The sequence below is a fragment of the Neovison vison genome, chromosome 2 (genome assembly GCF_020171115.1).
Source record: "Neovison vison isolate M4711 chromosome 2, ASM_NN_V1, whole genome shotgun sequence".
In the NCBI taxonomy this organism is placed as follows: domain Eukaryota; kingdom Metazoa; phylum Chordata; class Mammalia; order Carnivora; family Mustelidae; genus Neogale; species Neogale vison.
This window is the reverse complement of record NC_058092.1, coordinates 148,746,934-148,891,112: the sequence shown is the minus strand read 5'-3', so window position 1 is coordinate 148,891,112 and position 144,179 is coordinate 148,746,934. Positions and strand designations below refer to the sequence as shown.

The window sequence follows — 144,179 nt, the reverse complement described above, 5'->3', positions numbered from 1 at the left end:
CAGAGGGAAAGGGACCAGCAGATTCCTTGCTGAGCATGGAACCTGATGTGGGGCTTGATCTCACAACCCTGAGACCATGACCTGAGAAGAAATCAAGAGTCTGTTACTTAATGGACTGAGCCACCGAGATGCTCCTTCTTCCATTTTTTATAAATATAAGCAAACATGTATAATTTTTGTATTTCTTCTTTTCTTGTTTGAATTGCCTTCTGCATACATCTACAAGGAGGATATAGTAGGCAGTGTTCCCCCAAAATCTGATCATGAAACTTTTTCCAAAAGGAGCATCCCAAAGGGTAAATATTGGACAAAACCCATTTGGGAAATGCTGCAACAATTCATAGAGCAAAGAAAAATAACCTACAGGTGCTCAACAAGTATACATCACTGGAAACAGTTTTTCTTCTCCACAAAGTAAAGGGGTCTCTTTGTTTTGCACTTAATAAAGTCTCCTCCTCAATTCACAATCCTCTTTAAGAATAAGATTTCCATGACTCTTCCTCTAAGAATACCCTGTCGTGGAACTGTGATTGATAGTTTGCAACTGTGATTGTAAAGTCCTACAACATTGCAATTTCTTGACTCCTCGTACAGCACGTTGGGTCTCCAATGACATTTTTTTCCTTCAGTGCCAGTCCCTTCTGAACAGGATTACTTTCTGGCATTAAGAGCTGTCTTCAATCACAGACGATCACAAAATAACCCAGGAAGACATTTTCCCGGTGTTTTACCTCTATTCTCATCTTCTACAGTGTCATTAAGTAACATGAATGTCCAATGTTCTCTCCTTGCTCACAGGTCCAAGTGCACTTCCTGCTCTGAAGAAACCCTACGGTAGGCCTATTTGTCAGAGTACCTATTCTTTGTCCCCAAGGACTCCTCTTTTGTAGTTCCTTTATCTGTAGTTAAAAGAATTCTGTCCTTGCTCCATGCACCAGTGGTGGTTAGTGTTTGGACAGAAAATAGGAAGATTTGACTCTTCACTGGTGATACATCAAGAGGAAATTAATAAAGGATTCTGAACAGCACTTGGTCGACCTGAATTCTTGAATTCTTGCTGAGACAGGGCTTTTAGGAACCCTGATGAAGAGATCAACCCTGCTCTATGTTTCTACTGAGCTCTTCAATATGGCACTAAGGCCAGTTGACTAATATAACAACCCAGCGTGAATGACTACAAAGCTAAAATTGTGTCCCTAGAGAGTTCACTGAGATGGAGACGAGTATTTCATGAAAAAAGCCGGATCACTGCAGAGGCAAAAGGTTCATCTAAATCAGTGTTTGTAGTTGCCGGTATGTCAGCCAGGAAAGTGAGGTTTTCATTTGGCTTTGACTCTAGCTGTTTTCCTTCAGGGCTGCTCTTGTTCCTATGTCTGAATGTCTCCCTGCTGGAGGCCTTCAGCACCTAATCCTGAGGTATACTTTCTACACACAGTCTAGGCAGCTTGCCAAGAGAAAGTAATTCTCATACCCACTACCCTATTACCTCCTCCTGACACTCTCATTCTTTTACCTCTGTCAGGTCCTGAAGGACAATGGCTTTCTCCTTGGCCCTGCCCATGTGCTTGAGATGGAATTATAGAGGTTCACATCAGGATACACCAGCTAGGATCCTTGGCAGGTATTTTTCCAAGAATAGTCCATGCAACCCCTATATTAGAATCACCTTAGGGTGTCTATGAAAATACAAATTATGAGACATTCTGAGTCAAGATCTCTTAAAGGAGGCCAAGAATAGGCCCTTTTAACGAACACTGAAACACTTCTCTTCACATTAGAAGTTAAGAACCACTGATCCAGCCCTTCCTATTTGTAGATCTGGCTTCTGGGAATCACCTCAGCTAATCTCTATTTCTCTAGAAATTCTTTTCTATATGCAGAGTTTAAGCAGCCCCAACTGCCCCCCCACACCTACAGGCTCGTACTATTAAATACATAGCTGTAAATTTCCTTTACCCCAAACACTCCCAAACCGTCCCATCAACTTAACATATCATATCTCTGTAGTCTTTTTTAGTTCTCATCAAAAGAGACGTCCACTTATAAAAATAAGAAAACAGTCCAAAATTGCCTTCTCCCATTTAAAAAAGAAAAGAAAACTGAAAAAACTGATTTAAAACCTTGGAAATGGCACTAAATTAACTCTAGGATAAAAACTCTAGACCACTCTAAAAGAGCTTAAAAGCAAGCTTTGAAAGGGCCAAACTGATGGCAAGTATTTGACTGCCTATCAGATCAAACTCCAGCACACTTTGAAGCAATAAAATAATATTCAGCATTCAACAATGAAAAAAATTGCAATGTCCTACATCTAATAAAAAATTACTAGATTTCCAAGAAACAGAAAAAATGTGATAATCAGTAGAAAAATCAGTCAATACAAAAAGATCCAGAAATAATAGGGAAAATGGGATAATCAAACAAAAACATTAAAGCAGACACTATAAACGTGTGACAGTTCAAAGACCTAAAGGAAAAATGACCATAATGAAGTAAGAAGTGAGAGGTATAAAAGAGAAGCAAATGAGAACTATTACATCCAAAATGAAAATTTTACTGAGTAGAATTTACAAATTAGACATCCTAGAAAAAAAAAAACAGCAAGGAGCTTGAATTCAAAATGAAGCACAAGAATAAAAAAAAAGATTTAAAAAATGAAAAGAATCTCAGTGATCTGTAGAACATTATCAAGTAGTATAGCATAAATATAATTAGAATATAAATATAATTAGAATCCAAAACAGAAGAAGGAGGATTGAAAAAAAAATTTTTGGAGAAATAATTCTTGAGGGAGATTTCTGGGAACATGTCAAAGTAGGAGAATCCTAAATTCACCCTGCCCCACAAACAAACCTAGATAACAGCTACATCAGTGAAACTAACCCAGAAAATGACCAGAAGACTGGCAGAACACTTTCCACTGTTAATTGGAGAGAGGAAGCCACATCAAAAAAGGTAGGAGGGGCAGAGACATGGTCAGGAACTAAACTCCTGGTGAGAGTAACCACAAATGGGCAGGACACCACAAGCACAGAGAAAAGAAATAGACCCCACACCAGGCACCCCAGACACAGGGGATCTGCACTGGGAAGACGAATCCCCATAACACTTGGCTTTGAAAGCCAGGAGAGCTTAACTTTGCAAGTTTTTCAATCAGCAGGGCTTAACTCTGGGTACTTTAAAATCAGCAGGCTTAGCTCTGGGAGAGCCAGAGGGCAACAGGAAACTGAGTCCTTGCCCTTACAGATAGCACAACAAATAACTCCAAGGAGATACAACATAGGAACAGTGGTTTGAAAAGTACCTGGGGTATACATGAAGAAGATTTATTTATTAACCTCAGAATGTGTGCTAAAGAGACAAAGAGCTTTAGGAGACTTCTTCAAGAACAGAAGAGCTGGCAGGTGCTGTCTCTCTTCCCTCTCCCAGCCTAGCCAGCCAGACACTTGCAGGAATAAGCATAAGCACCTTACACCTACCTTGCTAACGCCACACACCCTGCCTCATGTTCTCCTATGTATCTGCCCATCCAGTCTACCTCACTCATCAGACATCCTTCCAAAGTGGCTCCTGCCATGTCATATCCAGAAAGCAGCCCTAGCAGGGACCTGAGTCATTCCAAAGTGACTTCATAAGTAGTGACCTTATGAAGAAGAAGTCCTGTGCTGGTGCCCTGTAGTGCAATGTCCCCTGCTTACCAGAACCAGGAACTTTAGGAGTATTCCCGTGTAGCTTGTGTGCACCCTAGTATTGTAGCTGAGCTGCATTTGCCTTCAGTTCAGTTGGTTGTAATGGCCCACTTTGTTTGTCGTGGGTAGGGTTTGGTCCCTGTTCTCTTAAGGGACCAGTCTGAAGTTGCCGTGGGCTTATAGTTGGGCAGCATCAGTACCCAGACCAGATGCCTGCTCTCCACCCATTTGCTGGGGCTGTAGTCACACAAAATTGCAGGGCTCTCTCTCTGTGCTGCCCCATGAGAGCTTTTTGTTGGTGGGCAGGGCCAGCAGTCAGATTAGTTGTCTACTGGGGTTGCAGTTGAACTGGTACATGTGTGTGGTTATATTTCCCCTCTCCCTCCACATCCTTGCCAACATATGTTGTTTCCTGCCTTGTTAATTTTTAGCATTCTGACTGGTGGAAAGTAATATCTCATGGGGTAAGCGGGTGGTGGGTATTAAGGAAGGAATGTTGTGATGAGCACTGGGTGTTATATGCAACTAATGAATTGTTGACACTACATCAAAAACTAATGGTGTACTATATGTTGGCTAACTAAACATAATAAAAACAAAAAATAAAAATGCAAAAAAAGAACCAGTCAGAAATAAAGAACTCAATAACTGAAATTAAAAATACATTAGAGGAAATCAATGGCAGATTAGAGGAGGAAGAAGATGGGCCAGTGACCTGGAATACCAAAGTAATGGAAAGCAATTAGCAGAAAAACAAAAACTAAAATAAACAAAACAAAACAAAACAAAACAAGAAAAACCTGCAACCAAGAATACTCTACCCAGCAAGGTTGTCTTTCACAATAGAAGAATAAAGAGTTTCCCACACAAAGTTAAAGAGTTCATCACCACTACACCAGCCTTACAAGAAATGTTAAAGGGAATTCTTTGAGTGAAAAAAAAAAAGCCATAATCAGGAGTAAGAAAATTATGAATGGAAAAAATTTCACAGGTAAACACAAACATGATAAAAGCAATAGATTAATCACTTATAAAAACCAATGCAGGGTTAAAGCAGAAAGCAATAAGATCAATTATATCTATAAAAATCAGTCCGTGGGGGCACCTGGGTGGCTCAGTCAGTTGAGCCTCTGACCCTTCATTTTGGCTCAGGTCATGATCTTGGACTCATTAGATTGAGCTCTGCATTGGGCTGTGCACTCAGTGTGGAATCTACTCTCTCCCCCTCTCTCTGCCCCCTCCCCCCCCCCGCTTTTTGTCTGTCTGTCTGTCTCTCTCTCTCTCTCTCAAATAAAGAAATGAATCTTTAAAAAACTCGGTTAAGGGATCCACAAAATAAAAGATGTGTAGTACGTTATCAGGTATATAAAACATGTCAGTGAAGAAAAAAAAATGAGTACTTTTCAAATGGGTCAATGTAGACTGCTATATGCACAAGGTGTTATATGAACCTAATGGTAACCACAACTTTTAAAAACTTGTAATAAATAGATATGCAAAAAATAGAACGGAATACAAGCATATCACTAAAGAAGAAGGAAAGAGAACAAGAGGAGAAAGGAACAGAGCAGAACTACAAAAACAACTACAAAACAAGTAACAAAACGGCAATAACTACATGTCTATCAATAATTACTTTGAATGGGAATGGACTTAAATGCTCCAATTAAAAGACATAGGGTAACTGAATGGACAAAAAAGCAAGACTCATCTATATGTGGCCTACAAGAGGCTCACTTCAGACCAAAGACACAAGCAGACTGAAAGTGAAGGGACTAAAAAATATTTACCATCCAAATGGAAACCAAAAGAAAGCTTGAGTAGCAATACTTATATTGAACAAAATAGATTTTTAAAACAGACTGTAACAAGAGACAAAAAGGGACATGACATAGTGATAATGGGACAATCCAACAAGGAGACAAAACACTTGTAAATATTTATGCACCCAGCATAGGGGCACCTAATACATAGAATAACTATTACAGACATAAAGGAAGAAATTGACAATAACACAGTAATAGTAGGGAATCTTAACACCTCACTTACATCAGTGGGAAGTTAGAACAGAAAATCAACAAGGAAACAGTGGCTTTGAGCGACACACTGGACCAGATGGATCTAACAATATATTCAGAACATTCCAACCAAAAATAACCAAATACACATTTTTTTAAAGCGCACATTCAACATCATCTAAAATAGATCACATTAGGCCACAAGGCAAATCTCAATACACTCAAAAAGACTGAAATCATATTATGCATCTTTTCTGACCACGTGTTATGAAACGAGAACTCAAACACAAGAAAAAATCTGGAAATAACACAAATACATGGAGGCGAAATAACACGTTACTAAACAACGAATGGGCCAACCAAGAAATCAAAGAGGAAATGAAAAATACATGAAAACAAATGTAAATTAAAACACAATGATTCAAAACCTTTGGGATGCAGCAAAAGGTGTTCTAAAAGAGGAAAGATTATAGGTATAGACCTACCTCATGAAATAAGAAAAAACTCAAATATCCTACCCTATCCCTAAAGGAGCTGGATAAAGAGAACAAACAAAGCCTGAGGCCAGTAGAAGGAAGGAAATAATAAAGACTAGAACTGAAATAAATGAAATTAAAAAATAATAGAATAGAACAATGAACCTAAGAGCTGTTTCTTTCAAAAGATCAACAAAATTGATAGAAAAGAAAAGAAAACTCAAATAAAGACATAAATGAAGGAGGAGAAATAATAATACAGAAATAAAAGGAATTATAGAGAACATTATGAAAAATTATATGCCAACCAATTAGACAACCTAGAAGACATGGATAAATTCCTAGAGACATATAATGTTCCAAAACTGAAACAGGAAGAAATAGAAAATTTGAACAGACCAATTACTAGAAATGAAAATAAACCAGTAATCCAAAAATTCCTAACAAGCCAAAGTTGAGGAGGAAATGGCTTCACAGGTGAATTCTACCGAACATTTAAAGAAGAGTTAATACTTATTCTTCTCAATTCCAAAACATAGGAGAGAAAGGAGAGCTTCCAAATTCATTCTATGAGGCTGTTATCATCCTGATGCCAAAACCAGATAAAGACACTACACAAAAGGAAAACTACAGGCTAATATCTCTGATGAACATAGATACAAAATCCTGAACAAAATACTAGCAAACTGAATCCAACAATGCATTAAAAAAAATCAGTCATTCACCCCAATGAAATGGGATTTATTCCAGGGATTCAAGGATGGTTTAACATTCACCAGTCAATCAACGTGATATATTACATTGATAAGAGAAAGGATAAAAGCCATATGATCATCTCAATAGACACAGAAAAAGCATTTCACAAAGTACAACATCCATTCGTGATAAAACTCCCAACAAAGTAGATTTAGAAGGAACATCAGCATAATAAAGGCCATATAAAAAACCCACAGCTAACATCACACTCCATGGTGAGAAACCAAAAGCTTTCCTCTAAGATTACTAACAAGACAGGGATGTCCATTCTCACTACTTTTATTCAACATAGTACTGGAAGTCCTAGCCAGAGCAATCAGACAAAAGAAGAATGGAAGGAAGGAAGCAAGGAAGGAAGGAAAGAAGGAGAAAAAGAGGGAAGAAAGGATGGAAGGGAGGAAGGGAAAATTGATAGTTGGCAGAGGGGAGGTGATGGAGGGCGGCTGAAATAGATAAAAAGGATTAAGTGTACGCTTATCATGATAAGCACTGAGAAATGTATAGAATCACTGAATCGTTTATTGTACACTTGGAACTAATATAACACTATACATTCATTATACTTGGATTAAAAGAAAAGAATGCCTGAAATTTTGCAAAAACTCATGAAAACTTTAAACCCACAGATCCAAGAAGCCTAACAAACCCCAATCAGCACGATAAACAATGAAAACCACACCTAGGAACACTATAATCAAATTGAGAAACAGTGATAGAAACTGTGATAAAGATAAAAATCATAAAAGTAGCCAGAGAAAAAAGGCATGTTACAAACAAAGGAATAAAGATATTCATTACTACAAGCTTCTTGCCAGAAATTATGGAAGCCTGGAGAGAATAGAGTAATATATTTTAAGTGCTGAAAGGAATCAAGGAAAACTATCAAGTAGAATTTTATGCTCGATGCAAAAAGAAAGGTGAAATGAAGACTTTCACATGAGCAAAAGCTGACAGAATTTCTCACAGGCAGAGACACTACAAGAAAGCTAATTCTTCATGAAATTCTTCAGGCAGAAGGAAACCAGTGGAACTTGGATATACAGAAAAGAATGAAAAATTCCAGAAATTGTAATATATAGGTACACATAAGGCATTTTTCTTATTTTTAATATTCTTAAAAAAGAATTGGCCATTTAAATTAAAATAGCAATAATAAATTATGAAATCAACCTATGTAACAGTAAAATCCATTAAACCAGTAGCATAAAGGATAGAAGAGGGAAATGGGAGTATACTATTGTTAGTTTCTTACACTGTACTTAAAGTAGTTTAACATCATTTGTAAGTAAACTTTGATATGTTAAAAATGTTTATTTTATACTTGAGCCACAATTAAAAATAAAACAGAGAAATATCTAACAAGCAATAGTGGAGTGACATGGAATCCTAGAAATATAACCAATTAATCCAAAGAAAACAGGGAAAGTGGTAAAAAAAAATGGGATAAAAAAATAAATAGGAACATAGTATACTTAATTCCAACAATATCAATAATTATGTTACATAATCTAAGCAGTACTATCAAAAGGCAGTTACTGCCAGACTAGATTTTTTAAAAAAATCATAATTTAATTACATGCAGTCTATAAGATATTTATATTAAAATATAAAGACACAAGTAGGTCAGAAGTAAAAGAATGGGAAAATATAAACCATACAAGCAATCCCCTCGCCTCCCCCAAAAAAGCTGGTGAGCTAAAGTGACTATATTAATATCAGAAAAATAGATCTCAGAACAATAAAGACACCAGGAAGTGGCTCCTGGGGTGCACACTTAGTTGGTTTCTGCTCAGGTTGTGACCTCAGGGTTGTGGGATCGAGCCCCACATCAGGCTTTATGCTCAGCAAGGAGTTGCTTGTCCCTCTCCCTCTGTTCCTCTCTCTCTCTCTCTCTTTTTCTCTCTCTCAAATATATAAATAGAATATTTTAAAAATACATACATACATACATTCATATGTATGTATCATTAATAATTATATTATAGAATATATTATATTAATTATTGTTGTGTTATTATTAATTATAATAATGCACACCTATGTGTGCATTATTAGAATTATTAACAAAATATTATACATGCATACATATGTACATACACCAGGAATTAAGATATTGATGGAAGTGATCAATTCATCAGGAATGGATAACAAGCACCTAAAAACAAAGCTGCAAAAAATAAAAAAGGACAAGTGATAGAATTTAAATGAGAAATAGAGAAACCCACAATTATAACTGGAAATTCCTTCACTCCTCTCTCAGTAAATGACAGAAATGACAGAACAAGTAAACAGAGAATTAGTAGAGATATAGGACACTTGAGTAATACATAAAACAAGATACTCACTAGGACTGTTCTGGAACTGCCACTGGGGTCTATACCTGAAAACAATGGGCTCTGAGTATCTCGTATTCTAAAGAAGTCTGCAAAAACTGGAGCCAATACTGCCTTATTAAAAAACAAAACAAACAGAAAAACAAGTTAGCCCTCCCCCTTCCTACCATTATGCTAAGTACATCCCCCTACCTCATCGCCAGCCCATATGGGAGAACAGTTATCAAGGGGGAAAATGAAATTTGTATGTCTCCAGCCTTAGTAGGAGTCTGAGGTTCAAACTTAAGAAGCTTCCCCTAGAACAAAGCCCAGTTTTTGGAGGGGGCCCCAGGAAAATCCCTTGGAGAGTCTGAGAAAGAAAGACTACCATCTCTCCCCTACCTGGAAATTTGCTGGGCCATAAACCAGCAGGCCTACCTGATGCAGCCACCAGAATGGAGAATAATGAGAGAATTACTGAGAGCGCTTGATCTTGCTCTGTGGGAGTTGTGTGGCACTCGTGAGTTTGATAGAGGCACTTCATTCTCTAGAAAGTTCTGGAGGCACCAAGATTTGGGAGTATCTTAAGGCAGAGAGAGAAGAAAAATCTGTGACAGGAGTCAAGACGGGGAATCTCAGCATCTTGAGGCAACTGAGAGTAAGAAGAGAGAAGAAACCCAGTCCCCACGGCCCCAAAGGCAAAGAGCCCAGAGGAGAGAAGAGACAAGGATATGGATGCCAAGGTGATGTCCATGTGCCAAGGAAGGCCTCTCTCAAGTCAGGATCATGAGGTCTCTGCCTCTCTTTCTCTTCCAGTCCCAACACCGCAGGAACTGGGAACTGAGAATGGGTGGGACTCGAGAGACTGATGATTCTAAAAACAGACCTCCAAATGAACCTTCCATCTCAGATGCTGCAGTGCGGGCACGGCAGGGTCAGCCCACATCCTCACCCTCGTAAGTGAGGCTTCTGGGCTCTGATGGGGCTGGGGGAAAGAGAGTTCAATTTCAGATTGAAATCAGATCTAAGTCTGGAGTTTCAATAACTGAAAGTCACTGGAAACCTGTGGGATTGGCCAAAAATGTTGCTAATGTAAAAAAAGGGGGGGGGACTTGACATGTCGAGCACAGTGACTGGAAAAACATTAAACTATTTCACATTAATATCCCACTGAGTTCCTACTGCTGAACAAAACCATATTGAGTATTACTGTGTATCCAAATAGTGCACATATTTGTCAATTTTAATGGTTTTTCATCATATTGGTATGTATTACATTATATTTATAGGCAATGATATGCTTAATAATGTACCTATTATTGAACACTTGGGTTATTTCCATTTTTTTTCCTTTTAGGAAAAATGTTGCTATAAACATCTTGGTATAAATTGCTCTATTTTACTTCTTAGCTATTTCCTTAGGTATATGTCCCAGGACTCCCTTCCTATGCAATTCCCAGGCTTACTTCTTTCCCTGTTACTCTATTGTGACAACCCTCTAGCACATCAAATTGTAAGAATTGACTTTCCTTCTGTTGTAGGTGACAGCTTGCAATTCAGACTGGCTGTACACGAAACAGAACTTACTGGCTTACGCAACTCAAAGTCCAAGGATAGAGCTGGCAACAGGCCCCTTGATCCAAAGGCTCAGAGGATGGCCATCCAGCCGCTTCTCTAACTGCTTTGCTCTGTCTTCCTCTGGGAGTCCATTTCATGCTCCAGCCGACATGCCCCAGGGAACCATGATGGGGGCAGCCGCTCTCAGCCTCATACCTTCACAATCCTGCGGAAGGAATCCTATCTTTCTCAGAAGCCCCAGCAAACATCTTAATTCATCTCATTGGCTCCACGTGAGTTATGCCCCATCTCTGAACCAATCCCAGTGGGCAGGCAGGTAAAATACGACGACAGACTTAAAGCAGGTATGGCTGGGCCAGAGGTCAACTCACTCACATAGTAGAAATGAGGAACAGATGTTTCCTAAGGAAGATCGGGACTATTGTTACCAGAAAATGGAAGTATGGATTCTGGGTACCAAGCAATGTATGTCCACTATAGCCATGAATGTGTTTCTCTCTCCTCCTAGAACTGTAAACGCTGAGGGTAGGGATTGCGTGAACATCACCGTGGCATTCACCACACCCAGAACGGGGCCATTGATCAGAGAAGGTAAATGTTTAGTGAGCATTCATTGAGTAAACAAATTCCCCAAAGTAGAATACCCAGGTTAGAGGAAACAAACTTTTTTAAAAAATATTTTATTCATTTATTTGACAGAGAGAGAGAGCAAGGGGAGGGGGGAGCAGCTGGTAGAGGGAGAAGCAGCTCCCTGCTGAGCAGAAAGCCCAAAGCGGGGCTCCATCACAGGACCCTGGGATCATGACCTGAGCTGATGGCAGATGCTTAATCGACTGAGCCACCCAGGGACCTCGGAAACAAACTTTTTAAAAGAGCTTATTACATGTTGCCAGATTTTCTCCAGAAGAAAAAAAGTATCAATGTATAATAAAATCACAATAAAAGAATAGTATAATGGTAATGTATATTAGGATAGCGATTTCCCCAAAATATTGCCAACATTGAGTTCTGTCGTTTTGATTCATTCCTGGCAATACAATAAGTCTCTGGCAGATTTTTAAGCTGCTTTATTTTAGATGAATTCAGTCGTTAACAAAGATGATCATTTGCCCAGCACTAAAATATATCAATTTGGTCCATATGTTTTTAAAACACACGCAGTAAGATTTTTTTTTTAAGAGTTCTTTATTTATTTGAGAAAGAGAGAATGTGCACGCATGCTTGTGGCGGGGAGGGGCAGACGGGGAGGAAAGAACCCTGGAGCAGACCCCCTGCAGAGCATGGAGCCCAACATGCTGCTTAACATCCTAGGACACCGAGATCATGGATCTTGAGCAAGGATCAAGAGTCAGACACTTAACTGACTGAGCCATCCAGGCACCCCTCAGTAAGGTTTTTTGTTGTTGTTGTTGTTGTTTTCTAAGATTTTATTTATTTATTTGACAGACAGAGATCACAAGTAGGCAGAGAGGCAGGCAGAGAGAGAGGAGGAAGCAGACTCCCTGCCGAGCAGAGAGCCCGATGTGGGGCTCGATCCCAGGACCCTGGGATCATGACCTGAGCCAAAGGCAGAGGCTTTTAACCCACTGAGCCACCCAGGCACCACCCTCAGTAAGTTTTTATAAATCCTTTTTCCCATGTTATATCTTCCGGTATATTTTCACAGCAATTGGTCTATGAGGATTTTTTTTAATTTTAGTAAAATACACACAATATACAATTTACCATCTGAACTATTTTCAAGGGTTATTCACTTATTCAGTAGTGTTAAGTACATTCACATTGTTCTGAAGAGAGTCTCCAGAATGCTTTTCAACTTGGAAAACTGAAATTTTATACCCATGAAACTACTCTCTAGTCCTCCTTCCACCCGGCCTCCAGCAACCACTACTCAGCTTTCTATCTCTATGAACCTGACTACCTGAGGTACCTCAGATAAGTGGGGCCATACTGCGTTTGTCTTCTGTGACCGGCTTATTTCACTCTGCATAATGTCCTTGAGGTTCATCCATGTTGTAGCCTGGGTCATGATTTCCTTCCCTTCATAGGCTGAATAATTTCCACTGTATGTGTACATCACATTTTGTTTATTCATCCATCAAGGGACACTTGGATCCCTTTTACCTTTTGGCTATTGTAAATAATGCTGCTGAAGTACAAGTATCTATCCAAGACCTTGTTTGCCATAGCGGCTACACCGTTTCACATTCCCACCAACATTGCATAAGGGTCCCAATTTCTCCATATCCTCGCCTACACTTGTTTTCTGGGTTTATTTTTACTGTACCCATCCTGCTGGGGATGACCTGAGTATTTGATATCCCATAAGGAAGATGTGGAACACGAGGTGGGTAGCCATGTATTAAAGGTGTCAAGAGGAATTTCAGTCTCTCCTTGGCAGCCAGTTTGGTCCCTCTCCTATGTCTACATGGGAATTTTCAAAAAAGAAACATTTCAGTTCTTGTTCTCAAGAACTAAAAAATTCTGGAGAAGGATGGGTTGTTTCCTATTGGAATTATATTCCTGGTGTCGTTGCTAGGAAGCCAGACATCTTCCGGAGATAAGAAAGAGTACTACCCCTTAACATACGGGAGAGTTGTAAAGAGAGAATAATGGGGAAAAGAAAATAAGCTAGAGGACAAATGATAGGATATATCCTGCATTTTAAGGGATACATTGATTAGGAGAAAGGAGGAGGGAAAGTAAAGAAACCCAGCTTCCTATAAACAGCTGGCTGCAAGTTCTTTGCAGGCCACCAGCAATAAGGACAGCAGAAATATCTTGAGAAGAGAAAACAGAGAACAATGGATTTATGCATTTATCTATTGAGCTTGCCCTAGATGTCAGGCATTGTTCAAGACACTGAAGACTACCAATGAATAAAACAGACAAATTAGTCCTTCACGGAGCTTTCATTGTGATGGCAGGAGACTGATAATTAGGTAAATATACGGCATTACAGATGGTGAGCTCTATGGAGAATGATACAGGGCAAGGATAAAAGGGGATGGCATATGTTCCTATTTTATACAGAAAGATGAGGAAAGTACCCTCTATTACAGTGACATTTGAACATAGATCTGAAGGAAGAGGGAGAATGAGAGGGAGTGAGACATGCAGATATCTGGGGGAAGAAATCCAAGCAGAAGAAAGAGAACGTGCAAAAGCCCTGGGGCAGAAATGAGCTGAAGCGTGTTTGAGGGACACGAAGGAGACCAGTGTGGCTTAAAGGGATGGATGAAGGGAAAGTGTTAGGAAGTGGTGTCAGTGAGTAGGAGGGTGCCGAATCAGGTTAGGGACTTGGGCTCTTGTTCTGACTGAGCTGGCCAGACGTTAGGGAGTTGGAATGGAGAAGAGGTGTGACCTGATTTATGTTTTTAAAATATCACTTAGAGTATCTGGGCAAGAAGGGAAGACTGTCTGAGGCTGAATTAGAAGCAGGAAAACCAGTTAGGAGGGGACTGCCATAATCCAGGACAGATGGTAATAGCTGGCACAAGGGTGCATGTGATGGCAGCGGAAGGAAGCTGTCCAAGCGCAGGTACCTTTTGAAGGTTGAACTGTCAACACTGGGTGCTGGTTTGGATGTGCATTGTGAGAGAAAGGGATGGATCAAGGGTGAGTCTGGACTTCTGCTTGAGCAACTGTAGGGTTGGATTACCATTTACTGAGAAGATGTGGGGAGGAACAGATATGGTGAGAGAAACCAGGAACTGGCTAGAGGTACAAGGTCAGGGCTAGAAAGGCAGCCCACGATACAGCCACAGCCACCTCTGACCTCTGACTGAACTGTTGCCAGTCACCTACATGAGAATATTGGAAACTACAGCATAACTCACATCCCTCATAGTTATAGGCTAGAAGGTATCTATAACATAGGCTTGCATAGGTTCAAAACTTAGAACTTGGTAAAAATTATATGTATGTTTACATATAATGTAACCACATATTTCAAGTAATAGCTTCCTGTAAAGATTAGATCTTCTGTGTGATCTACATTTTGCCTACATCTCCATCCTTTTCTCCTTATTCTCCGTTCATACTGTCTTCCTGTTGGCTCCTCAAGTCTTCCACGCTTCCTCTCACCACAGGGACTTTGCACAGGCTTTACCCTCCATCCGGAGCCTCGTACCCTTATTTACTCCCCAGGAAACTCCTCCGGCTCATCTTTCAGATCTCAGTTCCTATATCTCTTCCTTGGGAAACCTTACCCACAGCCTCAGCCTAAGCCAGGTCCCTGTACTCTAGGCCATCCCAGAAGTGCCAATCCCTCTTTCCAGTGGTAGTTTTATATTTATTTTAATAATTACTTGATTAATATCCCTCTCACTCTTTAGGATATAAGCATAATATAGGATTTTATTCAGAAAACTTTCTCCAGGAAATTGTCTGTATCGGGCACAGAGATACCCAATTATTGTTGAATCACTGAATAAATAGGAAGAAATTCAGATGTAAGATTTCCCCTTAATTGATTGATAAATACAAAGGATGAACGTGGTGGTTAAGGTCTAAGTCCTTTACTTTAATACTAATAATCCCTGAAAAACTATGCTAAAGTAAAAAATAAGAAAACTTTTTAATGCCTTTATGTGTTCTAAGAGGATTATATTTCCAAAGAGATAAAAAAAAAATTGTAAAATTGCTCCTTATGCCAGGCCTTTTTGACTTGATATTTGATGACATTTTCAGCATTCCATACATAGTTTTAAATTCTGTCCTTTTTCGTTCACAGTTGAATACATTCTCAACCAGCCTGACTCCAAAGAAGATCCCACTGAGACTGGAGTCTCCACTGTGAGCATACCTAATGATTTGCAGCATTGTTGCAATCAAGCAAAGTTTGTTAGATCTGGACTCCTCTTTGTATTTAAGCATCTGTTTGAACAAAGTGGCGGTTGCTAAAGGGGAGGGGGATGAGGGAATGGGCGATACAGACAAAGGGGACTAAGAGGTACAAACTACCATTTATGAAATAAGTAAGTCACAGAGATGAAAATACAGCATATGGAGTAGAGTCAGTAATACTGTGATCATGTTGTGTGGTGACAGAGAATGACTACACTTATGGTGAGCACTACATTAAATCACCTGAAGCTAATATAACATTGTACATCAGCTATACGTCAATAATACATTTTTTTTTACAAAGGCCTATTCTCTTTATCACTATTATTGACTTTCAGTTTCCTTTCATTTTTTATAAAATAATGAGGGCAAATGCAATAAATTATTTAAATACATACACTATTATGTAGACCTTAATGGTGACACTGTCCAAGCATTGCTGTTGGCTTCCAGGCCAGGTCCCACTGAGCTGCAGATCAAAATGCTCACCTATCAGGGAGCCTCAACGCAAGAGGAAAAGATAGTAGTGTTTCTTAAAGATTGTATCCTTTAAAGATTGCAAATATTTTCATTACATAGCAATTCCTTAATTTATGTGACTATTTCCTTAAAAAATTTTTTTTACTATAGTTGACACACAATATTACATTAATTTCAGGTGTGTAGTATAGTGATTCAACATCTGTATACATTACGCAATGCTTACTGCAGGTATAGCTACCGTCTGTGACCATACAACACTATTACAATACCACTTAATATAATCCCATGATTTATTCATTCCGTAACTGGAAGTCTGTACGTCCCACTCCCCTTCACCCATTTTGCCCAGTAACCCTCTCCCTCTGGCAACCCTCAGTTTGTTCCCTGTATTTATAGGTCTGACTCTGACTAAGAAACAAACAAACAAACAAACACTAATTGTTAAGAACAAGAGGATTAAATACATGTAAGTTGGATAAAAGTTCATAAGTAATAAAAAGATACTTATTAATAATCTTGTAGTGGAGAAAGAAGTATAAATTTGAAACAATAAGACCACAATAAAGTGCTATGGTGTGAGATCCCCAACAGTGATCTGGGGAAAGCGATTCTAAGCTGATTGATCATCAAAAGCCACTTGGATTATGTGGAATTCTTTTTTAAAGATTTTATTTATTTATCTGTCAGAAACAGAAAGAGAGAGTGGAAGCAGGGAGAGTGGAAAAAGGAGAAGCAGGCTTCTTGCTGAGCAGGGAGCCCAATGCGGGACTCAAACCCAGGACCCCAGGATTATGACCAGAGCCGAAGGCAGATGCTTAACCAAATTAGCTACCCAGGCATTCCAATTATGTGAATTTAAACAAGATCATGGAAGAAAGTTCACAAGGCAATAGCAGAAAGAGACGAACCTAGGAGGGACATCTTGGAAGAAAGGAGAATAGGGAACTCTAGAAACCCATCCTTCCACCTCTACAGCTATTAAACTGACTGGGACTGTCTGAAGTAGCTACTCAGAAACTCTGTATCCAGTCAAACACTTGCAGCACTCAGGGAGGATCTTGATGGAGAGGCCAGAGAATTTCAGTGAACTTCAGCCTCTGTGCACAGTAGAGATTACGAGCTACTATGGCAAGCCTTTGTGCCGATGGCTGGTCTGCATTTCTTGGGTGGCTTTTTGGAACTAGGGTGAGCAATAGCACCTTGTCCTCCAGATATCAAGGCTGTGTGTTCTGATCACTGATTGCTGCTTTTGAGAACTCTGGGTCTGGTGGCCACTGTTTCAATCCTCATTGGCTGGAGTGGTTTCCAAGGAGCTTAAAGACGCTCCTCAGTTGATACAGAAAAAGCATCTGACAAACTTCAACACACTTTCATGATAAAATAACACTCAACAAACCAGTAAAAGAAGGAAACTTCTTCAGCATAGTAAAGGCTACATATGAAAAACTCTCACCTAACACAATATTCAATCAATTTCTGTCTAAGACTGAAAGCTTCTCCCCTAAGATCAGGAACAAGACAAGGATTCCCACTTCACAACTAACATTCAGCATATTACAGAAAGTTCTAGCCAGAGCAAATAGGCAAGAAAAAGAAATTAAAAGCATCTAAATTGGAAAGGAAGAAGTAAAATTATCTCTATTCACAGATGACATGATCTCACATGTAGAAAGCCCTAAAGACTCCACCAAAAAAAAAAAATTGTTAGAGCCAATAAATGAATGCAGCAAATTTTCAGTATGCAAAATCAACATTCAAAAATTAATTGCATTTCTATAAGTAGAAATGAACAACTCAAAAAAAGAAATGAAGAAGCAACCCCATTTATAATATCATCAAAAAGAATTAAATACTTGGGAATAAATTTAAGCAAGAAGGCAAAAGACTTGCACATTGAAAACTTCAAAACATTGCCAAGAGGAATTTTTAAAGACTTAAATAGATGGAAAGGTGTCCCATGGTCATAGAGCAGAAGACTTAATTGTTAATACAACAATATTAGTGATCTACATCCTCAGTACAATCTCTATCAAAATTCCAATAGTGTTTTTTGCAGAAATAGAAAAATCCATCCCAAAATTCTTATGTAATCTCAAACAACACTGAATAGCCAAATCAATCTTTAAAAAGAAGAACAAGTCAGAGAACTTTCACTTCTTGATGTCAAAATGCAGTACAAAATAACACTAATCAAAACAGAATAGTACTGTTATAAGGGTAGACATACAGACCAACTGACTAGAATAAAGAGTCCAGAAGTAAACTCTCACATATATAGTCAACCGATTACTGACAAGATTGCCAAGACCACTACTGGGTATTTAGCCCAAAGAAAATAAAAACACAACTTGAAAAGATAATATGTCCCCTATATTTATTGCAGCATTACTTATAAAAGCTAAAGGAAGCAACCTAAGTGTATGTATATACACACACAAAGGAGTATCAATCAGCCATAAAAGGAATGAGATCCTGCCATCTGAAACAACATGGATGGACCTGTGGTATATGCTGAGTCAAATAAGTCAGAGAAAGACAAATACTACGTCACTTCACTTACATGTGGAATCTAAAAGCCGAAAGAAATGAACAAACAAACAGAGCAGAAACAGACCCTCTAAATACAGAGAACAAACTCTGGTGGTTGCCAGAGGGAAGGGGGATAGAGGGATGGACAGAATGAGTGAAGGGGAGTGGGAGGTACTGTGGGAGGCACAAGAGATGAAAGACACAGCACCGAGAATACAGTCAATCGTATTATAATAGTGTTGTCCGGTGACAGATGGTATTTGTATTTGCGGGGAACACAGCATACATAGTTGTCAAACCACCGTGTTGTACACCTGAGAGTAATGTAACAATGTATATAACTATACTTCAATTTAAAAAAATAGTAAAATTTTTCATAAAAATTTTTTTAAAAAATATTGCCAAGGCTATTCAATAGGGAAAAGATAGTCTTTTCAAAAAATGGAGCTGGGAAAATAGGATATCCACGTGCAAAACAATGTTGTTGGACTCACACCCCATAGTATACAAAAACTAACTCAAAATGAATCGAAGACCTAAATTTAAAAGCTAAATCTATCAAACTCTTAGAGGAACACATGGAAGAAAAGCTTCATGACATTGGATTTGGTAATGATTTCTTGGATATGACACCACAAGTTCTGGCAACAAAAGAAAAAAATGGATAAATTAGACTTCTTCAAATTTTTAAAACTTTGTGAATCAAAGGATGCTCTCCACAGAGTGACAGGACAATGCACAGAATGGAAGAAAATATTTCAAATCATGTATCTGATAAGTGGTTAGTATGTAGAATATATAAAGATCTTCTAAAACTCAACTACTACAACAACAAACCGAACTCAAAATGACCAAAGGGATTTGGAAAAACATTTCTCCAAAAAAGACACACATGGCCAATAAGCACATAAAAAGATGTCAACATCTGGGCGCCTGGGGGGCTCAGTCAGTTAAGCATCTACCTTTCTGGCTCAGGCATGATCTCAGGGTCCTGGGATTGAGCCCCACAATGGGCTCTCTGCTTAGTGGGGAGTCTGCTTCTCACTCTCGCTCTCCCTCTGTGCTCTCCTCTCTCTCTCTCTTTCTCTCTCTCTCTCAAATAAATAAAATCTTAAAAAAAGGAAAGATGTCAGCATCCTTAATCATGAGAGAAATGCAAATCCAAACCACAGTAAGATACCATTTCACATCCATTAGGATGGCTATTAAGGAATATCAGAAAAGAACAATGGAATTATCTAACCATAAAAAGAAATAAAATTCTGATTCATGTTACAACATGGATAAACCCTGAAAATGTTATGCTAGACAAAATCAGCAAGACATAAAACAACAAATATAGTAGGATTCCACTGGTTCAAGGTACCCAGAACAGGCAAGTAAAGTAGGATGGAAGTAACCCAGGGTGGCCAGGAATGGGAATGGAGAGTTATTGTTTAACAGATACAGTGTTTCTACTTGGGATGATGAAAATTTCTGGAAATGACTCATCGTGGTGGTTACAAAAACATTGTGAATGTACTTAGTGCCATTGCACTGTTCGATTAAAATAGTTACAATGTAAACGTTACATTTTGTATTTTACCGCCATATGTAAACAAACAAAATAAAATAAGGGGGATCTACCCAGGCAGGAGGCTGAAGGATGATGCTTCTTGCCAGCACTGTGAAGATCACCTAAGTTTGGATGTCTCCTGAGTGCCAGGAGCAGTGCCCTGCTTAGCAGAGAGAGAGAAGCTGAAAGGGGCCTATGGAGGCAGCCTGCTGGAGCCTGCCTAGAGACTGCTTAGAGCACCAGGACCACACAGGGCATCAGGCACGTCTCATCTAGGATGACAGACACCCTCTCTGCATTCATTGTTTTATCACTAGCTTCTGACACAAAATGGACACTCAATAGGTATTTGTGGAATGAATGAATCAATCAATCAGTTGTGAAACCACTCGCAAACAATATAATAATGTCTGATATCAGAATGCATCTGCATGTATCAGAAGCCCTGGAGGGCTTGTCAAAACACAGGTTGCGGGGCCCAGAGCTCCCGATTCAACAGACTGGGGATGGAGCCTGAGAATTTGCATTTCTTACAAGTTCCCAGGTTATTGCTGATGCTGCTGGTCTGGGACCACACACTGAGAGCCACTGATTTAGAAGAAACAGTTTCCATAATTGGAAGACCAGCTCCTTGCTCAAATTTCTGTGTAAATACATTAACCCTTAGGTTATTACAAAACAACAACAACAAACCAGGCTGAGGAGTCCAAAACAGGATTAAGACTGAATTTCTTGCTACTCTCAGTGGGGGATGTTGAAAGCCAAATTTAATTAGACTTAGGAGAAAGAAATTTTTTTTTCTTGTGTGCAATTGTGCTCAATAAAACGGGTAAAAAAACCAATTCATGAAGAAAGCAAATCTTCAATGAGACCCCAGATAGGCAAAAAGAAAGGGAGATTGAAATTCTGAGTGTTCTGCTCACCAGCTGTGTGACTTTGGTGAAATATCTAACCTTTCTGGATTTCAGATACTGTATCTATAAAACAGAGGTGATTGCAGCAAACTCATGGGCTTATCATAAAGGTTAGGTGAGATGGAGTAAGTAAAATATAGGAGAAACTCTCTTACCCAATTTCTACTTCAACAACCTGCCAGATTAACCATCTCTCTTCTCGACCTAAGCCTACTGGCCGAGGCCAGCAACAGGCTCACAGCCCACATGTCCTTCCCTGTCCTTCACAGTCCTTCTACCTCTACCAACGGAATGACAGACATACCATAGTCAGGTGCATCGGCTATCAAACCTGTTTACTAGTTGCATTTCATAATGTAACTATGTAATTTAACTAAATATTACTTAAATCCATGAGATATGAGTGTAAAAAGAAAGACCACTTTTGTTTCTGTGAAAAATAACTTGCCTGCTTTGGGAAGTCTCCATAAAGGCAAGTTGTTAAAATAAACTACTGTCAGATCACATGCACACGAGCTATCTTTTAGAAGAGTTGGTGGAAAGAGTAAAAATCTAGAAAGATTCTGCCCTATTCCTACGACATACCTTTCAGTGTTTGCTCCACTTTACAGAACCCTAAGCTGGAAATCTTAGATAATGGATCACAGATGCGGTTTGTGCAAGAACAAGGATCTGGAATGCAGTCAGGCATCGTCCTCAAAGAAAGGATCTCAGCCACAAATCAATAGTTTGGCAAAGAAATGTACAGATTTATGCTTTTTAGTTAAAGTAGAAGGTCTGAGTACATCACTTTGTATGACTCCCTGCTTCCAATGACCTTTTAACAGACCAAAATACCAGTCCTAGTCACATCCAAGAAGACGTGCTCACAGCGCCTGGCACTCGCTAAATGTTCCTTCTCCCACTACCACCTCGAAAGGTCGGTCTGGTTTCACACCCAGCTGCCATTCCTGTTCTTTAACATTTCCTCTGTAAATGCACCCTACTTAAGTGTCTTCACGTTGCACCAAACCAGTACTATTTGCAGAGGACATTTTTAAGGCCCAAGACATTTCAGTTTGACACATTCCCGAAGCCTTATCCCCTATCACTCGGCAGAATCCGAGAAGGCCCGGGGACGGCGCTGGTGCGGAGACCAGTCGTGAACGGCTAGGCAACTTTTAATAAAAATAACAACACAGACACATGAAAAAATGCTCATCATCACTAGCCCTCAGGGAGATTCAAATTAAAACCACATTGAGATATCACCTTACACCAGTTAGAATGGCCAAAATTAACAAAACAGGAAACAACATGTGTTGGAGAGGATGTGGAGAAAGGGGAACCCTCTTCCACTGTTGGTGGGAATGCAAGTTGGTGCAGCCTCTTTGGAGAACAGTGTGGAGATTCCTCAAGAAATTAAAAATAGAGCTTCCCTATGACCCTGCCATTGCACTCCTGGGTATTTACCCCAAAGATACAGATGTAGTGAAAAGAAGGGCCATCTGTACCCCAATGTTTATAGCAGCAATGGCCACGGTTGCCAAACTATGGAAAGAACCAAGATTCCCTTCAACGGATGAATGGATAAGGAAGATGTGGTCCATATACACTATGGAGTATTATGCCTCCATCAGAAAGGATGAATACCCAACTTTTGTAGCAACATGGACGGGACTGGAAGAGATTATGCTGAGTGAAATAAGTCAAGCAGAGAGAGTCAATGATCATATGGTTTCACTTATTTGTGGAGCATAACAAATAGCATGGAGGACAAGGGGCGTTAGAGAGGAGTAGGGAATTTGGGTAAATTGGAAGGGGAGGTGAACCATGAGAGACTATGGACTCTGAAAAACAATCTGAGGGGTTTGAAGTGGCGGGGGGTGGGAGGTTGGGGTACCAGGTGGTGGGTATTACAGAGGGCACGGCTTGCATGGAGCACTGGGTGTGGTGAAAAAATAATGAATAATGTTTTTCTGAAAATAAATAAATTGGAAAAAAAAATAACAACACAGCACCCTGATGAGGATGAGCCCTTCGAAGGTGTAGGTTAATCTTCTGGCACCCCTCTGAGCTGGGTCGGTGTTATTCTTTTCCACTTAGAAGGTTAGGAAGTAGAACACAGGAAGGTTCGTGGACTTGCTTAAGTTGGCGCTGCAAGGCAATAGTAGAGATGCGGTGAGACTTCAGGCCGCCAGGTTGTCTGCTGTCCTCCCTGGTCTTGGGTTTTTTGGTTTGGTTCCTTTACCAAAAGCTTCTGTGTTGGGACCTCAGTAACACATCTGTATAAAATATGTGTGTGCGCATGCATATGCGTCTATGTTGTACGTGTCTTTCCTGCTGCGTAGAAAAAGCCTGGAGAGGAAACGGTCTGGGTGATGTTTCCTCAAGCTTCATTTTCTTCAGTCCCTCCGTGGTCTGCAAAGAGGTCGGCCTGCCCCGGCCGTTCTGCATTCACTGACAGTTTGTGTCTCAGAGAAAGTAGCAGAGGCCAGGGCCACCGCAGACACCTTTCCGGGCCACCTGCAGCAACGAGAAAAGCCTGGAGGAACGGCCCAGTCTGGGGGGAAGGACGGTGGCCTACAGACAAACTCCCCAGGCCAGCCTGGCTTCCCTCCGGCAGTTCCTGGAACTTGGGACAGTCAGGCCTACCTATATTTAAAGCATCCTGTTGTGTGAAAAGAGGACTCCTTTGTGCCTGTGAACATCCCTACTGGCTCTGGCCCTGCCACCATCCTGATGCTCAGAGAGGCCGCTGGTCAGTTGTGGCGTTGCCCAGTCAGTCACCTGCATGGTCTGAGGGCCTTCTTTGGAAGAAGTCATGCCAACTTCAGCTCAGCCTGAGGAGCAACAGGTTGGCCACAGACAGTACAATCAGGGAAGACTGATAAGATCCTATTGTTTCTTCCAGGGCCAACCCCATGAACCTCTGGGAACTACATTCATTCACCCACAAGTATCTATCAAGCGACTAGCACTGATGTGGCCTCTGGCACTCAGGAAAACCCCTGTTAACCAGGAAAAGTCACAATAGGAATAGACTAGCAACGGCATGGAGAGGAGATGGACGGTGACCCACGGACTGGATACAGTTTCTGTGGCTGCCCGGCACTGACAGGCAGTCACTCAGGCAGGTAAGGCCCTGAGCACCATCACAGGAATCTACCCATGGCCCAGCACCACTTCCTCTGGCTCCCGTGTTTCCTGCTCCCAACCTTTAGATGGCCCTGCCCCACAAGGATGTTAGGGCCCTGTGTCATACGGAACCAGCAGGAACTTAACAAAATTCCTCCTTTGGTCTTGGGAGAATAGGAAATTGGGAAGGAACTTCAACTACCTTGTTTCTCAGTTAACTCAGATTTTCTAGGCCACATGTGGTGGGATCACCCACACATCAGGTGATCTCCACTCGCCGCCCAAGATGGATTTCAGTATGCCGTATCACTACAGCAAAATGAAAAGAGAAAAGGGACCCCTTGCACGCTGTCTGTGGGAATACAAATGGGTGCAAACTGGTGGACGTTCCTCAAAAAAATAAAAATACAACTACACTATGATATGGCATTGGTATTTATCCAAAGGAAACGACATCTTGAAGGCACAGCTGCACCCACATACACTGCTGAATTTTTCATAACAGGTAAGACATGGAAACAACCTAAATGGATAAAGAAAACATGATTTTAAAGATTTTCTTTCTTTCTTTCTTTGAAAGACAGAGCATGTGTGTGAGCAGAGGGGAGGGGCAGAGGGAGATGGAAAGGGATGAACAGACTCTGTGCTGAGTGTGGAGCCTCACCTGGGGCTTAATCCCAGGACCTTGAGATCATGATCTGAGTCAAAATCAAGAGTCAGATGCTTACCCAACTGAGCCACCCCGGAACCCCAAGAAAATATGATTTTATATATATATATATATGATATTTTTATAAATCTATATACATACACATAAAGTATGATTTATATATATGTGTGTATATATATATATATACACATAACACACAAATACATGTATGGACACACGCAACCATAATAAAGAATGCAAATCTGCCATTCGCAATGACATGCATGGACCTTGAGGGCATTGGGTTAGGTGAAATAAATCAGGCCAAGAAAGACAAATACTGTCTGATCTCATTCCATGTGGAATCTAAAAAAGCTGAACTCAGAAACAGAGAGTAGATCGGTGGTTGCCAGGGGCTACAGGCTGAGGGAAATAGGGAAGTGGTGCCAAAGGGTACAAGCTTCCAATTCTGAGATGGACACGTTCTGGAGATCCAGTGTATGGCACGGGGACCATAGTGAACAGTATTGTATACTTGAAAGTTGCTAAGAGAGTAGATCTTAAATGTTCTCAACACACACACACACATACACACACACGAGGTAGACATGTGAGATGACTAACATTATGGAAATAACTTCACAATATATACATGTGTCAAATCATCACATTTTACACCTTAAAATTGCACAATGTTATATGTCAATTACATCTCAATAAAGCTAGAAAAAACGAGTTTGCCATGTCACAGGAATGCTAACATTTACAAATATGTGTTCCCTTAGCTCTTTAAAAATACCGTATTTTGAAGGCAGCATTGAGAAGCAGAGGAAATGCTGGCAGCTCTTAGACTTAGGGAGACCTGGACGCCCAGCTCTGTGTACGAACCAGTTTGGGGCAAGTCGCTTCATGACACACATGGGTCTTGGTTTATTCATTTTACCCCCTACTTCAGATGTGCATTTCCCAAGGTATGTTGAGCCCATCGATTTCTGGGTCCCTGCTTGTCAGGAAAACTAAGGATAGTTCCTTCATTCCCTACCTCTATAAAAACAATAACCATTAGAATCTCTCCATTCATTTCAGTATGTTGCCAGACCCGTTTTCTACAATCCGCTCCGGACAGAAAGCTGGCAGTCTGTGAGGCGGCAGGTAAACACTTCCAGTCATCCTGTCTCGTTCATTTAAGGGAGGCCACGGCCCTGTGATGGAGGCCATGGTGCCCCCCAGGTCCGCGTGCAGCACCCAGGCCTCAGGAGGCTGGCTGCGGGCCCCAGCTGAGCTCCTCTTTGAGAACTGCCCTTGCCTGAAGGAAGTGCTAAGGTGCCCAGGTTACATGTCTCCCCTTGAGGACAGCCTCGTTAGGTGGTTGGACAATGGCCCAGTTCCCTGGCTTCATTTTAGGACAATTCAGAGGATCATCTGAGTTGCAGAGTCCCTGTGAGATGTACCAAGGCCTTTGGTAGAACCATATCACAGTCCAGCTCCCCTTCCTGGTCCCCTCATCCCCTCATAGGTGCTGTTCCCCTAAAGGACTCCCCAGTTGGCCGCTGCACTCGGCCTCCATCTCAGAGTCTGTCTTTCTCAGCAAAGAACCCAAGACAGCTACCCACCCACGCCCGACAAGCAAGGCTTGGTTCAAACATTTCAGAGTGACAGGCAACAGGCATACTTCCACCCACACCTTTCAATGAAAGAATGACTGACTACTTTCTATGCTCAGGTTGGGGTGTGTGTGTGTGTGTGTGTGTGTGTGTGTGAATCCATTCCGGAAGAACGGAGAACAAACCGGGTGATGTCCTATATGTAATTGACTCTGAGATTAGGTCAGGTTGGCTAATTAAGACTCACTCACTGCCATCTCCTGAGATGAAAGCTACTCTGGGGCTGGCATAGGAAACAATTAGCCCTAGTTGAGTTCAAACAGCTTATGTGAGCTGAGAGAGCCCATTTCCCCTTCTGGAGCCATTAATTAATGAGTCCACTGCTCTCCCCCCATCCCTCATTCCTGTCATAACTTCTTTCACTAGTGGCATCAATTGTCATTCTGTGCAATTCCCCGACTGACAGCACAAATGCAAATTTGGAGAGACTATCACAGGAAGAGGGCACACTGTGCCCGGGGATGTTAACATCTGTTTCTGTGGAGATGCTCCTTTTGCTTGGAAGCATATCACAGCCTAGCTAATGTGAGGAGCCATGGTCTTGAAAGGTGCCAGCAAGAAACCCAGAGGCACTGAGAATCCTCACTACTATAAACGAGCGTGGCTTACATTTGGCAGGGGGTAGGGAAACAGTGTGTTTTTAAATGAGAAGACCTGAAGCATTGTAGGTGAAAAGAGAGGCCTCCCTTCACAGGTATGTATGTGTACTACTCAGATCCTGGTGATGAATGCCAGAGGCTTGTAATTACCCGCATCAACAGCGCTTTTGAATTGACCTGGTTATTTGCAAATAAGGTTACTGACTGTCACTTTCATTTGCACTATTGCCAAAAGAGATGCACTGCTTTCTCCTAGTGCCTTTTTTTCTTTATGCCTGTTGTTGGGATGTTAGGTTTCTCCTAAGCTGTAATACATAATGAAGAGAGAAGTTGGAAGGCAGTTCAGCTGGAGATTTCTAGAGATTCTGCAGATATCAGACCAGTCGGGGGGATGAAATCACACCAGCCAAAGCCATGGGGACACTGAGTTGTAAAGGAGATCACGGAGGTACAGCTAAGGAGTGAGAGAGTGAGGTGGGAGGAGGGAGATAAACATTTGTACACACAGAAGCATTCAGAGGAAGCATGACACTTCCTCTCTAAGTGAGTTATCTGAAATAGTAATTGGAAGATTAAGCAGAGAATCAGAGCAAAGGGAGTTTTGTAGGTTATTTCCGTCAGCCTAAGGAAGACCATGAATAAGGATCTCAGTGCTCCCCTAGAGTTTACTCTGTTGTAACTATAATTTTAATCTCTTCTCGCTTTAGAGTCCCTTTCTGTCCCCATTAGACAGTGCTAAACACAAACGCTTTGTTTCTGAACTTTCCTTTTCCTATGCTCCATATAAACTACCACCCTAGAGTTGGTATTTACCATAAAAGTGTTGCAATTACTAAGATTACCCTTTATCATATAGAGTTGATCTTTGAATAACATGGATTTGAACTGCATGGGTCCATTTACTCAAGGATTTTTTTTAGTAAATACTGTACATTACTGTAGATGTATTTTCTCTTTCTTATGATTTTCTTAATAAAATTTTCTTTTCTCTACTTTACTATATAATAAGAATATAGTATATAAAATATGGAACACAGAAAATATGTGTTAGTCAACTGTTTATGTTATCATTTAGTCCTCCAGCCAACAGTAGGCTATCGGTAGTTAAGTTTTGGGGGAGTCAAACATTGCACATGGATTTGCAACTGCACAGAGGGTTGATGCCCCAACCCCTGCATTGTTCAAGGATCAGCTAATACACGACTTTGAATGATGACAATATCTGTCCTTTTTCTTCAGTTATAAGGGTTCACCTGTGTGATATTGGTACTCATGTGCCAATACACCCAGATTCTCTTTCTAAACTGTAACATTGGGACACTTTTGGTAGTCTTTAGAATTAGAAAATACATTAGAACTACCAGAACATAGAAAGGGACAGCATAGTTAACAATAAATAAGAATGGTGGAGGAAGGAAGAATGGACCCATCAGTGGATATATTGTTGAGAAAAAGAGCCCGGATTTACCTTCATGTGAAAGAAATTCAGAAGATAGAATGAAGAGTGAAGAAATCCTTAGTATAGGGCAAAGGTGACCAAACTGGTACTTGCAATTAAGTGCAAGGCCTCCTAGCCCAGAATGCCACCAATCATCACAGTAGGTTGCCAAAATTTCTTAGAATACAGTTTAGACCCATGCACATTTTAGCCCCTAATCTCCATCTTATTTCGTATATTAGAAAACTGGACTGTGAAAAATCCTGTAGCCTCTCCAAATTAAGAGCCAATTACTGGCTCCACATTTCCTTTCTCCAGGAAAGTGTCCTTGTTTCCACGTGGCATTCTAAGATGATGAGAATAGTGGAAGTACTTCTGGAGTGACAAAATAAAGACTTCCAAAATTCTGCCCCTTTATCAAACAACTAGAACACTGGCAAAATAAAACACAACACAACAACAACAACAAAACAGATCGATGCTTTAGAACTCTGAGAAATGAAGACTTGAAATAATCCAGTGAGTGTTTATTCAAGAAAAACAGCTAAATATTAGTAAGAAGAACAAGTTTTGTAGCACTTTAACTTATCCTAATTCCACTACCATCTTTCCACCTCCACAATAGCCTTGAACACCAACAGCCTAACAATACCATAGCTGTAGAAAATCAGCAGCTGAACGGCCATTTGAGAGGGTAGAAAGGGTTTGGTGCACTCTCAAAGGCTTATCCCCAGAGAATTATCACTATGTAAACACTCAGACAGCTCAAAAGCCCCGTTCTCAGGACTTAACTTTATTTAGACCAACTCAGAGCTCACTCAGTACAGGCAGTCCTATTGCCAGGGTATTTGTCAAAAACAATCAGCAACAATTGCTTAACACCTCAGCTGCCTGAGTCGGCATTACCAGTGGAAAAGATAAGAGGCAGACCAAAACACTTCAAAGGAAAAACTGGAGCATGAAATATTTGTAGGGGGCATTGAAAATTTCTAATACAATGCTGGGAATCTAGAAGGCCACACACATGTGCCGGGCTGTATGCATGCCCAGGAAGTACTGAGAATGTCCTAATTTCTTCCCTCTGGTTAATTTCAGGCTTAGCACAAGCAAGAAATAAACACAAAGAAAGAGTTGTAAACTACCTCCTAGTACCATTGATGGCATACCTCAACATACACACACACACACATGCACACACATGCACATGCACACACACACACACACACACACACAATCATTGGCAAAGGCTGGGAGTCATACTAGTTCAAAGCATTTAAAGAAATCTGTCCAATCATTAGCTGACCACTAAGTTAAGCAACACAAAATTCAACGGCTTCACATAACAAAGAATACAAATTTTATAGATTTAGTCCACGAAATTTTCCAAATAAATAGCAATAACTACAAACAGAAACAACAAACCTAGGTTAATAGGAGGAATCTTATTTCCAGAGTTACCACATTATACTGTTTAATGTCCAGTTTCAAAGAAAAAAATTATAAGTCATGTAAAGAAACAGGACAGTATGGCCCATATATGGTTAAAATTAGCAATCTCTACAGTCACTGAAAAAGCCCAAATAGTGGACTTACTAGGAAAAGATCTTGGATATTATAAATATGTTCAAAGAACAAAAGGAAACTACATCTAAAAAATTTTTTTAAATCCTGAGAATGATGTTTTACCAAATACAGTTTCTGTATAAATGGATAGAAATTATTTCTTAAATTAAAAATAGAGCTTCCCTATGACCCTGCAATTGCACCACTGGGTATTTACCCCAAAGATACAGATGTAGTGAAAATAAGGGCCATCTGTACCCTAATGTTTATAGCAACAATGGCCATGGTCGCCAAACTGTGGAAAGAACCAAGATGCCCTTCAATGGATGAATGGATAAGGAAGATGTGGTCCATATACACTATGGAGTATTATCCATATTATCCATCAGGACGCCTGGGTGGCACAGTTGGTTGGACGACTGCCTCCGGCTCAGGGCGTGATCCTGGAGTCCCGGGATCGAGTCCCACATCAGGCTCCCAGCTCCATGGGGAGTCTGCTTCGCTCTCTGACCTTCTCCTCGCTCATGCTCTCTCTCACTGTCTCTCTCTCTCAAATAAATAAAATAAAATCTTTAAAAAAAAAAAAAAAAAGAAAGGATGAATACCCAACTTTTGTAGCAACATGGACGGGACTGGAAGAGATTATGCTGAGTGAAATAAGTCAAGCAGAGAAAGTCAATTATCATTCAATTATCATATGGTTTCACTTATTTGTGGAGCATAACAAATAGCATGGAGGACAAGGGGAGATGGAGAGGAGAAGGGAGTTGAGGGAAATTGGAAGGGGAGGTGAACCATGAGAGACTATGGACTCTGAAAAACAATCTGAGGGTTTTGAAGGGGTGGGGGGGTGGGAGGTTGGGAGATCCAGGTGGTGGGTATTGGAGAGGGCAAGGATTGCATGGAGCACTGGGTGTGGTACAAAAATAATGAATACTGTTATGCTGAAAAAATAAAAAATTTAAAAATAAATAAATAAATACAAAAACTTTCAGTTTGTAAAAAAAGAAAAAAGAAAAAAGGGGAAAAAAGAAATTATTTCTTAAAGGACCAAATTCTTGAGTTGAAAAGCACAAAAGTTGAAATAAAAATTCACTAGAGAGGTTTAATAGAAGGGTCAAACTGGCAGAATAAAGAATCAGTGAACTTGAAGTCGGGCCAGTTGAGATCGTCTAGTGTGGAAGAGAAAGAATGAAGAAAAATGAATAGAGCCTGTGAAGTATACTAGCATACACATGAAAGAGAAGAGAGAAAAGAGTAGAAAAGGCATTTGAAGAAATGGCCAAATACTCAGAATTGATTAAAACTATTAATTTGTGTATCTGAAAAACTCAATAAACTCTAAGTAGGATATATCAAAGAGATTGACACTGAGACTCACTATAGTCAAACTGTCAAAAGACAAGATGAAGAGAGAATCTTAAAACAGCAAGAGAAACATCTCATCACATACAGGGGATCTCCAATAAGATTAACATCTGAATTCTCATCAGGAAACATGGTGGCCAGAAGCTAATAGGATGACATAGTCAAAGTGCTGAAATAAAAGGACAACTTTTGAAAAACAAAGAAGGAATTAAGATATTTCTAAGGAAACAAAAACAGAGAATTCATCACTAGCAGACTGGCCCTATAAGAAATACTAAAGGGAATACTTTAGGATGAAATGAAAGGACACTGGAAAATAACCCAAATTCACATGAAAAAATAAAGGGTACCAATAACAATAACTACACAGGTAAATATTACAATATGAATGTATTTTGTTAGTCTTCTCCTATCTAAGAGGCAGCTGCATAAAGCCATAATTATAAAACCATATTGGCAGGCTAATAATGTATAAGGATATAATTTGTTTTATAGTAACAGTACAGAGGAGTGGGGGACATGGACCTATAGTGGAACAGTTTTTGTATATTATGAAATTGAGCTAGTTTTAATTTGAACCATATTGGTTTTTTAATTTAATTTTTTTTCCAAAATTCATTGTTTATGCACCACATCCACAGTGTTTTAAATTAAGATGTTAATTGTAATCCTGAGGGGCACCACTAAAAGATAGCTTTAAAAAAACTAGCACAAGAACAAGGAAATAGGAGTAATGTATTAGAAAATCTCTAACTAGGGCGCCTGGGTGGCTCAGTGGGTTAAGCTGCTGCCTTCGGCTCAGGTCATGATCTCAGAGTCCTGGGATCGAGTACCGCATCAGGCTCAGCAAGGAGCCTGCTTCCCTCTCTCTCTCTCTCTCTCTCTGCCTGCCTCTCTGTCTACTTGTGATCTCTCTCTGTCAAATAAATAAATAAAATCTTAAAAAAAAAGAAAAGAAAATCTCTAACTAAAAAGAAGACAGTAATGAAGAGATAGAAGAATGAAAAATACGTAAGACATACCAAAAACAAATAACAAAATGGCAGATGTCAACCTACCTCATCAATAATTTCATTAAATGTAAATGGACTAAACAATCAAAAACAGGGATGACTGGCAGCATGGTTTAATTAAAAAACAAAACTATATATGCTGTGTACAAGAGACACACTTTAGATTCAAGACACAATAAGATGAAACTAAATGAATGGAAAAAGATATACCATACAAAGAGTACCCAAAAGACAACTGGAATGCCTACATAGACAAAATGGTCTAAGACAAAAGTTGTTACTAGAACTACATTACTACATTTTATAACCATAAAAGGAATAATCCAGCAGGAAAACATAACGATTAAAAACCTATATGCTCCTAACAAGGGAGCCCTAAATACATAAAGGAAAACTGACAGAATTGAAAGGAAAATAAAAAAATTCAACAATGATAGTTGAAGACTTTAACACATTACATTCAGTAATGGATAGAACAACTTCTAGTAAAATGTCAACAAATAGAGGATTAGAGCTACTTCTTCTCTAGCTGGAAGACATTCTTATTATACCTTATCATCCATGTCCCATGAGAGGGAAGATAAAGAGTGGTCCAAAGCAAAAAAGGAATATATAGCACCAAAAGGGAAATATTCCCAAAGAGTGCCTCTCTTTGAAATAAAGAAAGCTTTTAATCTTTTAGTTTCTCTTGGAAAATTCTTCCTCCGCCCAGCAAGTTCCCAGATGCTGGTCCTTGATCCATATCAACACTTCTCATTAGAGGGAGGAGAAATCTGGGTTAGAAGTGGGACCTTGACTTTTTGTTAAAAATCAGAGGTAGGGGCTCCTGGGTGGCTCAGTAGGTTAAGCCACTGCCTTCGGCTCAGGTCATGATCTCAGGGTCCTGGGATCGAGCCCCACATCGGGCTCTCTGCTTGGCGGGGAGCCTGCTTCCCTTCCCCTCTCTCTGCCTGCCTCTCTGCCTACTTGTAATCTCTCTCTGTCAAATAAATAAATAAAATCTTTAAAAAAAAATCAGAGGTAGCCTGTCCTCATCTTTCTATGCAAGACTGACTACCTATTATTTAGAGAGATCAAGGCACTAGAGAATGGCATCAGCCTCCCAGAATTCCTGAAAATGTTATGGCAGCATCATTTACCTAGACAGGCAGGAAATACCTGGAAGTGATCATAAGGCTACTGCCTTCAATTTAGAATCCTAGTATGATTGAGATAGATAGATAGATAGATAGATAGATGATAGATATGGAAAATATGTGAAAAAAGGAAAGTATGCAAAATTTAACCAGACACAAATAGAATAATTTAAAAATTAATTATAATAAATATTTTCTTTTTATTAATTAATTCAAATTAAAGAATTTTTCCCTCATTTGAAGGGGCCTCTTTTTTTTCTACCCATAAATTCCTGAAAAAGAGCTGCTGCTTTTTCTCCCCTCATAGATTACAAACATTTTGCTATGTCACTGGGCAAGCAATGATGGATTGATATAAGTTCAACACTCCGTGAGGGAAAGCATTGCTGCGTAAATTAAAGCTAAGCTTCTCTTACCTTGTAATTTATTGACCATTTCCTTCAGTCAGGTCCATTTAAGGGCTTTAGATGGTTTCCAATGTAGTTTAAGGACTTTCTGTGCTACCTCCTAGAATAGTACTTTTTAGCATTCTTTAAACACCTTTATAATCTTCAATTAGTTCATCTTCACAACACCCAATGAGGTTATATAAGGATTAATCCATTTTTACAGAAGATCTAATGGAGTGCTTCTCGTAAAACAGTATACATCATAATCATCAAGGTTACTTATTAAAAGAGAAGATTCGTGGGCTCCATCCCCCAAAAAACTTTGATTCAATAGGTCTGAGACTTTCTACCCTATATTTTAAATAGCCAGTCCTGAAGAGGATAGCAGAGAACCACATCTTGAAAAACACTATCTTTATCCACAAATATCTAGAGAGAGAAATCTTTTGTTTTTAAAAATACAGCAGACTACCTACTTTGGCTCCCACCCTACAAGATTACTTTCATGTTACACTGTAAAGTATCTTCAGTGCTGGATGATACATAAGACAACTTTTAGACACAATCAGTGTGGGGAGAAATTAAGGAATGACTAATGGACAACAGCTCAAGGAAGTGAGAACTGAAGAGGTAGGTGAGGAATTGAAGCCAACTTTCACCTTGAAGGCATTTGCTAGATCAGTGAATTTTATCGTCAGTTTTTATGCCCTCAAAGAACAAGACACAAGAGAAAAAGACCAGGGCCTGCCCAAGGTGGTAAATTTATTAGGAGACACCCCCATTATGCTAGGATCCTAAAGAGCTATACTCTCAATACAAGGGTGAATCAGAAGTAAGTCTGTCCTCATCCATAGCAGACTATAATAGCAAAACTGCTGACTCACATTGACCCTTGATGGACAAGGGGGGGAAAGCTACTTCCTACATAGATGCAGCCCAAATTTCATACCACCTGCAAAGTTTGAAAAACCTCAAGATAAATCTTTTTAAAAACCAGGTCCTGGAGGCACCTGGGTGGCTCAGAGGGTTAAAGCTTCTGCCTTCAGCTTAGGTCATGATCCCAGGGTCCTGGGATTGAGCCCCACATCGGGTTCTCTGCTCAGCACGGAGCCTTCTTCCTCCTCTCTCTCTCTCTCTGCCTGCCTCTCTGCCTACTTGTGATCTCTGTCTGTCAAATAAATAAATAAAATCTTTTTTTTTTAAAAGGTCCTGGGGTCAACCCAACAAGAGGATATAACACTTTTAAGTATGTATGCAACCAATATACAAAGCAAATATTAACAGACCTAAGGAAAGAAATAGACAGAGGTGCCCGAGTGGCTCAGTGGGTTAAATCCTCTGCCTTCAGCTCGGGTCATGATCTCAGGGTCCTGGGATTGAGCCCCACATTGGGCTCTCTGCTCGACAGGGAGCCTGCTTCTCCTTCTCTCTCTGCCTGCCCTCTCTGCCTACTTGTGATCTCTGTCTGTCAAGTAAATAAATAAAATCTTTTTTAAAAAAAGAAATAGTATACAATAATTTAATATTTCACTTTCTTTTTTTTTTTTAAAGATTTTATTTATTTATTTGACAGAGAGAAATCGCAAGTAGACGGAGAGGCAGGCAGAGAGAGAGAGAGGGAAGCAGGCTCCCTGCTGAGCAGAGAGCCCGATGCGGGACTCGATCCCAGGACCCTGAGATCATGACCTGAGCCGAAGGCAGTGGCTTAACCCACTGAGCCACCCAGGCGCCCCAATATTTCACTTTCAACAATGGATAAATCTGACAGAAAATCAACAAGAAAACATAGGCCTTAACACATTTGACTTAACATATGACTTAATAAACATATATTGAACATTCAATCCAAAATCAACAGAATATGCATTTTTCTCAAGTACACATGGAACATTCTCTAGGACAGATCATATGTTAGGTCACAAAATACGTCTTAATAAATTTAAGAAGATTTAAATCATATCAAGTCTCTTTTCAAATTACATTGGTATGAAACTAGAAATCAACTACAAGAAAAAAAACTGGAAAATTTGCAAATATGTGGTGATTAGGCAACATTCTACTAAACAAACAAAGGATCAAAGAAAAGATCAAAAGAGAGATAAAAAACATACCCTGAGACAAATGAAAATGGAAACATAACAACTAAAACTTACTGAATGCAAGTCCAGGACCAGAGAGATTCATAGGTGAAACTACCAAACATTTAAAGAGTTATTGTCTATTCTTCTTAAACTATTCCAAAAAATAGAAGAGAGAGGAAAGCTTACAAATACCTTCCGTGAGGCCAGCATTACGCTGATACCAAAACCAAAGACACTACAAAAGAGGAAAACTATAGGCCCAAATCCCCGATGAACACAGATGCAAATATCCTCAACAAAATATTAGCAAACCACATTCAACAATACATTAAAGGGCGCATTTGCCTGATCAAGAGGGATTTATTCTGGATGTTTCAAAATTCAATCAATCAAGGAATAACACCACATTAACAAAACAAAGGATAAAAATCATATGATTATCTCAGTAGATGCAGAAAAAGCATTTGACAAAATTCAACAACGATTCACAACAAAAACTTTCAGCAAAGTGGGTTTAGAGGGAATATACATACCTCAACACAATAAAGGCCACATATAAAGACCCACAGTTAATACCAATTCCATTCACAATTATACCAAAAATAATCAGATACCTAGACATAAACTTAACCAGGGAGATGAAATCTTTGTACTCTGAAAACTATAAAACATTGATAAAAGAAATTGAAGACAACACAAACCAATGAAAACCATTTCATGCTCATGGACTGGAAAAACCAATACTGTTAAAAATCCTGAAACTACTCAAAGCAGTCTACAACCTCATTGCAACCATATCAAAATGTTAGTAGAATTTTCACACAACTAGAACAAATAATCCTAAAATCTGTATAGAACCACCTAAGACCCCAAACAGCCAAAGCAATTTTAAGAAAGAAGAACTAAACTGGATGTATCATAATTCCAGATTTCAAGATATACTACAAAGTTATAATAATCAAAACACTATAGGACTACCACAAAAAGAGACACACAGATCAATGGGACAGAATAGAGAGCCCAGAAACAAACCTACACTTCTATGGTCAATTAATCTATGACACAGCAGGCAAGAATATACAATGGAGAAAAGGTCGCCTTTTCAATAAATAGCACCCCATTCTTCCGTGGATGGACATCTGGGCTCTTTCCAGTTTGGCTATTGTGGACCTTGCTGCTATAAACGTCGGAGTGTATGTGCCCCTTTATATCACTAGGTTTAAATGGACTCTTACCGAAAAGGCGATAAATAACAAGTGTTGTTCGGGATGTAGAGGAAAGGGAACCATCATGCAGTGTTGGTAGGAATGACTGGTGCAGACATTACGGAAAATAGTTATGGAGGCTCCTCAAAAAAATAAAAATTAAAAATAAAACTACCATAAGAGTCAGCCGTCCTTTTCTGGGTATTTATCTTAAGGAAATGAAAACTCTAGCTAGAAAAGATATATGCATTCCTGTGTTCACTGCAGCTTGATTTGTAACAGCCAAAATATGCAACCTAAATGTCCATCAAAGGATGAATCAATAAAAAAGATGTGGTATATGCCACACCACACAACGGAATATTATTACACACAATAGGGTGTGATTCATCCATTGAAAAGAAGGAAAGCTTGCCATTTGCAATATACGGATGACCTTGAAGGCATTATGATAAGTGAAGGAAGTCAGGTGGAGAAGGACAAACACCATGTGATCTCTCTTATATATGGAATCTGAAAAAACAAACAAACAAAAAAATCCCACAAAAACCAAAGGTGAAACACAACACCATCAAACTCACAGATTCAGAGAACAGATTGGTGGCTGCCAGAGGTGTGGGGTGGCGGGATGGATAAATTGGTGAAGGGTGTCAGAAGCTACAAACTTCTGGTTATAAAATATATAAATCTTGGGCATGTAAAATACAGCGTGGTGACTATAGTTAATAATACTGTATTGTATATTTGAAAGTTGTTAAGAGAATAGATCTTGAAAGTTCTCAACATAAGAAAAAAAATGTGTAACTGTGTAGGGTGATGTATGTTAACTAAACTAGAATTACTAAAACAAAATAAAATTGGGGCACCTGGGTGGCTCTGTCGTTAAGTGTCTGCCTTAGGCTCAGGTCATGATCTCAGGGTCCTGGGATCAAGCCCTGCATCGGGCTCCCTGCTCAGCGGGGAGCTGCTTCTCCCTCTCCCACTCCCCGTGCTTGTGTTCCCTCTCTGGCTGTCTCTCTCTCTGTAAATAAATAAAATCTATAAATAAATAAATAAGTAAAACAAAACAAGACTTACAGTTGTAATGATTTTGCAATATATACAAATATGAAATTATTATGTTGTATACCCAATTCAAATAATATAATGTTAATGTCAAGAAGTAATAATGTCAATTATATGTCAATATATCAATTATGTCTCAAAAAAAAAAAAAGGTTCTGAATTAATAGTGCCCCGGGCAACTGACACATACAAACCTTTCCTCGAGAAAACCACTTTCAGTGGAGAACTCAAAGAATTTCCACACATAAAATCCCAACAATCATGAGCTCACAAATAAAAATATCATTTAATACCAAGGAAACAAAAGTCTCCATGAGTTAGAGCCAGAACAAAAAACAAACAACAGAACCAGATCCATAAAGAATTCTAACACTGAAGGGGCATCTTGGCTCTTCCCACAGTTTGGCGATTGTAGCCATTGCTGCTATGAACATTGGGGGTATATATGGCCCTTCTTTTCACTGCATCTGAACCAAGATGCCCTTCAACAGATGAATGGATAAAGGGGATATGGCTTATATATACAATGGAGTATTACGTGGTCATCAGAAAGGATGAATACCTAACTTTTGCATCAACATGGACAGGACTGGAGGAGATGATGCTTTGTGAAATAAGTCAAGCAGAGAAAGTCAATTATCATACGGTTTCACTTACTTGTGGAGCATAAGCAATAACATGCAGAACATTAGGAGAAGGAAAGGAAATGTGAAGGAGGGAAAATTGGAGGGGGAGAGGAACCATGAGAGACTATGGACTCTGAGAAACTAACTGAGGGTTTTGGAGGGGAGGGGGATGGGGGAAAGGTTGAGCCTGGTGATGGGTGTCAAGGAGGGTGTGTATTGCATGGAGCACTGGGTGTGGTACATGAACAATGAATCTTAGAACACTGAAAAAAATGAAATTAAATTTAAAAAAAGAATTCGGGGGGCACTTGGGTGGCTCAGTGGGTTAAGCCTCTCCCTTTGGCTCAGGTCGTGATTTCAGGGTCCTGGGATCGAGCATTGGGCTCTCTGTTCAGCAAGGCTCCTGCTTCCCCCTCTCTCTCTGCCTGCTGCTCTGCCTGCTTGTGATCTCTGTGTGTGTGTGTGTGTGTGTGTCAAAACAATAAATAAAAATATTTTAAATAATAAAAACAAATTAAAAAGAATTCTAAAATTGGAATTATTAGACTTATATAAAAGCATATATGTAAAATATTTAAAGAACAAAAATTTTAGATGAACAAGGTTTGAAAATTTCAAAATATAATAATTGAAATTTAAAGATTTATGTTGGGTTTAACAGCAGATGAAATACATAAAAAAATTATAAAATGAAAAATAAATGTGAAAAAATTATGCAGAATGAGGTGTAAAGAACAAGAAAAAGAAAATTTGAAAGATAAAAAAATAATAAGGTTTAGCAAATGTCTAATTGGGATTTCAAAAGAAGAAAAAGAGGGGTGCCTGTGTGGCTCAGTGGGTTAAGCCTCTGCCTTTGGCTCGGGTCATAATCTTGGGGTCCCAGGATCAAGCCCCACATTGTGCTCTCTGCTCAGCAGGGAGCCTGTTTCCCCCATCCCCCGCCTGCCTCTCTGCCTACTTGTGATCTCTGTCTGTCAAATAAATAAATAAAATCTTTAAAAAAAAAAAAAAGAAGAAGAAGAAAAAGAAAGAGTCAGACGCAGTATTTAAAGTGATAGTAGATAAAATTTTTCTAAAAATCGTAAGATAAAAATCCTCAGATTTAAGGATACCAAAGATTCCCAAGCAGAATAAAAAGCTTTTTGTTTACATCATGGTAAAATTGTAAAATACCGTAGACCAAGGGTACACAAACTATTTCTGAATAGAGTTAGTTAGTAAATGTAATAGAGTTAGTTAGTAAAAATTTTAGTTTTTGCAGGCCTTCCCCTTGGCGTTACCACTACTCAACTCTGCTGTTGCAGGGTGACAAGAGTTGCAATGTGTGAATAAACAATCAAGGCTGTATTCTAATAAAATTGTATTTACTAAAACCATTGGTGGGTCAAATTTGGTACGTGGGCTAGTGACTCCTGACATAGGCAAAATAAATTAAAAGCAACTACAGAGGAAAAACAGATTACTTATAAATAAATAACACTTAAATTGGTATTTGACTTCTCAATAGCAACAATTAAGACAGCAGAATCATCCTCAATGTGCTCACAGAGAAAAATCACCAACCTAAAGTTCTATCAGTCAACATAACTTCAACAGACGGGAAGAAGAAAAAAAGTAACTTCCTAAAAACAAAAATTGAAGTTAGCCACAAACACGTTCTTTCTTCAGAAACCAATTCTGAAGGATATATTTTAAGTACCAGGAAAGTGATCCCAGATGAAAGGTCTTTAAAAAAGGAAAAAGAAACGGTGAGAATTAAATATAAGTAAATGATTCGAAATAGGACAAGATTTGTCTTATGGCCCAGAATATAAGCTATCTTAATGAAATTTCTCTGGGCAATGGAAAAGGATATATACTGTGCTCTCGTTCGGTGGAGTATTCCGTAAGTGCCAGTTAGGTCAAATCTTTGGTCTTTGTAAGGCGTATTGCTGCATGACAAATTACCCCCAAACAATAAACATTTATTATTTCACAAAGTTTCTGGAGGAATCTGGAAGTGGCTTAGCTAGGTGGTTCTGGCTCAGTGTCTCTTTCAGGGTTGTCTCTCAAGTTGGTGCCCAGAGCTTGCAGTCTCTGAAGACTTGACTGGAGCTGAACGGTCCATTTCCAAGCTCAGTCACATGACTATTGGCAGGAAGCCTTAGTTCCTTAGTTCCTGGCCTCTGCTACATAAGGCTGTTCACATGGTGGCTTCCCCCACAAGGAGTAATCCAAGAGAGAGAACATGAGCGTGCAGGATAGAAACCACAGTCTTTAATAACCTAAACTTAAGCGTGACATACCATCACCTCTGCTATATGATATAGGGCTCTCAGATCAACACTGGTATGATATGACTACACATAAGTGGGGATACCAGAAGGTGGGAAAAAGCCCCACAACTGTGTTGTTCTAGTCTCTTACTGATTTTGTTGGGTCTGCTTGTTCTACCAATCACTGAAAGAGGAATGTTGACATTTCCAATTATAACTGTGATTATGTCTGTTTCTCTTCTCAGTTCTATATTTTTTGCTTTATGTATTTTGGAACTGTGTTTTTAGATGCATACACATTTAGGACTGTTACCTCTTCTTCAGCTACTCTACCCTTTATGATTACAGGAAGTCCTTCCTTATCCCTGGCTTGGAAATGGACTTTGATACTAATATAACCACCTCTGACTTCTTTTTTTGGTTGTTTTTACCCAATTTCTTTGATCTTATATATGTCTTGATATTTATAGGAGGTGGGGGGGTCTCACATTCTTGGACTTTCGATCCCCTCCTCCATTTTCAAAGCCAGCAATGGTGGGCAGAGTCTCTCATGCTGGCATTTTTCCAGTTCTCTGCAGACAGAAAAGGTTCTCCACAGTTATGGACTCACGTGTTTACGTTAGGCCCGTCTGGGTGATCCAGAATAAATCTCCCCATCTCAAGGACCTTACCCTGGAGGACCTTCACCTCTTCAAAGAGCTTTTTGTGTGACCGCTACTCCCACCTTTTGACCACTCGGGGGTATTAACAAGAGGTTGTACAGACACACCCTCAGTCTACCTGCAGCTGGAAAGCAACAAAGAATTTTACGAAGCCTTTAAAAAGTTACATTGTTGCATGTTATCTGGACTCTTCTCATCAAGGTAAGAGCAACATACTCTTACAGCCTTCTACATCCTAACCAATGGTGGAGGCTCTACTTAATATTTAATAATAACATTTTTTAAAGAAACAGGGGGGGAAATGACACTGTTGATTGTGAGGTGAGCTGGGGAGGCACTAATCACATAACTGAGAAGTTGGTTACAAGACATTCAAATACATTTAATTTAAAAAAAAAAAAAAGCCTGTGGTAGACAGTTTACTTTTGATTAATTTTTTTCCAATTTATTTATTTTCAGACAAACAGTATTCATTATTTTTTCACCACACCCAGTGCTCCATGCAAGCCGTGCCCTCTATAATACCCACCACCTGGTACCCCAACCTCCCACCCCCCCGCCACTTCAAACCCCTCAGATTGTTTTTCAGAGTCCATAGTCTCTCATGGTTCACCTCCCCTTCCAATTTACCCAAAAGCACATACCCTCCCCAATGTCCATAACCCTACCCCCCTTCTCCCAACCCCCCTCCCCCCAGCAACCCACAGTTTGTTTCGTGAGATTAAGAGTCACTTATGGTTTGTCTCCCTCCCTATCCCATCTTGTTTCATGGATTCTTCTCCTACCCACTTAAGCCCCCATGTTGCCTCACCACTTCCTCATATCAGGGAGATCATATGATAGTTGTCTTTCTCCGCTTGACTTTTGATTAATTTTTTTAAAAAGCTAAATACAAAGATATGATTCCTGGTTCAACCATCCCCAAGCCCTCAGAGATCGGCGTATCTGACCCCATCTGGTAAGCAAGATAAATGGTCTCCGGAGTCCCCTTAGCTCCACTGACCTTCATTACCAGAATTAGCACAATATGTTCATGGATTAACACACAACACATCCTTCTACCTCCCCCCGTTATGAACACCATCCCCACCCCAAGGCTGGGGACAAGGTGACTCCAGCATTTATAATATAGGACAATATATATGACAGCTAGCAAAATCTATCCTAAAATCTGGGGACCAAAGATGGTATCTTCTCTGAAGCCTAATTTTGCCCCTAAAAGGAGACAAAACACAACATTCTAATCTAGTACTCTAAAGGGCAGGTATTTGTTTCTGTCACAAAAATAAAGTTAGAAGGAACCCCAAATGTACTTCCTTGCCCCAAGCAAAGCCAATATAAATTGGTTTGCAGAGTATCTATCAAAACTGGGAACAGGGCTTTCCATACATATATAAATAGCAAATTTGTTCCTCCTATGGGCTGAGTCTATGTGCAAGAAGAACCATTCATTTTTATGGCATCTTTTTCTGTTATTTTTCCCAAGTATTTAATGGAAATAACTAAAATTTATGTAAATTTTAATCAGTTATTACATGACCTCAAGTCATTGCTACATGGTGGGGACTTTCTTCCTCTTAAAATTTCTGAGACACTGTTGGGGTCAAGGCAAGGAAGAAGGAAACAACATCAAAAATTAAAGAAGGAGTTTAATCTCTGCCAAACACACTCCTACAAGCCACAATCAGGGGCCCCAGCTGGCCTGAAATCAATGACTGGTTCTCTCTCATTGGTATGGAAATTTCTTGTTTTCTCAGCATTTATGCTCCTGGGGAAGCTATCTAGCACAGTCCTCAGAAGTCCCAGGGGACACATGGTCTTGTGCATTGTGTGTTCATGAAATTGAGGCCAGCCAAGGATGAGGGTGTTTGAGGTCACTTGGGTCCACACACAGCAATCAATTGAAAGATGTGTCTTCGGTTCCATAGCTGTGCCTCTGTAAGTCTGGCCTTGTGTGGAGTCCCAGAGGAGAAAAATGTTTAAAAGGGGGAGAAAGAAGATACAGAAAAGAACATCTCATCCTTGTGCCACCATGACAGGTTTGCCAGCTACTGTCCTGAGTTTGCTGGTTTGGTTTCTCAACTCTCTATCATAAATGTGTGGTCCCCTTCTGGGAAAAGGATATATCCCATGTAGATGAGTAAACATTGGGTGCCAGCCCTGGCTGCTCTGTGTCAGGTACTGTGTCAGTGTCTACATGTATATCAACTCACTATCTGACACTATCAGACCATCAGACTCACATTGTAGCCCAATGCAGAAACCAGCTCATATAGGCTAAGTCATTTGTACAGGTAAGACAGCTAGTAAGTGGCAAAATAAGGATTTAACCCTTGCCCCCTTTGAGGGCACCGACTGCCTCTGTCCTAAAGAAGTACATTTCCACTCTCACCCCCAGGAAGCAGCTCCACCTGAAAGGGAGAAAAGCAGCATAGAATTCTGCATCAGCCTCACTGGGCAGGTCTGATTTGCCGGGGGTATTTTGGGGATCTCCAATGATGTGTTCTTCACCTGTCCTGTTTGAGACACTCTGTCAAAGTTGATGTTTCTTCAAAAAATGTAAAATGCTGAGCTTTGTCCAAACCCTCAGTTAAGAAATGAAGCTTTAAGACTTTGGCCAAGGTCACCCTGCTTTTAGTGAGAGACACCCTCCTGAGACCCAAGGCTCCCAAGTTCTCCAGGGTAGCTCTTTCAGTATGTACACAGCCTAGTCTGGGGAAGCCTCACTCAGCCAGAAGCCTCAAGCTTTGGGCTGACTTCTGCAGGATGTCAGATGTCAGTACCAGACTGAAGAGGGAAAACATGTCCCTTCCAACGAGAGATGTTGCATGAAGTTCCAGTTCAAAAGGTCCTTGCTATATCAGGCCATCTAGGAGCATTGAAGAGAGCAAATGCCTGCTAAAACAGAATCCTGAATTCTTCTTTCGATAAAGACAATGGCACCCACCTTCACAGCATGGACCAAAACTCCAGTGGTTTTGGGATTTCATCAAAATCAAAAGCTTTTGCACAGCAAAGGAAACAGTTAACAAAACCAAAAGACAACTGACAGAATGGGAGAAGATATTTGCAAACGACATATCAGATAAAGGACTAGTGTCCAAAATCTATAAAGAACTTAACAAACTCAACACCCAAAGAACAAATAATCCAATCAAGAAATGGGCAGAGGACATGAACAGACGTTTCTGCAAAGAAGACATCCAGATGGCCAACAGACACATGAAAAAGTGCTCCATATCACTCGGCATCAGGGAAATACAAATCAAAACCACAATGAGATATCACCTCACACCAGTCAGAATGGCTAAAATCAACAAGTCAGGAAATGACAGATGCTGGTGAGGATGCGGAGAAAGGGGAACCCTCCTACACTGTTGGTGGGAATGCAAGCTGGTGCAACCACTCTGGAAAACAGCATGGAGGTTCCTCAAAATATTGAAAATAGAACTTCCCTATGACCCAGCAATTGCACTACTGGGAATTTACCCTAAAGATACAAACGTAGTGATCCAAAGGGGCACGTGCACCTGAATGTTTATAGCAGCAATGTCCACAATAGCCAAACTATGGAAAGAACCTAGATGTCCATCAACAGATGAATGGATCAAGAAGATGTGGTATATATATACAATGGAATACTATGCAGTCATCAAAAGAAACGAAATCTTGCCATTTGCGACAACATGGATGGAACTAGAGCGTATCATGCTTAGCGAAATAAGTCAAGCGGAGAAAGACAAATATCATATGATCTCCCTGATATGAGGAAGTGGTGATGCAACATGGGGGCTTAAGTGGGTAGGAGAAGAATCCATGAAACAAGATGGGATAGGGAGGGAGACAAACCATAAGTGACTCTTAATCTCACGAAACAAACTGTGGGTTGCTGGGGGGAGGGGGGTTGGGAGAAGGGGGGTAGGGTTATGGACATTGGGGAGGGTATGTGCTTTTGGGTAAATTGGAAGGGGAGATGAACAATGAGAGACTATAGACTCTGAAAAACAATCTGAGGGGTTTGAAGTGGCGGGGGGGTGGGAGGTTGGGGTACCAGGTGGTGGGTATTATAGAGGGCACAGCTTGCATGGAGCACTGGGTGTGGTGAAAAAATAATGAATACTGTTTTTCTGAAAATAAATAAATTGGAAAAAAATAAAATAAAATATGGAGTATCTTAAAACTTCCCAAAAAAATAAAAAAAAAAACAAACTCCAGTGGTAATTTGAGGAATGCCCCTCCCAGCTTCTCCTACCTGAATTCTACCCTTCCCTCAAGACCTAAGTCAAGCTTTGCCCCTTCCTGATGTCTTTCCAGACTAGCTAGGCTTTCCTAGTGATTCCACCCTCCTCTGAAATGGACACACCTTTATTGTAGCTGCCATCCCTTTGGCAATGCATCAGGCCCCTGCACTATTACGATGGCTCTCTTCTTGTTGCCCAAAGCTCTTATTTGCTTATGCACAGTATTCTCCAAGTACAGGTCATGACTTACACACATTGGGTCTCTATAGTTCCTAACACACAGCTCCCACCCACAGAGGCTTGTTCGTTCAAGGTCCTCACTATTTTGTTGGGGCACCTAATCCAATTCGGTAACTCACAAGGGTCAAGTGTAAGAGGGCCAGACAGGATAGTGAGGCTTTGGTGTGGCCATCCGTGGAGAATGTTATGTCCTTAGAGCTGGTGGCGGGGGAAGGATCCAGCAGCTCTGCAGCATGCTGAGGGTACAGGTGAAGACACTCCTTGCTGTCTGGGGGCTCATTGCTCTCCCTGCTCTACCTCTTTCCAATTACACAGCTTTGGGCAGTGCCTCACTTTTTGCTTCCTCATGTCTAGACTGTCAATACTAACAGGACCCCCCTAATTGGCCCTTTGGGAGGGCTTAGGGACATAATGCATGGAAGTGATCTACGTAGAGCAGAGCTCAAGAAATGTTAGCTATTTTGATTCTCCTCTCTCGTGCTTAACATCCTTTGCTGTTGCATATTCATTTGTGTGGTTATTTGACTAACAACTGTCTTTTCCACTAAAAGACACGCTTGGTGAAGCCAGAAGCTATTTCGCTCATCTCTGTACTTCAGTGACTCCCAGCATACTACCCAGCACACGGTAGATAATTGGTAAATATTTGGTGAATATATGGATGTATGAGTGAGCTGAAGACACTTAATAACTGTTTGCTAGATGATTCCAGGAGTGTTGCTAATGTTGTTTCCCAACCTAGGTGCTGGTTACATCCAGAAGGCAATACCCATATGTTTTAAAATGTACATATTATTATTATTATTATTCAAGAGTGGCAAGTCCAACAGATCAAAAAGGTAGTCGACTACAGTCCCCAAAAAGAGGGGACTTGCCCTGGGGCAGGGGAGCACATGGCTGACCTTTGAGCACAGCAAGCACAGGACTTTCTTTGATGGAAATCAACCCAGTGAACTATACCCAATGGTAGAGGAAAGACCTACAAAGTTTCCAGGAAATATGACTCCTAACCCGAGTTTTGAAGAAAGCACAAGAGCTGTCTGGGCAAGGGCTAGCGATTTGGGCAAAGAAAAAAAAAAAGTACCCAGAATGGACGTGCATGGCAGGTCGGTGCCTGAAAGGCCCCCACCATGTCTATGAGATGTCAGCGGTGGTGCCGGAGAGGTGGAAATGACCAGGCCATTCTCCAATGGACTCTAGAAGAGTCCAGAATGCATTCTCTGTGGTCAGATTCTGTTATTTGGTACACCCTGGCCATTTGAAAGAGCCAAATTCCAACCACAAACACATGAGATAACTTGCCAGCTCTTGTATTTTTGGGTGCCAGGGGTTAAATCTTGAAATTAAAAGCTTGCCTTTGGCTTTGATGGAAAAACCCGAAGTGTTCTCTGTCTCTGTAGGACCAGATGTTCATCAAATCCAACTGTCTCTCGCAGCCCAACTGCTCACCCAGAGACAGGGCTCTGCTGTGGACAAAGGAAGGCAGAGGGTGAAGCCTGCCCCGACCCCTTCCTACTGCAAATGAACCCTGGCGAACACACACCAACACACCAGCTGGCAATGGCCGCTCCAACAGCTGTGGACCGTTAGTCCTGATGACATTGTCTCTCCTCCTGGTTCCCATCAGTGTGACCCGCAAAGGGGAGGGTGAGCGTGTTTCTGTGCGTAGGCCAGTACTGTGGCTTTGCTGCCTCTTCATTCAGCTCTGACTTCCCTGTCTACCTGGAGCTGATAGAGGCCTGCCTCCCAGAGTTCTGCCCCCGACCAAGACAGGATGGAGAACCCCAGGCTCCCACCATGGCCCGGGGAGCCTCTGATTTCGACAGACTGGAGAAGCAGAGGCTCTCTGGGTCCTCAAAGCACCGCGGTGAGTTGAAGCCGTGCCAGGACTAAGATCTGCAGCTTCATCCGTCTCTGTCCTCTCCTCCAGCTGTCCTGCCAGTGGGCCTTTGACAGGACAAATGGGAAAGCAGCTGGCCCGTTCCCACTCCCACTAGCCAAATACCGTTCTCCACATGGCTCAGGATAGCGCACTCTACACTTTTTCAAAGCACTTTCATATACTTGTCCCATTTCATCCTGTGAGTCAAAGCCCCACACTGTGCTTAAAGCCCCTGGTGCCTCAAATCAGTAAGCAATTAAAGGTAGACTTGGAACCCGGCATCTTGTCTCCCTGGCTCCTGGTCTGGTACATTTCCTACCCTGTCACAGAGCCATGTGTCGATCCCATTAGCATGGCTGTGCTTTCAAATAATGACGGTCTCTGTGGAGAAAGCAAGCCGATGGCTGGTCCACAGGTCACGTGGAACTGTCCCCCAAGTGGCCCTCATCAACCACAGAGGCTTCTCCACCTCCAGGGTAAAATCGGGGTCACCGCCTCCAAGCCCGGGTCAATGCCAGACGCCTTCACGACAGCCGGGAAAAGGAAGTCACCACGCAGACAGAATGTCCTGCACTCTGAGGGAAGACAGCAGCAGAGGGGCCTGAAGAAAAACCGCTGTGAGACGGACGGAATCAGGAGCAGCTTCAGCTCAGGCATCAGAAGCCCGCCCCAGCTGATGTGGATGTTTATGATACAGAGCAATGCCTCAGAGTCCAGCCTGACCCAAGGGGTGCAGCAGGGCCTCAAGAAAAACTGCAGAATAAATGGCATACCTCCTCTCTCTCTCTCTCTCTCTCTCTCTCTCTCTCTCTTGCTCTCTCCCCACCCCACCCCCACATGTCATCTCTCATCTCAGGCTCTCTGCAGGCCTGGTCCCTTGTCTTCCCTGTGTCATGGTTTCTCTGCTCAGCGCTTCTACTTCCTTATCCTTTCACTGTGTTCTTTGCTTTGTCTCATGTGCCTCAGCATGAGCTTTGGCTCCGTCTGTACCTGGACCCTACAGCTACCAAATGAGTCCCTGGAATTGGACATGCCCCAACTCCAGGGGCTGAGAAAGCAGATTTCGTGGTTCAGCTAGGCTGGCAGGGCCCTCCCGGATCCACCCAGCGTACTCCAGGGGACTGGGACACAGGGAACGCCACCAGATCCACCCTTCTGTGGACACCAGTTCCTTCGAACAGAGCCTAGACAAGCACTCCCGTGCAACGTCTCAGAAGAAAGGCCTTACTTCTAGAGGCCACTAAATAAACAGTCTGTCAAGCAGTGTTGGAATATGGGTTAGAACAATGGATAACGGGACACATGGGTGACTCAGTCAGTGAAGCAGCCAACCCTTGATTTTGGCTCATGATCTCATAATCTCATGATCTCAGGGGCATGAAATCGAGCCCCCCATCCAGCTCCACGCTCAGCAGGGAATTCGCATGAGATTCTCTCTCCTCTCCCTCTGCCTCTGCCCCTCCCCTTCACATGCTCTCTCTCCCTCTCTCTAAAATAAATAAAGCTTAAAAAAAAAAGAACAATGGATAGTAACATGAACACTAGGACACAGAATCTGTTAGATTACATCCTCACTGAGGAAGTGGTTATCTAGACCAGTGATTATAAATCACTTTTAATAAATGAAATTATTCAAATAGAGCAAAATGCTTCATTTCTCAACAAACCTTATTAGGAAAAAAAAAGGGGGGGGCGCCTGGGTGGCTCAGTGGGTTAAGCCGCTGCCTTTGGCTCAGGTCATGATCTCAGGGTCCTGGGATCGAGTCCCACATCGGGCTCTCTGCTCAGCAGGGAGCCTGCTTCCTCCTCTCTCTCTGCCTGCCTCTCTGCCTACTTGTAATCTTTCTCTGTCAAATAAATAAATAAATAAATTTTTAAAAAAAGCCCCACCAGATTCAATAAGAAGATGGGCCTACTTTAGATGAGACTCTAAAACTTGGGTAAGCATGAAAAATCCTGCACTGGGACTCAGGAGACCTGGGTATTAATTCAGGTTATGTGATGAAATTTCCATCTGGCAGTCCCTCCCTCTTCGTCTTGCGAACTCCCAACCAATTTTATTTCCAAGACTCGACTCCAGGAAGCTTCAGCTTTGTACTCCTATGGGACCCTCTACATAACCCCATAATGGCAACTTCACATTGTCCTGAAATGTTTGCTCACCACCTATCTCTCTCACTAAAAGTAAGTTCCTTGAGCATGGAACCTCTATCTTTACCCACAGTTACATTCCAGTGCCTTCCAAGGGGTACTTGACGAATAGCAGGCCTTCAATAAATGTTTTTCAACGGAACTGATTTTACTTGCTTATCTGCGCCACAAATAAAGGCACACATGCTGCTGTCTGGATGAAAACATTGAGACTTCTTGTGATAAAAGGAGGGTCACCATTGGATGGACATTGCAGAGGCCACGAGACAGCCAGTACTCTAGAGCACAGTCAGCCCTTCCTGGGACACTGATTTCTCCACCTGCAATATTAGGAAGAAATTGCATACTCCTAAACTGGAAATCAATATATCCATACCACCACAGGTTCTTTCCAAGGCACATTTTATTACAAAAGGAAAATCTGCATGTAAAAACAAATAGCAGAGTGATGTCCAAAAAATGACAGACTAGGAAGCCCTAAGCTCTCATCTCTCCCACAGAAACATTAAAAAACAAGCAGAAACTGTCAGAAAAAATTTTGTAAGAACTCTGGAAAACAGTCAAAAGTTTACAACAACCAAGTGAAAGCTAGATTGAGAAAAAGTCACTTCAAAATTCTACAAGGCTTTTCTAGCTATTTTATATGCCCCCCCACCACTTTAAGCAGTCTTAAAGTGGCAACAGTCTTAAAGCAGCAATGGTCTTAGTGACAAAAAGCTTAAAGAGGCAACAGGCTGCGTTCCCAGTATGGGACAATTTCTCTGGTTCTTGAGGGAGCAGAGCACACTTTATTTGCAAATTCTTGTGTATATCACATATATCTGAGCCACATGTCCCTTCTAACATGTCAAGACTACCTGAAGGACTGATACAAAGTGCTTCTCTCTGTTTCACCTACCTCAGAACACAGACCGAAAAAGCTCAAAAACACTGGAAGCTGAATTAACATGTAGATGCCTGGAAAAAAGATTACAGTTCAACATACAATACACAACCTAACACAAAGCTGTAGAGAGTTCCTCTAGGAAATTAGGACATTCAAAACCAACCAGGGAATCTAGACAGACCTGAAGATTCCTAAGGCAAGATGCATTCTAAGACCTGAGAAGAACCTAAGCTTCCATCTTGAACTGATCCTTAGGCACAGTGCAGGCCTGCCTGAACGTCAAAGGAGAAACCAGGCACAGAGCCAACCTGCAAAGAGTCAGAGCTCCTGGCTTTTAAAGAATTCCCAGTCAAACCATCCGCTGAATAAAGGCTAAGGAACAGAGATGTTGGTGGCCACCTCAAAAGGAACACAGTCTTTGAAACAATACTTTGGGAATGTCACAAAACAAATAGACTACTACAACCTCCAACAACTAAAAAAGCCAGCAAATCCTTGGGAAAGGGAAGGATTTGGCTTCCAGAGTTACCCCTTAATAATAGTCAAGTGTACAATTTTCAGTGAAAAATCTTAAGGCAGGGGAACCTGGGTGGCTCAGTGGGTTAAGCCTCTGCCCTCAGCTCGGGTCATGATCTCAGGGTCCTGGGATCGAGCCCCGCATCAGACTCTCTGCTCAGCAGGGAGCCGGCTTCCTCCTCTCTCTCTGCCTGCCTCTCTGGCTACCTGTGATTTTTGTCTGTCAAATAAATAAATAAAATCTTAAAAATAAAATCTTAAGGCACACAAAGAAACATGAAAGTGTGGCTCAGGCACGGTAATAAAATTAACTGAAACTATCCCTGAGGAAGGCCAGAAATCAGAGTTACTAAACAAAGATTTTTAAAATTGTACAGAATATGATCAAACCACCAAAGGAAAACATGAACAAAGAATAAAAGAAAATCAGGAAAATGATGTATGAACAGATTGACAATATCAATAAAGAGGTATAAATTATTTTTAAAAAACTGAAATTCTAGAGTAGAAAGTACAATAACTGAAAGGAAAAATTCACCAGAGGGCTCAAAAGCAGATTGAAGCAAGCAGAAGAAAGAGTCAACAAACTTGAAAATAGGACGATTGAAATGGTCGAGTCTGAGAAGAACAAAAGAATGAAGATAATGAATAAAGAAGAAAGAATGAAGACAAGTGAATAAAACCTAAAGGATCTTTGGGACACTATCCAGCAGAGCAACATACACATTATGGGTGTCCCAGGAAGAGAAGTGGGAGAAGGAAGAAACAATATTTGAAGAAATAATTTTGAAGACATTCCAAATTTCATCAAAGACATGAATGTACAGATCCAAGAAACTCAACCACCAAGGATAAACACCAAGGGACCCATGCATAGACACATTCTAAGCAAACTGACAAAACCCAAAGCGAATGTTAAAAGCAAAAGGAAGAAGTGGCTCTCTCTCCATTTAGCCCACCATCACACTAGAGAATAACTCAAAGCCATAAGAAAAAATAAAGAACATTGGCAAAGGTAACTACAGAGGTGAATATAAAAGACCAGTAAATATAAAAGCCAGTGTTATTGTAATTTTGGTAGTTTTACAAATTCTCTCTTTTCTCTATATGATTTAATAAGCAAATACATTAAGCAATAGTTATAATTCTATGTTAATGGACATAAAAATGCAAAAAATATATAATTTGTGACTATAGCTGTATAAAAGGGAAAGACGGATACATAGGAGCAAGATATTCTACATTACTGAAAATAAGTTGGCATTATTAAAATTACATTGTTATAAGTTTAAGGTTTCAGTAATAATCCCCATTAATCTAGCAATATCCTTACAACAAAACCAGACAAAAACATCACAAGAGGAAATTATAGACCAATAGCCTTTATGAAAAATCCTCAACAAAATACTAGAAAACCAAATTCAGCAGCATATTTTAAGGAAATACACCATGGCTAAGTAGGATTTGTTCCTGGAATGTAAGGATGGTTCAGCACACAAAAATCAACCAATACATCACATTACTAGAATGAAGGGAGGAAACCCTATGATGTTCTCAATGCAGAAAAAAATCTGACTAAATTCAACACCCTTTTATGATAAAAACATTCATTAAACTATAAGTAGAAGGAAACTTCTTCAATTTGACAAGAGCCATAGGTGAAAAATGCACAGCTAACATGATACTCAGTGGTGAAAGACTGAAAGGTAAAATCTCTCTCAGATGAGAATAAGATGCCTACTTTCACTACTTCTATTCAACATAAGACTAGACATTCTAGCCAAAGAAATTAACCCAGAAAAATAAATTAAGGGCATCAAATTGAAAAGAAGAAGAAAATTATCTCTGTTCACAGATGACATGCTCCTATAGGTAGAAAACCTTTAAGATTCCACTCAAAAAACCCTGTTAAAGCTAACAAATGAATTCAGCAAAGGTGTAGGATACAAAATCAACACTTGAAAATCAGTTGTGTTTCTGCACATGGGCAATGAACAACCCAAAAAGGAAATTAGGAAAACAATTACACTTATAATAGCGTGAAAAAGAATAAAATACTCAGGAATAAGTTTAGCAAAGGATATGAAAGACTTCACACTGAAAATTGCAATGCATTCTGAAGAAAATAAAACATAAATAAGAGAGAGGTCTCATGTTCATAGATGAAAAGACATTACATTGTTTAGATTACAATAATACTCAAAGAAATCTACAGATTCACTACAATCCCTACAAGATCCCAACAGCATTTTAAAATAGAAAAAATATTAAAAAATAGAAAAAAATAGAATCTCAAAGGACCCTGAATATCAAAAACAATCTTAAGAAAGAAAAACAAAGCTAGAAGTCTCACATTTCCTGAATCAAAACACTTGCAAAGCTATAGTAATAAAGCAGTATGGTACTTGCATAAAGACAGACATACAGAGTAATGAATAGACAGCTCAGAAATAAACCCTCCCATATACGGTCAAATGACCTTTGACAATGGTGCCAAGGATATGTGATGGGGAAAAGATAGTCTCTTTAACAAATGGTGTTGGAAAAACTGAATATCCACATGAAAAAGAATAAATTGGACATATTATATTAAAAAATTAACCTGAAATGTATCAAAGACCTAAATTCAAGAGCTCAAACTATAAAACAGGTGAAAATGTTTAGGAAAAGCTTCATGACATTGAATTTGGCATTGATTTCTTGGATATGACACCAAAAGCACAGGCAACAAAGAAAAAAAATAGATAAATTGGACTTCATCAGAATAAAAAACTTTTATGCATCAGAGAATACCATCAAGAGCGCAAAAAGAAATGCACAAAATGGGAGAAAAATTTGCAAATCATGTATCTAATAAAAGCTTAATAAGATTATATGTAAAGAGCTTTTACAACTAACAACAATAAAGACTCAATTAAGAAATGGGCAAACCTATGAGTAGGCATTCCTCCAAAGTAGATACACAAATCGATGATTAGTACATAAAAGATGTCCAACATCATATTCATTAAAACATGCAATTGAAAACCACAATGAAACACCACTTCAAACTCATTACAATGTCTATTACTAAAATAAAAAAGGATACAGTTACTGTTGACAAAGTTGTAGAGAAAGCAGAACCCTCTTGCATTTCTGATGGGAACGTAAAATGATGCAGCTGCTGTGGAAAACAGGTTGGCAGTTCCTCGGATACTTAGACATAGACTCACCATTGGTCTGGCAATTCAGCTCACAGGTATATACTCAAAGAATTGAAATCAGGTATTTAAACAGATGTTTCTCCAACATTCACAGTGGCATTATTCACAACAGCCAAAAGGTGGAAACATAGATAAATGGATAGAGAAATTGTGATATGCACATACAATGGAATATTATTCAGCCTTAAAAAAGAAGAAAGTTCTCACCCATGCTACAACATGAATATACCTTGAATATATTATGCTGAACGAAATAACTCAGACACAAAGGGACAAATATGATATGGTTCTACTTATAGGAGATAACTAGAGAGGTGAAATTCCTAGATAGAAAGTATAATAGTGGTTCCTAGGGGCTGAGAGGAGTTCTTATCTGATGGGTATCGAATTTTGAATTGGGATGCTGAAAAGGTTTTGAAAGTAGGTAGTGCTGATAGTTATACAACATAGTGAAGTACTCAATGCCACTCAATTATGCAACTAAAAATGGTTAAAATGGTAAATTTTACATATGATATGCATTTTACCACAATATATTTTTTAAGATTTTATTTATTTATTTGACAGAGATCACAAGTAGGCAGAGAGGCAGAGAGAGAGAGAGGAGGAAGCAGGCTCCCTGCTGAGCAGAGAGCCCCATGCGGGGCTCAATCCCAGGACCCTGGGATCATGACCTGAGCTGAAGGCAGAGGCTTTAACCCACTGAGCCACCCAGGCACCCCTTACCACAATATTTAAAAATTGAAATAAAATTAAGAGATCACCCCAGGTGGAGGGTGCAGGCAGGTTCTTCTTCTCAGGACAGTATAAGGCCCCAAAATGTGGATGTCCCTGGGGTGCCTGGGTGGCTCAGTCCATTGAGTGACCAACTCTCAATTTCAGCTCAGGTCATGATCTAGGGTTGTGAGATCAAGCCCCATGTCGGGCTTCACACTTGGATCGGAGTCTGCTTCAGAGTCTCTCCCTCCTTCTCCCCCTGCCCCTCCCCCTAATTATTCTCCCTCTAAAATAAATAAATAAATAAAATATTTAAAAAATTTGGATGCTCCCATGACTGGCAGGAGCCGTCTGCTTAGCAGAAGGGGGTGAACTGCAGGCATCTGGGAAAGCAGGCTGCACACTCAGTCAGCCATCAAGGAGCTCTGAGCTTACAACGCACACCACCTTTTGGCTATTGTGAATAATGTTGCTATGAACATTGGTATGCAAATATTTGAGTCCCTGTTTTCAGTTCTCTTAGGGATATACTTAGAAGTGGAATTTCTGGCTTGTTTAGTAATTCTATATTTAGCTTTCTGAGGAACCATCAAACCATGTCCCACAGTGGCTATCCCAGTTTACATGCACCCTCCCAGAAATGTAAAGGGCTCAAATTTCTCCACATCTCCACCAACACGTGTTATTTTCCTCTGTTTTGATATATCCATACTAATGAGTGTAACGTGGTATCTTATTGTGGTTTTGATTTGCATTTCCCTAGATGCTGATGCTGATACTCAGCATCCCTTGTTACTGAGTATCTTTTCATGTGCATATTGGCCATTCATACGTCTTCTCTGGAAAAATGTCTATTCAAGTCTTTTGAGCATTTTTAAATTGGGTTATTTGTTTTGTTGTTATTAAGTCTTACATATTCTTTATATATTCTGAACATTAAGCCCTTATCAGAAATAGGCTTTGCAAGTGTTTCCTCCCACTCTAGGCTGCCTTCTGAACATCTTATGTGATTAACATCTTGTTCTTTGACACACAGAAGTCTTTAATTTTGAGGAAATCCAATTTCTCTATTGTTTTCTTTTGTTGTTCATACTTTTGGTATCATATCTAATAACCTATTACCTAATCTGAGGTCACTCTGTCTCTCTCTGTCAAATAAATAAATAAAAGAATCTTTTAATAAATAAATAAATATTGTTTTGGTCATTTGGAGTCCCTTGAGATTTCATAGGAATCTTGGGAAGGTTTTTCTACTTCTGCAAAAACAAAAACAAAAACATCACAGTGGCATTTCACAGGAATTGCACTGAATGTAAATTGCATGAGTAGTATTGTCATCTTAAGGATGTTATGTCTTCTACTACATAAACATGTGATTGACCCAATCATCAAAGCGGGAAAGGAAACATTATTGGAACCTGTTTCCAGGGGACCAGTAATAAACCCTGCCAACCACGCTGTGTCAGGAATCAGAGAGCAAGTAGAAGCAGGACCAAAGATTAACAAATCCTTTATCCATTCTTTCATTCCACAGCATTTACTAGGTACCCACAATTTGCCACATTATGTGCTAGGCACTTAGGTTCAAAGACAAGACATACCTCATGCTCTTGTGAACCTCAAAGTCAAGTACAGCATGTGTTAGTATCTTTTGGTTACAGCAGACATTCGCTAAAACTAATTTGAGAAACAAGGAGGGGTTAATTGTAAGAATGACATCCAGGCCTCAGAGAAAGCAAGGAACCACGAACTAGAAGGCTGTTTGGTACTCAGAATGCTCTCCACCACGATCTCTCATACCTGTGTCTTTCCTGACATCTGCTTCCTTCTTCTCTTCCTCACATATTGGCTTCCACTGCTCTTCCCATCTGTATGGTAACAAATGTGGCCAAAGATATTAACCATATTTGCTCATTACTGGTCTAAACATGTCTCTCTGTCCCAAATTTAAATTCCTAGGAAGAGACATTGAGGACAAGTCTCCATCCATAAATTCCTCAACTATAGCCTAAGTAGGATAATAATTGGCCTGTATTAGCTGCCTTCTCCTGGTCTGATTAACTGTAACCAGGGGGCTAGGATCATACAGCACAGATAGCTACTAAGAGACCACCATGGCTACTATGTGGATTTGAGGGGCAAAACAGACAAGCCAAGAGACATCCACAATGGTGGGTGGGGAGCACCAGAATATAATTAATAGCTCAGTGTGCTAAATGTTGGTGGTGAGCACAGAGTGCTCTAGAACCATATCAGAGGAGCCCTAGAATCTACAGTAGGGGCAGAGAGGGAGATGCCATATTGAATACAGCAGCTACACACAAGGTTGAGCTATGGGTTTTTTTTCTTTTCTTTTCTGTATTTTTAAAAATTTTTAAAAAGAGTGCTCGCTTCGGCAGCACATATACTAAAAATTTTTAAAAAGATCTTTTATTTATTGGACAGAGAGAGAAGGAGAGCACAAGCAGGGAAGTGGCAGAAAGGGAGAAGCAGGATCCCCGATGAGCAAGGAGTCCAATGCAGGACTCAATCCCAGGACTCTGGGATCATGACCTGAGCCCAAAGCAGACGCTTAACCTACTGAGCCAGCCAGGCATCCCTGTTTTTTATTTTCTAAATCCAAAACCAAGCAAGGTGAAGATGGGAAACACAGGATCTGAGGTGGGTCAGAGGGAGCCGGAAGGACCCACAGTTCCAGTTCACAGAGCTAGTAACATGCAGATTGAGCACTGAGATCAAGTCTATCCAGTCCAAAAGCCCATGCCCTTTCCTCCGCTCATCACTGCAACTCTTTGGGCAGAAAAATATTTCGCTAGTCTGAGCAAGTATGAAAAAAAAAAGCTCCATAAAATTATGAATTTGTTTGTTGACTAATATAATGCCATGTTTTTATAAAGTTTCTGAGAGGCATATAAAAATACATTATTTTCAGAAATTACTCATCAAACATTTACCATATGCCAGGTATGTGCTAAAGCTTTCACCAACATTATTATATTTTATCTGCAATAACCCTTTACGGTAGGTGGTATTATTACCTCCATTGTTTTTTAAGATTTTATTTATTTATTTGAGAGAAACAGCACATGAGAGAGAGAGAGCACAAGCAGTGGGAGTGGCAGAGGGAGAGGGAGAAGGCTTCCCCACTGAGCAAGGAGCACAATGTACGACTTGATCCCCGGACCCTGAGATCATGACCTGAGCTGAAGGCAGATGCTTAACCAACTGAGCTACCCAAGCACCCCCTACCTCCATTGTTTTGAGTGAAAACACTGGGATTTATACAGTCTTTTAAGTAATTGCATGACGTGATACAGCTAGTAAGTGGCAAGCTAGAATTCAAGTCTAGTTTGAGTCCTCAGGCTCTTAACTGTTAGGCTAACTAGTTGAAAAGTCAAAGTAAAGGAAAAACATGATTAATAAATTAAATCCTGCTTGTCCCCTAGAATTGTATTCCATACTGTCTTGATTGGAAGCCAAAAATAAGCCAAAAATACTAAAGATTCCTAGTAGACAAATCAAAAAAGAAAGAACACTAGTTTAAGAGTCACAATATTCTTAAAATAAGTACAAACTTAGCATAGTCCCAATTTTTCTGAACTGAAAGAATTTTACCCTTGAGTCTTCATAGAGAGAATAATGCTGTGTGATGTCATGGATAATGTCCTGACAACATCTTCATAGTTAATACTGTGATGAGTTTTATAACTCATACTCTCGGAATTCACACACTTCATTGCAGTTAGCATAAAGCCAAAGAACGTGTGAGTTTAGGAAGCTCTGTGTGAGGCCAAACTAATGCAGTCCAATTCACAGCTCCCTAAAGAACTGGTTAGAACCAAGATGAGTGTGAGTGTGAGTGTGTGTCCATGGATTTCACTTCCTTCTGGGACTCCTTCACACATATTTGAACAAGAACTGTACAGGGAGTCCTAGCTGGGATTTCTGAGATAAACCTGCAGTCTGGATAGTCTATGTTGCTGATTAAAAGCAGAGCCCCAGAGAGAGAGATGTGGGTTAAAATTATCATTTACCTACAACAAAAACTAATGATGTACTGTATGGAGACTAACATAACATAATAAAAACTATATATTAAAAAAAAAGAATCATTAACCTCCATGGATGATCATCCTACCTACATGGAATAATTTGGTTTTGATCAATATTATCTCATAAAAATGTTAAAAAGCAATATTCTATGAAAATTATTTTAAGAACAATAGGTGAAACACAAATGCATATGCCAAAGCTATTTTGTGTTCCCTCAATTGTTTTAAAAATTAAGATGGTGATACTTGCTATTTAATTACAAATAGGAAAAAACATTTTAATAATCTAATAAACATTGAGTATCTGCAATCAGAATACAGATAGAAGCTAATAAGCTGCTCCCTGTTGGCATAACTCTGATCATTCAATAGAAAACTGTTCTTTGATTTTTCTCTCTTCTTTATAATGGAAATAAAGTGCTTTATAAATGAAGTTTTTATTAGGTATTGAAAGAAAGTGATGAAATTTTTTAAAAAACTCAGAATGAGGTGAAATTGTTGAGGAAGAAGTATTAATAGAACATACATCAAAATATATGAAGATGTCAAATAAAATATTACTTGGAATGTCAGCCAGGTAGTAGTCGGCTTACAGCTTGAAATAGAGAACAAAATATTCAGATGCTTCTATTTAAGTTAGGAATAATATGAAAAATTAGTATGCCTACTGCTATAAGGTGAAGAATTCACGATTTGGCTCATCAAAAAGTATTCCCAAATTTCAACATAAAATCAAAACTATTAAGTCCACTTGAGAATTATCTATGATAGTTTTTGCTCATTAAATGATTTTCATAATACAGACTGAAATTGACGGTGGCTAAATCCGAGGACTCTGCAAAAATGGAATGTATTGAGTGTAAATCCTAACAAGAAAAAAGAATGGGATAATTAGTGAAAATGGGGCTGCTGTCTTTATAGAACAAATTACCGAAAGTAGGAAAAGTTTCCCAAGGAAAACTGGGGACCTACACCAGATTTTTTAAAAACCACTTTTACTGCTGTGATATAAGGTACAGAAATTACAGTATTGATGTTTAAGTTATGAGGCTGATATTAGGAAAACACTTGAATTTCAGGATTAACTAGAATTTTACAAATTGAGTCAAAACACTCTTTCTTCCAGCCTCGCCACATACTCCTCTGCAATCACAGCTGAGTGTAAGTTAATCCCCACCGCGTGACTGCAGTGTGAGCTCCGTGAGGGCGGACGTGTCCGTTTACTTCACTGTTGTCCTCCCAGCACCTACAACAGTATGGCACATAGTTTCTGCTCGAGAAGTATCTGTTCAAAGAATGAACGCTTTTGAGTGAGTGAATGAATGTCACTTAGATACAGAAGTAAATGCCTGCCAAAACTTGGAAGTAAGGTCAACCTCTGGGAATGAAACTAATAAGATATAAGAAAGGCCATAGCCTCTGTAAAAAATAATCCAAAAGCTTGCCTATATATGTGGGGGGGGGGGCAGACTGGGGACTCCTGAGTATAATTAAGATATGAAAGATAGTATCAGGGAGTCGTGATGTAAACTTTATTGGGACCAAAAAAAAATAGAGTACTATTTTTTATATACTGCTAGGGAAAAAAATTATGTAACCAAACAGGATCTGGGAAATAAGAGATCAGAGATGAATATTTTAATTTTTCAGGGTTGCCTGGGTAGCTGAGTTGGTTGGGTGTATGAGTCTTTATTTTGGCTCAGGTCATAGTCTTACAGGAGTGAGATCGAACCCTGCATCAGGCTCTGCGCAGGGCTTGGAGCCTTGCCTAAGATTCTCTCTCTCCCTCTGCCCCTTCCACCCTCCATGTGCATACATGCTCTCTCTCTCTCTAAAAAAAAGAAAAACTTTTTTTTAATCTTTCTGCTGAATTACTAGATATTACACTTGTATACATTTATACTTGTATATATGTATAGTATAGTAGAGCAGAGTAACTTGTTTGTTAACTATACTGGAATTAAAATAAAATAAGGAAAAATAAATATAAAACTACCAGGTTTTTGAAGTATATACTTGATGAAAAAATATTCACCATCAAATGGTAAATAAAAATTGAGATTATAGATGATATTTTCTTTAAATTAAAACTATACATATCTGGAAGGAAAAAATATCAAATTATAAAAGAAATAATCTCTAAATACTAAAAAAAATTTTTTTCTTTATTTTTCTGATTCCCTGACTAATAAAGTAAGCTCCATGAGGGAAGAAATTTTTTTTTTCTGTTTGGATGGATGGATGGATGGATGGATGAAGGGATAGATAATTATTTCATTCTCTTATCCATGCACGGAAGAATCTGTCCTTGTTAATCCAGCATGATCCGGGAGAAACAATCATTGAATCTGTCAAACAGAAGGCTTTGGGTCACCTGAATGGCATCTGTTATTTTGGGAAAGAGATGGTTTACCCAGCTTCACTATGCTCAGCTCTGTTAATAAACATTTATTGACTGTCTACCATGGAATCGTTCTCAAATGCGATGTTAAAAGACTCATGGGTGTCCATCAGGCTATAGATCAGTTGGCTGTGATTAAACCTGAAAATAAGTGTCCTCAGCAGCAGGGGACTGTGTTTCTCTCACACGCACACATCCAGACCGCAGGGCGGCTCTGCTTCACAGTGATTCCAGGAACAGGCCGTGTGCTCGTCGGGTTAAACGAAGTTATGCTGCAGGAACACCGCCCTGAAGTCTCAACGCCTTAGTAAGTAAACGTTTTTCTGGATCCTTCCCCCGCTCATGGAGCAGGTGCTATGGGCCTGACTGGCGTCTGAGAAAGCTATCAGGTGGTGGTGCTGGGATCTCGATTGAATCAATGTTTCTGTCAAGCACAAGGCCAAGACAAGGCCCAAGGCCTGGAGGGTCAGCTGATAAAGTAACAAAGAGCTCTTTTTCTGACTTAGTTTACTACTTACATGGACAGTGAGGAAGCGCTGCCAAAAATGCCCCCTTCCTGAGGTCCTCGCCACACAGCCTGGAAGGATGAACCCTCAAACTAGAGGCCAGGGGACCACAACACAACACTGTGGGACACCCAGTGGTGGGGCAGCTCTCTGCCAAGGTCAGTCTCATGGTTTTACAGTCCTTCAGCTTTATTCCAACGGGCTGGGGCAGGAAGCACCACCGCTCAGGACCCCGGAAGCAAGGAAGGGAAAGAGGGAGGCTTGGGCATGGTCTGAGAGGGCTCCACACAAGCCCCCCATCCTCTTGTATCGCACAAGCATCCAAGCCCTGCTAGCAAGACAGATTCACCGCATGTCAAGCCTCCTATGGAGCTGTTCCCCATGCCTGCAAGCCCACCGTCTCCACCTGCACCGGGAAAGAACACGGACTGGAAGGTTGTGTGTGCTTCCGCCCAGAAGAGAGCCTACGTCACAACTGAATGCAGCTCTGTTGAACTGCCAGGGAACGTGGGGGCATGAGGCTAAACAGTGAGCTACGGCTCTCAAGGTGCAGGACCCAGGCTCTTCCCTTGGTCTTCAGCCATCCCCAGGGCATCTGTCTTGTCTGCGTGGCCCAGCTGGCTGCACAGTACGCAGCAGGAAAGAGAAACGACTCCCCTTCCTTTTAAGGGAATGATGACCCTGAAGGTGCACGCACTACTTCGCCCACAGCCACGTGGCCACGCAAGGTAGGCTAGGAAGTGTGGCCTTTCTCTTCAGGGGTCACATACCTGGTAAAACTCTGTCGCTGTGGAAGGGAGGACAGATACTGGGGACAGAGAGCAGAATCATTCGTAAGGTGTTTTCTGGGTACTCTGGCTCCAGTAAAAGTTAAAACATTGATGTATGTTAAGGATTTTTTTCTTTTTGCTTTTTGCAATTTGCAAGTTGTATGTCCCTCTTGTTGTCTTTTGTTTTTGACAGGATTCTGAGTGAAGAACAAGTCATAGAGCTGCTGCTACCACACCGGGGTAAAGGAGCATGGCTTTGATGGGCCCATGAACTTCACCAGGCAAGTATGCCAGAGCAGGTGGAGGAGGTTAGAGGCACTCACAGAAACAGCCTATAATTCGGTAGGAAGGGAGTGCACAGCCTGGGCACAGGCTCGGAGTCATGGATTAAAAAGCCGTGTGTGAGACTTGCAAAGCAGACTGGCACTGTCAGCATTTAAAGCCCAGAGGAATGGCGTGGAAAGACCTTTGCGAAATAATCCTTTAAGGTCATGCAGCTCCTTTTATACCTCTTTACCCAGCAAACCCCAGATGAGGAACCAGCTTTCCCAAAGACTCTGACACTGGGTAAGAGCTCGGTATCCCCCTCAGTAGATCAAATCTGGTAGTCACTGTCAGTGGATCTTTTCCATTGAAAATATCGATCAGGTTTGATGATTGCGACATTATGAGCTGGATCTGAGAACCTAGTTAATGCTGGGTTTACGGATACAGTGAAGTTTCTAAAACTGCTAAGTGAATGCACGACACCAGAACACAGGAATCCTGTTACGGGCATGCCCAGGGTCCACCAGCATGCCCAGTACGGGTCCACCAGCATGCCCGGCCAGCACCACCTTCAGCAGTTCTACCCAGTGCATGTATGTTTCACGACAGCAGAAGGTTGGCCTGACTGTGGTCTCGTGGCTTGAACGGGCGTGTTTATACCAGAATGACTGCCTGCCGGAGCAACACGATAGCTGGCACGTCCACACGGCTGCATTTGAGACAGGAGGCGCTACTGAAGTCACCAAGAATCACAGAAACTCGTAGAGCAAATAAACACAGAAATCCCCAAATGCCTTTTCCCTAGCACTCGAAAATAAGACCACCAGTATTTCTGATTTTTCCATCTCCGGTTGGAGATTCGTATGTGAGGGGAGAAAGGAGGAGCGGATCTCCTGCCAACAGCTACCATGGAAATAAAATAATAAATCTTTACCAAAAAACCCAAATCAGAAATACATTTTAAATATAATCAAAGGTACATAGTGCCCTGACTATCAATTTTCTTAAGTGATCTTTTCGTGTTCCGTGGAAATTACAGACGTAGCTATTCTCGATAAATGTGTAATTTGGATGGAGAAAAGCCCAGAGCTGGCATAAAATTCATCTCTATCAGTTGGTGTTTAGATGTTTCTAAAAAGAAATAGAGCAGAAACAATTTTGAAGCTCCCAGAAAGTGAGCCGTTTTGAAGAGGTAGCAAATAAAAATGAGACACCTGCAGAACCCACAGAGAAACATCTGTAGCATGAAAAGCTCCTGGCCACCTGGGGGGACAGTTTGATCCCGGTAGGGTTGTGTCCATTTTAGGGAACCAAAGAGTCTTTCTTTTTCTGTGTTAAAATATCCTTCCTTGTTTAGAGCTAGGGATATAAACTCAAGTCTAATGACCCAAGTGCCAAGGACAACAAAGAGAACAAGGGAGGTCAACACTTCCTTCAATTTCATTACATGTGTTATCATTGCTGGTGCTCCTATGAACCCTAACCTCTGTTCTTCAAGAGTGGCTTCAGGGTCTGTAATGAAAACCAGCAAACCCCTTCCCCATGCCATGTGACCTTCTCCTTTTGTTACTGTCCCAAGAGAACAGGATGATCTTGTTTAATCACCTAGAGTTTCTCAAACCTTGACATCTTAAAACATCAGCATCCCCATTTCCCCTGGAAATCTCCATAAGAACCGTATCTAACAAGAACCATATCTAACATATCTCCTCTTAGATATTTGCATTGTCCTCATTAAATACAGAACATGTCCCAACACCATCTAGTTCTTGCCTGTCTTTACTAATAACAGCTTCAAAGAATGTCTCTTATGATTTGTTCTTTCATGACACTGAATTTTTGAAGAGTTTTACAGGGCACCCCAAAGATAGATGTCTCCCCTCCTTGACTTTCTGAAAATTCGGTCTAGAGCAATGCTATCCAAGAGAAATATGACGTGTGCCACACATGTAATTTAAAAATTTTAGTAGCCACATTTTTAAAACTTTAAAACAGGTGAAGTTAATTTTGATAACATACTTTAACTCACTATATTTAAAATCTTATCATTTCCACACTTTAATCAGTATTTTAAAAGTTATTAGTGAAACATTTTACATTCTTTCTCCATCATAAGTCTTCTAAATGTGGAACACATTGTATACATAGAATACATCCCAATGGGGACTAGTCATATTTCAGGTGCTCAGTAGTCACACATGGCTAGCTAATGGCTACCATGTTGAACCGCACAGGTCTAGACACTTGATTAGATTACAGGTAAAAATTTTGGTGGCGATTATCTAAGTGATGGTGTGTGAGCAGACCACTACTTGATGATATTATGTTTATGGGTTTTTTTTAAAAAAGATTTTATTTATTTATTTGACAGACAGAGATCACAAGTTGAGAGGCAGGCAGAGGGGGAGGGGAAAGCAGGCTCCCTGCTGAGCAGAGAGCCTGAGGTGAGGTGGGGCTCGATCCCAAGACCCTGAGATCATGACCTGAACCGAAGTCAGAGGCTTAACCCACTGAGCCACCCAGGCACCCCTATTACGTTTATTGTTAACGTGGCAAGATCTCTCCGTGATACAGATACCTTCCTCCGTCTTTGTCCTCAGTAAGTAATCCTTGAGCTGATACTCTGGCATCATACAAATATTCTTCTTGGAACAAGTGGAAAATGTGAATGTAGACTGAACATTAGATTACTTTGTGGAGTTATTTTGATTTTTCTCAGTTATGATAAGGACTTTGCAACAACGTAGGATAATGTCCTTATTACTAGGAGCAGGAATGAAACATCATGATGTTTGCAACTTATTTTCACACTGTATTAGCAGAAATGTTACATATGAATATATGCAGATATATATAAATTGAGATGTTCAAAAAGAAATAAAGCAAATATGTAAAATACTGACAATTTTTAAAAATCTAGGTGCACAATATATGGGAGTCTATCATGCTATATTTTCAATCCTTCTATAATTTTGAAATTCTTTACAATAAAAAGCCAAGTCAAAATTTTTGAACAATAAATAATAGCACTTATTTTCTTCCATGGACTGTACAAAAAATTGTTAAAAGTCTTTTCTACATCAGCACATTTAATCTCCAAAACAACCCCTCCGAGGTAGGGGCTGTATCATCCGACTCTTCCTGACAAAGAAAACAAGGAACAGAGAGGTTACATGATTTTGCACAAAGTTACACAGAGCTTACCTAATGAGTGACAAGACTGAATTGAGTATGTGTGATTTGGAATCCAAGATTTGAATCACGGAAGTATATTGCCCCCTCAGTATTCAAGAGAAAGAGTTACAGTTCAGGGAAGTCCTTTTCCTAGGTCTTTCCAAACTCTGCCTTTATTCTATTTTTTTAAAAGATTGTATTCATTTATTTGAAAGAAAGAGTGAGTGCGCGTGAGAGATGAGCCGGGGAGAGGGAGGAGGCCCCGGGGATGACCTGAGCTGAAGGCAGACGCTTCACGGATGGAGCCACCCAAGTGCCCCTCCTTCTTTATTCTAAAGACCCAGAAGCAGTGGGAAGTGAACTCCAAGAAACTATAATCTTGACTCAGGACCCTGCTGGCGAGGTCACCCACCATGACTGCAGTGAGGGTGTCGGCCTCCTCCCAGGACCAGAGCCACTGCGTTCTCTCACTTATTAAACAAGGCTTTGGTCAGTCTAATGTCTCCAGTAACTATGACGATTTTCTCCAACTTCCCACGGGCAAAGGTCCAATGCAAGTCACTTCAAATACTACCGGCAAGGTTGGATTTCCACTCAGTCCTCTCTAATGGCTTATAGAATAGCGACGAGGGGAACTGTAAGTTACTATGCATTGAGCATTTGCTGTGTACCAGACACCTTTCCCAGTGCTCTTCATACACAGCCTAACTAAATTCTCCTAACAACACTGTGAGGCATGTTCTAGAAGGAAAATGAGGCACAGCAGTCACAGGTACTCAGTACAGGCTGGATAACATATTTTCAGAGCACGTACTTCTCACCACCGCATGGCAAGGTGGAAGGTGGCCTCCCCAGGGTTTGTTACACTGGAACGGGGGTGAGGACAGGCCTGGCCCCGAGCGCCGTGGTGGCAGCCATTGTGTCGCACGGCCCTCTGGGAAGGGGAGGGGAGGATTGGCAGAGAGAGAGGAGAAGTTGAAGTCCTTCTATGTGCTATATTGGATGAAGCCCTTCAAACTCCATTATCTTGTTTAAGGTACATGACCACTCTAGGGGTAATTAATAATTATCTCCATTTCACAGATGAGAAAACAGAACTCGGGAAATTAAGCCACTTCCTCAGAGTCTCATAATTAGGAAGCGGTTCCTGCCACATACTGTAAGTTAACAAAGGTTTGCTAAAGCAAAGTACAAGTCGTTTTATGAGTTAAAAAATAAAAATACAGGGACTGTCATACATGCCCTAAGCTAAATGTAGCTGCTTGTCAAAAGGAAGACTGTGGCTCAGTGCCTGAGGCTCCCATGTCATAACAGAGGCAGCCCTGGCATGGGGCCGTGCTGGGAGTGCCCAGCGGAAGGAGGCAGTAAGCGAAGGGAAGCAATGGGAAACAAAGGGAAAGAACCCAGGGCCAAATCCACACAAGAAACCCAAGGCAATACCAATTACCTCCAAAAAACAAGAGCCTGGAACAAAACCTGGGGGCAGGTGGGGAGGAAAGGGGCCCCGGGGGCAGTGACCGCCCATGCGGAGGTATCTGAGCCGTGCTTCAAGGTGCCCGGGTGGGGCACAGGGTCAAGTGGCATGGGAGACCACTGGTCACTGCGGAAAAGCAGGTGAACAGAACTGCTCCAGAACTAAGAGGAAAAGGGGCCTGCTCTGGGTGGACACAGGACCCCGGGTACAGGCTCTGCAAACAGAAATCAGGTCAGATTCCAGCCCTGACTCGTCCCTTCAGCCAGGCACTTTGGGCATCGTGCGAACTGTACCCACCAGCCCGGAAGCTAACCAGGTTAGTTCAAGAATCCGTATCAGACAACTCTTGGTCCCACTGCAGAGTTGTGTGTAGATTTCCAACTCTGGGAATTCTGAACTCTTGCAGACACAGCCTCGCCTCCTACGCCGCTGCTTCCCTCGATGGAGTCCTCCCTCTCCTCCCCTACCTGGTGCCCACACCATGCAGAGGCAGGCCAGAGGCCAAGGCAGGAACATGCAGTCCTATTAGCTCTCTCTCCTCTGCTTCACGGCCTGTGTCCTCGCTCCTGCTCCCTGGGATTGGACTCCGTAGGAAAATGAGATCACACACATCCTGTCTCATAGTCCACTTTCTGGGGAGCCCAGGCTAAGACAGAATAAATGAGCCACAGATCCACTCCTCAGAAAACTTCATATATGAACTGAGGCATGAGGGCTCAGTAGCTTTAGGCACCCCTGAAAGTCAGTGTAAGAATGTGAACTTAAGGGGTGCCTGGGTGGCTCCGTTGGTTAAGCATCTGCCTTCAGATCAAGTCATGATGTCCTTGGTCGTGGGATCGAGCCCCACATCAACCTCCACATCGAACCCTGCATCAGGCCCCCTGCTCAGGAGAAAGTCTGCATCTCCCTCTGCCCCTTGCCCCTGCTTATGCATGTTCTCGCTCTCTAATAAATAAATAAAATCTCTAAAAAAAAAAAAAATGTGACCTAGGGAGAAAAGGTAGAGGTTATGGTTTCTAAATTGAACCACATTTTCTTCTTCTTACCCTTGGACACACGCCAGGACTTTTGACTCTGGGAAAACTCAGGAATTGGTCACAGAAAGGGGAGCTCAACATAGCACTCAGAAGCCTCAAATCTTTCACTAGAAGCTAAAACCAAGGAGCCAAGCAGCTGTCAAAAATTACCAAAAAGGATGCCTGGGTGGCTCAGTTGGTTGGCCAACTGTCTCTGGCTCAGGTCATAACCCTGGAGCCCCGGGATCGAGGGACGCATCCAGCTCCTTGCTCAGCAGAGCCTACTTCTCCCTCTGACCCTCCCCCCATCTCGTGCTCTCTCTTTCTCATTCTCTCTCTCAAATACATAAATAAAATCTTTTTTAAAATTACCAAAGAACTGGATGAGGGTTTAAAATGGATTTTGAGCTTCAGCTCCTGACCGGTATCCCAATCTCGGCATACATCTTTTCCCCAAACGCCCTTTGTGTTTTAGCAAGAAGCATCAAAATTGTTCAGTAAGATAAAAGGTTCGCTACAAAACCTTCTGCAGTCCAGAAGCCCACAGGCAGGAAGAGCCATTCACCCAGATCCCAGCGTCTGTGGCCCTGCACGCCACCATCCGAATCACCACACATGCTCCCCAACTCCTACACCAGGAAGGAAAATGCGACTGGGGCTTGGGGGGGATTTCTGTAAGTCACTTCCAACCCAGGTATCCTGAAAGGAGAAACATTTGCCCTTCTGGAGACTTTGAAAGGAAACTTGACTGTTCTCCCTCCTCTTCTCGAAGGAGGGAACGGGAAAAAACCCCTGGCCACATGCCTACATCTGTGATGAATATGCATTTAAGGGGCCGGGGGAAACCATCAGCAATCGCTGAATGCACAGCTAATGCAACAGTCTTGGACATGCATGCTAATCATTTTGACAACCTGTCAGCTAAAAACCAACAGAGGCATCCAAATGCCACCTAGAGAGTCCTAAGGGACCAGTAGTCCATTAGGTCCATCCTGCGCCCTGCTCCATGCAAAGGCACAGCGGATGGAGGGAATGGCTGCTTTAAATGCACTCCAGCTCCTCTGAATATTTCCTCCTCTCTTGAGGCCTCCTCTTGCAAAGGAGCCACCAGTCCCTGCATTTCCAGCACCCCACACCAGAGCCAGCTGCAGGATGTGTGGCCAGGAGCCTCATCAGACCATCAAATCTGGCGGAACTGTCTCCCGCCTGCTCTCAAATCTGAGTGACGACCAAAACGAGGGGACTTAGCAAGCAGGTTCCAAAAAGCTCAGCCTCTGGGACTGAAAGCAGCCCTCCTGACATGGGTGGATTAGAGATGGTGCATCTGGAAACTGTGACAACCAGGAAACTAAAAAACAAAGCAAAACGAAACACAACACTAGTGCCACATTTCCCCAGTTTTATTGCAATGTAAGCTGTGGGTGGTAAGTGGAATGATGACACAATTTGGTGTCAAGCTTCAGTAACATCCCCGGCAGTAAGCGGTGGCTTCTGGAGACTCGGGCTGGGAGGCTGCAACAGGGGATGCAAAACCTCACTGGCGCCTTCACCTGTTCTTTCAAATATTTATTCTACAAAGATGGATTCGTTGGCATTTATGGAGGTGGGAGGGTGGAACAGAGGTTTTCAAACTTGTCTGCTGAAAACCCCGAGTTCCCAGGAGGTCTTCATTTAACAACTGTGAACTGAACACCTACTATGTGCCGGGCACCATGCTGGGTGGGTGCTGAGATGGAGCCATGGACAATAGCACAAACAACCCAAGTTCATGTGGATCTTAACTCCTAACAAGGATACCAGACAAGTTTAATGAGTAAAATACACGACAAGTTGGAAAGTAATCGTAATGAAAATTAGCAGTAGTGGTAATAATAGGAAAACGTAATAAAGCAGGGAAAGGGGGTAGGATGGTTAAAGCCCGGAGGGTGGGGTTTTCAGATCGGGTTTCTAGGGAAGGCTTCACAGAGAGACTTCCCAGTAAACCTCTGAAAGAAAAGGAGACCCTGGTAGTCTAGCAGAGCCAGGGAGGAAGGGTGGGGGGAAGACAGGGAGAAAATGGAAGGTGGAGCCAGGGAAGTGAGGGCCACGGGGTGGGGGACACATGATCAGGGAGGGGAGGGAAGGCAGATCAGAGAGGGAGGACAAAGGAGGGAGGACTGAGCGGGCGGGCTATGCCAGGTGACCCAGTTTTCAACTATGGTAGCCCTTTCATCTGTTCGAAATACTGACGTTCTGCATTGGTTTTTGTTTTGGAATATCGTTCACTGCTAAAAAAGAGTAGGGCTGGGGGAAGGGTTGAAAACCCATGTGCAGTAGTACCAAGGCTTCGGAATAAGACAGTGCTGGGTTCAATTCCCAAGTTGGTCACCTGTAGCCTGAGTTTCCTGGAGCTCTCACTTTCACTCTTGTGTGCAGCCAGCATGGGAAGACTTGGAGAAGGAGCCACCGGCCTAGGGTTTGGAACTTACCAGAGCACAGTGGATGGTTTCCCTGTTCCTATCATGGTTTGGGCTGCACTTGAGGGAAGCATGCATGGAACCTGCCTTTGAGGAACACATCAGCCAGTAAACAAGGTGAGATGATGCATACAAAGGCAGCACCAGGCCATGGCGAGCTAGAGAGTTTATCGCCAGAGGCCATTATTTTCAGCTACAGGGACCAGGAGAAGGCAACCCAGAATGAGGCCGGCAAGCAAAGGCAGCTTTTTTAAGACAGGATATGAATCAGGGAAGACACTGCAGGTGGAGGGGACAGCACAAACAAGATGCAGGTTTAACAAGTAGGATGTGTTTGAGAGATGAGAGAGAGACTACCTAAGTGAAGGTCCCTTCTTGACCACTAGGAAGATCATAGATGGTAGTGTAGTCTGGTCACGGAGAGTTTCTAGCGCAGAGATAAAGGGTAAGTTTTTAGAAGACAAAGGGTCCTTGAAGATTTTCAAGCAAGGCAGAGCTACAATCATGAAGGCGATTTAGAACAATACATGGGATGACCAGAGGCAGCAAGAAAAAGGAGGGAAGATGGGGGCTGGTGTGGCAACACAGACACTGGTAATGCAAGCTCAAGCCGGAAGAGTTAGACAAGAGTCTGGAGGACCCAATGTGAGAAATCCACTCTGTCCTCTCAGGCTGTCAACTCAAGAAATAAGGCAGGGTGGTCCTATATTTGGTTTGCAGTCGAGGCTGTGATTTGGGAGGATAACAGGAATAATATTCAAATTTTTTTAGATTAGGGGCATTCTGTGTATGTCTATAAACAGAAAGGAAACTGACAGAGATTCAAGACACAGAAGGGATATGGTGAGAACACTGGAAAAAGATTGTTTGGCTCATTTTGCCTGTGATAAAAGCTCGAAGGGGGCTTGGAAGAAATGCCAGCACATGCTGCACGTCCACAGAATACCGGACACTGAAGGCCGTGGGCGCCTCCACACTCATGCACAAGACAGCAATCACCTTAGTCTCTAAAAGTGACCACAGTCAGTAAAAGTGAGTGTGACCACGTCCTCCACCGTGATGCTGGCACGTCCCTGTGCGTTTATTCCTGTGGCTTCCCTCAGAACTCTGCCCCTGGGGGCTTAGCACCAATGCGGCATCTGGCCAGGCTTTCACTATGGACTCTTCCATGGTCCCATTTTTCTGAATGTGTCTCTCATCCACACAGCAGGTAAGCTGGTCCCACTGCATGTGTCATGGTTGGTGCTGAGCCGCCTCTCTCAGTCCTCCTAGGTAATGAAACGAATTTCCTGCTCCTATCGGTTGTGTCCGTAATAGAGCATCTTACAGACCTCTTTCTCTTGTCCATAAATTTATGTTCCACAATCAACCAGAACTTCATACTAAAACCACTACAATAAACCAATCACCACTGACTCGTAACATGTTGCCTCATGGATGCTTCTTTGATTTAAAAAAATAATAATAACAAATTTTTTAAAAAGGTATTTTCCCCCAAGCACGTGGACTCAGCTGAGATAGCAGGATTTTGTGCAGAATCATCCCCAGGATCCTATTCCCCTCTCTAGGAACAGAGCTTGTCCCTCTGGAGTAGGACAGGGAAGGGGGAATGCAGGAGGGTAACCAGGGGCATCTCCAGAGCGTGACAAAGCGACAACAGCCAAAGGAGGAAGATGCTAGATGTGGCGCTGGGAGCAGGACCACGGAGGACGCAGTGGCAACAGGGAATAAGCTGGGTGGAGGGACAACAGGGCAGACTGAGACGAGTTGGCACGGAGGGGAGGGGACATTGGCTCCTTGGAGAGACTGATGGCTGAGAGAGAGCAGAGGTGGAGGTGGACTGTAAATGTGAGGCCAGAGTGTCAGAAGGGTCTTCCCTGTGGACACTGAGGCTACGAAGGATACCGGGAGGACACAAGAGGGGAGACTGGGGACAGAGAGAGCTGAGAGCTGCAGGCATAGACGCAGCGGCTGGCTAGAGAGCCTGGAGCAGAAGCTGCCGATGTGAATGGCAGCTCAGTGTCCCCAACAACATGGGGACAAAAGATCCCTCAGGGCCCCGGGGCCCAGGGGGGCCCAGGCGACACAAGTCACACCCATTGGAGAGACAATGGTTACCTACAGGCTGAGCAGGAAACGAAGAGCTGGAAAAAGAAAGGAGAGTGAAACTAGAGCCCCTCAGAAAGGAAAGGGAAATGAAAAAGTGAGAGTGTTGTGATGACACACCAGGGAACGAAGAATCAAACCCAAGTAGGACCACAGCCTCTGTGGTGGGTTTTACTACACTCAACGCACAAAGATGGGAGCTTTTCAGACAAAAGACACAGGGCTGCAGCCTGGCACATGAGCAATCAGAGTAATCTCTGTGAACTATTTGGAAGATCTGACCAGAACACTTCCAGGTGCGTCCTGCCCTCCTTGACATTTTTTCTTCAGAAGACTTTTCCTTCCATAGCATTGGACAGTTTCCACAAAGCAGCAGAGAGGACGTGGCAAGAAAGGAAGGGAGATTATGAGAAAGGTCTGCATTTCAGAAAGCTGAAGAGGAAGATAGGCTGTGAAGACCTACCCACTGTGGCCCATGGGTGGTGGTCAAGATCAAGGCTGGGAAGGGGGCAGTTGGTGGTGTTCCCGCTTGGGCCACTCTATGGGCTACCATCCAGCACTACCCCAGGGGCTCCTGCAGAGCCCACCTCACCGCCCCCGCCCCAAGCCTTCTCCCTCCTAACTCCCCCTACATCTGCCCCTCCCTTCTGGTGCCTTATCTCTGCCCAAACCAGTCTGACAAGCGAATTCCGAACAGGCTTCCTTAAAAGCCCCTGCCCTTCCATCAGGCCGCTCTCTGCTCAAAGGTCACCTCCCCAGGATGGCCGCCTACCCACCAGCCTCTGCACGTGTTTTCTCTGCTGCGCTTCCCTGTGACCACGCCCCAGAATGATCCTATCTGACTGGGCTCCTTGTCCCTGTCCCCAGCCAGAAAGCAAACTATGAAAACCAAGAGCACAGCCCCAGCACTTGGCAGAACACAGAAGAGACTGATGCCCACTTGTCTAAAGAATGTAGCCAGAACCTTCCAGTGCTGAGGCGTTTGGCTCCACGTGGATCTGATGGGGTCCTGCTCAAGCCATCTTTCACTTTCATCCGAAAGCCTCCCCCTTTGCCTTGCAGACAGCTAGCCTGGGCTGGCTCTCCCGGCCTGTGAGATCTACTCTAATCAAATAAAACACACCGTGTAGCTGCCCTTACTGCCACTACAAGAAATGTCTCCTCTTCCCCGTTAACCAGGAAAAGACAGTTGAAAATTCTTCTTTCCTGAGGGAGGTTTAGAGTTCCCTGAGCAATGACGACGAGGAGAGGGGCACAGTGTTTCTCAGGAACAGGCACACTGCAGAGGTAGCAAGTCTGAACTGTGCAGGAAGGCCGCAGGGTCCACAGCCTTCTTTCCCTCATTCCCCTTCTTCCCAGGCGGGGAGCGCCTTACACACAGGCATCTCTGCACTTGCTCCAGGGCCGCGCAGGAAGGCCTTCAGTTGCGGCCCGCAGTGCCATCGTGAGGATCCCCGAGGAACTGCTCCATGTGGGTCGGTGCCCCATGAACATTCCCAAGGCAGGAGAAAACGGATCACTGGAATCTCTGGCCACGGTGAACTCTGGGCAGAAAAAATAGTTACAACTTCATGAGGGAATTCTGAGACCAGAGACCCTCCTGTCTGGGCACTTGACCAAAATGATAAAACCAAGAATGTGGTTTTAATTCCAGCTTTGTTTATAGCCTATGTCCTTGAAAGGTCACCTGCTTGCTCCAATACACCATCGCCAGGTGTGAACAAGAAATAACGTCATCAACCAACCTCTCTTGGAGGATTCTTCAGGGAACTAGGCACAGAAACAAAATTTCATCAGTACAGCACATTAAGTAAAAAGATGCCAGACCACCTGAATCCACTTTGGGTTACTGGAGCTTAGAAGCTTCTGCACACATACCGTCTAGACAGAGGGAAGGAAGCGAATGGATCAAGCTTGTAGCATGCAAAGCAGAACCATCTCCACAACTCAGTCAATGCAAGAAACAAAATCAAATGTACGGCATGAAAAATGAGCTATTTCTCTTAGGTAGCCCAAAAAATCCATTTTATATTGTCTATTCCAATCATACGTGCTTGAAAAAGTAGGGTAAGAACAAGCCTTTTGCTTAGGTATGATCCATCAAATAATTTAAATCTCTATTTCAGGAGAATTCCAACATAAATTCCACAAACAGTGTGTGTAAGAAAAAAAGCAAATATCGCAATTGAGAAACAGGCTAATATTACATAAGAAACCTAATTACATAATACAATTTATACAAGAAATAAGAAATGGTGAATATGAAAAATGTATAATCTCCAGGTAACTAAAGAAATTCAAGACAAAATAACATTTCTCTATCAAGGAAACATAAAACCAGGAAAATCAATTAAAGTTGATTCACTGGTAAGAAAATAAACTAGTACTCTTTCTGGAGGTAATTTGGCAATATTTATACAAATAAAAATGCATAGGATTTTTTGACAAACTATGCAATTAGGGGAGTTCATTTTATGGAAATAAAGACAGAAGGAAAGAGTCAGCTGCAAGCATCATGTGTAAAAGGAAGTTTGGAAAGATTCAATGTCTAACCATGGAAGATGTATTAAATTAAACAGCTGTATCTATGCAATGGACTACTACACAGCTGTTAAAAAGTCAAATATCTTTATGGACCCAAAGATGTTACTGCAGTATTATATAGGAAAAAGCTAGGTAACTGAAACAAACAAATATGCATTTAAGAACTGATTTGGCAGGGCGCCTGAGTGGCTCAGTGGGTTAAAGCCTCTGCCTTCGGCTCAGGTCATGATCTCAGGGTCCTGGGATCGAGTTCCGCATCGGGCTCTCTGCTCAGCAGGGAGCCTGCTTCCTCCTCTCTCTGCCTGCCTCTCTGCCTACTTGTGATCTCTGTCTGTCAAATAAATAAATAAAATCTTTAAGAAAAAAAAAATAACTGATTTGGCAACTAGAGATGGAAACAAGAGACTCAAGATGACAGATACTATCCGTGTAGCTGATACGTGGGGTATTTTGTTAAATTTTTTCCCTTTTATTTTCTGAGGTTAGTACAATTAAATATATTGGTTAATTGGAGCGCCTGCGTGGCTCAGTGGATTATGCCGCTGCCTTCACCTCAGGTCATGACCTCAGGGTTCTGGGATCAAGCCCCACATCAGGCTCTCCGCTCGGCAGGGAGCCTGCTTCCCCCTTTCTCTCTGCCTGACTCTCTGCCTGCTTGTGATCTCTCTCTCTCTGTGTCAAATAAATAAATAAAATCTTAAAAAAAAAAAAAGATTCTCTTTAAAATATATATATGTATGTATATATATATATATATATATATATATGTTAATTAAAAAAAAAAAAGAGTATTTCTCAGACTGAAAAGAAAAAAAAATTCCAAAATAAACTTGAGAGAGCTGAAGCAGGAAGAGCAGAGCAGGCAGGAGCAGAGCACTGGTGAGGCGGACGCACGTCACACAGGCTGCGTACCCCCACCCCGTAGCAGACCCCTCAGCTAACACCGAGTCTCAAAGCTCTAACGGTCCCCAGCCCCCATCAGAAGATATACTCGGGGAAGGTAGAGCAAGTGATATTTCAAGAACACTGCCCATTTTACTTGGAGAATATAAAAAGCAAAGATATTTTATTTATTATTATACAGCCACGTACCGACGTAGTTTCCCGTGGGAGAAGAGATACCAAACCACTGGATGAGAGAGACAAGAATTCCATTTGGAACAGCCACGAGAGACATTCAGAAATCTTTTTATTCAATTCACCTTATTCTGGGGTCAATTATCAGGATTCTATTTGTAATACAAACGGCTTAAAAAAATATGTTAAAAAATATTCATCGTGAAAAATATAGCTATCAAAGACAGTATATACGACATAAAGCCCAGAGTGCATTCCGCATATCCCAACGTCACAAATTAGAACACCTCCGGTTCCCCTTCCCCAGCTCTTTCAGACCGGAGAGCCAGAGCTACTCCGCAGTAAGGCCAGCAGTGCTTCCAGAAGACAGCCTCAGGCCGTGTATCTTCTCTCTCCTTCGTGTTTTGCCTTGTGATATTTCACATAATCATTGTGCAGCTCCTTAAAGATGTCTCTCACCCCCGGCTGCAGGGAGACCCGCAGGAACTGGACATCCGGCTCAATGCAGAGGTCCAGGATGAGGTAAATGCCCTCCTGCAGAAGGCCCTTCACCGCAGGATACAAGGTGACCTGTGAAAGGAGGACACACCGTCTGTGAGAGCAAACACAGACCAGGCCCTCGGAAGACCTGACAAGGAGTCTGAAGTTTGCCCCTCGACTTGAGAAGAACATCCCTTTTAAACTATCGCTTTGCACAGAAATAAATATTCCTATCTTCAAAATTTGTATTTTAGGGAAATAAAAGCCAACTTGAGTGACAAAAGGCTGGAATAAAACCTCACAAAATCACAGGGATAGCTTTGCTATTCGGTGAATGATGCCTACCTGGGACATTTAAAAACCAATCATTAAACTTACAAATTGTATGAGAGCCACTTGGACATTGTGCCAAGTTCTTCACCATGACCAGTCGCCCGGGAAGTTGCACTAACGTGGGACAATGACAGCAATGCTCACTATGTGACTTACACCCACCCCCACCCCCACCCCCGGCAAGGCAGGTGGCCGGGCGGGCTCCAAAACTGTGCAAACTGATCACTGACAGGCTATATTAGTAATTAGGTCACATCATAGCCAAAGAAATCATATGTGACTTACGATGACACTTAATACATTTTTTTATTCCTATCATTCCTATCAACAACAGCTCAATGGGACCTGAATTTCTTACTTCCCCCGAATGGCTGAACTGCTTCTTGAGCCTCGAGATGCCTTTCTTTCCTGAACTTCTGGGTTAACAAAAATCTGGGGCACAGCAAGAGTGGGCAGTCTGGCTCCAATGTGGCTGCACTGGCTGCTGCGCACACGCTTTCAGATCAGAGGTTCACACTGTCTAGATGAAAAGGCCGGCGGAGCAGGCTCTACTCGCATCTGCCACGACCACTGAGGCTGCAGCCGAACCTCGCACTGAAGCTCCGGACACTGTAGGAACTGAAACCAAAGAGCAACTGGACAGTCTGGTCAGGCAGGCCTGGGATTTGGCAGGTTCTTTATTACCATCTTAATGGCCTAAAAGCGTGAGAGCCCCTCCGAAAGCACACAGCTTCTGGGGAGGATATATGGTAGTCACTCAGAGAAGTCGGATTCGCCAAAGCAACCGCTGAGAGGACGGTTTGTTTCTGCCGTTACGATGGTGTTTTTCAAAGTTGCTGTCATTTTCACATGACAGCTCAAAAAACTTCTGACAATCATCTTAAGTTTTACAGTTTATAGAGGATAAGAACACTCGAGAACAGACGGTGGAACTGTCCGTGGTTTCAGTGGAAAGCATTAGAAGGAAGGAAAAATAAAAGAAGTCCTGAATCTTACCAGCTGGGTGAGGACCCTATAGTGGACCACCCACCTATTCCTCTCATCAGCACTCACTAAACAGGCAATTCCACCTCCAGAAGCAGAGGTGAACGAACTGTCCCAGCGACAGAACGAGAGCTGAGCCCGCCAGTCGGAGGCCAGGGCCCACGCACTCCACCACCCCCTCACCCGGGGGCTTCTTGGCCAAAGGACAGCGCCAAGCACACAGCCCTGCTGGGTCACTGGAAGGCCAGCCGCGTCTGGTCTACACAACCACTGTGCCTCTTTGTGTTTCAGCCCACTTATTTATAAAACAAGTGGAAAAAACTCAGTTTCTATGACACTAAGATCACTGACCTCTGAATGGAAATATCTCTAGGTGGCTAAAGGGACCTTATGCAGGATAGGCAGTACAAACCATTTACTCTAGGCTGTCAACATAGACAGATCTAAGTCTGATCTATGGATAAAAGAGACCAGTGACCGTCATTTCCTCTGGCACATCCCCACTATGACACATTACTGCACAGAGGGTCCAAGGTCTCAAGGAGTCACTGCGTGTCCTTCCTAACACAGTCTCACCAGGTCACCACCAGACCTTCACCGATACCCATTCCACAGGACTACCAGAGGAATGCAAAGGAGATTCATTTAGCTGTGCTCCCCATCTAGCATTTAATTAAACTTATAAATGTCTTTCTGGTCTGGAAACATTCTCAGTAGAAGCCTCTAATACATATGGAATATTTCCTTCATTACTGAGTTAAAAAACAAATGAAAGATAAAACACAGACTCTTGCCAACAAATTCTGGGATGCTACAGCCTTAGATAATTCCCAAGGCCTTTGGCTTTCAAGATTAAAAATTTTTAAAAAATAACTGAGAAGCATAAATTAGACATGAATAATGAAGCCAGGAAACCAGACTTTTCATAAAATAAATCTCAGAATAATAATTAGTGATTTAAGGGTTCAAATTATCCCCTCCCTTCTTGGCCCTTAGTTAAATGATATTACTATCTCTCATTTTATTTTTTACTGAAACACAAAATAATGCCAGCTTTTCTTTCAGCAAAGGCTTACATATCAATGACTTGAGTGCCTGTGAAATATCAAGATTCTATAAAAATGCTAAGAAATTCCAAGAAAACCAAACACAAAGCCCAACATTCATTCAAAGGCCGACTTGAAGAGGTCTCACATGTTGCCCCCACTCCTCTGCACACCGTGCCTGGTGAGGACCCCGTGCACACCCATGGGGTGGGCTGCGTCCTACAGCGCCCCTCCACCTCCCTACCCCAGCCTCATCTCAAACACAGCCAAGTGCCCACCCACATAACAGGCATCCCCACTGGCTGAGATGAGTGGGGCCAGCGTGTTCGAAAATTATTTAATAGATTTATAGATTCATCCTGAAACAGGGTCAGAATGAAAACAGATGCAACACCAGATTTTCTGAGAAAGCTCATTCAGCCCAATCTCCCTTGAGAAATCTCTTAGTGTAACAAGTTTACCAGGGTTCTAACATTATTCTTAAAAGATTTACAAAGGGGGGCTATTCTATGGAGAGCAATATAAACAAGGCAGATGTATGTATCTACGCCTGCAAAAGTAGATACACACAGAAACACACCGTACTTCAAGCCTCTGACATTCAATTTAAACCAAGGAAGATAGGAAGCCTTCACAGGTCACACAGGGTCTTATGATCATAATCATTATACCTTGGACAATTCTGGGTACAATGTACTCAGAAATATTGATTGAGCGCCTGGGTGGCTCAGTGGGTTAAAGCCTCTGCCTTCGGCTCAGGTCATAATCCCAAGGTCCTGGAATAGAGCCCCACATCTGGCTCTCTGCTCAGTAGGGAGCCTGCTTCCCCCTTTCTCTCTCTCTGCCTGCCTCTCTGCCTACTTGTGATCTTTGTCAAATAAATAAATAAATCTTTAAAACAAAACAAAACAAAAAGTCAGATTAAATAGGACAAAGGTTCTTTCACTTAATGAAACTGAAGGAATCTGCCGGTATCTCTACCACGTCATCTCCTTTGAGTGTGTGAGAGCAGCGGACTCACACACATGATGCACTGCGAGAGGATTAACCCAGGAACTCCTGCTGTTGGGAGTCCCAAGACCCTTCTTCCTCATCACCATTAAGCCTGGTCGTAGCAGAACTCCTGTTCTTCAATGTGGGAAGCATTTCAGCTTGCTCATTACTCAAGAAACTGACCAAAACAGGCCCCGTTTGTGCTGCAGCAGGAATGGGGACAGCTAGCAGTCACAGAGCACCTTCTAGGCACCACCAGCCCTTTGAATATTGCCCCACTCAGTGCTTCCGGTAACCCTTCAGGGCTGTTGCAGAATCCTGCAGATGAGCAGGACAGCCTGCTATGACGCAGGCTTGGGACCATCAAGACCAAGACAACGCTTGCCACTATGGCTGAGAAGCCCTGCTACAAGGGCTGAGAAGCCCTTGTAGAAGGACTACAAATGAAAGCACTTGGTGAAAGGGAAGGAGCTCCGTTTACCTTCTGCACCTCTGTGACGTACTGGGCCACCATAAAGGGCGAAAACACCGTGAACTCTTCAGCCCGAGCTGCAATGTGGCTGTACATCCTTTCCACCAGGCGGGCACACTCGAGGACCACTGACAGATCATCTGTGCTTCCTAAAGGAGCAAAGGTTTGCCAAACTCATTAGTCCAAAACCCATCAGTTTAACCCTTCTAGCTTTATGCATTTACTATAGCTGAAAATTATTCAAGTCTTCCCTTTTTTCTAGGCTCCTTAATCAGCTTATTTCACAGACAGAATGAGGGAGTGATACTAGGTCCAAATATTTATCTATATTACAAAAGAGAAAACACTTAAAATACTCAAGTACCTGTGGTTTTTTTAGGAGTCTAGAAGAATCGAAAATTTTAAGATGAAATCTGATTGCTATTGTATTTTTTTTAAAGGTGGAGGTCTGTAAGAAAGGTTTAAATTGGAAAACTATCTTTAAAAAACATGGTTTTTGGTGACATATAACTTTAAAGATAAGAAGACCTAATTATGCCTTTCCCTCCTTATGTTTCAGAGATCATGTAGACAGAGAGATAGAAGACTCAGCTACCAATACCAAATAATCTTCCTGTTTTCCCAGCTTTACTTCCTATTTCCTAGTTCTGTCCACCTTAAAGTGCTCAGACCACTCAAGGCCTTCTTTAAAAACTCCTCTAAAGGATTCCAATGGCCTAGAATGGCCCTGAGGCCCTGGTCACACCCCCATTCCCCTAGGCCGTCACAGCAGAGTTGTTGGGGAACCCCAGTACAGGCCAGAGTACCTTCCCCAGCTTTCATTCAGCATAGAAATACACCCATTTTTGTAAAATTCCAGAAACTGCAAACAAATCTACAGTGACAAAAAGCAGATCAGTGGTTGGCTGGGGCTGTGGCCAGAATGGGAAAAGGCTACAAGAGGACTCTTTTGGGGATGATGTGAATGTTTTGTTTTTTGATTGTGGAGATGGCTTCCTGCATGAATTTACCTATCAAAACTCATTCACACTGTATTAACAGATGTGGTTTGTTACACATACTTTATGATTCAATAAGCTTCAGTTTTAAAATGCACAATGTTTTTTCTTAAAACCCTGAATGTACAAACACGTTACATATACGCATTTTTCCAGATACAATAACATTTTATGAAATGATGAAAATCTTGAACATTCACAGGGCATTTCAATAGCCAAGTACTTTAACAAAGCACTGGAATATATACCATGTTCCATTTCTTCCCTCTTGTCAGAGTGCTCAGCGCACATGTGCAGTTCAGGTACTGCCTGGCAGTTATGACAGTTCATGGGTGCTTATGAAGAGTACACTGGATACCAACAAGAAAAGAGTAAATAGTTAAAACTCTGCTCAGTTAAGTTCTGAACATGTCAGAGAAGCAGGTCTTGGCTAACCAGAGATAACTGAGCTGCACCAACATGGACACAGCAGAGTCACACTCATGAAACACACCCCGACACTCCCTCAGAACACACAACAAAGGACACACTGTGTCGTGGGACACACCTGTGTCAGTGTGTGACAAGGGCTCTGCTCCCCTACTGCTCAGTAAGGGCTAGATCGGGGCCTTCCCTACCCTGCCACTTCCCATCTCCTGTCCAGGCAGACATCGCTAGTAAAATAGGGATTCTTCTTGCTGAGTTCAGACAGGGCGACAACCTGAGGGGCCTCAATACCACGCTACAGCCAGCCACCACCAACTGACCAAGGCTAGCTTGGGAGATGGAACCTGTGTTCCTACCCTGCTCCTAAACATAGTCACAACTGTACACTGACACCAACATTATATCACTCTGCAGAGGCCTGGGAGAAAGCGAAAGACCTTAATGTGCCACTGACTGATCTCAAAACCAGGCACAATAATTTGGGAATTACAGTCCAATGTTAACTATACCTTTTCTCTTTTCTCAATAGTTACTTGGTTTCAGTAGCATCAATCACAAGTCTGAACCCATCAAAGTGGTTCCCCTGGGGTGGGGCGGGGGGGGGGCTCAGCACCACTCCTATGTTTGTTAGTCCAGAACTGCTGCCACACGGTCTGCCCAGACGCCCTCCAAGTTGAGTCATAAAGCCCTCCTTGTTGGTCCCAGAGCATTCTGTCAGGTACCACACCATGCAAATTTGAAGTAGCGCAATATAGACCACCTCAATCAATATGCAAATTTTTAAATAATGAGACTCTCCCCCAAATTAGAAATTCAGCAAGGATCAACAACCTTCAAGGCTGAAAACAAACTGTACACATAATTTATGCTATCACCATATGGCAGTTCATTTCACTGGTAAACAAACACAACCTTGCCAAGATATGGCTGAATGATGACTTGCCAGACGTCACCCCTTCTATAAAATGAAATAGCTCTGTAGCTGCCCGTTCTTATTCAACTTCCCCCTCAAACTAGGAACTCATTTAGGGCAAGAACGGAATTGTAGCCACTTTCTGTCCCCTCTACATGAGAATAAACATTTCCTAAATGTAGGTACTTTTGTTCCCACCAGGAAAAGAACTATTTCAATTAGGAGATCATAAGCATGGTCATTGTTTTGGACATAGCAAAAAAAAAAAAAGGAAACACAGCTTGAAATTTTTAGAAAATTATTAGGTATTCATTTAATGATCTGAACATTTCTTACTTAGACTCAACTGGGTGGTTTTATTTTCTTTAACATATGAGGCTGGAGACATCACAAGACAAACACATTTGAAATCACGTATCTGATACTGTTACTTTGAATTACCTTTGTCTTTCTGCCTCCCTTCGTGCATGACCGAATACACCAATCTATTAAAACAGTTCAAGAAAGAAGGAATGGCTTTCAGCATTACCTGTAATAGTAACAGGCAAAAGAATATAAAAACATATAATTGTTTATTTCAAGTTCTACATTGTTTTTTTAAACATTTTCTATTTAAACTTAATGAACATATAATGTCTTACTTGTTTCCAAGGTAATACCTGTGATTCATCAATCATATAATCCCCAGTGCTCATTACATCACATGGGCTCCTTAATGTCCAGCCCCCAGTTACCCCACGGCTTCACCCTCTGCCCTTCAGCAATCCTCAGTTTGTTTCCCATGATCAAGAGTCTCTTACAGTTTGTCTCCACTTCAAAGGAGCGCATGTTTATTTCCTTCCTAACCGTATCTAGCAGGATGTTCAAAACAGCATGGCAACTTCTTTTTGCCTGAACTTTCTAGGGAAATAACTCACTCATCTTATTGGACTCTTTAATATTTGTTTTAATGGTTTGGGAAAGAGCTTCTAACTTTAGGCATCTAATGGAGTGATCTCAGCTTAGAATTTGCTTAATCTGTTACTCTAAATAAATTGTTAGTGCATTCTAGAAATGGGTAGAAATAAGTTAACAGAAGCAACAATAACAACATATTTAAGTGCATTAGAAACATATTTAAGGGCATTAGAAAGAGGTTACATAAAACAAACCCATTTAAAAGAAGGACCCAAACTTCTCATTTTTTAGTGATGAAAAGTTCTGGCTAGGACTTTAAAGAATGACATGAAAATTTTAAAATATGCTTCTTTTATATGCAACCACCTTTTAGGTCATGATCAAGGCCCTATAGCTCAGGGGTTAGAGCACTGGTCTTGTAGATCATGATCAAAACAACACACTACCCAATAAAGCAGCCATGAGCTACATGAGGTTACTTAAACTTAAATCAATTAACATTCAGTTCCTAGTCCTACAGCTCCTGGACCACATTTCAAGACATGAGTGGCCTGTGATTACTGTGCGGACAACACAGACATAAAACACATCAGCAGTGCTTTAAAGTTCTACTGGCCAGTCCTGCTCTTTTCTCAGAATTCTTAGAATGAATAAAAACTAAATCAAGAGTTGAGATTTTTTCATTTGGTATAATTTATCCAACAGAATTCTGGATAGCATAACATCCTCTTCTTTACATCAAATTACCAACATCCACAGCATGCTTTGAAAAAACTCATTTTTACGAAAGTGTTCCAGAGTTTCATCAAATTTCCCAAGGACCCCTCGTAAGCCTCTGCTATCATATTGATTAAAGGCACACCGATCCAGAGCCAGACTACTTGAGTTCACACCCTGGCTTAATATGGCACCAGCTGATCGTTCTGCTGGGTATGTCGGCTGAGCTGACCTCATGCTACCTCCTTTAGGTTTACTGAAGCAGATTGCAGCCTGGTGATTCTATCAACTCAACTATGCACAGGGCCAACAGTGTGATCATGCACTACACAGGGGCCCCATCCCCCCAACTCTAACCTACAGGCAGTTGAGTAGCAGGTGGTTATCAGTCACATTATTCTCCATTGCAATACCATGTCATTATTCCTGTCGATTTTCTCCTTTCATCAAATGGTCTAATTCTGCTAAATGATCATTTGCCAATTGTTCTGCAGGAGACTCCCACAGTTTTCTAACATTACTTTCATCAGCTGTTTGCATTTATATGGTATGGCCACATAAAAATTTAACAATCAGCAGAGACTGAAAACAAAGATGCTCACAAGATTAGGCAGGGTCAAAGGCCCTGCAGTAAGGCCCAATGTCATGAGTGCTTAGTTTACCAGACAAAAATTTTTTAAAAATGGCGCTGTGGTCAGGTTACTAACCTGAGAACATTAAAACACTTAAAAATATATGAATGTGCCTGTGTATACGTGTATGTATCTTATTTATGACTTCCTATGCGTCACATGCACAGCAGTGGTGCAATGGAAAGAACCCAGACCAAAGAATCAACAGCCCTGAAGCTAAGATTTCGAGCCAACTGGGTGACAATGGTGAAATCTCACACAACAGCTCTGAGCCGCAGGTTCTTTATCAATAAGAGGGACGACTATCTACTTTACAGACTTACTGTAGGGGTAAAATGAGACACGTAGCAAACGTTCAACAGATGGTGGCTGAACTAGAATCTTTTCTGTAGGACAATTATTCCCACTCAGTTTAATTTCAAAGGCAGCATACTATAAAACTGGAACTCAGGAAGCCTCACTCCCTACACGCATCTGAGTTATAAACCCACGAAGACATCTAAGCAAGTCAGTGAGATCTGAATGTGTGGTCTGCAAAAACAGAACTACTTGCAATAAGCATCCTTAAATAGCTAGTATACAAACACCGTCTAAGTGTCAGACCTGACAAAGATAAAACTCACTCAAACACGCTGATGTAAGGATCAAACATTTTTGTGCTAGAGAAACCACTGTGACCCTGGAAATCACTGGAACCAAAACGTTTGCTTAGCAAATCACTGCTTTTCTTATCCTCTAATAGTAAAGCTCTGCTGCCACTGTCCTGCAGGCTGACACTACCCTGCTCCTCCCTCTCACCTTCGGATGACACTGAAGGATGGCGAAGAGCACATTGTGCACCCGCAGGAAGATGCTCCCATATTCAGAGGGCTTCAGGTGGTCCAAAGGGACCGTCAGCAGGATGCTGAAGGCCAGGCTGACGTGGTGCGGGTTACGGATGGTCTCCTCCCCCTGTCGCAGCAGTGCGGCCAGGACATCCAAAACAGGTCCCACCACCGCCAGGGGCACAGGCTGCTCCTGACAAGCCTCTCGGTTTAGCAGCTACAGGAAAAGAAGGAATAAAGGAAAGAAAATGAAGGTGATTCTCTAAAGAAAGAATATAAAAACTGAAGTAGACAAAGTAAGAACTGAAGTGACGGAGGTAAGAATGTCCAAAAGGTCTGGATGCGGTCAGAAGACACTTTGAAGAGACAAGGAGGCCAGCGTTCAATCTCTGAAGGCAACCTACTGTGGACCTGGCCATTCTACCATGCTTTTTGTTGGACTCATCAACCATGAAGAGAAATAACTTCTTACAAGAGTTGACCCATCCAACTTCTCAGAACAGGAAGACTTCATCAGATATCAGATATACATAACAGTATTTTCCCAAAAATACCATTAGTTGTAAATAACATTGAAGTTCATTTATTACATTTCTTAAAAATCAGCTCTATAGGTGCCGGGGTGGCTCAGTCATTAAGCTGTGCCTTCGGCTCAGGTCATGATCCCAGGATCCTGGGATAGAGCCCTGCACTGGGCTGCTTGCTCAGCAGGGAGCCTGCTTCTCCCTCTCCCTCTGCCTGCTGCTCCCCCTACTTGTGCTCGCTACCTCTCCGTCAAATAAATAAACAAAACCTTTAAAAAAAAATCAGCTCTGGGGCACCTGGGTGGCTCAGTGGATTAAGCCACTGCCTTTGGCTCAGGTCATGATCTCAGGGTCCTGGGATCGAGTCCCACATCGGGCTCTCTGCTCAGCAGGGAGCCTGCTTCCTCCTCTCTCTCTCTGCCTGCCTCTCTGCCTACTTGTGATCTCTCTCTGTCAAATAAATAAATAAAATCTTAAAAAAAAATCAGCTCTAATTAAGATGTTCAATTACTATTCTAGAGAATGAAGAGAACAAGCTCAAAATGAGGGCTAGCTCAAAGTTCTATCCATCTAACCTGGGTCACCTGTGACCCACATCCTCAGGCTACAGCTGTAAACAGCAGCTCTGGTGTGGCCTGCTGGGGCATTGCACACCACTCCCGAGGTCTGGGGTCTCCAACTGTGCGGACTTCATGCTGTTAGATCTACTTTTAGATTTATCTGTGTGGTTTCTACCTAGTGTTTCTATTAACACAGCCCTACTATGCATACCACCAACACTGATTGCACATCACATGAGTCCCGCTCGCTCCCTCCCTCCCCCATTCCCTGCACTCTTCCTCCTGACACCTGCTACACACACCTGGGAAGGATGAGATTCATCCACTAATGCAGGATTCCCAGGTAAACAACAAAGCAACAAAACAGAATAGGAGGGAACATTATGTCTACTCTTCAGATCCTTCTGCCCTGGGAAGATGCTAATCAAGGGCAATTCTCTCAGGTAGCACAAGAGAATTACGGCTAATAATGATCTTAAAATAGATAGTGATCTTTTGAACCCAAGTGCAAGAATACTGACTAGAGACTCCGGACGGCAGAAACACTTGAGACAGTCCCCATCAAAACAAAGTTTTAGTGCAAGTGAAACAAAGTCATGCGGCTGCCATGTATATCCACCAAGTGCCAAAACCTAACAATCGGGTGGGATTATAACAATAATCTATCTGCAACATTACTGTCCCGCTCTATAAAACCATTCCTTTCTCACTGTATCATAGATTTTGAATGTGCACAAACCCCCTACAAATGAACAAATGCACTAAACTAACTACAGCATTTTGTGGGGACCAAAAAAAGTGCCAGAATTCCTTCTCATCTACTTTCAACAGGCTTCCAAGGGAGCCCATCTTATCACTGCACGCCTGTTACGGCCGGCCTCACGCTTCCCGGGGCCTGACACCCCTTTACACCACCGCTCCGCCACATCTGGAGCTGACACCAGTGTCTGCAGACACAAAAGCACACACACGGTACACACACTGACAGGACAGCATCTTGCCAGCCACCGTCTTCAGGCCGCAGTGCCCAGAAAACTACTCTGCATAAAACCAGAGATGGCAGAAGCCAAAATGCGGCCTCTTGTCTGTAGAGGGATGGGGTGATAAGATGAACTGAGATGCAAGGCACAGCCCAGGGGTACTCACAGTGAGAGCCATGATTATCTGGGGGCACGCACACCAGAACAGACTCGCCTTCTCTCCACCGAGTGTGCATTTCAGAAGCAACTTGGTCAGTGTAACAGCTGACAGAACGGTCTAGGAGAAAAGGGACAAAAACTTAGCAGAAATAGCCAGCTCTCTCTTAAGAAGTCCATCTTGGGAAAAAAACCCAGTCACTGGTGCTGAAAAGAGGAACAGAACCCATTAGAACTGTGGTGTCAGGTCACAGACAAGCCCTGGTTTGGGCTCAAGACTGAGGGAGAGGTCCCCTCCATCACCAGGCAGCCAGGAAATAAATGCGTAAGATGAGCAGAACTGTGGCCATGGGAGGCCTTTTCAGCAGCATCTCACTAAACCAAGCATGCAAATGTGCCAGGATAGTGGAAGAAAAGAAGGCCACAAACGGACACAGCAACCTAATTACAGAGATCCCATCTTGTCAAGGCAGTGTGGAAAGAGGCAGCAAGCTATAACTTACCTATAAAAGAAAACCATATGCTTGTGGGTACAGGAGAAACCAGGGGAAAACATGGACAAAGTAAAACAACTAGATGAGGTGCTATGATTGCAGGTGAGGGTTTTAAACCATGAGAAGAAACTATGTGGGAAGGGAACTCACTTTACTGAGTACCTGTGTCATTAAACATCTAACCCTATGCTGGCACCTGACACCATCAATTTCAGCCCAATGCCAGCCCTTCCGCCCCTAACCCTGCAGCCCCACAGCCCATGAAATTCTGGCCTCAGCCCTCTGCTCTCAGCTTCTTTCCCATCTCTCCCTCCCTGACTAGCCATTCCCCTACCTACACTCCCTCCCCCAACCCCAGGCAGCTCAGCCCTCTCTGCTGAGCTGGGGGCTCACTTTCCTGCCTACCTGTAGGACCTGTATACCCACATAGGGCCTGCATAGCGGTGCCTTCCTTGCTGTCTACCTCTCACACCCACACAAACTCTGCCCTGCTGTTCATAAACACCCTCCTCATCTCCATAGCAACATCCCCCATCCAAATCTTCTCAGCTCTGAACACTCAGGATCCAGCCTCGCCTCTTCCATACCTTCTGACTGACTGGTTTAAATAGAAATCCACAGTGAGGGCTTCTCAAAGCTGGGTCCCAACCATGCTGCAAATGCACACAATGAAAACTTCCAGAGAGAAGGGCAAGTACCGTGGGCAATGAGTAGGGGGCTGGTGCAGAGCAGTAGCTCTGGTCCAGCCCGGGCTTCTTGCTCACATACAGGAGATGTGAGTTCTCCCTGCTGTCCCTCTGTGGCCTCAATTACCCTCTCTAGCTCTCCTCCCATCCCAATCAAAACCCAAGCCTGAATGCTGATTATACCCTCAAGTCAAGAAGCCACTCATGGGGCAGAGAAAGCTCAGAACCAGAAGACGTGGCCTGCATTGCTGGTTCCAAGATAATTAGCTCTGTAACATTCTTCCTCCTGTGCAAGCAGGGACGTCTGACCAGTCCAGCACACAGGGCTGCTTAGCAGACCAAACTCAAGCATGTAAGCTCCGTAGAGAGGCTCTCCAAAATACGCAATGACAGATGCAAATACAGGGCTTTATTACCAACTACCAAGCATACTAAGGTGCAAAGGACCGCAGGGCAGCTTGCTAATTGGACTGATTCTCAAACAGGATCAGGGCGATGTGACCAAGTCAAGTAAAATTTTTAAAAAGTATGATGAGAGATATCTTACACATAGGACAAACAGAGTCCATCTCTTTTTATATATTGATAATTATAAGTATGCAACACTTAGTACTTTATATAATAAACACTCACAGTTTAGGTGTGAAAAAGTTCCTCTTTAAAGAATAAGGGCCCCTTACACTAAAGCCCCAAGCCTCTTCACATGCCAGGACTACCTTCATAAACCCCCCTTGGGGTTTGATCTTGTGTGTTTAATTTTAGGGGTGACATCACATCTCAAGTAAGTTTTCCCATTTGAGCTATCATTTATGTGCCTGCCGTACCAGGGAGGAGTACACACCTGCAGATCGGCTTTCCACATGTTACTGATGTCCAATCCTTGTAGAATACACCGCATCATCATCCTAAAGTCCTCTGTGGTCCCAACTTCTAACATCTGGGTGAGTAAGGCTCCCAAATCAGGTTCAATATCCTGAATTACCTCAACTGGAACTACAGGATCTGTGTGGAAAAGAACCCAAAATTGCAAAGATAAGATAAAAAGGGGGCAGGTCAAATATACTAGAATAACCACATGATAAATGGGGCCCCAGCCCTTAAAAGTCATGATCTGAGAGGCATGGAAATACTCGTGGAGCAAGCAAAGAAGTCGGGGCCCATGCCACAGAGCGATAGTGTTCTCTTGCACACAGCTGACCTGTGCAGAGAGCACACACAGAGCACAGGGAAGGGGCAAGCCTGAGAGGATGACGACAATGGTCCGCAGTGCTGCACGCTGGACTATGGGACACAGATGATTGCTACTTTCTCTATACTTTCTTCTACTTTCCTTGTACAGATGTACCTTCCCGACAGGACAGGGTCAGTTCCAGACCATCCCAATGACGCAAATGTTGCAATCAAATGAATCAAATGAATTTTTGGGTTACCCAGTGCAGATAAGTTTTATTTACACTATACTATGGTCTATTGAGTGTATGACAGCATCACATCCAAAAAAACAATGCATGTACCTTAACTTAAAAATACTTTCTTGCTAACTACCATCTAGCTGTGAGTCTTAATCACTGATCACAAATCATCGTAACAAATGTAATAATGAAAAAGTTTGATACTGCAATATTTACCAAAATGTTCCTGGAAAAATGGTGCAACAGACTTGCTTGAGCAAGTCTGCCCCAAGCCTTCAAACTAAAAAATGGAGTATCTGTGAAGCTCAAAAAAGAAAAGTGCAATAAAATGGGGTATGCCCATATTCTTTGGTAAAATCAGTAGGGACACAGGTGTGGCATGGTATGTTGAAAGAGACGGGAGCATTGAAGACCTTAAAAAAGCTCCAAACTTTCAGGGTCTGTCTGCCGCAGGCATCCAGATGTTCCCCACTCGATGCGGGAAAGCCTGCTAATGGCTCCTCCTGGGCCATTCTACCATCTGCTACCAGCTTACCTTCCCTGCACATTTCAGCCCACAGACTGTTCCACATTGCCAGAGTATCTCCCCATGTCCCAGTCTTTGCTCACTACGTCAGCACTGGGGGGTGGAAGGAACAACAGGATTTGAGAGAGAAAGACCTCAGCCTGGAAGTGTCCTATAAGCTTTAAGATCCTGGACTCATGAGCTCTCATCAGTGAAATGAGCATAACAGCACTAACTCCCGTGGTTAGCAAACAAAGGAAGGAGCACCGCACTGTCCGCGGCTTGGAGGCTCAACATTAGCGCTCCCCACTGTCTCCCCCTACCCTGCCTGTCCCTTGAAGGCCACTGCCAACTACTGCTTTGCCTACACAAACTCTCACCCACAGTCCCCTACTTCTGGTGTACTTGACAGCATTTCACTGTTCTGCAATTTCTGATTTGTGCGAATGTCTGTTTACTTGATTAGATAGATCAAAATCAACACTGCACTCAACTCCAGAGTGGGACGTGGTTCCACATATATATGAAACATTTGTAAAAATAATCATTTTTTTGTGATCGAATTGAAGTTGTCTATTCTATTCTACCATCAGAAAGCATTCCTTACAAATGTTTACTTTTATGCGCGGCAACCTACCTGAAACACCCCTGAGGACACCAGAGAGCCACACTCAGAGGTTATTCATAGCCACCATAACTCTCCCTCTCCCCACTCAAAGCTTTAGGCCCTCCCCAGTAGGCATTTCTTCTGGACCTCTCACTCTGGTCTTTTCTAGACAAAGTCCAGCAGCTCAAGGGCATGAGGCCTGGACCCAATAGCAACACCTGAGCAGTGGTCTGAGGGGCAGCCAGGCAGCACCCCCTCACCGCCACAACTCAGGCCCTGGGGCTAGAAGCATCTGAAGTCCACAAACACAGAGTTAGGACCTAGAGGCCACCTCAAGTCACGAGGACTGGAGGGGAAAAAGAAAGACACAGTATTCTAACAAAAGGGAAGAGAGAGCTTCAGACCATCAGCTGCCATTTCTTAGATTACTCATTTAGGACACTGTGAAAGTGTTACTAAAAGACTAAATTCTAGCCTCCACTAAGGTGAACACCATTCCCTAAAAGAGTGGCTGACAGAATAAGATAGAACATGTGACACCAAAGCCTTTTCAGTCAATCCACAATCAAGGCAGGGATAGAAAGGCTATTGAGAGGGAGACAACAGGAGTGTTATTCTGGCCTTAACACTCCAGCTCTGGCGCTGGTCCCGGCAGCCCGGGCAGCTTTGCTTTCTACAAGGCCCTATTTTCCACTCTTGTATCTGAGCACACCTGCAGCCCCATCTGCGTCTCCCTCCCGCCTGTCATTCGTTCTGAGAACTAGGGACTCCCCAGCCTCACCTCTAAGGACTGTCCTAACAAAGCTCAACCCCTCAGGAACAACCAAAACAAAAACAAACCTACACCAACTTGAAACAGTGCTATCTTAAAACAGAGGCAAGTCTGGCCCACTGGCCTTTGAGATAAGGGAGAGCAGATACTGAACGCTTCTGCACAAAGACGTGGGCTAGGTTTGCAGTCCTGATTGGCTGGCCCAGAAGGATGACATCAGGCTAAAAGACCAAGAAGACAGCTGAGTTTCTGCCCTATTAGCATCCATAGCCTGATGACCGCCCGGCACCACCCTAAGTCCTAGGAGTAGGAGTCTGGCCTTCAAGGAATTTTAGGACATTCCCTGTAAATAAAGTCAGTTGCATTTTTCAAGTTCGCCAGTTTTAGATCTTTAAGTCATTGAAGATGGCACTGAAAATCAAATACAAAAAACCCTACTAAGAAGGATGAAATCATACATGTTGACTATCCAGAGCCAAGACAGATAAAAGCTAAAAAAGAGTAATAGATTTCAAAACTATAACCTAGAACAATCTCCAAAATAAATGAAAAACCAGTGACAAACAGTACACCTAGAAGGTTACTATCTGTGTACAAAGCAGGACTGTGAGGGTCACTGCTGATCCATGCAAAGAATGCAGATACTAGAAATGAGCTCCTCAGAGTGGACTGGGGGATTGGGTAGGTGGGTGGGGGTGTCTCCTGCTCACTGGCCTGCACCTTCTAAAATGAACACCTGTTCCAAAAGGGTGTGAGGGATGGGGGGCACTCACTTTGTTGGTGGCTTACTAGCTTTTACCAAAAGCTCTACAGCACAGAATTAGCTCAAGAGAAAATACCTTACCTGTAAGAACTTTTCTCACAGAATGAAACATGGAGGTAAAAACAGAATCTTTCTTGGGATGTAGTTCTGGGGCCAAAAAGAACAGAGTTAAAAACCGCATGGCCGCCTGGAAACACTGTCTATCTCCTGCAAGAGCTGGCAACTCTGAGAGCAGCTGAGAGCAAACACTCTGGTAGAAGGCAGTAAGGGACAGCGGCACCTCATCTGTCATTGTGGAAATCTCTGTCCTGTGCCTGGAGTGCTGGCCCACATTCGCCTCCAAGAGCGTGCTGACCGACGCGATGAAGACAGAGGGAAGGCGCTGGCCCCGGGCCCCCTGTGCCCAGCACTGCTGCAGCATGGCTCCCGTGTGGAGAATGGCCTTCTGCAGCAGCTCGCACAGCGCTTCTGGGGCCTCACGCTGCTGCTTCCGCTCTCTGACAAAAGGCCCCAGGACTTGGCACAACTTGGTTAAAGACACCAGAAGGAGGTGCTGGCCCCAAGGATTCTGATTTTTCATCCGTTTGCCTGTAATTGCTTCAGGGCATAGTTCGTGGAGGAATGCAACGATTTTCCTGAAATTGAGCACCAAGCTGAGCTTCGTCTGGGTGAGCATCTGCATTAGCTGTTCTAAAAATGCCCCTACCACTTGGAGGAATTCCAACCAAGAGGGGTCATCCACGTTAACAAAAAATCTACCACTGGCTTTGAACAATGAGGTCAATGTGATCTCAAATATATCACTAACATACATAATCTTGAGCACTGAGCGAGCACTTTTCCCTCTCTGCAGGGAACCGAGAAGCCGATAGCAAGTCATCAAAAATTTGAGGGTCACTGAAGAGGAGCAAGAGCTCCCCAGCTTGGTGATGGTCAAGGACAGTAACAGAAGAAAATAATGCACGTGATAGGGAGTCAAGAGACTATCCAGTTGCAGAGCAGAAATAACTTCCAAAAGTCCCAGGATGCTCTCTAACTGTTCTCCCTCCAGCTGAATGGGGAAGTCACTCTTCACCAAGGACAGTAAGTTTTGTGCAATTTCTCCTTTTGGTTCTACACCTTCAGGTCCAACTTTTGCAAATTTGTTTTCCCAAAGAGCCACCACTAGGTGGTCCTTTTCAAAAAGCCAGGGCAGTTGTTCACTAAGAAGACTTGGGTCACTCTGGGCACCAGAACGCAAGATGCTAGTACATCCTTCAGTTAGGCACATTAAGAAAGCAGAATAAAGGGACTGCATTTCTGGAAAGAGAGGGCTATGGAGGACAGCGCTGGATATTTTTTCAAGCGTGAGGCTTGGCTCTTCCTCTGCTGAGCCTTCCTGGGCTTTGCTCACTGGTAAAGTTCTCAGCAGCACACTGGCCAGAGATCTCACATCATCTGGACTAAGATAGGATATCAGAATTGTGAGATTCGACACAACCAAGTGCCAGTGAGCTACAGGGTACGTGAGTGCACTCACTGTCCCAACCTGGCCATCCCAGGAAGCTGCTGTCCCTCGATTCAAGCTTTCTCTGCCAGAACCAAGAATGTAGGCAGCATCACACTTCAAACTGTGGAGGGCTTCTTCAGACTGGAAACTGGTTTGCATTAAAGTCCTTTTCATTTTCTGCAGGTAGAGCTGTGCTAAGCAGTACCTGCCAAGAGAGTCAAACTGAGCTGTAAACTTTTCTATCTTCTTCCAATGGCACGTTTCAACACCAGGGAGCAACAAGGGCAGGTGTGAGATCTCTACAGCAACATCTGTAAGAGCCCCAGACACAGAGTGATACTGGCCGCAGTTTATACTGAGCATGGCATCAACCTGGGCCCAGGTGTAAGAGAGCAGGAGCGCAGAGTCACTGACCTTCTGTAGCCAGAGCTCAAGCTCTGGGCCTTGGGGATCCAGAAGGTCCAACAGGGGCCTCACAAGCTCTCGGAGCATCCTCTCCATTGTGCACTGCATCCGTCTGATGACGGGCAGAGGGGTGCTGCTGTCCAGACTCCGCATGTTGAACATGACACAGTGCAGCAGAGAGCTCAGGGACAACGACTTCAAGGCCATGTCAGCATCACCCCGCAAATACGGTAAGACCGAAGACTGGAACTTCTCCAACATGAGGGACCAAGTGTCCAAGATCTGACTTGGAGGCAAGTCCAAAAGGCACTCGCAGAGCACCCTGGAGGGGCCTGAGGTCAGCACAGGCTGCCTCAGTGCCTCAGCAGCTGGACGACAGATCACTCCCAAAATCTCTTCAAACAACCGCGGCACTTGTCGGAGTTTGACATACGTCTGGAAGACAGTGTGAAGAAGTGCCTCCTGTGCTTTTTTGGTTCGAACGTCTGTCACTTCTGCATCGATCCAAGCTGAAGCCAAAAGGTCATCCAGGTCTGGCTCCAAAATCAAATGATTCAGAGACATCAAAGCCTTGAGGCAGCGGAACCAGGCTGGCACAGATGCTTGGGAGTGGTTTATCAGCAGCTCAGCCACACGGCAGTAGAAGTGGAACTGAGCCTCTCCATGCCGGATCCTATCAGCAGCAATGTTGTAGATATTGTTGTTGGCCACTGAGCTGAGCAGCTGTTCTAGAACCAGGAGTTCTGTGGTCCAATCTGATGCAGCCAGGCCTTTCAGCTGCTCCTCCTGCAGGCGTGAAATCCTCAAGCAGCCAAACAGCCTGGGGAGTACCTGGAAGCAGAGAAGCTGGTTCCCCTCCTTGAAGTAAGACTCGAAAAAGAGCTTATACAGCAAGGCCACTGAGTTGGCTATAACAGCAGCATGAAGGGACGGTTCACAGTAGCCAGCATCTACCAGCCTGGCAATCACAGTGTCCAGAGGAGCTAGAAGATTCTTCATGGCACCTATCTTCCTATCACCTTGCTGCTGGTCTAAAAGTTCCTCTTTGTAGGACGAGAGCAACTCGGGCTGAAAAGCTCCACCTCGAAGCATGGCCTCTATCTGACTCCTTACATCCCGGCTCAGCGCCTGCCGCAACTGGCCCGGGCCAGTCTGTGTCCACGTGCCCCCTGAGAGTAAGTGCCTAAGGACCAGGCAGGGCTGAAGCAAGTGCCCAGTGACCTCCCCAAAGGCACGTCTTGGGTTGACTTGCTGTTGCTGGATCAAGAGGTAGTGGCCAAGCGCCAAGTGAATGACCTCGAATAACTGGGCCACCACGGCTCCTTCCGGCTGCCTACAGGCCAGCCAGCATAGCTGGCTCAGCAACGCCACTATCAGCTCCTGTCTAGCCGTGTAGATGACAGCAAGGGTGGGCGTTGAGAGGATGCCCTGGCAGCAGCTCAGCACAGCACATATACTTCTTCGGGATTCCGAAAGAGAGAATTCAGTTATTCTCTCATTTATGATCTGAGTGTTAAGATAAAAAAAAAAAAAACCACCTCATTACTGACTCCACACATATACAAGAAAAATACAAGAGAATCAATGAACTCACTCTTTGCACTTATCTTGATGAGAAAGAAATCCCCAGGTTATTACATCTAAATGAACTTGACATCTGCTTAATGCACCGAGCAAAAGCAGAGTACCTGTTTTAAGTCCTTCATACATCCATCTCCTACCAACATGAATTCTGAAAAGGGATTAGTGCCTTTGTAATTCCACTGTCCCTATTTAAACAGCTCCTGGTTTTTATAAAACTTAAACTCCAAAGATTACTTTTGTTTAGATCCTAAACCTGCAATTCAGCTTAGATGCTACAGGTGGATGGACAGTAGGCCTGGGCTATGATCCTGTGGCCCAAAATACATTTTTATACTCGATTACACTGTTTTTCTATTTTAAAAAACCAAAGCAAAAGGTACTCTTGACAGAGGAAAGCCAATGTTGGCAGTCACTACATACTATACAGCAAACCTACAGTCTTCTGCTTCTAAAATTCTGAAATTCAAAAGCGCCAGAAATTGTGAGGCCTAGGCAGATTCCAAAATTCACTCATAGGCTAAGTGGCTTGCTCCCTGCCTTACAGTATCTGAAAACCAAATGTATCCTGGGGGCTAAATTATCAGTAGCCCAAAGACACAGGTGCACTGATCTCTATTCAAGTAACTGCTGGCTCTGGAAAAAATGAAATGAAAATACCAAATACTTAAATGCCAATGTACTACTACAGTGACCATCAATATTTCTGATTATACAAACTCATCTACCAAATTTTTTCATGTTTGTATCCAATAAGAATAATTTATTCATAAATCATACGCATACACTACAGTACAAATTATCTCATGGAAGTAAAAAATGTATCTAAATTAAAATATGACATTTAGAAACGTAAGATTTTCTTTCCATACTCCCAAAGGATAAATCAGAATAACCCACTTTGGTGGCCAGTCTATTATTTTAAAAAGTAACGTATAATTTAGAACACGATTTTAAAAATCACTAATGTCTGTGAACCATCAGGCAGCTCAACTATTTAATTTTCTTATTATCAACCTTTACAAATTTTTTCTTTCGGCCTACACACTCCTGTGGGCGAGGCAGAATGAGGGTTAAGAGCACAAGCTTTGCAACCAGGCAGATCTATGTTCAAATGCCAGTTCTGCCACTTACCAGCTGTGTGACTCTAAACAAGTTACTGAACCCCTTTGTGCCTGGCACACACTAAGCGCTCATTATTAGTACTTTCTACTGTCACCAACTACTCTCACGGTATTTCAAAACACTCAGTTTTGACAATGAAGTTCATAATTCTAATCTGAGACTTCAAAATTGCTTTGACTCAAAAACCGTTGAGGAAATTCCTAGTCAGATTTTGGCCTTTGATCTTCCTTCAGGCCAATGACAAAGGAGGGCAGGGAGCGGTAGGGAGCACAAAGTAGTATTATTTGCTGGCAACATTTTCCAATTAAAAGGTAATCAACAACCACTCTATGAAATAGTTCTAGGCTTTCCTTGAACATTAAACAATAGAAAATGCTTCACACTGCATACCATATGCTTTCAATAAATGTCAGTCATCATTATAATCGCAGTATTATTTCTTACTCTTCTTCTACCTTGATACTTCCTGCAACTTCAATAAATAACAGAAAATCAACAGAGATGCACTCCACACATACAGGACAACAGGACAAACAGATAATTACCTTGACTAGGGAAATCTGAAGGTTAATTGTCTTCCCATTCTTGAGGAGATCCTGCAGTTTTTTGCTGTGTAGAATGTTATCTACATAGATCCAAAGCCTTTCAACAATGTCTTCCTTCAGTTCAAGTTTTTTCTTATAAAATGCGATTAATGACTGTCTTGCCCAATCAAGTAGTACCTGAATTTGGAAGAAATAATACTCTAAAAATAAATTAATTTCTTTGCCAATAAAGATGCTGTACATTCCATGTGTGGCCATATCTAATTGCCAGGGGAAAAGCTGTCCTTTAAAACTTACCTTTGGTAACATTATATAAACATCTCAGTATCTTAAAATGTTTATTATTATAGAATCAATATGAAGCAAGAAAAAGTAATTTTGTATTCACGCAGGGCCATTTAAATGTTTCAAATGAAACTCTTGTTTCTTCTAACTTTTCTGAAGTTATACTCATTTTCAAAAGTAGGAAGCACAACAATTGCTCAGAATGGCCACAAAATGAATAATGCACAAAAGTAAAAATGCAGAGCCAAAAGACAGAGCTTGTGTCCTGGTTTCCCAAGTTACATGTACCCTCTAGGTACATTTACTTCCTCAGGAGACAGAGACTGTCTTCTGCAAAATAATGCACAAGTGCTTTATGAAAAGGAGGGTTGGTCATATATAGTTTCTATTGCTGTGATACATTCCCTTATTCGTAAACACAAGAAAAGGTGGTGAGGCCTCAGCTCAAGCCACCAGCACTGTCAATAACAGTATGAAAGTGTCAGGTGCTAAAAGGGGAAAAAAGTTCTGAGCATGAGACTGGGTGAGACCTTAATCAAACTGCCACCACCACTTCCCCTTCCATCTCACCTTGGTTAGCCCTTCCCTAGTGACTACCAAGCTGCCAAGACGATTCTCAGGTGCAGCCAGGTTTAGAGACCACTGGATGTAAGAGTGCTCTGCTCTACATACTGCACCTCATCATCATCTTAAAAGATGTCATCCACCTGGGACACACTTTGCGTGGTCTTTTTGAATACCAGCATATGGGTGTGTGTTAATACAATATCATAAGCTCAACACCCTGGGGTTTCTATTGTTTTACAGTTACGTTTTTTGGGGTTTTTATTTTTGTTTTTTTTTGCCAAATAAGCTTGAAAAATGTTAACAAAGAGAAAAGCCTTTCTTGGTTCCTAATCTATTTCTAGAATGGCTTTCTACAAATACTGAAGTTTCTCTACTTACCCCTCCTGTCAATTTACCAAATTCAAAGACGTTTAACTAAGCACCAACAAGCACTTGCTTATGGAGCAGCAGCTTGGATTTATCAACAAATGGAGCTACCCAGACTCAGATTCTAATTTCTGTAACTCAATTCCCAACTTGTTCACTGATGCATACACTTGATTCAAAATATAAGAAATGTTTCCAAATATAAAAGAAATGCTGACACTTTGTAATAGAAAACTCTGTCAATGAAATATTTAACTCATGCATTTTTTTCCCTGACATTACTTTTAACCTGCAACCATGTTTCCTTCCCCAACTTTTTCTTGAATCTTTTTAAATTTTAACTAAATGTCGATATACAATTCGTATAAGTGATCGTTCTTTTCGGTTGTAAAAATGTAAATTTCGCGTTACACTTACTTGCTCTTTATTTGGGAGAATGCACTGGTGGGAAATCCAGGCAAAGTGAGCTAGTTTTAGTTTATCTTCCCAAGAAGTTGTCTTGCTTTTAAGCTTAAAGGAAATGCCAGAGTAAACAGCAGCCATCACTACACTTTATCTACAATTTAAAGTGGAAAAAATATATTAAGGTCAAACTCAATAGGCACCAAAAATGAACATCCCATACACTATTACACACGTAACATATATTCCTTAGAAAAAAAAAAAAAATTAGTGAATTAAAATACCTCAACAAAACATTTGGGTATAAATCTATATATAAGATGCCGTAGCCATGCTCGCTTCAGCAGTACATATACTAAAATGCTGTAGCCCATGATCACAAAAATACAAATCAAAACCACAATGAGATAATACTTTGCACTGGTCAGAATGGCTAAAATTAACAACTCAGGAAACAAAAGATGTTGTCAAGGATGCACAGGAAGGATGCACAGGAAGGAACCCCTTTACACTGTTGGTGGGAATGCAAACTTCTAAAAGAGGGTATGGACGTTCCTCAAAAAGTTAAAAATAGAGCTACCCAGCAATTGTAGTACCAGGTATTTATCCAAAGGTACAAACATAGTGATTCAAAGGGGCACTTGCACCCCAATGTTTATAGCAGCAAAGTCCACAATAGCCAAACTATGGAAAGAGCCCAGATATCCATAGACAGATGAATGGATAAAGAAGATGTGGTATATAAATTAAAATGGAATATTACTCAGCCATCAAAAAGAACTAGAGCTTGCCATCTGCAAAGACCTGAATGGAAATAGAGAATATTATGCTAAGTGAAATAAGACAGAGAAATAAGAGAAATAAGACATATGATTTCACTCACATATGGAATTTAAGAAAGAATACAGATGAACACAAGGGAAGGGAAAGAAAAATAAAGACAGACACAGAGACGGAAGCAAACCATGAAAGACTCTTAACTACAGGAAACAAACAGTCGCCGAAGGGGAGGAGGATGGAAGGAATGGAGTAACTGAGTGATAGGTGTTAAGGAGAGCACTTGAAATAATGAGCACTGGGTGTTGAATCAAACTGATGAGTCACTAAATTCTACCTCTGAAACAAATAATACAATATATGTTGATTAAATGGAATTTAAATCAAAAAAATCTTAAATGCTTTAGCCCATGAATTTTTCTGGGGGAAATTCAAACAAAAGTGGGCAGAAATATTATATAGACATATGTAGGAGTATTCCTGCTATGAGGTGACTGTGTAGGAATACAACAGGGCAAAAGTCCTCAAGAGGTGATTGTGAAGAAATACAACTGGGCAAAACCCAAAGCACTCAAATTATTTGTGAAAGGAGAGTCACACATGGTTTTAGACTGAAAGGTTCTGCACAAATCATCTTAAATATACTATGCATTAAGAAAAGATCCATTAACTGGTTGAAAGAGAGGGACACCTGGGTGTATCAGTCGGTTAAGCAGCTGCCCTGGGCTTAGGTCATGATCTGAGAGTCCTGGGATGGAGCCTGGCATCTGGCTCCCTGTTCTGCCGGGAGCCTGCTTCTCCCTCTCCACCCCAACCCGCTGCTCCTGCTCTCTCTCTCTTTTGCACGTGCTCTCTCTCAAATAAATAACCAGTGTTATAAAAAATTAGTTGAGAGAGAAAAATAAGCAGTATTTGGAAACAGTAATATTTCACCAAGTAAAAAAGAAATAAAGTATAAAACCAGTCCCAAAAGAAATACTATTGTTTCAGCTGCAACAGTAACTTCCCACTACAACATTATTCATTTACATATGAGCTTAAGGACATGCACTGCTTCCAAAAAGACTCTACAAAATACTGTTACATAATTGAAACTGTAAAAATAAGAGCACAATAAAATCGTGAGCAAAGAAAGGCAAGCATACCAACCAGCTGTAATTCTACAAACCTGAAGTAAACATAGCTTTGAGTTTCCTAAGTCATAATAAAAAAGGGAAATGTATCACATTAAGTCATTTTCATTATATAAAAGGACTCAGCTCCTCAAAAGTGAAAATTTTTCAAAATACTGAAATAAAAATATTATATATAAAAACAAAATAGGACGACAAAGCAAACAAACAAACCAAAACAAAACAAAAAACCGGAGTCCCATGATTCTAACATACTATGAAACCAAAAGGATATGCCAAGGGCTGGATCCCTTCCATTTCTTCAATCTATGGAGCCTGAAATCCTACAGACCGGCCTTCGGAACTTACTTACCCTCAACAGGTAATCCTGCAGGGAACGAGCAAGCACCGCGTGCAGGGCGCGAACATTCAGCTGGGCCTCCTTCACTCTATCACAGAGCAGAGGAACACGCGAGTGCTGTCAGTTTTCCCATTCTGTCAAAACGTCCAAGACGAGCGCGTCCAACAACTTACTTCTCCATCAGTGTGTCAGGAAACCCCCGTACCAGCTACAAAGTACTTTAAAAGTGTTCGCAGAATTGGTTACAAAGACGCCGCTGACACCGTCCCGGAGGCTGCCCACGTTCCGCGCTCGGGGCCGCGCAGAGGTCTCCGTGCCCGGACGTAGTAAGCCCAGCGCCCAACGCAAAACCGCGCTAGTACTCACGCAAAGGGCGCTCACGCGCGGCCACACGGGGCATCCCGCGGAGCAGAAGGAAACCAAGTAACAAGAATCCGCGGAGAGCTGGGAGGAGCGACGGGAGAAGCCGGACCAGCGGCGAGCCCAGGAGGCTCTCCCCAGCGCCTGCCGTCCGCTCGAGGGCCCACGGCGGCATCAGGGGGAGGGTCCTCCTCGGTGAAGGGGCTCCCTCCCAGACCGACCCCGGAGAGGGACCGCGGGCGCGGCACAGAGCCGGCCCGGGCAGCGCGGCGCTGGGGGAGTGCTCGCCTCAGGGCCGGCCCGGGCTGCGGGGCGCTGGGGTGTGTTCACCTCAGGGCCGGCCCCGGCAAGGGGCTCACCTGGACGCCGTCCTCAGGTAAGGGGCTCCCCTCAGACCCGCCCCGGACAGGGCCGGCAGGCGCGACGCAAGGCGGTGTCCGGCTGAAGGAGCTCAGCTGGCGGCCACACGCTCGGGGACCGCGGGCGGGGCCGGAGGACGGCGGCGGCGGCGGTGCGAGCTCCCGGGCGCCCCAGCACGTGGGCGCGGCCCCCGCGCTCCTTCCGCCCGACGCCGGCGGCGCGGCGGGGCGGGGCGGCGCGCACGCCAGGCATCGCCAGCAGAGCGCCGAGGCGCCTCGCCCATTGGTGGAGACGGTTGCGCGTTGGAGGCCCGAGCGGCCCACCCCGCGGCCCGCTCCGTGTCAGTCAGTCATGGAGCGGCCGCCCAGAGCCGCCGCCGCGGGGGCGGCAAGGCGCGGGGCGCGGGGGCCCGGCTGAGCCGGCCGTCGGAGCGAGACCCTGCGGCAGAGACAACGGAGGCGGAAGCGACCCGATCGCGGAGGCGGCGGCGGCGGGAGGAGCCGGAGCCGCCTGGGATGTTCAGTGAGTGCGGGGCGCGCGGGCGGGGAGGGCCGGGGGAGGGGGTCGCGAGCCGGGAGCGCGCGGGCGGGCGGGGGCCGGGAGGGAGGGAGCGCGGGCGGCGGCGCGGTGGCGCGCGGCGAGGCCTAGGCGGGGCGCGCGCCCGCAGCTCCCGCCGGCGGGGCGGTGGGGGCGGGGCGGGCGGGCGGGGCCGGCTGTGCGCGGGCGCGGCGGCCGCGCCTCCGCCCTCGGCCTCCGAGTCCCAGGCGGCCGCGGGCGGCGTGGCCTGCAGTCGCCAGCTACACCTGGAGGGCTCCGCGTTCCTGCTCGGGGTGGGTCCTGCCGGGGCGGCTGCCGGGCGCCCGCCGGGAAGGGGTCCTGAGCGCCGGGCAGCCCGGCAGGAGCTCAGGTCCGAATCGCCTTTTCATTTAAGGAAAAAGGAAATGCCTTTGGCCGAACTCGGGATTAAACTTCGCACATGGTGATTGCGGGTGGCTGGGTGTGAAATCGACCTCTCCATGTGACAGGGGAGATCTCAAGTTAGACTGGTCGGAGCTAGGGGATCCCGACCTGCAAGGTTGCCTTCGGGGTGGTTTAACTCCTGACAGCGAGAGGTCGGTGCGCCTAGGCGGTACTCGCGAGGCTCCAGGGCTTTTGAAAATGTAGGAGGTAAGGCGTCGGTCCGAAGTCAGTGGATGGGGGAAACAGTGGTGTCATTTTAGACTTAGCGGAAGTGGAGCGCTTGAAAGCTTCATGCAGTTCTCCCATCAGTTGTGAAAGTGTCGTTATACTGCGGATCTCGCAGCTGGTTTGGCTCTGGGATCAGAAGGTAAGTCTGCCAGTGCCATGCGGCGTCCGTCTTAAATTACCTAAACTCTGACCTTGCAGATTGAAATCTTGGAATGGGGACTCCCGCGAACAAGCAGTTAGTTGGGTGCTGTGTCGGGAGGAACCGTGAGGGCGGAGTTTGTCTTCTCTTGTGATACGAGTGTGTGACATACCTGAGTTGTGGCGTGGAAGGAAGACAAGGCAGCCGTTCCCCAGCCGTGCTCACAGCCCCGCTTGAAAGTCAGAGCAGGAAGGGGAGTTTGTGCCACATCTTTAAACTCCGAGAAACTTAATGTGGTGCGTGGGGCTTGCGGACTGTCTAGAGCTAAGGTTGAAACCATGTAACTATCCGTGTAACTATCCGTGAGCCTTAGTTTCCTCTTCTGTAAAACCAGGTGATGCCTGCTGACTTCAGAGTGGATCTTTCAAAGGCTGCCACAGAAAGAAATAATGAATGGAATAATGCCCGGTATATGGAAAACACTCTAAATATTAGCTGTTGTAATTTCCTTTTTGGGAAACTACCTTTTAAATTCCTTGTAGGCCTAAATATTTTGTGTTAAGTGGGAAGCCTGTACTAACATTGATTTGCTTTACGAATTACAAATTTTTCTTGCCTTGAAAAATCAGTGTTAAACTAGGATACTAAAGGGTGGGCTTGCCTTGAGGTTTTTGTTGTTGTTGTTGTTTTGTTTTGTTTTTCCTTTGTCATCAAGCAATAAATGAGGTTATTGTGTCTTGGAATAGTTTTGTTGCTTCTGCCTATAAACATGAGGTTTACATGTGCTTCTGTCACTGTGAAGCTAGGTAAAGGCCTCACTTAATTTCTCAGCAACTAGTTGGAGTGGGGGATAGTTTTTCAAACATATGTCCTTCATAACACCTGTGAAGGACATCTTTGGAGAAAGAAAAAAGGTTTTGATTTGGACGATTGATTTCCACTGGAAGGGAGCCCTAGGGATCCTCTGTTAAACCAACATTACTCAGTGGATGCTACTAGAAGTCCTTGCCAGCCTCCCTTCATCTTCTCAGGTGGTAATTGTTCTACCTGTAATTATTCAGAACATTCTCTCAACGAGCAACTGGTAAGCCTTCACTATTGTCAAGAAGCCTCTGATTTAATGTAGAACCCTTTGGGCAGTAGAACATTGCAGAGGGTAAGTGTTCAGACCCTGAAGCCAGATGACCTTTCCATCCTAGCACTATGGAACCTTGGGACCGTGTCTGACCTCTGTGGGCCTCAGCTTTCCTGTCCTGAGAGTATTACCTAGCTTAAAAAGCTTTTGAGGTATACAGGAGATAATTTATGTGCAGCCATTAAAATACCGTCTTACAGTGGCATACACTGAGTATTAGTTATTGGAGTGATAGGGTAGGAAGCAAATATTATGATAAGCAATGAGACGAAGTTGTTCCTGGATTCAGTGGTGGAGGAAGCTGAACTGAGCTGGGAAAAGACTAGGATTTACCCAAGTTGGAGTGCCAGTGTAGGGGGCACTTCTAGTTACTGGAGAGGTCTTGGCCAAAGCGTCTGAGACTCATGAGAAAGTGGGGTGGTACCTATCAGTTAACAAAGGTGGATCAGAGTAACCTCAGAATGACACAAGGGAGAGTGAATTTTTTATCCTCCACACGGGTAGAGGCGGTAGAGTTTTGAAGCTGAGCAGATGCGATCAGATTAGTTTTTTGGAAAGATTGTGTCGATTGTGCCTGCAGTCGGGTGGGACTGGATTAAAAGTAGGGAAGGCCCATCCATCCACTTGTCCTGGCGTCTTTGTATCTGCCTGTGACTCGAAGAGGAAAATGACTGCTTAGCAGAGAGAGGCACTTCATTCCAAATCTGGAAGCTTAGAGAGCATTTACAGAAGACATGAAGAAACCCTTAGCTCATCCCAGGCAGCCTTCCCTCTTAAAAGTTGACTTCAGGGATATACTGTATATACCTGTTCATAAGGCAAAGTGCCCCCCAGGTGTATACCTCTGTAAGGAGAGTGTCACCACGTGTTCAAGTCTCTCCTATTACGGGGCACTCTGAGTCGCGCTTTTTTTTTTTTTTTTTTTTTTTAGATTTTATTTATTTATTTGTCAGAGAGACGGAGCTAGGCAGAAGGAGAAGCAGGCTCCCTGTTGAGCAAGGAGCCTGATGGTGAACTCGATCCCAGGACCCTGGGATCATGACCTTGCTGAAGGCAGATGCTTAATGGACTGAGCCACCCAGGCGTCCCTCAGTCTCTCTATTTTAAACAACTTGTTGCTGTTTAGGAAATACATATGGAGTGAAAATAACTTCAGTTGATGCTAGTTTGACATATTTATCCAATCAATCAATATAGTCAGTGATGAACTGAAAAATGTTCTGCCCTCCTGAGGAGGTGTTGATGGCTTTTGTTGGTTGAGATTTCCAATGAGAGCATCATGTATGGACTCAAGAGGTTCTCTTTAATAGCTGATTTGGTAATTGTGGCTCTAGAAAATGGAATTTGATAATTCCGAGTGGCTTAAGTGACCACAGAGAGACCAATAAGTAGAAGATGAAAGTGAATAGAGTAAAATTGTTTTGTGAATTAATATATTGCATTATATAATGTATTTTTAAATATATGTAAGTTAATAAAGGTTATAAGCAGACATTTGACTGTTTGCTCTATAGTCCTCAAAGGTTTTTTTATTTAAATTAACCCCCAAAATTTCTTCTTAATTTTCTCATTGCAAGCATATCATTGTCTTAGGTTTGAACTTAACCTTTTATTTCGATGTTTCACAGAAATTGATTGCTGATCTTTCTCTCTCCTGGAACATATTCCCTTTTCTCATTTTTTAACTTTTAGAAGGTTTAAAAAACATTGCATACTGGCAAGGTTTAGAAAACACTGTGGAGAATTTCCATTCATAATTCTTTGTTCAGCAGTCAAATAAGATACTCGTCTGGTAAAATGTATTGAAATGTATCATAGTCACAGTGATTGGTTGTCATAGAGGGTAGTTCTGTTTTACTAGCAAAGTACAGCTGACCCGTGAACAACACAGGTATAACTGTGTGGATCCACTTTTACACAGACTTTTTTTTTCCCCATAAAGACAGAACAGTACTGTAAATATTTTCCTTGCGATTTTTGTAATGTTTTCTTTTCTCTAGCTTTCTTTATTGTGAGAATACAGTACATAAATAACACTTACATGAAACGTGTTAATCCTTTGTTTATGTTATCAGTAAGTCTTTCAGTCAACAGGCTATTAATAATGAAGTTTTGGGGGAGTCAAAAGTTATATGCAGATTTTTGATGGGGGGGCAGGGAGGGTCACTTATGTTGTTCAGGGGTCAACGGTACTCAATTTTGGTTATTTGGTAATTTAGTAATGAGACATGTTTATAAAACTTTGTCAATCAGCATTTTTAGGCTAAGACGCTAGTACATTAGTTTCACAAAGTAATGCCATGCTTTAGAACTGTTGTCTAGTACAGTAACCGTTGGCACATGTGTTTACTTAAATTTAATTAAAATAAAAATTCAGCACTAGTCACAGTTTAATTGCTCAATAGCTCTGTGTGGCTGTTGGCTAGCATACTGAACACTGTGGACTTAAAACATTTTTATTGAGGAAAGTCCTATAGGACAGAACTACTCTAAAATGAAAAATTAATATCATTCTACTTTGAGACGCATGCATAAATCACATAAATGTTTTAATGTCAAACTGTTTCTGAAACCTGGCTACATTTGATTCAGTTTCATGGAGAAAGATTAACATAGGAAAACATATTCCTCCTAATTCTCTGAGAACAAAATGTCTGTTTTTTCCATCTACAACGGTGTTCACAAATAGAACACATATGAAAGTTTCCTTTCTGAAGTCATAGTAAATAAGGTAGATATCCGTTCTTGTGCCATACTCTTCTGTGTTACTGAGATTTTGTGTAGGAGGTTTTTTTTTTTTTTTTTCTGTGCTGTTAAACAGTATTAAAGCAGGAATCAAATATTTTTGGCTCATAAAAATTCAGAAAGATCATGAACCTAAACTGTCAAGAATTCCAACCAGAAGCTAGACAACCCTCACTTTATTTTTTTTTTTTTAAGATTTTATTAATTTATTTCACACAGAGCAGGCACAGGCAGGGGGAGTAGGAGAGGGAGAAGCAGCAGGGAGCCTGTGGTGGGGCTCCATCCCAGGACCCTGAGATCACGGCCTGAGCCAGAGGTAGACACTTAACCGGCTGAGCCACCTAGGCGCCCAACCCTCACTTTATTTTTAACATGAGTAAAGATTAAGAAAAACTCTGTTCTCCAGGAATTCTCCATCTATCTGGGCAAACTAAGGAACAGTGATGGCAGGATTGGACAGCCTGCATTGGGACAGTCTGGGGAGCAATTTTAAGCTTGGTAGTAGCATAATCAGATTTGTCTTCTACCCTGGCTGCATTCTAGAGGGTGCTTTGAGGTAGGGCTAGAGGTGGGAGGATACTGGAATATTCCATTTCGGAAGTGATTTGTGCTGTCACATCACAGCAGTGAAGATGGGGTAACAGCAATGGCCACAAGAAAGAATTCTATGTGGAATAGAAGGAGTTAGTGGCCTCTTAGAAATGAGAGATAGAGATGAAAAGTCTTAAGATGATGACTGGGGTTTTTGCTTTAATAATAGACCATGGCCCTGTCAAGCTGGCTATGAACAGTAGGAGAACGAAGTGGTTTTGAAGGAAGATAATAAATTTGAGCATGTCGAATTTCAGATGTTTGCAGCATCTACATAGAGATGTCCCTCAGACTTGAGCTCAGGAAGGTGGTCTAACTAGAGATGGCATAAGCCTTGTGTAAGTAGTATGTTGATGTAGGGAATGTGAAGAATGAGAAACAGACCAAGAATGGGAGAGGGGGAGCAACCAAGGGAGGGGAGTTTCAAGGGAGGAGGCACATGCAGCAGCCAAGAGACCTTGTGGAATAGAGTGGGAAAGTGACTGTTTGATTTGGCAAGAGTTGAGGAATCTCAGGTCTTAGTAAACACCCCGCCAAGGGAGGGGGCAGGGTCAGTTGACTGGATAAGGATACTGGGATAGCGGGGTGAGAAGCCGTCAGGAAGGAAACAAGTTAGTGAGAAAAGACTTCTGGAACATGATAGAGGCCCCAGGTGATGTTAGAGAAGATCAATTTTAGTGACATCCGTCTGCCTAGTTGGGTGAGTTCTGCTTCTCTCTTCCCCCCTCCCTGCCACAAAACCAAACCAAACCAAAATAAACAAAAAAAACTCCAGGTGCTATGTTACATCCTGAGCCCCTAGTTCCAGGCATTGTGCTCATTCATGCCATTTACTTCTTGGGACACCATTAGAAAGAACACAGCTTCTAGTTCAAGTATATTCTTGTCAGTCTGTGAGCAAAGATCAAATGTGAAAGGCCATCATAATGTTAAAATTATGTTAGGTGTTACTAAAACTGAGAGTATTATGGCTCATTTGTCACCTGTGATTTATGTTGTCACAAAGATAATTGAATATATTTCACCATGATGATTAATGCAAAAGCTGGATTTTTAGGTCCTCCTTAGAATGGCTTTTTGATAGATATTACATTTAGACTTCTGCAAGTAAAGAGAAGAGAACTGATGTATTTGGGCACCTAGTATGCACTTTACATGACATCTTATTTAACAGAAAATACAATCATTTTTATCTGTTTCTAACCATAAATTTATAATGGGAATACATTTGCTTCAAAGCACACACACCACATTTGCTTTAAAGCGCAGTCACTGTCAGTAGACTCATTCGGGGAGCTGATTTGAGAATCAGGGTGGTGAATTTGCCTGGATGCATTCCAAATTCATACATGCTCAAAGCTGCCACCTTACCCAAGAGGTATTGTCCGTGCAGTATTCTATTAGCACGTAATGGAATTGTGTAGTATTTGTCCTGTTTAGCCCTTCCCATGGTGCCCTGGGAGTCTTCTAATACCTTCCACCAACACACACGTTTGAACATGAGTGGGCGGAGTTAGGACGTGGTCTGTAACCAGTCAGAAATTTACTTGGTTGCAGTCCCGTATTATCATCATCTTTAGACTGCCTGGGTTCCATGCATCTTTGCCCCCTGGTATTTCTGTAGTTAAATATCAAGACTGTGACTGAGGTTTTTCCTGCACAGTTGTTACTTTGAGACAGGAAGATGATCCTCCCTTGATTTTATGTAGCAACTTTGTTAAAGTAGTAGTTAAACAGTAGGCAGCTGTTGATATGTGAGAAATAGAATTGTGTCAGAATTTTTAATTTCCAGAAATACTACTAATATGACATGAAGAGAAAAGTATGTGATCATCTATTTTTACTTTTTAAAGTTAAGATATTATGTTAATTGAAAATCATGGGAAATCCTGAAATTTTAACAAGGATATAATTATATCCAACCTTCATTTAAATTTTAAAGATTTCATAATTGTGGGAAAAGCTAAGCGAGTAACTGGAAATTGCAGTGTTAGTGTCCTGTCTGAGTCCCGAAAGACAGGTCTATTTTAAGGAGGTTTTTTCCCCCCTCATGTGTCCATTTATGGATATTAGTATTACAGAAATCAGAGGGGGGAGGGGAGCTGGTTTCTCCACAGAACTCTTCATTATTTATTTATTTCATTTGAAATATGTGTGCGTTGGAATCAAATCCACTTAAGTCCATTGGGTCATGTCTCTGGTATTTCAGTTGAGTGTAGTTATAAAAGAGAGTTAATGGCAGCATTCCTGCTCTGAAGGTCCTTGGTCCTACAGTTGGCTCACCGCCCACCCTCAGGGAAGATCCCTTGTCATAAATGGTTTGGATTCTGAGAAACTGCCATTTGGGGCAGCTAATTTGGACAAAGTCATCAGAATCAGTATTTATAAGTTAATTTCTAGCAATCCCAAATATGGCCAGTTTTTGCTGTTGTTCATTTATTCTCACTCCTGTTTACTCTTCCTTACCTTTCATATCTTTTTGCCCCCTCCTCTGATGTGCATAAACATTGCCCCGCTGTGAGGTCAGTGTGTCATTGTAGGGTCTGTTCTCTCTGTCAGTTGTTCTGTGTCTTTCCCATGTGTGGTTTCTTCCTGTTAGAGAGGCGATCTCTTATGCCCACCTTATTTGGAGCACTGAGGGACACACATTGATACAAGTATGTATTCCCATAGCAACAAGAGATTGGCAGGAGGAAATCTGAAAAAGTGTTAGTCTCCGCTAAAATATGAGGAATTGGGCTACTTTGGAAGAGTTTGGAGACTAGGAGCTCTTGAAATTAGATTAAAAGCAGCTTTAGCAAGCATCATGGCGGGGCGGGGGGAAGGCCCAGGATGGGGCGGTGGGAGCTGGTTGGATTTGACTAGTCCTGACTTGGGACCAAACTGGGAAGGGGCAGTATTGTCACCGTCTCTGTGCACATTCATTGTTTTTCTCAAAATATAACATTGAATCAGACTTTCCAGGGCTGTAATTATTTATACACACAGTTATAGGAAGTTCTTAGGTGTAGCCAAGTTAGAGAACCATAGAGAATCAGTGATACAGTGAAAATGATATACCACCAAAAATACTTAATAGTAACCACTAGAAAACAATTATCTGCTTTCATTGATGGACAGATGAATGCTTGGAGCAGGGATTGCCAATCTCAAAGTATCAAAATCCTTGTGTTGGCAATAAAATAAATCTTAATTAAAAAAATAATCTAAGTTAGCAATATAGTGAAAGACTAATACACCAAAACTGAGTGAGGCAAATGCTACACTAAAAAGGTGGTTCAGTCTTGGGAAATTTATTAGTAATTTTCATTGTATCACTGTCAACCATATCACACCCAGTGCCCCTCATTTTTATTTTTTAGCAAATGTTTTGTACTTTTCTTTGGTAACCGAAAACTGAAATGCATAAATAATGTAATTTTTCTAAATACTGAGTTTAAAATAACATTTATAATATCCCAACATTTATATTTTTATATAGATATTTGTGTTTTGGTGTGGGTATGTTCTGCCTTCAGTGTTTCCTCTGTTGTAGGACTTTTAGGAAATTGAAAAGTAGATATTCAGAGTATATTTTAAAAGGGCTACCACATCAGTTTGGAAAAAAAGAATTATTTGCAAATAATTGTAGAATAATTTGTTGCGGGGCGCCTGGGTGGCTCAGTGGGTTAAGCCGCTGCCTTCGGCTCGGGTCATGATCTCAGGGTCCTGGGATCGAGCCCCATATCGGGCTCTCTGCTCAGCAGAAAGCCTGCTTCCCTCTCTCTCTCTCTCTGCCTGCCTCTCTGTCTACTTGTGATCTCTCTCTGTCAAATAAATAAATAAAATCTTTAAAAAAAATTTTAAAAAAGGAATAATTTGTTGCCCAGTATTTGTGTAAAACATGTGGCCATTCGTCACACGTATACACTAAAAGAAATAGCAGATGGATAAAAATTAGATACAAATAAAATTTTTTGAAACGTTTAAAGAAAAAAAATAGATTGCTGAAATGGGGGAATTTCAAATCTTAAAAAGGAATGGAGGAAATAAATCCCAAAGGAGAAGGCTAGTGCATGTCATTGAAACAGAAAACTCAGACACACCAGATAAATTACCAAAAGCAGATCTCCCACTCATAAAACGTTAGGAGCCATTGATTGAGGAAAGTTACTTCGATCGAGACAATCACATGTGTATGAAAAATGTTGCAAGCATTCCATTTTTACATGACAGAGCAAACGTAGAAAATTTATCCCGCTGTCGTGGGTCACCCAGATGTCAGTATCCTTTACTCGTGGCAGAGCAATGTTTGAGACCTGTGCGACCTTCAGGAGATCCTCTTCTTCTTGATCATTCATTGAGTCGTCAAGGAAAATAGTCCTTTTTGAGGGAATCCCTCAAATTAGCTTAAATGATCAATAAACTAATTGAGCCCTGTTTGGCGCACTGCCTACCATTTTCTTTTTCTTTCTTGTATGAATTGTGAGAGCTATTCTAATGCACATACATACTCTCTTACCATTTTGATGCTTTCCTGCGCCTGAGGTTACAAATAGAGAGTGAGGGTGGTAAATAGTGGAATTACAGCAAAGACACATTGCTCAAATCATTGACGTAGTGCTGCCAGCCTTTTCCTATTAGGAAAAACATAGCATTCTTTCCTCATTGTTAACTGCTCACTTTCTCAACATCCTTGTATCAGTTTCTGAGTTTCTCGGATCTTTGATTTTCGTATTGCCTCCTGCCTGCTTTTTTTGGCCAGCTCACTACCGATCAACACCTCTCTCCTGGAGTCAGGAAGAGAAGTGAAAGGCTCCAGAACCGACCTGGTCCTATTGGCTCGTTGTTACCAGCTCTAATGAAAAGTTCCACAAGAAGGATGGAAATCGTGGTGGTAAATGAAGTTTGGGGGGTGGGCTGTGCAGCTTTAGTCTCCATAATATTCCTGTGTTCCACAATTGAGCTTGACCATATCACTATTGAGAAACTAGATACATGAGAGAGTGCACCAGGTTAGGAACTAAGACACTTGCTTTGCGTCCTAACTAGGTCACTGAACTAGCCACGTCTTTCTCTACTCCTTACTTGACCCGTGCGTCCTGGCTGGGTTGGGTCATCTCCCACGTAGCTTAGTGTTCTGTGGTTCCCCCCGAAGGTCATGAAACGAGTGCGCACCGAGCAGATTCAGATGGCAGTGTCCTGCTACCTCAAACGCCGGCAGTACGTGGACTCCGACGGTCCCCTGAAGCAAGGACTGCGGCTGTCACAGACTGCTGAGGAGATGGCAGCCAACCTCACAGGTAACATGGGGGGTCTTCTGGGGGGACAGGCTGGAGCAGAACTCAGGCAGAGGTCCGTGGGAAGTTACTTGCCCTCCTCTTCTGGAGAGACCTGCACCACATGGTGGTGCCGGCCCTCAGAGATGCTATCTTTCCTTCAAAGCCACTTCTGGAAGACTCCTGTCGTAACCTATCCTGCCTTGGAATTCTCTGCTTTTCTCTGTATCTGATGTTATGCGCAGCTTTTCCCCTCTGTGAGCTAGTATGCTACAAGAGCCGGAGGGCCAGGGTTTCCATCATGTCCCTCCCTGTAGCCTGGAGCCTTGCCCACAGAAGTCAGGTTTGTTGGGTGAACAGTACTTTGGGATCAGTGGTCAGAAAGATTGGCATCCTAGATATGTTCCTGAGGTTTTTAAGATTTGTTTTTGGCCTTTGTTTTGAAATCAGATTCTTTTTTAGAAAAATGCATCTTAAATCTATTTAGAACAGCAAATAGTTTTTACTTAGCTATGTTGTGAGTTCAGTTTTTACATGATAAAATTTTCTTCTGTTGGATCTGGGTACTGGAGACTTTGCCAAAAAACAGATGGCCGCAGTGCTTTTCAGGTGACTGGGAGCTGCTTTAATGGCTGTATGTGAAGTTCAACATCACAGCGCTTTCTCCAGCTCGGCCCTGGTTCCTCTTACCTGCTCTGACTGGACTCCTCTCATTCCATACTTCCTTCTGCTCTTCTAAGTATCCATCACCACCCGCTTCATCCCGTGATGGTTCCTGCCCCCCATACTGGTAGCAGCAGCTCCCTCTGCTCCCCCTTATTGTCTTCAGAGTCATGAACCCAGACCCTTCACACTCTAAGGGTGTAATGCCATTGCCATTGCCATAGGAAAAAAATGATGGGACAGTAAAAACTGAGGATGTCCTCAAAGGTGCTTTCTGACTCCCCCTGCAACAGTAGAAGTAGCCCAGTCAGGCATCTGCCTTCTTACTCCTTTTTTTGGTGGTGGTGGGGGATTTTTTATTGATTTATTTGAAAGAGAGACACACACAGAGAGAGGGAACACAAGCAGGGGGAGTAGGAGAGGGAGAAACAGGCCTTCTGCCCAGCCAGGAGCCGGATGTGGGCCTCGATCCCAGGACCTTGGGATCATCACCTGAGCTGAAGGCAGATGCACATCTTCCTGCTTCAGGGTGTTGCTCTGAGTTCTCACAGGGCACATTGACTTCTCAGCCGCATCCCCCGTTTCTGTACATGTGATGTTGTGGCTACCTCAGTCCTGCAGCATTAATTTCATTCCTACATCCGTATTCTGTCTTCTGAAATGTGTTAATGTTTCATCCAGATTATTAAAGATGGCTTCCTTGGTCCCCAGCCACTTTTCCCCAATGTCCCCTTACCCCCACAGAAAGGGTAAGGGAATGTTGTTGTTGTTTTTTTTTTTAGAAAGCATAAACTCAAAGAATGGACATGAAACACATGTTTACGTACTGTATATCTGAATATTGAGACCCTGCCCTCTTCCCCATGTCCCGCTCCCTTAAACACTAGTAGCTAGTCACAAATCCATCAGGAAGGTAATTATAGGTTCTTCCCTGGTGACTCTGACCTGCCCAAGAGAGAAGACCTCTAAAGACATTGACATTGGGAAATGGCCCATGCAGGTCATGCAGGGTGATAAACACACAGAGTTTCCATCAGCTCTGTAGTACCTCACCTTCAGCCACTTAAGAACCCAACATACTCACTGTGAGGAGGAGACGTGGCCGAATCAGCGAGAAGCAACTTGAGTGAAGCAAGGAGCCAAGAGAAGAAGACTTCAAAAATACCATCATTGATAGCCTTGAGCCAAGAAGAAAATGCTGTTTTTAAAGAAACAAAGAACATTGGGAGAAGAGCAAGAAATGTGGTAAATTTAAGTAAATGGTAGTATGGTAGTAAAGATGAGAAATCAGTAGAAAGGTTGAAAGTTGAGGAAGCAGATCAGTTCGGGGATCTAATCTTGCCATAGTAGGGGTCCCAGGACATGTGGCTGATTCGGTAGAGCGTGTGACTCTTGATCTCTGGTTGTGAGTTTGAGCCCCACATTAGGCCTAGAGCTTTCTTTTTTTTTTTTTTTTTTTTTAATTTTATTTATTTATTTGACAGGCAGAAATCACAAGTAGGCAGAGGAGCAGGCAGAGAGAGAGGGGGAAGCAGGCTCCCTGCTGAATAGAGAGCCCGATGCGGGGCTCTATCCTAGGACCCTGGGATCATGACCTGAGCCAAAAGCAGAGGCTTTAACCCACTGAGCCACCCAGGTGCCCCAGGCCTAGAGTTTTCTTGAAGAAGGAGGATGAGGAGGAGGAGAAATAGTAAGGGTCCCTGAGAGAAAAAACAGCGAACCAACAAATGTCTCAGAACCAAGAGACATGAATTTTTGTTGAAAGGGCCTCCCTGAGTGTCCATGGTTTGAAAATAGACCCACAACGATTCACGTTATTGCAGGATGTCAAAACAGGGGGTCAGATGCTTTCTAGTATGTCCCTCGGGAACTTACGTACATGTCCTCTCTCATTCAACTTAATCCTGTACTTAATGCCTTTTCATTCCTCCACTGTCATTTCATCTTGGGTATCAGGAAGGAGAGGGCATACGTATCATCGCTTGGCCGTATTTAACTAGAAGCCCCACCATATTTTGGAAGTCTACTGAAATGTCCATTGCTACTGACGCATATGCTTAACACCATCTTCCATCCATCTTGCCATATCCTGGGTTAATAATTGCGTTTCCCATCCCCACCTTATGTATCTTTTCCTCCTCAGTCCAATCAGAATCCGGTTGTGCCAACATAGTGTCTGCAGCCCCTTGCCAGGCAGAGCCCCAGCAGTATGAAGTACAGTTTGGACGACTACGGAATTTTCTCACTGGTAAGTGTTCAGCACTAAGAACTTCCTCTTATCGAGAAGGAATCATGCAATTTTCTTAGAACCTACTAGATTCCAGGTCAGGTGTGCTGAGTGCAGATTCAAAGGTAGTTGAGCACAGTCCTTCCATTCAATCTTACTATCCCTTGGAACTCCTAGGAGAGTTAAGTCACGAGTTAAAGTTGGCGAGGGCTAGGGCTCCCGGTGTTTTGTTCGCAGAATGCCCACAGCTTGCACTGAAGTAGTGAAAGTTAAATCAGCCATGTAGAGAAACATCCTTAAATGCAGAGAATTTGAAATGTACATTGAAATCACTATTAATAATATAGTACATCTCAAAATGACCTTTTCCTCTTATTTCCCAAAATGTGAGACTTAGTCCTCATGAATCAGCAAGACAGTAAAAATTAGAAGTAGTTTAGTCCAGTTTGTGGCTGGTGTAATGACCACTAAAACACAAAATCAGTAGATAGGGGTTCTAGTCAGTCCTCTATCTCACTGTATGACTTTTTAAATGAATCGCTTTAAAAAACCTAGTTGTTTAGCATCTCTGGGACCCTGGTTTCTTCCCTGGTGAAATAAGGTGATTCAAAGGTATAAGCAAGTGATTTCATCCAGGCCTGGGATACAGATTATAATTTTAATGTTGGAAAGATTATTGCAGTGAGGGAGATCATGTTGATTCAGATTATTAATCAAAGTCCTTTGTTGAGTGCTTTCTTCATACAAAACACCTTGAAGTGTAAGAAATACAAAACTTTCTGTGCCCTCAAAGGGTTGAGGGTAATTAGCAGGTATTGGTTAGTGGTAAATTGTAGTTAAAACACTTTGAGGTTATTTCATTTTTCTTTTTTTATTTGAAAAAGATCCTCAGGGTAATAAGTTTTAGTGGTAAAGATGTATGTGAGAGACACACACACACACACACACACACAAATGCATATAAGGCAATCAGTGTATAAACCACAATAATATACTCAATCTTACATCACTTAAGGTTGTCCTGATTTTATGTGACCCTCATAATGATCTGAATTTTTAAAAGGAAAAATTCCGCATTTTTTGTATTCTAGGGAAAATGGCCAAAATGTTAAGAAGTAAAAAATAACGGTTACAAAATAAAACCATAGAGAGGGTTATCTTACGCGCCTCAGAGTTACTGAAGTGATGGAATTCATATGAATCATCTGTTAAATTGTTATAAAAATGAAAAAATCATGAAGCTTAAAGGTTTAGCAAAAAAGAGTCTATTATATTTAAACTGAAAAGAAGGAAGTTCTATTAAGATCCTCATATCATATGAGTGTTAAATATCTCAGAACAGTGATCAACTGCTTTCCATCTCCAGTAGTGATAAAAAAAGAAAAATTGAGTTTATGGAAAATCTTTCATTTAGAGGTAAGCAAGAAGTTGAATATAACACATTATGTAATCACTGGCATTGGTGTTTGAGGCTTTAGGCAGTTTTCTTTTTATTTTAAAATTTTTATCTTTAGATCTTTAGAAATCTTTAGGAAGGCATTTTACTCTGTTTTTAAAATATAACTATGTTCATTTCCCCATGATCAATTCTTCTCTGCATGCTAGAGTTGAGGAAGCCAGTTTAAGAAGGAATGCCTTAGGTTCTCTCACCCTTTCTCTTTCGTTCATTCCGCCGGTGTTTATGTCAGGCTCTGTTTGCTGGGCTAGATGTTGCAGTAGAGCATATTGGTGCGGCGCCTGCTGCCTAATGTGGGAAATGGACAGAAGCGTAAAGCTCCAGTGTATCATAGTAGGGATGCCCTCCACGCACTCATGCATGAGTTGGCTCTTGTCATAGGCATGACTGACTTTCATTATGAATGACACCCGTGACTGTAGTGACATACCATTTTTTGTTTATATTTTTTTTATTTTTTTTTAAAGATTTTATTTATTTATTTGACAGAGAGAGATCACAAGGACGCAGAGAGGCAGGCAGAGAAAGGGGTGGAAGCAGGCTCCCTGCTGAGCAAAGAGCCCTATGCGGGGCTCGATCTCAGGACCCTAAGATCATGACCTGAGCGGAAGGCAGAGGCTTATTAACCCACTGAGCCACTCAGGTGCCCCTTATATTTTTTAATCAGTGAAGCATAGTTGTTATAAAATAGACTCGTTGGAATAATGTATTACAGAACTGTGATTACTTTTCACAATGAAGAATTAATATATTTAATTGATCACTAATGTGATTTATCCTGGTGCAGAGTTTTCTGCTTAAATTTATTTCTTAAGGGGGCACCTGGATGGCTCAGTGAGTTAAGCATATGCCTTCAGCTCAGGTCATGATCTCAGGTCCTGGGATCCAGCCCTGTGTTGGGCTTCCTGCTCCACAGGGAGTCTGCTTCTCCCTTTCTCTCTACCCCTGTCCCTGCTCATGCTCTCTCTCTAACTCACGCTATCTCTAAAATAAATTTTTAAAAAATCTTTTAAAAAATTTTTATTTCTTTGGGTTCTTGCCATTTTTCTTGAATATTTAGTAAAACTCTTACTGTAGAATAGCTGTTGACTCCTTGTGTCTGATGATGCCGTTTTTTTCCTAATATGTGGTACTTTTTTTAGTCTTCACTCATAATTTCCTCCCCTCAGAACTTCAAATTTAAATGAATGGTAATCTATTAACCTTCTCCTTTGTCTTGTTTCAAACTGAGGAATTTGTCTGCTATAATTCTTTAATCCACTGGACCCAGATTATTTAGAGGGGGTAAATAAATATTTTGTGGGGTTTTTTATTTGGGTTTTTTTTTTAATTTATTTATTAATTTATTTTTTATCAAGGTTTATTGAGTAATAGCAAAGTGATAGCCCAAAGCTCCCGAGGAGGGAGGGGACCCAAAAAGGTTGCCCTGTTTTTGTGTTTTTACAGACTGCTTTTCCTGGATTATTTTTCCCTATCCTCAGGCCTCTGAAGAGCAGTCAGCCAAGTCAAATGAGCAAGAATTTCCTGAGCACCAAGATAAAGTGTAAGATATAGTCATTAATCTAAATAGGGAGCAATCTAAGAAGGCTAGAAGTAAAAGTTTTTAAATAAAGTTCAAATACGGTGGAAGAGTTTTCACGGGCCAGGATGAGATCAGTGCTGAAGTTTGTACGAGAGGAACTGTGGAATGAAAGGAGAACATGGTTTGGATGGAGTATCAGAGAAGGCCCTACTGAGTTTCAGGAGGAGGTGGAATTTACGTCAGTGTTTGGGTTGGATTTCAATAAACTGGGGAAGAGAAGTAGGAAGATTCGGGGTGTGTGGAAGGACATGAGCAAAAAGGCAGAGATTCTTTGTGCAGGAGCAGCGAAGGAAACACCTTGTTGAGAATGGGGTTTTCAGATCGGAGATAGAGCAGCCGCACCGGAGCCAGGTTGAGGAGCAACCTGACCATCAGGCCTAGGAGACAAGTCTGAAAGTAGTGGGATGACCAGGAGGTCGGCCCAAAGTCCACTGCAGTACTGGAAAAGCAAGCTGAAAAGGACCACAGCTCAGCAGTGCTGTGCCTGTGGAAAGCCAGGTCTTGAATGCGTACTTAAAATTCCCAAGGTAGACTCTCCACGGCTCAGGATTACAGGGGGAAGAGTTGAGGATAACTCGTGCTCTGTGACAAATGGGGACTTAAGCTACATTGAGCAGAAATAAATCAGGTTGTTTTTTACATCATTATGATGGCGGTCTCCTACTGTATCACTTGTAGTAGGAAATTGGAGGCTAGTATTTAAGAGAAAGTTACAGACTCGTGATGAAGAACTCAGTATCAGCTTCATGGAGGCACAAATGCCAGTTTTAGGAGATAATTATCTCAAAGGAAGATACGAGGAAAATAGGAGCATCTCGGGCTGTAGTACCTTAAGTTTGTCTTTCCTCTGTAAGTTATCTGTGGGTGAGAGATTCTGTGAGCTCACCTGTTGCCCTGGGCCCTTTTCTTCAGGAGGCATAGTAGGAAGAGCATAGACGTTGGAATCAAGCTGGGTGTGAGTCTGTGACCCTTAGACACTACAATAGTTGTCAGGTGTCTGGATCACAGGAAGCACACGCTCAGTGTTCGTCCTTGAAACGAAGTGAGTATTTGAGGGATGAGAGAAGGAAGAGGGGCCCGAAAGGGAAGGGAGGTAGAGTCGAGCTGGGTAGTGTGACGTTTCAGAACAAAAGACAGGGGTGTGGGGTTAGTGGGGTCCACCCTACAGAGACAGACAGGAGAACAAGGACTGACAAGCTTGGTTTCCATTTAACGTGGTGTCCTTTTCACTACTAATTTCTTCAAACTCTGTGAAAAACTTCCTCTTATACCACCAGCAGAGTGTGGCACTAAGTAGGAGTTTGTTACATAGCCGGTGGCTAGATGAATAGAAGGAAGGAAAAGCGCATTTTTCATAGGACATTTTCTTTTGAAATTAGAAAAAAATGTATTTCAAGCAAATACACTTTCAGTAAAATATAAAACATGTTACGATTTCAAGGAAACGAGATTAAAAATGGGAATTAAGTCTTATGTGAGTCTTTGTTCCACATAATGAATATGTTGATCAAAATTTTACTTTATACCTGATATGCTGTTCTCTTCAGACGAGAGAGAACAATTAAACAATTTTGAAACTGAGCTGAAACAACAGTAAATTACGGTAAAAGAAGCCTAAAACTAAGATTTTAAGGAATTGCAAACAATCCTTCATTGTGTAATTGGTAAGGGTTGAGTTTGGGGGTTTTGGGGTTTTTTTCATTAGTATTTTGGGGAAAAATTTTTTCCAAAGGTCTTCCAAAGAATTATAGCATTTAAGGAAACACCAAAATCTGAATTAGTCAGGATCCGCCGTAGAAACAGAACCAATAAGATGTATAAACAGAAAGATTTATTTTAAGGAATTGGCTCAGGTACTTATGGAAACTAGCAAGTCCAAAATCTGCAAGACAGGAAGGCAGGCTGGAGACCCAGGGAAGAGCTGCAACTCAAACCCGAAGTCAATCTGCTGGCCGAATTCCCTCTTCTGGGTATGTCGGCCTTTGTTCTCAGAAGGCCTTCAGCTCAGAAGGCTCACCCACATTATGGAGGGTAATCTGCTTTCCTCAAAGTCTGCTGATTTATGTTAATCTCACCTAAAAATTACCTTCACAGAAGCATTTAGATGTTGTTTTAACCAAGTATCTGGGTACTGTGGCCCATCCAAGATGACACAGAATTAACCACCCCCAAGTCTACCCCCAGTTCAATTTGGTACCCATCTCTATCCCCTTAAACCATACTTAATCTCCAGATAACAATTAACAAGGTCTTTAATCCACCTAACATGGTATAGCTCTCCTGGATACAACCAAAAATGAGTGAATCCCTTCCCCAGAAGAGAAAGCAAAGTCCTTAGGTGATTTACTCTTCTCCTTGATATCCTGTAACTCAAATACTATGGTGTAATATTAACAGAACTTAAGTACTCTGAAACAAAGTAAGGGTAACTTATGTACCTGATAAGGAAACAAAGAAGGAAGGAAACAAAGATATGTGTAAATATATACACGCACGTATTCATAATAAAATAGGGAGGGTAACTTAAATAATTAATATTAGTTTCTGTAACTGGTCACATACTTCATAGCTGGTATTTAACTACTTTCTTCCACTACCCATTCTGCATTTTCTTTGCCTTCAGCAAACACCTCAGCTGGTCCTGGTTCTTTACTGGATAGGATGATCCAAACCTCATTTCTTTCTTTCTTTCTTTTCCTTTTTTTTCTAAATCTCATTTCTGAAGAGTCTTAGACCATTACTGGTCCTACCTGGATTTGATTTTTATAGCTTTCCATTAACCTTAACCACAGGGCAGAATGATACAAAGAGATGCCCTGGGGGATCTCCTTTAGTGCAGACATACTCTGCCTTACCTCAGCTGTGGACTAGCAGTCCAGTGTCCCCTTGGTAGTCAGGATCAGTCACCCCAGCCAGCATCATAACTCCCTTCTTGGCCTGTTAAAGACATGAGGAGCCTAAAGTGGCCAGGTAACAGTCTTAAGTTTATTGGAATCATCATTGTAATTTAAGTTCATTTGCTAAATATGTCTTTGAGTAGGGACACATTTATTCTAAAATACATATATTATGCACTTAATTCACCTGCGATAAAGTGAAGTAGGGTATTAGGCAAAGGGAGCGTGCTGGGGTCATTCATCATCAAATTGGGGAGGCAAGGTTCCTTGATGTAATGTTCCTGATTTTGAGCCATAGATGGATTCTTTTTCATGAAGGAAAAAAAAAATGCTAGCAGAAGTACTAAGTGCTAATTAAAGCATTTTGATATTAATTTACTTAAATATGCACAAACGTTACGCAAGATATAAAATGTTTATGGTTACTGTATTTCTGTATGAAACTGAAACTCACTTATAAGTAAAGTACAAGGAAAACCACAAAAGCAATAAAGTTCAAATTAACAGCAAGTGAATATAACGGATAGATTTTGCCAGAACTCGCCTGCTGCTCCTCAGGGGCATGCGGGCAGTCCCCATGGCTGTGACACAGCCTAGTCTGGCTTCAGCTTCCCAAGGCGCTTGCACCCTGCGTCAGTCCTGCTGCCCCTGCTGGCCTCAGGTGGAGTGGCTGCAGGACCTCTGCGCCATCACAGCTTTCCCCGCCCTCACATACTAGGGCATCACATACACCTCTGTGCTTTTCTCATTCGCCTGTGGCAGCTAAAGCTGGACACTTGGGAACATCCTCAGTCACGTAGTCGCATGGTGTTCAAGTCTCAAATCAGTAAATGGCTTAGCATTAATGACATGAAGATGTCTCATTTGTAATTATCACTGCAGAAGAGTAGTTTTACTTTTTAGCCAACCTAATCAAAATGACTGCACTGGCAGAGATGGGACAGTTTTGGGTGAGTGTTGTCATCTTAGTGTTAGGACGTGCCGGCCCGGGTAGCCAGGCATGCCCATGAACTCACTAAAATAAGTATTCTGATAATCCTGTCAGATGATGGAGGCCAAAAGTAGTCACAAAACAAAGTAGAGCACTAAAATCGTATGTCAGTCCTTGCTTCATGGCCAGCCGGATAATTATGAATATGCCTTTGTTCATTGTTTTTAGAAATTATCCAACCAAAACGTTTCTGTGAAGAACTCACAGTCTCCCAAGAATATAACTACGGACCCTCAGAGGTCTGTGCCTCCCAATCTGAGAAACACTAATGTGTTGGGGAGAAACCGTGAACCTTGAAGACCTGGGGACAAGCCGTGAAGTGTCAGGAGAACTTAGGCGAGTCACCTGCCCTCTCTGGGCATCAAATTCCCAATTTGTGGCCGACTTCTGGGCCAGGTTTGCTGGACTTCAGAGTCCCTGCTCTTCCTTCTTCGGTCAAAAGGCTTGGACTTTGAGTTTCCATAATTTTATGTTGGGCTTCTCTTTCAATCAGCAGTACTGACCAGAATGTGTTGTGTGATGGTGGGCTCCCCAGGAGGGCCACATTATTCTTTGAAATTATACCGATGATAAAGCCCTCACTTTTTTCCATTATAGATTCTGATTCCCAGCATAGCCACGAAGTGATGCCTCTCCTCTATCCTCTCTTTGTCTACCTCCATCTCAACCTGGTCCAGAATAGTCCGAAGAGCACAGTGGAAAGTTTTTACAGCCGCTTCCATGGAATGTTTCTGCAGAACGCTAGCCAGAAGGATGTCATTGAGCAGCTACAGACCACTCAAACCATCCAGGACATCCTGTCTAACTTCAAGCTTCGAGCATTCCTAGATAACAAGTACGTGGTCCGTCTCCAGGAAGACAGCTACGACTACCTTATCCGCTACCTCCAAAGTGACAACAACACCGCCCTGTGCAAAGTCCTCACCTTACATATCCATCTTGACGTGCAGCCCGCCAAGAGAACAGATTACCAGCTCTACACCAGCGGCAGCTCCTCTCGGAGTGAGGGCAGCGGCCTCGAGCCCACCGACATGCCTGCCCCTATTCTGCAGAACGAGGCTGCCCTGGAGGTCTTACAGGAGAGCATTAAGCGTGTCAAGGATGGCCCTCCCTCCCTCACCACCATCTGTTTCTATGCCTTCTATAACACAGAGCAGCTGTTGAACACTGCAGAAATCTCCCCAGATAGCAAGCTGCTTGCTGCGGGGTTTGACAACTCCTGTATAAAACTGTGGAGTTTACGATCCAAGAAGTTAAAATCAGAACCCCATCCAGTAGACGTGTCCCGCATCCACTTGGCTTGTGACATTCTGGAGGAGGAGGTATGAATATCATTTTTCTTCCCTACACCTGCCTTATTAATTTGCTTAGAATTCTTACCAAACATGACAGCTCTTGTGGAGAATGGACTTCATTATTTCCTCCATCGTATAGCTAAGGCCAGACTAATTCCCGTGTAACCTGTAACCGCTGAATTCCTCCTCATGCCTAACCTTGGAAGAGATGAAAACTATGTTTAACAACATTAACGGAACATTATTAATGATTGGTCAATATTTAGTACTGTCTCAATATGGATAACACTGCTGAGCCTAATTAAAGACCTTTAGCTAATATTAAGATTTACCCTAAGTGTGTGTGTGTGTGTGTGTGTGTGTGTGTGTGTACATTTAAGCGAATATAAACAATTAGAAGTAGCATCACTGGGTCAGAGGATCTGCATTTTAAATTGTGATGAATATTGTCACTTGCCAGTCTCATCAGCAGTAACGAGAACACCGGTTGCTCTTCCCCTCACCAGCATGGGGTGTTACGGCCTGAGGCCAGGGCACGTCCTCTGGCTTCATGTGCTCCAGGATGTTCCCCAGCCCCATTTTGAAAGGTGCACAGGAAGTGTAGTTGCTATTTTATCCATCAGTCAGTGTAATGATTTGGGGTGGTTACTGAAAAGGGCAGGCCGAGTGGCCTGTGTTTCAGGTCACGAAGTTGCACAAGGAGAGAGAAAATTGAACTTCACAGAGTTAACTTCCCCTGCGAGTGGCCCCACGAAAGCTGAGAGCAAGAATATTTTTGTCATCTCACCACTGAAATTCAGGTAGCTCTGCCTCAGGTTACTTTCAATGGAAAATTGTTTGCATGGGGTAGAGAAATTAAGGAGTCAAAACAAAACAAAACAAACAAACAACATTCAAGTTAATTTACACAGGTGACAAGGATACCAAGAATATTAGATGCACAAAATAAGCCCTTTTTTCCGATTCTTGTTTTCTTAGTCACCTTCCAGTTAGCATGGTCCTTGAATTTTGTTTCTTGCGACTCCGACAATATAATTAGAGGAGTTTGTTGTGATGAGTAAAAGGCCTACATTCCAATGTACGCACTTTGATTTCTAGGATTTTTTAGTACCCTCCAAAATTTTTTTATTGCACATGTATTTGAGTTCTAAAATTTGTTTTCCTAGGAGACAATTCTAGCCCGTTGAGTGTTCTTCACATACGACTGAAGGACACTGCCATCATTCATTTACAACTTTCTGTAAATACAAGGAAAAATATTTTTCCACTGACTTTATTCCACTGACATTGTGTTTGGAGATTATTCTCAGCATTACAAATTAATATAAAGGAAGATAGCAAAGACAGAAAGGTAGATACAAATAGGGAAAGAACATTAGACTAAAAAAAAAAAAAAATGTTTAAGACTCTATCTACCCTGGCTACCACTGAAAATTAGCTCTGTGACTTATTCTGTGACGATTTCCAGACTTTGGAAGGTATGCATTTGAAGACCCAGAAGTAAAGAATAACATGATGGATGCCAGGAAGTGAGAGAAATTCAAGCAGGCTCGAGTTGGGAGGGCTTACATAGGGAGCAGCTCGGCACAGGCTGTACTCGGGATTATGGTGGCCTCAGCTAGGGGAGTGGCTGCAGGAAGAGAGCACCCAGACCAAGGAGACAAGAGCTCTTGTGGGAGGTGCTGTTCCACTCTAAAAGAAGATACTTTGTTTAAGTATCTTCCTGATGTAGTCCCAGTTGTCCACATTGAAAGTGCTGTAGATTCTGCTACAGTATAAAGGAACTGCTTTCCTTGTGAAGAAACTTTTGTTTCATTTTATAACTAAAGTTGCGATCTTCTTCTCATGTTGTCTAGGAGTTTGCTGTTTGGGATTTCTACATCCCCCACCCATTTTGTCATAGCAGTTTACAAAAGTTTTTGTTGTTGATGGAGTTCGGGGGGATGGTTTTTGGTTTTGGGGGGTGTTCTTTGGGTTTTTTGATTTGGGGTTTTTTGAGTGGGGGGTATGGGGGTGTGGTGGTTGTTCCTGATAAGGAACATTTTGGGGAAAAGCAAGGTACAAATCAGTTCTGGTAGTTAGTTTTTAATATTTCTTCAATGAGAACATGGACTTTTTGTTTTCCTGATAGGATTCACAATTAAAATAGAAACTCTTAGTGCAAAGGTCACAAATTCACATACCTGTAGAATTCAAGCAGGTAACTGTAAACATTTAAAGCTCCCTGGATCAAAGAGATGGTAGGAAATATGAAACCGCATGAAAACCCAACTAAAAAGCCAGTTTGCAACTTCTACCTTAATCTTCCTGAAGGAATAGTGGCCACATAAATTAGTGGATAAAATGTTTTACTAGTGAGTATTTAAAATACTGACCAGACCCACGGATTCCATTTCTAGGTATATACCCAAAGGAATTGAAAAAATAAGTCCCCACAAAAACTTGTACATGAATGTTCATAACATCATTATTCATAATTGCCAAAAAGTGGGAGCAGCCCAAGTGTCAGCCAGTTGATTAAGAGATAAACAAAATAGGATATATCCGTGCAATAGAATATTGTTCTGCCGTAGAAAGGAGTGCATCTACATGAAACATGCTCTGTTGTGGATGAGCCTTGTAAACATTGTGCTAACTAAGTAAAAGAAGCCAGCCACAAAGGCCCTCATGCTATATGGTTCCATTTCTAGGAAATATCCAGAATAGGCATATCCATAGAAACAGCAGAATGATGGTGGCCAGGCGCTGGGGACAGGGAAAGAGGCAGTGACTAATGGGTAAAAGGTTCTTTTTTGAGTTGATGAAAATGTTTGTAGTAGGGAATGGTGATAGTTGCATAATTCTGTGAGTATACTAAAAGGCATTGAATTATACTTCCTAAAAGAGTGAATTTTATTGTACATGAATTATATCTCCGTTTTAGAAAGTAAAAAACAGTAATCAAAAGCTTCTATGAGGGCATAAAATTTTCTCTCTTTATTAAGCCAAATAAAACTGGATCTACAGCACTGCCCTGTAGCTTCTGATATCTGCAACTTAAAAATATTTCTAGATTAACCTTTGAAATGCTATTAATTGGCATAGCAGTGCCCCACCTCCTGCTAGGACCAGTAGCCCCCATCCTGTCTGAGACCCTCCGTCCTCTGTTCCACACTAAATGGAGTTGGAAATGAAGTCCAACTTTTACCCTCGTTGATTGGTAACTATGTATTTTTAATATGTGAGCAACATGGCAAAACCACAGGTACCAAATCAAGGATTTGCTCTTCGTTTCAGGTATGTGTTCATGATCACCCTCATCACTGCCTTCCTCCCGCCCTCCTAGGCCAGCACTACAGCACCAGTATTGGGCCCATGCGCTGGCTAGTGAGCCTTCCCCCAATCCAGCAGTCTTTAAGTTTCAAAAGTAAAGAAGTCAGTGTTGTATAATACTCAGTTCTGTGATTTGTATATAAAACGGTCCTGTAGGTCTGTGCTGGCCTAGAGGAATATAATGTGAGCCATGTTTGTAACTGATTTTTCTAGTAGCCACGTGGAAAAAGTAAAAAAGAAAGAGTCAATTAATTTTAACAATGTATTTTATTCAATCCAGTATGGCCAAAATATCATTTCAACGTGTAAGCAATATTAAAAGATTATTAATGAAATCTGTTACATTCTCCTTTTTTGTCCTCAGTCTTGGAAATCTGGTGTGTTTTACACTTACAACACATGTTCAGCTTAGCTAGCCAATAGCCGCCTTTTCTAGTTCAGGCCACCGTCATCTCTCCCGGAGAGAGCAACCCCCCACTTGCTTCCAAGTCTTAACCCAGCCCCAAGCCCAGCCAGATTTAATTTTTTTCAGTTCCATTGGAAGCTAATGTTGGGACAACAGCCCAAGGCTACATTTCAGACCCCAAAAAGTACCCTGGAGCTGAGCTGAGGCACTCTGAACCCCCTAGTCCAGGAGCAGACATCTGTACCAAGTCTGAGATTTTTAGGGCCTCCATAGTCTCAAGCAGGGCTTAGCAAACTATGGCACAGGGGTACAGAAGATAAGCTTTGAAAGTCTTTTTATACTTACTTTTCTTACTATTTTTAAATTTCTTTATGCATGTTGTATAATGTACATAGTATGATTTATCATGACACAAATATACTTGACAAATTAAAAATTCATATTTGGAACGCATGCCCATTACTCTTGGGTGTTCAGTCAGTTGTAGGGAATTTGAGGTTTTGCCCTGTGAGCATGGAAGGAAGAGAGAATCTGGAGCTGGGCATGTGTGAATCAGCTACTTGTTCAGAGTTTTAGCTCTGTGCTAAGGCCCTTGTGGGACTGGGTTGAGCCACAGAAGAAAATGTGGCTGGGTTATTTTAAGCTGTGGTCCTGGCAAAGAGCTGATAGCGATAGCCAGCATGAATGCTCTGGTTTCCCCATCTCCTGGTCCATAGAATCCACCAGGCGCTTGTCCATGTGCTCGAGACAGTCATCAAGACCCCTGGGAAGTGCCAGCTTGACTCCTGGCACACCCCCCTCGTCCCATCTCTGAGCACACTGTTTAGGTCCCCACTAAGGAGCTGAAGACCCGCTTCCCTAACTGCCTGTTCCAAACGAAGACCACTTAAGACCCAGAGATGGTAACGTGCCCTTTAATCCACCACTCACTTCCAAAGGGCCTCAGTGTAATTCATCTGGGGTCGTTTTTTGCTCCCACAGTTTTTATATAATCTTTCTGGTGTACAGAAGTGAGTCATCCTTGAAATTTTGAAGTGTTGTCGTAACCTCTTTTGAAAGGAAAATTACTAATATTCTTGGTAACACGCGGTAGAACGTTAAGCTCCCAAATGCTTATGTATTTTTAATGTTGAGTGTCTGGAATAGGCATTTTGAATATTCATGGACATCAGTGTTTATTTTCTCTTAACTTTTTCTGAAATCTGTACACATTGAAGGCGTTTGTTTTATTTTGAATTTAATAGTTTTCAAATGGGAGTTAAAAAGATGCGATTTTCCTGTACAGGAACTTAAGGCCCACAGACGTATTTATATCTCAGCTAACAAAGCCGATTGGTTCAGGACTCTTCTTACTCCTCCTTCTGGCATTTAATGAAACCCCATTTTCATTTGTGAATTCTTGGGTAGAGACAGCTGTAGTGTTAAGGAGCTTGTCTGTGAGGGAATGAAGGGAAAACGGATTTTGAGCAGAGATACTGTCCTTGTGGGGAAGAGGGTGAGGTAGGAGGACTCCCTCCCTCAGTACCATGAGTGGTTGTCTTCTTTTCTGTCCCCACTTTTAGTTCCAAGAATCCCATGAGTCACTCGGCTTGTTTAAAGCCATTCTGAACCCATGCCTCACTTGGGAAAATGTTTGAGACCCTCCAGAAAGTCACAGTTTTAAAACTTCATCTTTATTTCTTTTTGGACACTGGCAGTTTGTGCCTGGTCACAAGGGATGAGTGTTGCTTACTGATAACTGCACCTTTCTGGTCTGCTGTTTGTTCTGATACATCCAGGCTTTATTTTGGCTAACCTCCTGCAACAGTTTCTTGTAAATTTTAAAGTGAGACCATGTCTACCTTCATCACTGACCCCACTCAGGGGAGTAATGAACATGCCAGAAATTTTCTTAGTGGAGCCGAAACAGCAATGTGGCTTAGAAAGCAGCTAAATCCAGCAGATGAAGACAGGCCCACAGAATAAAAGAATCTGAGAACTTAATGTAAACTCGGCAGTAAATCTTTCCAAATGATGTCTGTCAGGATTAACAGTGGAAGTGACCGTGGGCGATCTTTGAAGCAGCCTTGGAAACCTGTTCCCCCCAGCCTGACAGTAAGGTCCACAGTCGTTACCGTGTAATGATAGCTTGGCATTTGTGTACTTTTGATTTGATTGAGTCTTAGCTACAAGATGGACTTGAGGAAGACAATTTGTAAGTTGCACGAGACTTTGTGTTTCGTTGTGCAATTGTGAGTTGTTTTCCTGGGGTCGCCCTTAAGGACAAGACCACTGTCATCTACTGGTCAGAGGCTATTTCTCAAGTAGTGGCTTTTTTCTTTCTTTCTTTCTTTCTTTCTTTCTTTTTCTTTTTGCTGGACTGTTTGGTTTTCATGGCAGACCACTAAACATGTTTCCCTTGTGTGTCTCTCTGCCACCCGCCCCTCCCCCCCACTGTCCCCAGGATGATGAGGATGACAATGCGGGCACAGAGATGAAGATCCTCCGGGGACACTGTGGACCAGTATACAGCACAAGGTTCCTTGCAGACAGCTCAGGGTTGCTCTCTTGTTCTGAAGACATGTCCATTAGGTACTGGGACCTCGGCAGTTTCACCAACACTGTGTTGTACCAAGGACATGCCTACCCTGTGTGGGACCTGGACATAAGCCCGTATAGCCTGTACTTTGCCAGCGGGTCCCATGATCGCACCGCAAGGCTGTGGTCATTTGATCGGACGTACCCGCTGAGAATATATGCCGGACACCTGGCAGATGTGGACTGTGTCAAATTCCACCCTAATTCAAACTACTTAGCCACGGGCTCGACCGACAAGACTGTCCGGCTATGGAGCGCTCAACAGGGCAACTCAGTGAGGCTCTTCACGGGCCACCGCGGCCCTGTGCTCTCTCTTGCCTTCTCTCCCAACGGTAAGTACTTGGCATCAGCCGGCGAGGACCAGCGGCTGAAGCTATGGGACTTGGCCTCTGGGACCCTTTATAAAGAACTGAGGGGCCACACGGACAATATCACCAGCCTCACCTTCAGCCCGGACAGCAGCCTGATCGCGTCCGCGTCCATGGACAACTCCGTGCGCGTCTGGGACATCAGGAACACACACTGCAGTGCACCTGCCGACGGCTCCTCAGGCGAACTCGTGGGCGTGTACACTGGGCAGATGAGCAACGTGCTGAGCGTGCAGTTCATGGCCTGCAACCTCCTTCTAGTGACTGGAATCACACAAGAAAATCAGGAACATTAAATTTTTTTTTTTAATCTTTGTCGTAAGGGACTGGGGCAGTCGTGGAAAGCCTCCAGGCTGCCAGTCTTAGGACACATCGAGATCGAATCACTGACTGACTGTGAAAGACTCCCTGCTTCTTCCCCTGACCCCTGCTCCCCCCACCGCCCCCCTCCATCCCGTGCAGACATCCTGAGCTCGTCACCCCTTCGCTCGCTGCCCCCCCCATAATGTCGAAGGACCGGAGGGGGAAGGTGCTGTGATTGGACGTGAGACGGAGAAGGAAGAGGCTCCAGAGGTCAGATTGCGAGTTCCCACAAAGATCCCGCCCGTGTCCTCGTGTGAGCACCTTCGTGTCTCTGTCTCATTTTCCCGCGCGTAAGAGATGCTGCTTACCTCGCCGCCGGGTGCTGCGTTTGGGTCCCAGGATGGTCATGGGGCACCCTTAGGAGGAGCAGTGCCACCTGCTCACGGCTGCTCCGATGGCGGGTGCGGGGTGGATCTTTACCGGTGCAGGAAGGCGGGGCTGGGAACTAGGTCCGGGGGCAGGGATCATCCTGGCAAAAAGTCTCTCCTTTTCCGTAATTACAGAGAACCAGGATTTTTTATTATTATAATTATAATTATTATTATTATTGAGAAGAGGAAACCTAGCACTGGCAGAGGGGCCTTCTCTGCTCTCATCTTTCAGGTTTTACTCCTGGCACTGGCTGTGATACTTGGAATCTTGAGGTTCAGGGAATTCAGAGAATTGGGTAGCACAGTGTTTGGGGAGAAAGGGAAACTTTCTGGGTGATGGATGGATCACTCCGGCTGACATGTCTAGAAGTGGGGCGGGCGGGGGGAGGGTTGGTTTGAGAAAGTCCTGGGCTCCCGCAGTGTTGGTGGGAGAGGAAGAGGTTCCTCACGGCTGCACTTGTATGAACAGTTCTCTCCCCTGAAAGGACAGATGGTGGTAAAGAAATGAAAAGGATTGGAAGTGATAAGTCAAAAGATAGAATTAGAAGATGTGAAATTTCCAAATGCCCATTTATTTGGAGGTGCGAGGCTCTCTCAACGTCTTTTCCTCCTGCCATCATTGGCTCCCACCTCCTGCATTGCAATAGCGGTTTAACGAACACTTTGTGAAACAAATCGTAAGTACATACGCACGCATCCAAAACTGTGCTTTGAGGATAAAGCGAGTTCAAATTCGTGGAAAAAAGGATTAAATATTTCTGTTTTCTGAAAAGAGTTATTTTGTATTTTGTTTTCTATTAAAATGTATTTAGTTTCCAAAAAAAGAAAAAAAAAAAGTGTTGTCATCTCATTTAAACCATGAGGACAGGCGGGTGTGTGGCCTCTCCTGGGTGATGTGCCCCCCACCTCTCTTGGGGATAATAGCCAATCATGTCGGCCAGACTGGCCCCAACTCAGGGGCACTCCCACCTGTTCCTGTGTTCTGTTCGGCTTACTTTGATTCCTCTTGGCATTCACAGGAATTATTGGTAACATTTACTACTGTTTATATATCCAAGATTGGCAGTTGCCAACAGGAGACAACATATATTTTACCATCTAGACTAATTTGGGAAGATCCCACTTCCAGTTTTCTTTAATGATCCCCATTATAAAATTTCTAAGGGGCTTAAGAACTCTGCTATGTAATTAACTTAAACTTTTTCTCAAATAATTCCAGATAAAAGACTCGTTCAAAAATTTAAATGATGCCAGAATTTTTTAAATGTACTATGAAACAAAATTTCCTGGCAAGAACACCAAGGATTATGAGGAAATTAAAGGAAGACTCTAGAAGTCTATGCCAAAAAAAAAAAAAACTTAGTTGAGCCTTAGATACTGATTAATAGGAAATATTTCTCATTCATAAAAACTGATGTATTTGAAATATTGTAAGAAGGATCCGTTAGTGCCTCAGCCAGCTTTCCCTTCCATGTAGTGTGCAGAGAAGAAGCCCAGATAGAATTAAAATGTGTTCTTATCTACAATAAGTGAACTCTTAGGTTAAATTGTCTGGTATATTGCTAGAACCAATAAAATCCCTAAATTGGGCCTAATCATTCTCAGAAGTGAAAATACCACTGACCATGGATGATTTGGAAAGGCTTTGTGTTTGTTTTTTAATGCAAAAAATTTTTTAATTGAACACAAAACTGTATTAGGTTGCTCAGTCTTCAAATGACTGATCATGTATATACTTTGTCATTTGAATTCAGCCGCTTAATGTTCTGCATCTTTGGCCTCTTTTTTTGAACTAACTTTAGTGTGGGATAATTTGACTTTATAGAACGCCCCTCACAACGCTCCCAGAATCTTAGAACTATCATAAGGGGTACATATGTATGTTTATGGCCACAAGGATGCATAAGAACACGCTCTTCAGGTTGCTGTCTTGCATTTTAATTCCTTTTCAGAGCAAGTCTATTAGGCGGACAGGGCTGGTGATACTACCATTTTGTAGATGAAGTAGCCAAAGCCCAGAGAAGCTCTATTATCTATACACAACGTGGAATGGTCCCATAGCTTGGATGTGTTACGTAGAAGTTCTGTATTCAGTATCCTCAAGTTCTAGCTGGAGGATACAGCCCTGATGACAGAAAAACCTTTTTTTATTTTTTTAAAGATTTTATTTATTTATTTATTTGACAGAGTTTGAGTGCAAGTGGGGGGGGGCGGCAGGCAGAGGGAGAGAGAAGCAGACTCCACGCTGAGCAGGGAGCCTGATGCAGGGCTCGATCCCAGGACTCTGGGATCATGACCTGAGCCAAAGGCAGATGCTTAACTATGGAACCACCCAGGCGCTCCAGAAAAACCTTTTTTGCTGGGGGAAGGGGAGGGAAACAACAACCTCCAAAAAGAAAATATGAATATATAACATATATATATGTATGTTATTTTCATAAAGCTCATGGAATGATTTCTGGTAGATAGTGCTGACTATCTACCAGAAATCATTCCATGAGCTTTATGAAAATTAACTTTTTATCTCCATAACAACGCAGTGAGATAAATGCCATTTTTGTCTGCATCTTGAAGACAAGGATTCTAAGGCCCTGTTGGAGTAAGTCACTTTGCCAGAGGGTCACAGAGCTCGTAAACAATGAAGCCAGAATCTACATCTGGGAAGTGTGGCTCCAGAGTTCGTGCCCTTTCCCAGGCTCTTGTCTCCCCTCATTCCCACAGTACCAGGTAAAGAGTTGCCTGAGGTTACTAGTAACTAAATGTTCCTGGCAATAGTTATAAGACTCACGCTTCCCTTTGCTAGGTAAGTCAGCAATATCTAGCAGGATCAGAAACTGGCAGTGAGAACAAACTTAAACAATATATGATTAAAAGAAACTTGAAAATACTCAATTATTATGAACCACAATGATAAATCTCTGCAATGTATATACGGTGCAGGAAAAAAAAGCAAAAACAAAACAGAAAAAACAAACCTCTTGAAATTCCATAGGCTGATAGGCTCAGAAAAACCTGACTGTAATTTCAATGTAGCAGTACGCTGGCCAAAAGAAAGAGAATGTTGAGACAAAGGAAAGTAAGAAATAGGAATGAAATGGGAATCAATTCGAAATTTTTTTATATATTCAAGATCCAGCTTCTAAGGATAGCTGTGATTACTAGCTTTTCATTTGTTTTATTCATATATTAAAAATGTCTTGGTTGTATTAAAAAAATCCATTGAATATGTAGGCTTCTAATTTTGCTATTACCCAGATTGGTACTTAAATACATGGATTAAAAGATTAGTCTGTACTTCAACTTGTCTTTCAGTTGCATGTTTTAGAAAAGTGTCCGTTATATCTATGCCCAGCCCACAGCAAGGATTCATATTATTGACACCTACATAGCAACCAAATAAGTCTGAAACTCCTTTATGGTAAACAGAAAATCTTCATTATAGAATTTGAGGAATCCAGATGTTCCTTGGCAGTTTGACCCATTGAAGAACAACTTAGATACTTTCCCATGATTCTGAAATTCCTTAAAGAGATATCTTTATATTAACTATGTATCTGTTATCAGACATTGTATCGGGGCAGAAATGCAAGAGTAAGCAAAACTGGTTTGACTTTATAGTTTAAAGAGGGAGGCAGATATCGATCAAGTAATCCCGTAAATAAACATTTAATTTCAAATAGTAGGGAGTGCTACACTGGGTGCAATGAAAGAATATGCCCAGGGATCTAATTTAGATGAAGCAGTCAAGGAAGGCCTCCCCAAAGAATTAGTAATGAAGCTGGGACCTGGAAGGCAAGCAGGACTTAGCCCGGCAGAGTTCAGGGAAGAATGGTCCAGACCCCACCTGGGAAAGAACCTGGTACACTCAAGTCCACAGGGGCTGAAGCAATGTGAGTAAGGAACAACAGCATGACACAAGTTTGGATAATTGCAAGGGCTTTGGGCCCCTTCAGAAGATTGGCTTTTATCCCAGGTGGGGTGGAAGCTACTGAAGGGTATACAACAGGGAAGTGACCCAGTCCAAGTTCCACCTTAATAATATCCCTGGCTGCAAGAAGACATAGACACATTTGCAGTGGACTTGCACTTCAACAGAATAACAAGGCAACATTTACTGAACCCATCGGTGCCAAGCACTGCAGGACACAGCCAACCGATGGAAGCCAGCTACCATGTTGTGGGCTGCCCTATGTGGAGTGGCCCCTCAGGCAATGAACCAAAAGCAGCCTCTAACCAACAACCTGTGCGGACCCACCAACCACCACACGAGGGAGCTTGGATGCAGATCCTATCCCGGTTCAGCCTTCAGATAAGACTGCAGCCTCCTGATCAACCTTGAGACAGAGATATCCAGCAAAGTCTGCCCACATTCTTAACTGACAAACTGTGAGATGTCAAATGTCGTATTAGATCACTGAGGTTTGGGGTAATTTCTTGTGTAGAGTAGATAACTAGCCCATCAGTCCTACCCCATAATCCATCTTTTAACTGCTGTGCTATAGAAAGTGAAATAATTACTGATTAAAATTGGCAGCTGTAAGGAATAGGATTGGAGGGTATGAGAGTGAGCAGGGAGTCCAATTAAGATCTTTGCAGTTGTGGAGAGAGACAAGGATGGTGTGGACTAGAGTGGCCACAGTGAAAATGGAGAAAAGTTGACACATCCGATGAACATGTTAGAGGTGGGTTGGCAAGACTCCAGTGGGTTGTCTGGGGAGCAAAGACAGGAATCATGGATGACCCACATGTTTCTGGCATGAACAGTTTGGTGGATACAGTTACCATTTATTGTGAGGAGGAGGTTTCTGGGCAAAGATCAAGAGTGCAGGTTGGGATCTCTGAAATGTGAGGTGCATATAAGAGAACCAAGTGACAATACCAGATAGGCATTTAGATAAACACACCTGGAGTTCAGAGCAGAGGTCTACCTTGACATGCGAGTTTCAGACTTAGATTCATTAGAGTGCTTTCTGCTACTAGGGACAAAAATCTGACTCCAAGTGGTTTAAAAATAAGGTATTTTATTGGTTCACATATCAGTGTAGAGGTCAGGTGGGTTTCACAGGCAACTCACTAAGGGCCTTACTTGGGTTCTGTAACTCCGTTGTGCTCTCTTCTGCGGTTGGCTCCCTCACAGCCTGACTTATCCCATTGGGAGAGGGCTACCAACAGCAGTGAAGGCCAGACTCCCCCCTCATTGATATCCAGTAGGCATGTGAGCTTACTGCCCATTCCTTACTCTTAAGAGCAAGGAAAAAATGTCCAGAAGTTCCAGCAAACATCTCCAACTTGCATTAGACCAGTGAATCATTGACTGCCCCTGACAAGGCAAGAGTCACTAGCATATGGTTGGAATTTGAAGCCTTCCAAATGGACGTGATTACCAAGGACAAGAGCATAGCGTAAAAAGAGATGAGGCCTCACAACTAAACCAGTACAGTTGCTGTCTCAACATCTCTGGTTAGGAGAATCTTTCAGGGCCCCAGTGCCACCGCCCCATTCCAAGGACTTCATGGACACAAACACAGCTTAGGACCCATCCACAAGAGATTCCATGTCATCTCAAACCCCTTGGTTGCTCCCCCAGATCCAGCAGAATGAACCTGTCTTGTCACTAGGAGACAATTGGAATGCAAGGCCGGCTCCCCAGGCATCCATCCTTAAAACTCTGCTCTGGCAACATTCGGTATGAGACGTCCTGGAGCCCGAACCAATGTCAGAAAGGAGAAGCCACCAACAAAGGAAGCAAAACAGGAGAGGGCGCTGCCCCAGAAGCCAAGAGAAGAAAGTACTTCAAAACAGGAGTGGTAGGGGAGTGGTTTTGGCTGGCTGCCCAGTGAACATGCGACTCTCTTATCTCCGGACTGTAAGTTGGGGCCCCACGCTGGGTGTAGAGATTGCTTAAAAATGAAATCTTAAAAAAAAATAAATAAGTCAACTGTCCTGATGCTACCAAGAATTCAAATAAAGACTGGAGAGTATCCATGACAATACAGTAGGCAGGTGGCTGACAATCTGGGCCCAGCAGCTACGGTTGAGTAAGGGAAATGGAAAGGACATTGGAACGGACTGAAAAGTGGAAAGGCCATAGAAACACAAATACACTTCATTTATGACAGGTGATGCATACAGAGAAGGGGGAAGAACAGGCTGTCACCACAGGGTAAGACAATTGGCAATCCACAGGGGAAAAATTAAATTGGCCCCTTACCTCTCTATACACTCTATACACAGTTCCAGATGCACAAAAGGACATCCTTGTGACCTTGGGATGGGAAGAAATTCCTAAGGGGAAAAAAAGCCCTGTCCAAAAAGGACAAGATTGGTTAAAATCAAAATATTCATTCATCAAAAGAACCATGGAAGCACTAATGGACAGGCCCTGAATGTGGGGAGATACCTGTAATACAAGCGCAACAGAGACAAGCGTCTAGAGCAACATCGTGCGGTGGGATTGGCTGTACAATGGAATGCTCTCTAGTTCTGTCCTGTCCTAGAGAGCTTTGTGTGAGGTCAGAAATGTTCTGTAGTCTCTCTCCTATAGAAATTTCCTGTAGAAATTGCTGTAAGGGGGGACATTCTGTAGTTCTCTGCCATCCCATAAAGTAGCTACCAGCCCCATGTAGCCATTGAGCATTTGAAATATGCATAGTGTAACTAAGGAACTGAATTTTCTATTAATTTATATTACCACATGAGACTAGTGGCTAACATCTCAGACTGCAGAATTCTAAACTATATGAAAAACAACAAATCAGTGAGTAAAAATCATGGGCAAAAGTCTTAAAGGGAAGCACCTCTTCAGAGAAGAAATCCAAATGGCTAATAAATTAGAAATTACTGAACCTTGTATTACTCAGGGAAATGCACATTTAAAACGAGGTACTGTTAAACACCCTTCAGACTAACAACATTGTAAAAGCCTGACAATGTCAAGTGTTGGTGGGTCTGGACCCTCCCACACTGGTGAGAATGTCAGTTTGTAACCTATCTGTGGAGGGTGCAGTATTACATAGCTAAACTGAAGAAAGTCCAGCTCTGTTATGCCCAGCAATCCACATCTACCAGGATACATAGAAGACAATGTCCATGACCACACCGCCTATCATTTTCCAAAGCTGGAAACAAATTAAATGCCCATGAATAGAAAGGATGACAAACTTGACCCTAAAAAATAAACATGAGAGCTGCAAGCACCAAATTTACAGTGTTGACTGAAGAGAAAGACAAATGATTCCTACAGAATGGTTCCATTTACATAGAGCCCGAACCATCAAAACTGACCGTATAGATTTTAGTATGTGTATGACGACGTCAGAATTGTAGAGAGGGAAGGGTACTGATCAGGAGGGGATGCCGGAGTGCCAGGGATCTTCTGTTTCTTGCCTTGGGCAGTTGTCACCCCAACGTGCACTTGAGAACTTCATTAGGTGGCACAAAGAAGTTTTATTTCATTATATTTGAAACATTTCTGAAAGAATAAAAAGTTGGTGAGAAGAGGAGAGTGGGATGAGGGAAGCAGATATCTCTTGAAATCCTTAAAGGAGTGCAGGGACCGAGACATGTGGAAGCAAGGAAGAATCACTTAATTTGCCGGTTGCTTGGTTTGGTTTGATCATTAACTGAAGTTCCTAAAATAGGGGCTTTCAAATGTTTACACCACAACCCATAAGAAAAATGTATTTTACATTGTGACCTAGTATGCACATACACTGGGCTTTATTAAACTAAGATTTCATTGACTAGAAGAGGTACATTCTTCTTTTTTTTATTTTTTTATAAACATATAATATATTTTTATCCCCCGGGGTACAGGGCTGTGAATCGCCAGGTTTACACACTTCACAGCACTCACCATAGCACATACCCTCCCCAATGTCCATAATCCCACCCCCCTTCTCATAACCTCCCTCCCCCCCAGCAACCCTCAGTTTGTTTTGTGAGATTAAGAGTCACTTATGGTTTGTCTCCCTTCCAATCCCATCTTGTTTCATTTATTCTTCTCCTACCCCCTTAACCCCCCATGTTGCATCTCCACTTCCTCATATCAGGGAGATCATATGATAGTTGTCTTTCTCCGCTTGACTTATTTTGCTAAGCATGATACCCTCTAGTTCCATCCACACCGTCGCAAATGGCAAGATTTCATTTCTTTTGATGGCTGCATAGTATTCCATTGTGTATATATACCACATCTTCTTGATCCATTCATCTGTTGATGGACATCTAGGTTCTTTCCATAGTTTGGCTATTGTAGACATTGCTGCTATAAACATTGGGGTGCACGTGCCCCTTTGGATCACTACGTTTGTATCTTTAGGGTAAATACCCAGTAGTGCAACTGCTGGGTTGTAGGGCAGTTCTATTTTCAACATTTTGAGGAACCTCCATGCTGTTTTCCACAGTGGTTGCACCAGCTTGCATTCCCACCAACAGTGTAGGAGGGTTCCCTTTTCTCCGCATCCTTGCCAGCATCTGTCATTTCCTGACTTGTTAATTTTAGCCATTCTGACTGGTGTGAGGTGGTATCTCATTGTGGTTTTGATTTGTATTTCCCTGATGCCGGGTGATATGGAGCACTTTTTCATGTGTCTGTTGGCCATCTGGATGTCCTCTTTGCAGAAATGTCTGTTCATGTCTTATGCCCATTTCTTGATTGGATTATTTGTTCTTTGGGTGTTGAGTTTGCTAAGTTCTTTATAGATTTTGGACACTAGCCCTTTATCTGATATGTCATTTGCAAATATCTTCTTCCATTCTGTCGGTTGTCTTTTGGTTTTGCTAACTGTGCAAACTTTGTTTTGCTGTGTAAAAGCTTTTGATCTTGGTGAAATCCCAATAGTTCATTTTTGCCCTTGCTTCCCTCGCCTTTGGTGATGTTCCTAGGGAGATGCTGCGGCTGAGGTCGAAGAGGTTGCTGCCTGTGTTCTCCTCAAGGATTTTGATGGATTCCTTTCTCACATTGAGGTCCTTCCTCCATTTTGAGTTGATTTTCATGTGTGGTGTAAGGAAATAGTCCAATTTCATTTTTCTGCATGTGGCTGTCCAATTTTCCCAACACCATTTATTGAAGAGGCTGTCTTTTTTCCATTGGACATTCTTTCCTGCTTTGTCAAAGATTAGTTGACCATAGAGCTAAGGGTCCATTTCTGGGCTCTCTATTCTCTCTATTCTGTTCCATTGATCTATGTGTCTGTTTTTGTGCCAGTACCATGCTGTCTTGATGATGACAGCTTTGTAATAGAGCTTGAAGTCCGGATTGTGATGTCACCAACTTTGGCTTTCTTTTTCAATATTCCTTTGGCTATTCTAGGTCTTTTCTGGTTCCATATAAATTTTAAAATTATTTGTTCCATTTCTTTGAAAAAGATGGATGGTACTTTGATAGGAATTGCATTAAATGTGTAGATTGTTTTAGGTAGCATAGACATTTTCACAATATTTATTCTTCCAATCCAGGAGCATGGAACATTTTTCCATTTCTTTGTGTCTTCCTCAATTTCTTTCATGAGTACTTTATAGTTTTCTGAGTATAGATTCTGTGCGTCTTTGGTTAGGTTTATTCCTAGGTATCTTATGGTTTGGGGTGCAATTGTAAATGGGATTGACTCCTTAATTTCTCTTTCTTCTGTCTTGTTGTTGGTGTAGAGAAATGCAACTGATTTCTGTGCATTGATCTTATATCCTGACACTTTACTGAATTCCTGTACAAGTTCTAGCAGTTTTGGAGTGGAGTCTTTTGGGTTTTCCACATATCGTATCATATCATCTGCGAAGAGTGATAGTTTGACTTCTTTGCCGATTTGGATGCCTTTAATTTCCTTTTGTTGTCTGATTGCTGAGGCTAGGACTTCTAATACTATGTTGAATAGCAGTGGTGATAATGGACATCCCTGCCGTGTTCCTGACCTTAGCGGAAAAGCTTTCTTTTTGGGGGGAAAAAAGGAAAAGTTTTTCTCCATTGAGAATGATATTTGCGGTGGGTTTTTCATAGATGGCTTTGAGGACATTGAGGTATGTGCCCTCTATCCCTATACTT

The 144,179-nt window shown here is 42.4% G+C and overlaps 2 protein-coding genes and 1 long non-coding RNA gene across 15 annotated transcripts; 1 reads left to right on the top strand and 2 right to left on the bottom strand.

Moving 5' to 3' along the window:
* Positions 1–77,762: 77,762 nt before the first annotated feature.
* URB2 (URB2 ribosome biogenesis homolog) lies at positions 77,763–104,726 on the bottom strand. Of its 6 annotated transcripts, none has more exons than XM_044239297.1 (11): positions 104,576–104,726; positions 103,869–104,074; positions 101,622–101,760; positions 99,987–100,163; positions 94,923–98,241; positions 91,624–91,784; positions 89,613–89,723; positions 87,357–87,599; positions 84,754–84,841; positions 81,985–82,124; positions 77,763–78,237 (listed from the first exon to the last, which is right to left on the bottom strand). In XM_044239297.1, the coding sequence occupies exons 3-11, from the start codon at positions 101,745–101,747 to the stop codon at positions 78,040–78,042; spliced, it is 4,563 nt and encodes a 1,520-aa protein (XP_044095232.1). In that variant the 5' UTR covers positions 101,748–101,760; positions 103,869–104,074; positions 104,576–104,726; the 3' UTR covers positions 77,763–78,039. The 6 variants fall into 6 exon arrangements, 4 of the variants coding, with proteins under 4 accessions (XP_044095232.1, XP_044095234.1, XP_044095233.1 ...); XM_044239299.1 differs by lacking the exon at positions 104,576–104,726 and adding an exon at positions 104,223–104,569; XR_006383246.1 differs by lacking the exon at positions 77,763–78,237 and adding an exon at positions 83,222–83,323 and having other exon boundaries at positions 82,040–82,124.
* A 219-nt stretch (positions 104,727–104,945) lies between these two features.
* TAF5L (TATA-box binding protein associated factor 5 like) lies at positions 104,946–134,914 on the top strand. 8 transcript variants are annotated; one of them, XM_044239291.1, is made up of 5 exons: positions 104,946–105,098; positions 115,512–115,656; positions 118,439–118,543; positions 126,046–126,770; positions 132,905–134,914. In XM_044239291.1, exons 2-5 carry the CDS (start codon positions 115,515–115,517, stop codon positions 133,700–133,702), a joined length of 1,770 nt encoding a protein of 589 aa, XP_044095226.1. In that variant the 5' UTR covers positions 104,946–105,098; positions 115,512–115,514; the 3' UTR covers positions 133,703–134,914. The 8 variants fall into 8 exon arrangements, with proteins under 8 accessions (XP_044095226.1, XP_044095229.1, XP_044095227.1 ...); XM_044239294.1 differs by lacking the exon at positions 104,946–105,098 and adding an exon at positions 105,356–105,406; XM_044239292.1 differs by lacking the exon at positions 104,946–105,098 and adding an exon at positions 105,432–105,483.
* Positions 134,534–141,893, bottom strand: LOC122900542. Its single transcript, XR_006383245.1, has 3 exons — positions 141,425–141,893; positions 140,352–140,443; positions 134,534–134,618 (listed from the first exon to the last, which is right to left on the bottom strand). It is a non-coding gene; the product is annotated as an uncharacterized LOC122900542 (long non-coding RNA).
* Between the last annotated feature and the right edge of the window lie 2,286 nt (positions 141,894–144,179).

Bases quoted from the DNA above. Each gene is read 5' to 3' on its own strand.
- URB2 (XM_044239297.1), bottom strand. From the start codon at position 101,747: ATGGCTGCTGTTTACTCTGGCATTTCCTTTAAGCTTAAAAGCAAGACA. The intron at 100,164-101,621 runs GTAAGTGTAACG...TTCCAAATTCAG, and splicing joins TTCTCCCAAATAAAGAGCAA to GTACTACTTGATTGGGCAAG. The intron at 89,724-91,623 runs GTGTGTACTCCT...CTTTTCTCCTAG, and splicing joins TGTGGAAAGCCGATCTGCAG to ACCGTTCTGTCAGCTGTTAC.
- TAF5L (XM_044239289.1), top strand. From the start codon at position 115,215: ATGAAAAGTTCCACAAGAAGGATGGAAATCGTGGTG. The intron at 115,657-118,438 runs GTAACATGGGGG...TTTCCTCCTCAG, and splicing joins GATGGCAGCCAACCTCACAG to TCCAATCAGAATCCGGTTGT. The intron at 126,771-132,904 runs GTATGAATATCA...CACTGTCCCCAG, and splicing joins GTGACATTCTGGAGGAGGAG to GATGATGAGGATGACAATGC.